We start from the raw sequence: 110,090 nt of genomic DNA on the forward strand, positions 1-110,090 counted from the left end.
ATGAATTATAATATGTGACGAAGAAAGTAGAATGAATGTCTTTTTATAATCAAGAAGGAAAAAAAAACTTAAATTTGTAGGGTCTTTCATATGCATATGAATAATGAGAAGTCACTATAGATTTTAATGATCCTTTGTCCTTGGCTAAACATTACCCGTGCATTATCATCAGACAACTAGCATTAAACAATTCAGTACAAAGACTTGCATTGTTCTAAATTAAAAATTTCTTGCAATGCATAGGTTTTCAAAAAGATTTGAAAAGACCTCTACATTTCCTAAATATACCTGCTGAACTTGGGACCTCATACACTAGAAGTTGCTTCGAATGTCTACTCGGTTCATCTTTTTTAACCATCAAATCATATAGTAATAGCTCTGTGTTACTTAATACTCCTACCTAGTAATAAAATACGAGAATTAAATTTAGTATTCATGTAATATCAGAATTAATTATATATTTGCTATTCTATTACAGGATCCCTTCTCATCATATACATAAATTAGGGTATATTCTGATTTACTGAGCTAAGCTGATTTGAACTGAACTGAACTGAATTGTTTATGAATGAAGAAAATTGAAAGCTGAACTGAACAAAAATTACGCTAAAGAGAATATACTATTGGGCCTGTTCTCTTTAGATTATATTTAGTTCAGTTCAGTTCTAATAAATTCAGTTCAGTTCAGCCCAGTTCAGTCAATCAGAATAGACCCTTAATGTGTCAATTTTAATCTATCAACATATAAAAGGTCATTTGCGACAAACCTACTGAGATGTAATCGTAATACATAGGGATTAATGTGTTCTATGTGGCATCAAGCCGTTGTATATAATTGAATTAGTCGGCGCTAGAATTATGATTCACGCATATGAGGTAACTCAAATACGTGAGTAACCACACACAATTAAGTTGATGACGTCTAACATAAAATGATCTAGAATAAGTAAAAACAAAATAAAATTGGGATGCATTGTGTTTGGTGAATGCCAAAATGAAATAAAATTGGTAAAAATAGTAAAAATATTCATGCATGTAGTCAAGGTATGATAGTCATGTCAAGAAATGTGACCCAAAACATTCCATTTGATGGATATAGTATAGTTAGAAAACAAAAAAGAGAGATCGAGAATCGTGGGGGAATTGAAATAATATCCAACAAATAATTATGGTGTAATAATTACCCAATTTTGAGGCAGTGCAAAAAAAGTAGTCCTACAAAAAAATGCTTTTACATTGTTCACGATATGACCATTCATGTCTTCTTCCCCTCTCACAGAAATTTCAGATACATTATATAACAATGTCAGTTACTTTATTTGTCATACAATACAAGACACACAAATCCTCTTGAATTAATTAATTTTCTCAAACTTTTTTTTATTTATTTTTCCCTGTCTTTTTCTTTCACATAAAATGAACCACAATTACATAAATTAGTATTTCCTCGCCCCAAAACCATTTACTCCGTATTTTTTTTTTAATTAAATTTTGGTTAGTTGTAATTGACGAGAGATCAGAAAAAATTGGCGAGGTCTTAAATAATTTGTACAAGAGTGAAGTAATGGTATCAAGCAATCGTTCAAGTCCCTTTAGTTTTTTTTTTATTTTTTTTTATTTTTTTTATTTATTTATTTAAAAAAAAAATATAAAAAACGAATAAAAAATGGGTTTCTATTTTTACTCTTTAGGTAATTAAGATAGAAAGTTGTTTAATAACATTGGTATTACTTTGTATTATATAATGTTACTATTATTGGAATATAATAAAAGCGAGAAGATAAAAAAAATCTATATCAAACGGATACTGAGAAGGAAAACAAGAGTGAAGGGAGTACATACAAAGGAAAATAAGGCAAAATGTAAGAGACAAAGATAAAATAAGTGGTAAGTTTTTGGAAATGAATACAAATTAGGGTTTGTATCAATAAAGGTTATGAAAATATATGTCCTAATTAAATGTGAAACTAAACCATTATTCAAGCAAACTTTAGGGCTTGTTCTGATATACTAAACTAAACTGAACAGAACTGAATAGAGCTGAAATGAATATTTTATGAGAAAAGAGAATTGAACTGAACTGATTGGAGCTAAAATAAACTGAAATTAAGCTAAAGAGAACAAACCCTAATTATGATTCAAGCAAAGGTCTCTAATGCAATGACTTAGGGCCTGTTCTTATTGACTGAACTCAGCTGAACTGAACTGAACTGAATTGAACTGAACTGAAATGAACTGAATTGAACTGAATTGAAATGAACTGAACTGAACTGAACTGAACTGAGCTGAATTGAACTGAACTGAATTTCAACGTAAGAAAACATACCCTTATATAAAAAGAATGCATAAAAATCATTTAATTATCTTGAATTCCATAAATTCCATGCTCTACTAAAAAAGCACGAAGCTCCTCTATTCCTCTCTGAAAAAGATGTTGGCCTTTTCAGGCATTTAGTAGACTTCGTTTATTTTTACAACTATCACCATCCCTACCATTTATTCTTTATTTATTTATTTGATATAAATATAAAAACAAAACAAAATAAAATAAAAAAATTTGGGAAAAGCTGAAGATCCTTTGGATTTGGAAAATTACCCTTAAAGGTAAATTGTTCCAATACACAGTTGGTAATGTGAGTTTTTATCCTCTTATGTGGTCCTTGTACTTTAGGTATTACTGTTCCATAACCTCTTTTTTCTATTTTTTACTGCTCTACATTTTATGGTGTCAGCTTTGATTCATTCTTCATTATTCTCCCAAATTAGTATAAGTATTTTTGGTACTCCACAATAATTATGTTATGATGACTAGATTTATATTACTATGATATTAAGGGATCCAAAAATAATTTGAGTTTTCCTTTCTATATTCATATGGTCCTAAGCATTATATAGTTTTTATAAATATTGTTAGGATAATAGTTGTACTTCCTCCATTTCAAATTATCGGCTTTATGTATATATGTTGAAATGTCAATTTTTTTATCCAAAAATAAAATTAAGAGACATTCGAGAGTAAAAAAAAACTCATAATCGTACCATTTAACATTTAGAAAATGACGTATCAAAAACATATTGACTCGATCAACATATATGAGCCTAAGAAGACATAGATCGATTTTATGATTGGTGATAGGACACATATAAAAACCTACATTTTGTACTTCGTATTTAAACTTCAATTAATAATCGTACTAGCTAGGATAAATGCCTAAATCATGTAAGTTTCAAAGAGTTCACAACCCTGATAATACAAATTTAATTTGACTATAAATAATATATAGTTCATTAAGTTATGACAATATGTAAGCAATATAACTTAACTGTCATTTGTTGGTCGGCTTTGAACAGTTACCGTATACTTCGTAATAATTATCAATTTCTTATTATGAGTATGTATTGATCTAAAACAACACATATACGAAAAAGAACAGAGTGAGCACACCATATATTAAAGCTAAAGATGGTCAAATTTGTGCATTTTTATGTGTAACACCTTCTACAAGTATAGATTTTTAATTCATTTATGTATATCTGAGCTACTACAGTACTACACTAGCAATATAGTTGTAAGAATTAGATAATAATAGGCAGATAAAATTACGAAAATACCCCTGATTTCTTTTTTAGTGATCATCCCCATGCATGCTCTTTAACAAGCACCGTAGCTACTCAGTTAACTCTGCAACAATGCATGCTAAAATTAAACAGGAATTTATGCCTTTGTTTGTTTATCTGCAAAAGCAAGCAGTAGTGTAACAGCAAAAATTAATAATTTTTCCAGTACATACATAATAATTTAAGACACAAATTATAATAAAGTAAGATTAATAATTAATGTGAACAGAATTGCATATTAAATTTACATATTGACTAAATAATGTCAACAGTTTCTTTTTTCTCCTGTGGTGCAGCATCATTGAGACCATGATTGGCTTATATGATGTAAGTTAGCCAACATCAAATTAAACCCTCTTCTGTTTCAGAATCCTTCTTCTATATTTCCTGATCTTTATTCAGTCAATTTGAAAATTTTCATTTTTTGGATCTTATTGTAACATTTTGCTTCTATACTGTTCCCTCGTTTTTTTTGTTTTATTTAATTGTTTTATATTGACTTTTACATTGTGTACCACATCTGTCTTATTTTGACTACATACGTACACTTGTTTTTACTAATTCAAATAAATAAATGTTAATATTTACTGTAAATTATTATTAAATTTGTCTCAATATATATTTTCAAAATTTATAGGAAGATTTCAAAATCATATTTTATGTGCTTAATTAGTATTTAAACTCTTGCACCAAAAAGCTAATTTCACATTACCATGTAACAACTAATTTTGCCAAACACGCTCTATATATGATTCAGATTCTCCCTCCTCAATAATGGTTTATGACATGTTTAATTTGCTAAAAGATAAAGAAGAGATGAGGCACAATGACCCATTGTCATCTTCAATCTTTGTCACTAACATGAAAATTACCAAATTATTGTGGGGTCTAAGGTTTCATACCATCTATTAGATATGTGCTACTCTTAAACTTAACCACCTTCAATTTGCATATGGTTTGATGCTATTTTCCGAAGGTAATATTATGTGTTTTTTCTTTTTTCCTTTTTTTTGGTACTTGTGTTAAATTTTTTTGCTACATTCTTAATGTCCTAGATCTGATTTGTCACCCAAGAACTTAAAATTAACTATTTATGTTTCCACCATTATTATTTCTATCTCTTGATTTTGAACTTAGGATAAGAATTTGGATCTTTGTAGTTTCTCATAAGACAATTTGATTTTCAGACAACTTAGGGTCCCAATTTCTTCCAAGAGGATAAGTGTATGTAATACCATGATATTCAATTCATTTTTGTGGATATGATTGTTGCAAGAATTAAATCAAAACACCGGGATTTAACATTATGATAACAGTTCATTCTCACTAGCCTTAGCTTGTTTGATACCAAGCATGTAGTTCATTGTATGAATTGAACACGATTTTAATTATGATGACGGTCCAATATCATCACTAGCCTTGTTTAGTTTAGAACTAAATTTGTCTCGCAAAAAAGTTGTTACATTTCATATGAGAACACAAGTTCTTGACACATTTTAGGCATACTTCATGTCTTACGTACCTTTTAGGCATCTCTTCCTATTATTGTTGGGCATATATAATTGCATGGCTAGGCAGGCATTTAAGGGGAGTAGTGTTGATGTTTGTGATGGAATGTCACTTACACTTGTGGAGTCCAGGCATAATCTCGCAATGCATTGCAACATCTGATTGTGCTACACTGATTGCTAGTTAATTTGACACTACTTACACAGTGTTACACGGATCATATGCACACCATCGACGTGTGAATTGCACGCGCTTACATATCTATCATAAATAAGCCATCGTTAGGGATGCATCAATTCGATCGATACTACCCGTTGCTCTCGGATAACAAGTATTGTAATTTTCGGGGTTCCCTACCCACTTGTCAACGATGATGCATTTCATTATAAGAGTTCATAACTTCCATAAAATATTTGATATCTAAATGTATGGTAACAAACCAATATATAGTCACCCTATCTCGTCTGACCATGACTAGTTTTTTTCCAAATTAAAACATCGGCCACCTGATTTTTGTCCTTTATATCCCACTAATATTAGTTACAAAATGAACTAATCATTAAATATATGCTTTATACATTAGTCATATCAGATGTTAACATTCCTAGATTATTATTCGTGTTAAAGCTATATTGAAAGAGATTGTTCCCAAATTCAGACCACTTGCACCAGTATGATCAATCTTTGTTGATTAATAAAAATACCAAAATAACATAAATGTTTTAAAAGAACCAACCAAAAACAACTAATTAACTTTCTCAAAAAAACAAAAATAACTAATTGAGAAATGGGGTAATGCTGATAAATGTGATGGATAATTTTATTTTTGTGGTAGTAATGAGCTGTTGGAACCATCAATTTCATTATGATGGGCATGTTTAGAATGCTGTAGATATTCGGTTAGTCCGCACGACAAACAAATTGTAATTTAATTGTGTTGATGTATGGTGTACCGTATTCTATATACATCCGGGTGTACCTTTATCTTAAGGTCCAGGTGCATGGCAGCATGGTAGCATGCTGGAGTATTAGCAGATTGGAGAGATCATGCCAATCGGATCAAGGACGTACTGACCGAAATTCTCTGTGAACGTGTTTCCGGTGAACCCCCAAAATATAAGACAATTAGGGGAAAACAATAGGGAGAAAGCAAGGGAAAATCCTCTTCTTGATCTCTTAGATATTTCAACTGTAAGAGTTCATTTGACCTATATATTACCAGCAAGTCACAGAAGCAAAAACACAAAAAATTCTGCAGATGACAATTAACAATAACACATGTATTTTTTTCCTTCCTATTTCCAGAAATGTTTACTGTCATTTTGAGAGCCAATAGATAATAAGGAACAAAGTACAAGCGGCAATGACTGCAGAGAGAATGAGTGTATCTCTGGAGCGCTTCCTTCTGATTGAGCCTGCACAGTCATATCAAAGATTAACCCTGTTTTTAGATATATTTGAAGTTAATTGAGATTTTGCTCTAAGCAAACAAGAGCAAGAAAGTAAATTGTATTTGTACCAAGTACACCACGAATGACAGGAAATTTCTCGCTTAAAACCTTCACTTTTCCTCTAACATCGCCAAACAATGCCCTCTGAGAACCTAAAACTGACCTTGTTGCCTGAGCTTGATTTATTACCTCATCTATCTACAGTGCATAAACAGACAATTGATTATTAAAAAAAAAAAAAAAAAACTTAGACTCAATAAAAAAAAAACTTAGACTCGATAATTATACAAAGACATAATCCCATTTTTTTGTGGACCATCCCTATCGCTATCAAAAGTGAAAGGAAATTATTTAGCTCCAAGTAGGCCGCTTGCTCCCTCGTTCCAAAGACTCAATTAATGAAAATTACAGAATTTGACATATTATAGAGCAATCAGAGTTTGATCAAATTGACATGATGGGGACTATGAACTTTGTCACGAGGGCAAGAAACAGCTAATGCACTTCATGGACAGATAACAGAGTACGCTTATTAATCAAATTAATAGAGCAGGGACTATAAACATTGTCATGAATTGCTGAAATGAGAACTGAAGGACCAAACTTCTAATTCAAGGCAAGAACAAAAAAGATACATAAAAGAAAATAGGACAGAACTGATAAGAACCTTTAAAGTTTACACAAAACAAAGATTAACTTTTAAAGTTAGTTTTGGCACTCCATCATTGATTATTCTGTATGACAAACAATTAAAAGTTAGATCCATATTGTGGCTAGCTGTAGCTTTGTGGATACTTTGTTCCCAATGATTAAGGTAATTTGTCCCCAAACATGTCTGATTAGTTGCTGGTCTTCGACTAGATTCTGTCACAAGGACTTTTAGCATAAAAAATTGGACACTCCACCATATATAATTACCAGAAAGGAAAGCATGATTAGGATTCGATCCCAAAAGACACTCCACCATATATAATTACCAGAGAGGAAAGCATTATTAGGATTCCCAAAACTATTAACTTCCTAATCAGTGCTAAATTCATCATCATACACCTTCAACCCCTATGTCTTTAATATCGCACACTCCCAATAGTCTCACCCAATATCAGTAACTTGGCTTTCATCATGGCAAGTAATAGAGCTAAATCTAAAGCAGAAATTCTTATCACAATATGATCCAAGGTTTACAGTCAGTCCATGAACAAGTTAGCAAATCTGAAAGTTCCTTGGACACTGAACTAGATGTAGGTTCAAAAACTCAAATTGAATGATATATAATGTATGTCCCCACTAATCATTATCCAAAAGGTTTTAAAAAAGACATTCCTTGAAATCTGTAAGATAACAGTACCCTCCAGCCTCTTCTACTAGCCAGGGCCCCAATTATCTTGCCTCACAGGGGCACATCTAGCAAATGCCTTTAATCCAACAAGTTGAGGGATGGCAGTTTGCAGTTCCTAACAGACAGCAATGACTACATAAGTTCATTCCCTCCATATTTACACCTCACAACTTCACTGTTTACCTGATCCAAAATGCCAATCCTCTCCAAATCGTAGCAATAATTTTGCAAGTTGCAACCTCAATATATTATACAATGAACACAAATGATATGGAGTTTCCAATGTGCCCACGAAATTTTAGGCATGACTCCAAGTTACAAAAATACTCTGGTCAAAATCAACAATGACCAATTTTGATTACTAAACAGCTCACCAAGGAAGTAGACAGATCTTGCATTTAACATGCCATCTTTCATCATTAACATCCTTGTGCAGAGCCAGTATTTTTGTAATTAAAGTGCGGAAAATTCCAGGTTTAATTTCTCTAAGATTTGTAAATCAATGACCTTCCAACCTCTTTTCCATCTGCCTCCCAGTTGCTTAACGTTCTTTGGGTCATAGTTTACCAACTTCTTAACCTTCTTTTGCTCAACAATCAATATTTTGTAAAATTGATTAGAATACTAATTGAGATGAATCAAACAAGACCCCATATGAATGTTTTTTCTTATATATTGGTAATAAAATTTGAAGATTCCCTCAAATTATGATTAGCTGCAAAATTTTGATATGAAACATCACAAAGAAACAGAGGGAGTATTTGGGAAGAGACTTTGAAATTTTGAAGAGACTACAAGAAATCATAAATGCAAAAGGCTTTTAGAGCTTACAATGAGCCTTTAAAAGTAATTAACAAATAAAAATATTAAGTTCAGACTCCCTGTGTTATAGACTTATAGGAATATTCTTGGTCAAGTTGATCATTTCCAAATAATATCATACAAAGTAAATTACAAATTAATAAGACAGGTAAACAGTATCAGTAAGATATAAGCAGGAGAAAAAAAACCAGACTTTATTTATTAAAAAAAAACACTTGTTCAAACTGCTAAGAATTTCAAAGATAAACAGGGTCATAGTACGACTAGTGGCTACTGGCTAGTCTGCCACATACTTTCCACAGTAACTGTTTTATAAAGATTAAAAACAAATGACATTATCCTCAAAATTGAGAGGCTTACATGAGATATACTTCCATGAATTGCACCTCTTTCTCGCAGCAACTGCGCATTAGGAGCCATAGTCCCTGATGCCTGCATGAGGTAAACATGAGTAACACAATCAATAATGCAAAACTAAGTCATGAACTACGCAATTATCAAGATTGCCCACCTTGTACTCACTAATATCATCTCTCACTGAACTAAGAAGCTCTGCATGTTCCTTCATTGAACTTATATTTCCTTTGATACGCTTGAACTCCTATAAACATGAAAAAAAAATCATTGAATGAAGCCTATGATAGCTCATAGAACAAGGGACCATAGTACAAGCCTCACCACATAATTTTTTTTGAATAAAATAATAAATAAGATACTGGTGTTGTTTGCATATATTAAACGAGCCACTACATGAAGCAGAAATGCAGAATTAACAAATAAGATTTCAGAATAAAAGATAAATGATCGTTGTTGCCCCATGGCAGACTAGTGATCACATTCGTAGAAAATAATAATACTGCACAATGCAAGCAAAGGTGAAGGTACAAGGAAAATGAATAATCAATCTGCATCCCCTTCCTGTCTCTTCAAATCATCTTATTACACACAATGCTACCGCTACAGGTGTACTATGTAATTACAAATCAGGTGGAAGCCAACTCTAAGGAACAACTATTTCAGTTTGTTTCCTTCAATGCAAAGATGGATACTTTATAAGCCATGCCCTGTGTGGATCCACGTGAAACTAAACAACTTTACCAGTTCAATGTTCACAAAAGCATTCCATGTCAATAACCGATTTTGCCTTCATATTAGACAACCAGCCAAATAATAATTCACTTGTAACAGAAAATAATGAATACCTGGGTAAACTCATGAAGTATGTCTCGGTGTCTTGCCAGTTTTTGAGTTACCGATGTCGTGGGAGCAGCTGATGCAGCACATCTGCCCATTGAATCATTTATGTCAACTAGCTTTTCAAGTAAAGACTGGATTTCCATTTCCATAGACTTCCATGACCTGCTGGAGCTCACTGTTGGTGATCCAGTATCCGCATAACCTAATTCCATGACACTATGCTCAGAAAACAGAGGGAACCACCATGAATTCTACATTAGAGTTGAATTTAGAACATGAACAAACAGCATACATCTGTGTACACTCAATCCTGAGTCCTAACATAGTAGAATCACGTTGTTATAAATAGAAAATTTTGATCCCTTCCCTTCTCCCACCCCCCTCCCCCCATAAATAAGACATAAGTCCTCTTATAGCAGGGTGAATCTTTCACATATAGCCTTTCTAAATTCTGACTTTCAGGGGTGAGATCTTCAACAGGATTGATACAGAATTGTTGTTTCTTATGAAACCCTCATGAATATGTCCCTCTTTCCCCTGCTCCAATAATCTCTCCACGGTAATGTAAGGCTGTAAGCCCTTCATCAAGTTTGTCAATTTATACTGAATCAGTACATCTGAACATGCTACTGTAGCACCATATACAACAAAGAGATTGCTGTACGCACATAGAGAGAGGGGGGGGGGGGGGGGGGAACGCCAAAACTTTGCATCTCTAATAAAATCTAACAATTTCCTTGATTTCAAAATCCAAGATCATTTATGGCAAAGGAACTTACAGATATTGTCATGGTGCAAAAACTGATTTTTCCTCTTTTGGGCCAAGAAAAAAAACATAGTGAGCAAAAAATGGGGGCTATGGGAACTTGGGAAGTGATTAAGCAAAAGCCAAAAAAGAGGGTATAAAAATCAAATTTGAGACCCCTTTATAAAAGGGAGCTAGAGAGGAGGAGGGGGGGGGGGAGACAAAAAATCATGCAAGTAAAACCACAAAAAAGTTTAACCTTAACAAAGGAAATAATAGAATTTGCAAAACACAAATAATTTAGGAACCCAAAATAAAACAAAATAGTATTTATATTTAAAGTCGTGACATGTCCTCCACCCCTCCGCTCAGATTTCTTCCCTCCACTCCACCCTATCCAACGCCATAAATTCCTCAATCCCAAAAGACTCACATCACTCTCAATCACCTTCCCTGTTTTCTTAGGTCTTTCCCTACCCCTCACAATCCCTTCACTACGGAAAGGTTTGTAGGTTAGGCCCAGTAGAGAATTCCAATGAGTATCTTGAGTAAAAACATGCCTCCTGGAACTGAAAGGAACCAAATCCGCTAGCGTAAATAATCCATCATGCAAGTTTTGCAATAATTGTTTTTTTTTTTTGGGGTGGAGGAAGGGGGTGGAGGGGAGGGCGGCAGCACAAGATTAGTCATGCTGTATAAGGGAGGAAAGCTACACAAAAGATTCAAATTAATTCTAAATGAAGAAGACTATATGGGAATACATGTAAGAGTGGATCTTGGTTAGTAATTAAACAATTTCTATGCACTTTTTAGCACTTAAATTTGAGAAATATTTTAATTGGTGTCATCATTCCACCAAATCAAATACCCCATGTCATGCAATTAAAGTCTAGTTTTGGCTCTGTGAACAGAAATAAATCTTCACTCCAACCATAAAAGTCACATCCAATCCTTCAGTACCTTCCTCACATTGAAATTTCCAACACTTCCAGTTCCAGTATTGTAAGAGTAGTTCAATAATCAATACTTTACTTGCATACATGATACATCCTAGTCCACACTCCAAACAACACTATATATCTTTGGTAGAATGGTAGTAATACTTCTAAGCTCCTTCCTACTTATATTAAATCAGTCATTCAACAGCAAGATCGCCTTACCCACAACCTTCAAACCTTATTCTTATCCCAATGCCATTATAACCTTCAACCCGATACTGGTGGGTTAATGACTTAATGTAGCATTCTCCTTCAACCGCCCTGTACGGCGCCAAAATGAAGACTCAAACCACAGGTTCCAATAGTTCACACCGTACTAAAACCAACTAAACACCCATACCAACACACCCACAAATTCTTACCCCAATGCAGAGTGATCCAATCACTAGAAAACTTCCCATTCACCTCAAATCACCATCTAATATAACACAGTCAGAGTTCTTTTCTGCTGATCAAAATTCACTGCCCACAAAACTAATTAACCAAATTGGTAACTAAACGATCTCTATCTACACCCAATTGCCCTAATTATAAACAAACAGCACCAATTTATACAAAAACAAACTAACTACTCAAAAAAAACATGAGCATAAACTAATGCAATCATCAAAATCTGAAATCAAATTTAGGATACATAAATTCAACACAATGTAGACCCATTAAAACCCAATTCAAAATTAATCAAATCAAAATGTAAGAAGAACAAATACCCAGAAAAATTAGAATAAAAAAATGAGGTTACCTTGGGTAAAACGAGCACCAAGCTTAGCATAAGAAGAAAGCTTAACATCAAGATCACCTTCAATCTTCCGGGCTTCTTTTCGGAGCTCTTCCCACCCAGATTCCTGCAACTCCATACTCAGATCCGACATCCTACCCACCTGACCCGATTACCACAACCCGCCCGACTAAATTTGAGAATTTTGCAACTTTTTTGGGGATGATTTTGATTGTAGTGACACAGTTAGTTAGTTGATTTTGTTGGGTATTTCTTAATTGATGTTAATGGAGGTTTTTCAGTGGGTTTTTTATTTTATTTTTTTTAAAAAATGAAATTGATTTTTCCAATTTAAGAATGTGATCTACTGATCTATGATCAACCTGGGAAAAAATGGAGGAGAGAGAAAAACAGGATCTGAATTCTGAAGTTTACAGGTTCAGTCTTGAGTGTTGTTTGAAATTGGGCTGTTAGCCTGTTAGGCCTTTGGGCCTCATGTTTTTCTTTGGTAAGAGAGAAGTTATTTGTGTAGAATACAAGTATAAAGCAAAGGCATTTACTTCATTTACTCCATTATATTTTATTAATGAAATCTCTTTTCTTGTAAAAAAAATGTTTTATTATTTCTTGATCAATATCTATGTTTATGAAAGGGCAACTAGAGAGTGTGTTGATTTGGTGTATACGTGTAAGAAAAAGGCACATTGTGATGAATACGTGAAAAAGAATGTGTGAATGAAGTAATAACAGATTAAGAGTGCATAGATGGACTAAAAGAGGTTCATGAAAAATGCAATAGAGTGAAAGTCATAATATTGTAACTTTTTGAAATATACAAAAATGGAAAGTGTTGAGATCTTATAGATACGAAATGATGTATATTTATTTATGAAGTAACTATGATATTCATCAGTATCAACAACGGTAATAATAAATGCATTATTAGCTGTAAAAAGGGGTTTATCGTGAAAGTAAAAAATGTTGAGAATTGCAAAAGCGTCAACATGTAAGATTTGGGGAAAAATAAACCATGAACTGTCACTAATCAACTAAGGGCTTGTTCTCATACGTTGAAATTCAATTCAATTCAGTTCAGTTCAGCTCCTAATTTCCTTCTCTTATAAAATATTCAGTTCAGCTCAGCTGAGTTCAGTCAATAAGAACAGGCCCTAAGTATTAACAACCCTCACAACATCCCTTGAAATACAACTCTAACAAAAGAAAGCAAAGGGTTGTTATATACTTATATTAGCCAGTTAAGCTAATATATTGACTTAACTTGCTTATGAAATCTAAGACAATAAAGAGCAATGACTTTTATAATTTATAATTTTCTTAGCCCCAATGTCAAATTTATTGATTTTTGTGTTTCTATTATACCGAATCCTCTAATTCAAGTAAGGTGGATCAATGTACAATTCTAATTTGATATGACTGCTTTTCTTAATAAATAAATTTATTATGTACTCTGCCCACTATTAGTTGTTACGTTATGTTTAGAATACGGAGTAACATTTAGTCACCTTTAATTTTATAGTCTTATCATTACAATATTTATTATTTGTAATTAGTTTTATCAATACTTTGCTTATTCAATTTTTTTTTTTTTTTTTTTTTTGGTGGGTGGGAACGACAATTGATGCAATTAATTTAAAGTTTACTTAATATTTTGTCATACTACATAAGTTTCTTTCAAATAATTATAGAAAAGTATATATGTCATATTTTTCTTTAATAAAAATACAAGCATGTCATACTCTATATCCTCTGACTATGAATTTCCGAGGGATTATGTCGGTACGAATTCGGAGAATATTAAACATACATAATTTTTTTAGAAGGGCTTAAGAATATGCTATAAGTACAATTAAGCAAGTACGGCACGTACATGTGTGACAACATCAATTCACAAGTGGATAAAACAAAAATATATTAATCCATGTGGTTTTTTTTTTTTTTTTTTTTTTTTGAGAGACGTTTAGTATCAATTTTATTAATCAATGGACAATTTGTCCATTAGAACATACGGAGCGATTACATGTGGGTAAAAATTCTCCCAAACTTGTTCTACCTCAAAAGGTACTAAACTAGCAAGGTGGTGGGCATTCCCCTCCCTTCTAACATGTGACCATGAAATATAATCAAAACAAGAGCAAAGAGCAAAAATATCATCAAGCACTGAGTCGAGGTCCGTGAAGAAAGTAGCAGCCTTTGATAGACGATTCACCACAAGTTGGCAATCGGACTCCATAATCACATTCTTATACCCATAGCGTTGCGCCAACTTGACACCAAAATGCAGAGCTTTGCATTCAGCCACCTCAGGGGGCCAATAGCCACGAACGCGGCGAACCCTAGCAAACAAGATTTCCCCTGATTCATCCCCTGATTAATCCATGTGGTTTGACAAAGTAAGAAATTCGTAATTAAATTAATTATACTCCAAATTTCTTCCTTTTTTTAAAAAAAAAAAATAAATAAAATAAAACACTGGTGTAATTGATAAACCTTTGATTCAAGTTTAGAAAAGTTTACCGTAATTTTATTATGCTTCATATTTACAAATTTTGTTTGATTACCTTACATTCTTTATTATCCCACACTTTTATACCTTTATTACACCCATTCTTTCACTTTACTCACTTTTTTTTCCTACCTTTTAACTTTTAAGTCTTAACTCATTTTTCTTACTTAAACTAAATTTCACTAGCAAACCCACTAAGTTTTCACAACCATTTCTAGAAACATATATAAAGTATTTAATAAGTAGGTTAATTGAATACTTGAGGAGGGAGTGCCTTTGTAGTGTGTGTATATATAATTATGTAAAAAAATCATCATATTTAGAAAATAAACTTTGAAACAAAATTAATAAAAAGCAAATCTAACAAATGCTTTGTAGTATTCGTACTAAGTAATAATTCGTTTATGCTTAAACTTTTGTAAACTTTAATCACATAAATAAATATGTATTACAAGAAAAATTAGACACAAACTCGTTGTACAACAATTGCAAGTTGGTTCAAAAGAGCTTTCGATATGCTATATTGGCATATTATGTTTGGAAGTTAGTTTGTGCAACTACAAGATAATATATGATCACTTTTATAAAACTATATATTCAGTATTATTCAAGCAAATGGACTATCTTTAATAAGCATTACGGATAAGAGCATCAAATTGGAGATGATAAACAAAGTGTAATGATCTTAACTTGATAAGCATTAAAGCTTATAAAACCATTATCTAATGATAATTGCTAGCTACTTTACGAATAATTTTTTGATAAACCAAATCTCCTTAATTAAAAAATTTGGTATGCCACTTGCATTCTAATTTTCAATTGTGTACCTAGCTTTGTCCTTAATTGATGAGCAGGTGAACCTTGAAATGTTTAATTAGTTAATTAGCGTAATTGACGTTGGAATTATTAGCATCCAGCAAATGCTTTGTCATGTAATATACATCTAGAGGATTAGTGGTAGGTTATATTAGTAACTCAAAACCAATAAATTAAACATACTAATGAGATTATGGCCTATTGACAAAGATTGAGGTCATCGCATACTCAAAGTTCTTGCACTGTTTCTTTTTTTTCTTTTTTCTTTTTTCTTTTTTTTTTTTTAGTTTTTTGTCTTATACTTCCTCCGTTTTCTTTTACTTGCAACACACCTTTTAAGCACGCAGTTTTAGGAGATGATTAGTGAGGGTAAACGAGCGATTTTATCAATATAATTTTTACACGAAAATTAGAATAGGGTTAAGTATCATTTGTAAAAATTATAATGAAAAATTTGTCCGTTTACATTACGTAAACCCAACCTCAAAACACGTGCCACAAGGCTGTGTTGCAAGTAAAAGAAAACGGAGGAAGTATAGTTTAGTGAGATCCCAAAAAAATACTTAAATTTGCGGCTTTTCTCCCAAAAAAAAAAAAAAAAAAAAAAAAAAAACCTTAAATAAAGAGTAGCAAGTTTTTACCATCTGACATGTGACATCAAAGATGCTATTATTTGATATTTCATATTTAAAAAAAATTGTTACTATCTTGATATTGTCTCATTACATCAAGATTTTAATGTATAGAAATCAATTTATGAGAATTACCAACTACGTACTTGTGTTAATTGTGAAATTGATTTAGACACATTATGCACATAACTAATAACACATTTAAATGAAGCAATGTTGCACGTATTTATTGCAGCTTGTATTGTTAGATGTTAAAAGTAGAGCTGTCAATTCAGGTAAATGGGTCGGGTAAGAGTGGGTCGGGTCAATTCGGGTCGGGTCAATTCGGATTAATTCCATAACCTATGCGGGTTGGGTTTGGGTTGGGTCATGCTTGAGTCGGGTCACGTCGGGTCATACTTCTTATCGGGTTTGGGTCGGGTCGGGTGAACAATAGGTCGGGTTTTCATGGGGTCATATAATGCCGTTTGGAATCATATATAATCATTATATGTTGTCATAAATGTTCGTAGTATGCTTGACTTGATGAAATCCGTGCAAGTTGTAAACCAGTAAATTGGTCGTTTAAAGGCAAATTGGATGGTTCCACCCACCCTATTGGACTCCCGGACGGTATTAGAGACCATGGTAAACATTTCGGCAATTTTTATTTCCGGGCGAAAAAAAGTAAAAAAATTCCAAAATTGAAGGCTAATACCCACGTTTTTTGAGAAATTTTGGAGGTTTCGGGGCCCGGTGTCGAAAAGCCTTTAGATTATAAGGGATACATCTTGGGGTCATACAATGCCGTTTGAAACCATATATGATCCTTATATGTTGTCATAAATGTTTGTGGTAGACTAGAGTTAATGAAATTGGCGCAAGTTGTAAACCGATAAATTGGTTGTTAAAGGCAAATTGGATGGTTCTACCCACCCAATTGGACTCCCGAAGAATATTAGAGACCATGGTAAATATTTCGGCAATGTTTATTTCCGGGCGAAAAAAGTAAAAAAAATTCATAAATTGAAGGCTATCGCTTTTTGAGAATTTTTGGAACCTTCGGGGCCAGGTGTCGAAAAGTCTTAAAATTATAGGGAATACATCTTGGGGTCATATAATGTCTTTTTGGAATCATATATGATAATTATTTGTTGTCATAAATGTTCGTGGTAGACTTGAATTAATGAAATCGGTGCAATTTGTAAACCGGGAAATTGGCTGTTTAAAGGCAAATAGGATGGTTTCACCCACCCAATTGGACTTCCGGAGGGTATTATGGGCCTTGGTAAACATTTCGGCAATTTTTATTTTCGGGCGGAAAAAAGTAAAAAAAAATCCAAAATTGAAGGCTAATATCCATGCTTTTTGAGAAATTTTAGAGGTATCGGGGCCCGGTATCGAAAAAGCGTTTAGATTATAGGGGATACATATCGGGGTCATATAATGTCGTTTGGAACCATATATGATCATTATATGTTGTCATAAATGTTTGTGGAGTTAATGAAATCGGCACAAGTTGTAAACCAGTAAATTGGCCGTTTAAAGGCAAATTGGATGGTTCCACCACTCAATTGGACTCCCGGAGGATATTAGAGACCATGGTAAACATTTCGGCCATTTTTATTTTCGGGCCAAAAAAAGTAAAAAAAAATCATAAAGTGTAGGATATATCCACGCTTTTTGAGAAATTTTGGTGATTTGGGGTCGGGTGTCGAAAAGTCTTGAAATTCTTGGGAATACATCTCGGGGTCATATAATGTCGTTTGGAACCATATATGATCATCATTTGTTGTAATAAATGTTCGTGGTAGGCTTGAAATAATGAAATCGATGCAAAGTGTAAACCTGTAAATTGGTCGTTAAAGGCAAATTGGATGGTTCCACCCACCAAATTGGACTCCCGGAGGGTATTAGGGACCATGGTAAACATTTCGACAATTTTTATATTCGGGCGAAAAAAAAGTCAAAAAATTCCAAAATTGAAGGCTAATATCCACGGTTTTTTTGAGAAATTTCGAATGTTTCGGGGCCCGGTGTCGAAAAGCATTGAGATTTTAGTGGATACATTTCGGGGTCATATAATGTCGTTGGAACCATATATTATCATTATATGTTGTCATAAATGTTCGTGGTAATCTTGAGTTAATGAAATCGGTGCGAGTTGTAAACCGGTAAATTGGTCGTTTAAAGGCAAATTGGATGGTTCCACCCAGCCAATTGGACTCCCGGAGAGTATTAGGGAACATGGTAAACATTTCGGCAATTTTTATTTTCGGGTGAAAAAAAGTCAAAAATTTCCAAAATTGAAGACTAATATCCACGCTTTTTGAGAAAATTTGAAGGTTTCGGGTAGAGCTGTCAATTCGGGTAAACGAGTCGGGTTTGGGTAGGTAAGAGTGGATCGGGTCAACTCGGGTCGGGTTAATTCGGATTAATTCCATAACTATGCGGGTCAGCTTTGGGTCGGGTCACGCTTTAGTCGGGTCACGTCAGGTCATACCTCTTATCGGGTTTGGGTCGGGTTAATAACAGATCAGGTTACATTCGAGTCGGGTGAACAATAGGTCGGGTTTAATTTGGGTTTTCACGGGTTAAAACGGGTTAGGGTAATTCTCGGGTTCGAGTCGGGTTATACTCAGGTCGGGTCATTCTCGGGTTTGAGTTGGGTTCGGTTCAAGTCAATAATTTGCGGGTTATAATCAGGTCGGGTCATTTTCAAGTCTGGTCATTCTCGGGTTCAAGTCGCGTTCGGTTCAAGTTAATAATTTGCGGGTTATAATCAGGTTGGGTCATTTCCAAGTCGGGTCATTCTCGAATTCAAGTCGGGTTATGTTCAAGTCAATAATTTGCAGGTTACAATCAGGTCGGGTCATTTCCAAGTGAGGTCATATTCGGGTTCAACTAACTATAAACAGATAATTATCATTTTTATCAAGCTAATTGTTTCCTTTGACAATAATATATATGGCAATATACTAGGGAACAATAGACCATAATTTAGGAAGATAATTATCTCTTTTGACCATACAACCAATATATACTATATTTAACTCTTAAATTTGAGAATGATGCTCCTTTCTTTTGCTGGCTTAGACCGACTTGGTCTCCCTAATCAACAATAATAAGGTGGTCTAAATTGCATTTAAGGTGATTTGAAATCGGATCAGGAACAATTTGGGTTGAATTTAGGTCAGGTCAATAACAAGTCATGTTAATTTTGAGTCGGGTTAGTAACAGATCGCGTTGAATTTTTGGGTCGGATTAGTAATAGGTTTGGTAAAATTCAGGTCGGGTCAATAACAAGTCGGGTTGAATTTGGGTCAGGTCAATAACAAGTCAGGTTTGTAACAGGTTAGAAACGAGTCGGGTTAAATTCAGGTCAGGTTAGTAACAAGCTAAGTCGTGTTAAATTCGGGTTTGACGGATTAAAACGGGTTTGGGTCAATTTCAGTTCAAGTCGGGTTCAGTTGAGGTTAATAATTTACAGGTTACATTCGGGTCGGGTCATCTCCATGTTCGGGTTCAAGTCTCACATACTCGGGTCAACTCGGGTGTAGGGTTGGTTTCAAGTCGGGTTTGGGTCACCATTTTTTCGGGTTCAGATGGGTCGGTTAATAATCGGGTTTGAGTCGGTACTTCGGATCGGATTAACTTTTAACAGCTCTAGTTAAAAGATACCCCTAAAATATTTAATAAGAAAATACATAATTGTTATATGCTAGAAATTACTAGAAAATAGTCTTATATTATTCTTTATTGTATATACCCCTATTTACATGTAAAATAAATTTCATTTATATTTGCAGGGTAAATATCAATGTCGTTAATTAAAATTGATGTCCTTAGGGATACTATTTGCACTTACTTCCTTCCGTTTTCTTTGACTCGAAAAAGTCAGTTAAATTGTTGTTTGGATTGAATCCCTAGATCATCACACGTTATCTCACTAAGACTAAAGTGTTTGTTGATTGCAAAGTACTACTTGTATATAGTTTTGAAAGATGATTATTGCTTTAATTTAGAGCTCAACATTCACACAAAAAATTGAACTAAAAGAATCATTAAGAAAATTCAACAAATTAAAAAGTCAATTTGCTAACTCCTAAGACTATTCAATCATAAAAAATAGCACGAATAGTATATTGTCAATATATTAATTATTTAAGAAATGGTCAATTTTTTAATTATATTAGACAACTACTGTGAATTTTCCCACGTACACATACATTTTTAGTTTCCTACAAAAACCCCATACTACCATTTCCTCCTTTTCGTCTAGGTCGCTCTTCATTCATCCTTCACCACCATGCTCATCATTTTCCTCCTCTTCTCATCCTTAATCAATCACGTTTAACCATCAACATGAACGTCTCGTACCTCGCCCTAAGACGACCATCACCGCCTCGACAAAGAGGCTTCAGAATCCGGCTCAAACAGCGGGCCGCACGACTATTTCATAGGGTTACGGGCCGGGTCACACGGGCTTTTGTCCGGTGCTGTTCCAAGCTGAGGAGAACATTTCTTAAATTCGGGCCGGGTTCGGGTTATGTCCGGGTCAATGAGGAAAACCGGGCTAGGAGGGCACCCAAGGGTCACTTAACGGTGTATGTAGGAGGGGCAGCCGAGGCGAAGAGGGTGGTGGTGCCAGTGATTTACATAAACCACCCGTTATTTAAAAGTTTATTGGAGGAGGCACAAGAGAAGTACGGGTTTGATCATCCGGGTGGGATCACAATACCCTGCCCTGTATCCGAGTTCGAGATGGTTAAGTCCAGGATTGCAGCGGGTCGGGCTCAGAATGGGCCTTTGCCTTGGCTTGGTAGCTCCCATTGCTAACTAGGTTTTTTTTTTTTCGCTTTTAAATTTTTGTTTTGTTGATATTATATTTTAAACGTTTAAATGTACACCATTTTATATAAAAATGCTAGGTTAGCTATAACATATGGAGATAAACTCATAAAAGTGCTACGAATAGGATAGTAATATGGAGTAATAAATTAATATTGTAATACCGTAAACACACAAGGCTTGAGGAGTTGAGGAAATAAAGTTTAGTACTCTTTTCGTCCCTTAGTTATATACCTAATTTTCTCTATTGTATGAGTAATAAATAAAAGAAATAGACATTTAATTAAGGGATGAAGAGAGTATTAGAAGACTAATACTGTACATCTTTTAACGGTTTTAACTCTTAAGCCTATATTTATTTAATTTGTTGTTGCTTGTTGGTAGCAAATGATACGAGTAACAGGCACCAGTATTGCAGATTTGTGATTTTAATCATGTTTCATAAGTTAAAAAAGTCCTCTGACATTAAACTTTGTACGGAAAATAAATTAATGTTGAGACCAATTCGGTGTATTATGCGTTTTCTCGGGTTTTGGCCGGCGAAGATACCGTATAAAACAGCTGCCTCACTAGGTATATATCCCATAATTTCATAGTTTAGAGATATGATTTTAATATTTTAACCATTATCAGTTACCACTAGACCAATAAGTAACTTGATTGATTTGTAATGTTATACTTAGATCATCTCTAATGGTAAGACTTGAGGGACTTTTTTAGGAGAGAAAAAGTATTTTTTGCAAAGGATACCAATAATTTGGTATTTAAACTTAACAACTCAAAAAAAAAAAAAGTTGCTAAGTTTAATTTTTTGAAAAACTTACAATATGGATTTGGTGGACCATAAATTAAAAGTAATATACTTTAAAGAGTCTCACAATTGGGAAATTAGACTTTACATGAGTTGTTAAATGGAGAAGTGGCTTGGGTATCACCATTAGAGGTAAAAAAACAACTTATTTTGTATTTCAAATACGTAGTATTCAATACTTAAAGTTGTGTCTTATCAATGGAGATTGTGTTATAGTGTTACTTGTTATACCCTTTGGATCTCCGGATACACTGATACACCACAATGGGTCAATGGCACGATATCATGCTCTATGACTCAGCATTGAAGAGGGCTTGATGTTTTGGGCCAACTCTGCTGACAAAAAGGGCTAGTAAAGGCCCAAATGTACAAATGTTAATTTGGATATTTGGACCTTCTCTTCAAACAACTGAAAAGTGAAAACCATTCAAATTTCATTTGGCTGACAGGGTTGCTTGGGATGAGTCATGGTCAACACAAAATTCTATGAGTACCCATCTTCTCTTTTTTCATTTTTCTTAAGCAAAATTTGTCAATTACTACCGCAAGTTAATACTATTTTGTAAATTACTATCGCAAATTAAAAAAGTTGTGAATTACTACCGCAAAAAATTTTAAGATGTTGCGATTACTACCAAACCCCCATTAAACCCAACTATGACGTCATTATATCACTTTAACCCATGGTTAAAGCCCTTAACCATGACGTTATTATATCTCTAATCCATTTTCTTTTTTTGGGGGTGCTGGTTAAAGCCCTTAAACATGGTCAAACACGGGTTAAAGGGATATAATGACGTCATATTTGGGTTTAATGGAGGTTTGGTAGTAATCGCAACATTTTAAAAAAATTTGCGGTAGTAATTCACAACTTTTTTAATTTGCGGTAGTAATTTACAAAGTGGTATTAACTTGCGGTAGTAATTGGCAAATTATCCTTTAAAGATATTGAACATTAAAATTTAAAGATATTGATTATCAAAGTTATACAAAATTTAATTTTCAAATTTTATAAATAAATCAAAAAAAATAAATTAGAGTATGCAATACTACGTATGCAAAATTGCAATATACGGTATATAAGTATGTAGTATATTAAACCAACTATAAGCCTATGACCATATATATGATCGAATAATATATATAATCAATCATGTGAATTATTGAATAAAGGATTTTTATTGAATAAATTATTGTATGACTTGATACAAGTACGTAGGCACGTAACACATTTTTTTTTCTTTTACAGGAGTATAACATCCTAAAGCATCAATGAATTTATTACAAAAAAAAAAAAAAAAAAAAAAAGAAGGAAAAAAACATTAGATCATTTTTATGAACTTCATATTGTTTGATGAATTGTAGCAAATGCTTCACGTAATCACCTTGAATTAGTTGACTATGGGCACACTGTGTAGCACAACGGTCTCAACGGTCAAGCCCGGCCCGAACCCGAACAAGACACCCCAATCCAACCCTTCTCCTGTGGTAGTCATTTCTCCATTCATTGACCTCTTCCTCATCTCATCCAAGATGAACAAAACACAAGCACTAGACATGTTTCCATACTCACTAAGTACGTGTCGAGTCGAGCTGAGTTTTTCTTCCTTGAGCCCAAGTTTGGCTTCCACTTGGTCTAGGATTGCAGGACCACCCGGGTGAGCCACCCAAAAGATGGAGTTCCAGTCATCGATCCCTAGAGGGTTGAATGCTTCAACCAAGGCCTTCTCAATGTTTTTTGAGATAAGGCCCGGAACATCCTTCAGTAAATGGAAGGCTAACCCGACTTCTCTAAGGTGCCCATCGATGGCACCCTCAGAGTCAGGGAGTATTGTCTGAGCGGCCCAGACAAGTTGAAAAATGGGCCGCTCAATGGACTCTACTGGATCGGCACCTACTATGACAGCACCAGCCCCGTCCCCAAATAGGGCTTGTCCAATCATAGAGTCCAAGTGGGTCTCAGTAGGCCCACGGAAACAGATAACAGTAATCTCAGCACACACCACCAATACACGAGCTCCTCGGTTGTTCTCAGCGATGTCCTTGGCTAGACGGAGGACAGTGCCCCCGGCGTAGCAACCTTGTTGGTAAAGCATGAATCGCTTGACCGAGGGTTTGAGGCCGAGGAGTTTGGTAAGTTGGTAATCAGCACCAGGCATGTCTACACCCGAGGTGGTGCAAAAAATGACGTGGGTGATCTTGGACCGCGGTTGTCCCCATTCTTTGATGGCCTTAACAGCCGCCTCTTTACCGAGTTTTGGCACCTCGGTTGCGAGGATGTCTTGGCGTGTGTTTAGGGATGATGCATTGTAGTCGCACATGTGAGGGTTTTCGTTTAACAACTCCTCGGATACGTGCATGTACCTTTTCTTGATCATGGATCTATCACCTGTAATTATAGTCACGTAGAATTGTTAGCATAATAATCTTTTTATCTACATTTTTGCAACCTACTAGAACAAATCAACAAATGTATTGTTATCATGGTATAGAAGACGCCAGGATGTTATATTATATGATACGATAGAATAATTTTAGTTGTATTCTATGTAGTAAATAATTGCAACCTACATACTAGAAAGATGACTCAATAATAGATCATGGAAGCTAAGATTGAGAATGATATAATGAGAGTGTGTATAAAAGGAAAATACTTACACATGCGCTTAAACTTTTGCTTGAGATCAGTCATATGCTCGCTCTTAGTAACACGGAAGTAAAAGTCAGGGTACTCAGCCTGTAACATTTCATTAGCAGGGTTAGCGGTTCCAATGGCTAGGATGGCAGCTGGACCATCAGCTCTTTGAGAGTTTCTGATTTCTTGAACAGATGGAGTAGTCGCCATTTCTTAGAAAGATTATATTATTTAGTAACAAACAAAAGATTTATACACTTATGTTTTATCTTAAGTTTGCTTGAAGATAGTGAGTGATGAAAGCTTGATGAGTAGAAAGGTTTGTAGGGTTGGGGTTTATATAGGAAGCCTATCATAGAATATCGCATTAAAATAAAGTGGCTCTAAGAAGAATAAGAATTTTTTATTTTCTTCTATTTTGGCATTATTTTCTACACTGCTTAAGCAACTGACTGTTAGAAAAGTCTTACGACATAACATGCATATATTTTCAAGCTAAGTGACTAAACATTAGTATGCCACCTACCTTTTAAATTAAATGAATGTAATGACCTTGACCAATTTTTAAAAAGCGCACAACAATATTGAATATTATTATACTGTCCAAATATTAAATATTAAATATTATAAGTTACAACAACCACTTACATTACTTGAAATAACAAACGCCCGACTCATTGAATTTTAAACTAGTTTTTTTCCAAGAAATTTGCAACCCATCATTTATATTTATATTTTAAAGTATAAATTATAAAACTAGTCAAACTTATGCTACAGCAGTCAGCAGATAGAATTAGTATTATTTTTCTATAGTGAATTGAACAATTTGTAGCATGTGAGGCAGTGCGTTAAACGTTAATGCATGCATCTTCATTGCTTAACCCAGTAGCCCACGCACCTTTGAATATACTATTTTTTTCCTATTATACTTGTTTTTTTCTCTGTACTCTGTATTTGATATATATTTTTATCACAGCGCGAATATATAAGGGTTAAGTTGTTTAATTTTAAGATAATACTCATACGAAATAGGTTCGGATAACTCATACAAAGAGAATGAGAATTTTGGTTCACAAACAAAGTTCAATTCAAGAAGATTTCGTACTAATTAAAATCATTTGGTGATAGTATGGTAGGATTAACCCTACCTTATAAAGACATACAAGTATAAATATGTAGATGTATCATAGGCCCGAACAAAAAAATTCAATTTATATATTAAGCAGTTTGATTGATTGATTTGCCAATTTGATCTTATGATAATCTTCAAAGATTGCCAACTCCACAAGATCTCGACCCTTTTGTTGATAGTAAATTTTCTTATTTTCTTTCATATATAAATTAGGACACAGTCTTGCGAAAAAAAGTTCCTAATTTCATCTATATGTATCTTATCTTAAAATAGATACTCCCTCGCTTCATGTTTAAATAAATGAAACGTTTTGACTTTTTGCACTATTCATCTAATTCACTTTTACTTATGTTGTGATATATACATAGGAATCATTGCACCAAAAAAAAATATACATACGAATAAATGTAGTCATGTGGATACTTGTTGGAATCTTCTCATCAATGAATATTTTATTAATATGAAATTGTTATAATGTTTACTTATTGATAATTAAAAATATTTTTTTTATCAAAGTTCTGCATTGACATACGTGTACAAGGAAACATTTTATTTATTTAAACACGAAAGAAGTAAATAAAATAAAAAGAATAAAAAAAAAAATTTAAGATTGGAAGGGACAATTATTATTTATTGAACTGAATTGTTTACGAGAGAAGAAAATTAGAAACTAAACTAAATTAAATTGGACTGAACTAAACTGAATTGTTTATGAGAAAAAAATAATTATTACGTAAAAAGTAAACTGAACTAAACTTAAGACGAAGAGAACATGCCATGAGTCTTACAAACTGACCTACCACCAATTGTCAAATAACACACATACAATTCAAAAATGCACTAAGATATTTCTACGGAGCAATTAATACTTGTTTATATCGGAGTACTACTCCGTACTCGGTATTATTTTGACATACGCTTTTGTGAAGAATGCACTGACTTAATTTCTCAGTTTTCAAAAGTATAAAGAATACAAAATATGCATTTATTAACTTGACAATAGGTAGCGGTCAATTAATTTTTTTCCCAATTTAATTAGGTTGAATACTTTAAGTAGAATAAGAATTTGAACTTGTAAAGTTGTATAATGATCATTAGACTAGAAAAGAAAATGAAATTTACCCAAACCTCATCAATACATTATTATTAATTGCACGGACCTATCTCATTTCTTAGTTTCTACCATGTAAAAGAATATGAAATTTGCATTGATTTGACATTGGGGTCAATTGGTCAAATAATATACACTACTTGATCATGTTAAAATAAGAGTCACAAACCCTTTTTGAAAATTGAAATTACAAACTTTATCAATCATCCATAAGATAAAACATAGCTAAATGAGAATTTTTTAGGATTTTTTTTTCTGAAAAACTACTCTGTATACATTAAATTTTGTGAAAAAATTACCTTATAAAAAATTGTTTTAAGAAACCACTACATAAAAACTAAATGTTGTTAGTTGCTACCATATGTTTAATTTAAAAATGAAAGAGAAGGGGAATTAGGGGTTATAAGGAGGATATGCAGAAATTGAGTGGAAAAGGAGAAAAAATGGCTGAAAATGGGTCATTAAACATCTCTTATTCTATGCAATAATTTGGCAAAAGGTAGTTTCTTACAACATGAAGTGTGTTATAAGATAGTTTCTAAAAATATCTATTGTTTAGGGCTTTGTTTGACATTGTTGTTTTGTTTTCAATTTAGTTTTGTAGAAAACCAAAAACAAGAAACAAGAAAAAGCAAGGTGTTTCTACTTTTCTTTTGTCAGTTTTCAAAATTATCACGAGTTTTAATAAATTTGATTAATTTTTTTATTCATTATATGACATATATCATATGATTTTGAAAAACAAAAACAGAAAACCACAACGATGCCTATCGACCTTTTAAAAGGTAGTTTTTTTTTAGAAAAAATGACTTGCATAAGGTAGTTGTTCACAAAAAGTCCAATTTTTTTTTTATTAAATTTTGATGTAAACTTTTTAAAATTGATTTATATAGAGTTTTTTTTTTTTTTTTTTTAAAAAAAACAATACTTTTTTATTGATATTATTTATGCTTAATGTTGTATCTTAAAAAAAGAAAAAGAAAAAAAAATATTGTGATTAACATATTGTTAACTAGGAAATTTGCCATGTTTACAAACTACAAAGTAATATTACAAATGTTGGACATCTTGTTAACAGCAAAATGGATACATTTTTTTTGTTTCCCTTCAAAACTTTGTATCTTATTCCGTGGGCAGATGCTTTAGAAATCTTGAGATCCTTTTCAAAAAAAAAAAAAAAAAAAAAAACGCACACACAAAAAAAAGGTTACACGTGTTCCATATGGTATAAAATATTATTTGCAAAACAAATTAATAACACAAAATCAGATTTTGATGGTCAAAAAAAGGATCTTAAGACCAGGAACAATACTGCTTATTGGCTTATTGCTAAGCACAGTATATAATACTGTAAAATAAAAAGTATGGAGTACTACATTTAATTGAGCTAGATTGTCAATGATTGTGACTTGTGAAGTTGTGGGTAAGATTATCTTCATACGGGCTGTCGTAGGCTCGTTGCTCGTATCCCCCATTTTAATTGTCGGACCGGTATTCTTTTAAGGACTTCGGTCCTTTTAGGCCCAATAATAATATCTACGTCCAATATGATGTGTCAACGGTCCACACTTTTTTTTTATTTTTTTTTTGGAAAAGATCATGCAAAGTGTGAGAAAATAAGATTATGGCAAAAATGTAAATAAATCAACAACATTTAGTCAAATATAGGACCCATAGTTGTTGATTTATTTACAGAATTGTCATGTCGATTCAATAAAATTGCTAAATTATTCATAAATTTGTCATTTGATAAACAAGTTAATGGGGCTTCCTCGCGAGCCTAAACTCCTCACGGACACCACGATCCAAATTAAGGTTGTTTGTTCAACCCTAACTAGGAGCACTTTAGGTGAGGGAACCTCTTATCCTTCCTCCCCATCCCAAGTCCTCACTTCTTAAGGTTAAAAGATACTCTATATTACCTATCTATTAAGCCAAACTTTACTTGGTTGACCATTTTAAACAATTGTTAAAAAACTTGAAATGAGTATATATATTTTTGTCAAAATTTAATTTAAAAAAGTATACCACTAATTATCATCTCAAACCCACTAAAATATAGATGAATATAAGATAACTAGCTTATAAAGATTAATACTTTGTATAAGACTTGTAATCAAATTTTATCTACATAATTTATGTTTTTCTACAACTCTTCCCATACCAAAATCTACTAGTGATTCATGAACCAAGGGTCCAAGGAAATTCATAGTCATGTATAATTTGTAACTCAACCAAAAGCTTAAACTCATGGTTAAGGCCCAAGATTATGTTTTATACAATAACCCAATTTGTGCCAATAATTAACCCAATTTGGCAATAAAAACAAATTATTAGTACTTCAAATCTTATTAAAACATTAATCTTATACATTAATTGATCCTAATTAATTAACCCAATAAACTATTACCAATTGTTTTATTTTTATCACCAAAGAATAACAAAAAGGCAACTTAAGCTATCCCACCAAAAAGCTAAGCTAAGGCATCAATTCCCTTCCCACCCTCTTTCAAAAAATGCATCAATGAATCATCACAAAACAACATTCAAAAGTATAGAATTTCAACAACAAAAAACATACAACACTAAAAAAAAAAATGTTCATCATCATCAACCAAACTAATAACCATGCTACTCTTCTTCTCTTCCTCATTTTCCTACTTTCTTACTTCTCCTATACAAATTCCTATGTCTTCATCTATGCCGGTTGTTCTCAAGAGAAGTTCCAACCCTCGTCGCCTTTCGAATCCACCATCAACTCCTTCCTAACCTCGGTTGTCACCTCCTCCTCGCAAACCGGCCTCTACAACACCTTCACCCCAGGAGACTCCTCCCCTAGCACCTCTTCCTCCGACTCCCCGATTTACGGGCTTTACCAATGTAGGGGTGACTTAAGGCCTTCAGATTGTACAAGTTGCATCCAAAGTGCAGTCACTCAAATAGGCCTAATATGCCCTTACTCATATGGTGCTACCCTACAACTTGAGGGGTGTTATGTACGATATGAGAAGTTCAATTTCCTAGGAAAACCCGACAATACGGTCATGTACAAGAGGTGTAGCCGGAGCTCAAGTGATGATGCTGAGTTCTTCCGTAGAAGAGAGGATGTTTTAGCCACCATACAAGGGGCGGTTAACGGGTTTAGGGCTTCGAGTTCGGGTTCGGTACAAGGGTTTGGGCAGTGCTTAGGAGATTTGAACTCTAATGATTGTTCAAATTGTTTGAATGAAGCTGTTAAAGAGTTGAAGACACTTTGTGGTCAAGCTGCTGCTGCTCATGTTTTCTTGGCTAAGTGTTATGCTGAGTATTGGGAAGCTGGTTACTATGACTTGTCCACTCATAGTTCAGGTAACTTTACTATCATTTTCACTACTTAGATTAATTAGATTTTTATTATTGCATAATATGTTGTTAGTTTTAAAATTTTAATAATTTAGGGTTCGTTTGGCAATACTGTGCTTTTCTGTTTTTTGGTTTTTTTTTTTTAAAAAAGTATACTCCGTATGATATATGTCCCATAATGAATCAAAAAAATTTAAACTTATTAAAATCATGATAATTTTGAAAATTATCAGCAGAAAAGTGGAAACACCTTTTTCTTGTTTTCCTATTTTTGGTTTTAAAAAAAAAAAACTGAAAATTAAAACTGATGCCAAACAAGCCCTTAGCTAGTATAAATATTTTCCTTTGATTTTGTACAAATATTTTTCTTCAGATCAAATTGAAGGGACAAAGTAGACTTTTTAGTACACTTAATTATGTGATTACTTTCACTTTTAGTTTCATTCATTTTGCTACTCATACTTGAAAATGAGTACTAAGTCAACTTTAGACCTTTAATTTTAAAACGAGAAGAGAGTAATGTACTTTTTCACTTTCATTTTAACTTGCAAATTCCTCTCTAAGTAATTATACATTCATGCATACTTTTTATTGGGAAATTACAATTGATGTGATAGTTATAAATTACATAGTAATAATTTTCTTAATTATATGTTTCTTGGCTGCTTGAATTTTAAATATAATAAGTCGTCCACAAATCAAATTTAAAGTTTAATATATTAAAAAATTAACATCTTAATATAAGACATTAATATCACCTTACAAAAAAATAAGTGCCTTTTACAATCGACAAATCTTGAAGAATCATTGTCCATCTAAGATTTCTCCATATGTATTGTACTTTTGGACATTTTGTCATCGTGGAATACAATCAATACCCTACACTAATTCATAAATTCAAACACTTAAATTCACACTACATATAATAATGGACAAATAACTGCATATATTAATTGGTAAAGGTGATTAATGTTTCATGCTAAAATTTAGTATAAAAGTTGGCATTCATCATGATTTTTAGATTATCTAGGATGGAATATTTCTAGAACCATCCTCCCACTACCTTATAAATTACATAGTGTATAGTGACTAAATCTAGTGACCAAGAACAAGCTAGAGATCGAAGATATTCATTTAGTTAAAATTTTGAAAGACCAAAAATATAAATGGTCAAAAACTATTCATAATACTTTTTCTATAAAGTAAAAGTATCAAAGCATATTTTTGATACTACTTTATTTATTTCTTTTAAATTTGGTCACCTTCACTCTCTTGCATTGATAGTGCCCTTTCCTTGGATTATAATTAATCTAATTTGTCTTATCGCCTTCAAATTTTATTCTTAATTGATTATTCCATTAGTTTTTGATCGTAATCCATGTACTTTTTGATTTGGTTATCATTACTTTAGCATGAATGTGGATGATAATAATGATCATTGTCTAGCTAGATTAATTTAAACCATTAATATGGAACCTTTCAACATTTCTAGCAATAATTGTGGCCAGTCTTTTAAATATGTATGGTGGGTTCTTAATTTGGCCACACACTCATATTACTTGCCCAAGCAAAAGAGAACAATGAACCATAGTTCTTGACTATAATAATATACTCCATCCGTTTCATAATGTTAGTCCCATATACTAATTTGGGCGTTTTAAAAAGATCTACCCATATTGAATATATTTCATTTATAACTTGATTTTTTTTTAGAATTAATTAATTTTTGATTGATGACATAACTCTAAGTAAGGAAATATTTACCTTAAATTATGCAATTATGACTTATGCTTTTCTAATAAAAAAATAAAAAAAAAATCAAATAAGGTAAACTAATCATGTATTATGGTGTACTTTAATGTTAGATTCCAAATATATTTCTTTTCTTATTTTATGTGATTGATTCTATATGGGACTAACATTATGAAATGGAGGGAGTAATATATAATAGCTAGTACAAAGCTACCAATTCAAGTCGCTTAGATATACGTACTTCAAAGAAGCTAAGGAACCATCACTATTTAAGATCGATAATATATTGGTATATTACTTCATTTGCCTCTAAATAATGAGTCGAAATCCATGTCTTCTTGATAGATTGTTTCGATATAGTAGCCTACTGTAAACATTGGCGGACCTGGCCTTTTGCATGGTGAGTCAAATGACTCACCAGGCCCAAACAAAATTTCTGAGCTTTTTTTAAAAAAAAACAAAAAAAAAATTATTTTCTTTTGTTGATTTTGTTGTTGTTTGTTTGGTAAACTTTGAACCTTTTGTTAATGTTGTTGGGATTTTGGTGAAATTTGAACCTTTTTGACCATGTGAATTGTACTCAGTGTTTATTTAGGGTGTTTATTGATGTCAATTATGTCTGTCAAATTGTCAATACACCATTGGCTTTGGTAGATTTATATGGGGTTTTGCATATGTGCTGATTTGATTGGCGATTCGGACGATTGCTTATGATATAGTCAACCCACCCTAATGATATAGTCAACTATGTCTGTCAAATTGTCAATACACCCTAATGCTTGTAAAGATTTTAATCTTGTCAATTATTAGAGAGCTAAGCTTGTCATGTTGTCAAATTTTTTTTTACATATTTGGTTATCGATTGTGACTCACCAGTCGGAAATTCCTGGGTCCGCCACTGACTGTAAACCGACTTTGGAAATTTTAAATTTTATTCTAAATTGCATCATTTTTAAAGAGTTTTAGAGGATGAAAGATTACATTATTGAATTGATATACATGGTAGACTGCACCTATCGATCGTAAATTATTTTTTGTTTGCTTTCTATAAAATTCAGTTGTGGAAAACTATTATAGGATAAAAAGAAGAGTAATTAATACTAGACATAATTGTACTTTTTTTATTTGGTTATTACTTATTAGCATCTTTGTGGATGTTAATGCATGATTTTTGACTAACCTAAATCAAACTATTTACCATTCATTTCAACATAAATTTGCATCAATAATTTTGATAATTAATTACGTAATGTATGGGAGAATATAATCTTAATTTGGTCACGCTTTTATATTACTTGTCCAAGTATAAGCGTACAGCAAACCACGATTATTAACCATACCATGAACTCAATAATTCTTATCTCAACGTACCTAAATAATAAGGTGTCACATTTATGTTAGGTTGTTCCAAAATAAATACTTCATATTCGGTTCCTTTCAAAAAATAGTAAACTATACTTATAATGCAAGCTCTTCTTTTCATGCACCAAACCACTTGTTTTAGGGGACTAATCTAAAAGGTGACTAAAGGTGTTTATCCACTTATAACATATAATTGCACCAAAGTTGCTACCATCAGACAAAAGAATATTTTTATGCCCTACATTAGAATGTATTTAGTTCTTTTTCATTTACAATTAGAATATTTTTACTTTATTTATTTATTTATTTTTATGATGATCTTATGATTAAATTACTCTACTTGATACATATGTATCATATAATTGATGACATTATCTTGTAAAAATGTAAGATATTGTATGTCGCACCTTTAGAGTTTTGTTGATATAACTTTAGAATCAGTAGTGGTCTTGAGCTAGTTTTAGCACGCTTCAACTTTTTTAGGGGCATAGAGTTCTATATTAATTACGTAAATGAGTTGGTGATCATTGGACACTCCAACTCAAACTACATTTGGCGTTTAAAATTAATTGTCACATTTTGTTTTAGTTAGTCATATAAGTTGTATGATTACTAAATCATCATGATTTATATTTGAATTTATTAAGACTAATTGTAATTTTCCGTTCCTTGTCTCCATGGATGTATAGAAGCGTCACACGATGATGAAGTTGCAAAAACAGTAGCTATTATTGTCGGAATCATCGGAGGAGTTGCAATTTTGATCGTTCTTCTATCCGTTTGTCGGAAATCAGCTCCCGGTGGCAAATAAATTTGTTTAGTTTTTTTTTATTAATTTGCATTTTGTTGAATTTTGTCTTGATGCAAATTTTCAAATTAAAAGAAGCTAATTGCTTGATCAATTCATTATTTAATTCAATTTTAATCTTTAAAGTATTTTAATTTAAAATTAATATTATGCGGAGTAGTTCTTTATTGTGTAATAAATAAATTATATGATTAACAACTAAAATTAATTTGGCAAGAAAAAAACATTATTATATTAAAAATATAAGGGATACTATATTACTATATGCTATTGACATATTTATCATACTCCACTCTTCAGCTGGTATAAAGTTAGATTATATTCCCTTATATTATCTTCTTAAAAGGGCAGCAACAGTGATTCTCTTCGATCTTTCAAGCCTTACCAATTCAAACAAGCAATTTAGTCGTCCTTTGTTTTATTTATTTATTATTATTATTATTATTTTTTTGACCCAAAATTATTATTATTATTATTATTATTATTATAATAATAATAATAATTATTATTATTATTATTATTATTGCAATATAACTATATAAGTATGCAAGGTGTACGTTGTACATATTAATGGGAATTTATGGAACTACCATGTTTTCTTATAATGCTTCATGTAGATTTTTATATATTATCGCCTGTCAAACGGGCAATTAAAATTAAGTCATTAAGGGATAAGTAATAGCCTTATTTGGCCTCAAATTAAAATTAAGGCTTTGCGTTGGACAAATGAATCTTAATTATTCATTATACACTAATATGTTGAGAGGGATGATGATGAATTAGATAAGAAATACACAAAAAATTCATGATAATATACACAATTTATTTTTTATTTTTATATTGGTAGACCAGATAAGAAGAATTGTCATATTAAATTTAAAACTTGTACAAGTCAACTTGACTTAGTACGGAATTGAATCCCTTAACTTCAAAATTGAAACTCTAGAGAGGTGCAATTTATATCATTACATCAAACTTTAACTTGGTATAATATAACGTACAATCTATAAAGTTTATAGTGAAATTTTTTATGTGATTACTTATGAGAAGAAAATCATACATGTGACATGTTTTCTAATTTATACAAATTATTTCGATGTAATCCATGTATACAAGTAATACAACTCTTTATTTGAATTTACAACTCTGCTAATGAATTATCTTGCTATATAATCTATGACTCGTTTTTGCCTAAAGGCCAGACGTAAAAGGTACACCAGTACTAGACAACCAAGAATCACCAGCAATAAAATTTTCAACAGTAAACTTCCTAGCCTCGGAAGGACTTGTTATCACATGGTAACCCGGCCAGTTAATCCGATTCGACGTTGATGACCCGGGACCCGTATTAGCATACTCCCCATAGTATAGAGTGCTAAGGGCAAAACTGCCATCCCACTCTAGCCATCCTTTTGGGTCAACTATATTGCTAAAATATGTCTTCATAAAAACAGTCCTAGAGTATTTGCGCCAAGGCCGGCCCAAATATGTCTTAGACCCTTTTTGGTCCTCGGCCGAGCTGACCCGAGAATTATGGATCGATATACCCGTATTCTCATTTGGGTCAGTCCGGCCTTGGGCCGTGATCGTGTTGGTCCCAGCGGGTGGATACCGGGTATAAATGTTACAATTTTGAATCACCACAGCCGCGTTTCCAAATATAAAGTCTACCGTACCATAAATGTTACATTCACGGTAAAATTGACGATTTGAGTGAACGTAGAGAGTGTCTTGGTATCCTTCAAAGCTACATTTGTAGAAGACCGATAGGTCCGAGTTCGACCGGAGGGCTACAGCTTGGTGGTTTGATGGACCGGCCGTGTTTTGGAAAGTAATTCCTTGTGCCATGAAACCACTACCTACTACGGCTGAAAAAATGAAGACCAAGGTAATAATAATTATTTAATGATATTTTACAAACGTAAGCATTGTAGACTTAAGAGATAAATTGTTCAAATTTCATAAGCTACCAAATACCAATAATTAGAATAATGAATAATCACATATTTTTGAAAACTTTAGGTTACATTATCGTTGTTGTATTTTATGTCGTTTTACTTTTGGTTCGCTTTAATTATTAACTTAGTAATTTAGTATTAATTAGGTAAGCTAAAGAAAAAAGTTACTATATACTTATCTCAAACCGTTAAAACTTAAGTTAGTGGTTCACATTTCTTTCGATCATAATCTTAAAGCAATTACTGATTAACCAAATATCATTCCTTTTATAGTAACATTTTGTTTTAGATATACAATTTTGTGCTACGTTACCTTAGTAAAGTATAAACATAATTAAGGATAATAAAACAAAGATGAACTTATCCGTGATCAATAAAAGGAGATGATGTTGTAAGATATTCCCTCTTTTCTTACGTTGAAAGACTTAATGTTATTGGAGTTTTGAAAACTACCAATCTAGATGATTGAATATTGTTCTGCATGCAAATTATGCTGGTTAAGAGAACTAGCTAGCTAGGTGCGACATAATATTAATAAATCAGGAATAAATTATATTATAGCAAGTCTTGTATGTGGAAAGCTAAGTCACGCCAAATTATATCTGAATAACTTTTTTATGAATTTGACTTTTAGATGATTTAGACGCATATGAAAAATTAAATTAAACTTGATTGCATACAACTATTTTATACAGTATCTTACTATCTTCTCATTGTATTGATAATGATAATAAATAATAATAATAATAATAATAATAATAATAATAATAATAATAATAATAATTGCATTAAATATTAAATATAATGTGAGGAGAAATATTGATAATTTATCTTTACTTGTTTTCCATTTTATTAACATTTATAATTTAAAATAGACATGCATTAAGCTAAAGATTGGTCTACATGTACGTATGATCTCAGTTTTATTATATGACCCCTATTTTCAAAGACATTATTAATTTAAATTAAACTTACCAACAGTAGCTGATCTATATGTAGTGAAACCACCTCCAACACTTTTGCTTCCAGTGATAATAGTCTTCCCAATTCCATCACCTAAAAACATAATATTCTTCAACTTACTACCTACTTCTATATTCTCCTTATAAGTTCCTGCTTTTATATGAATCACAAACCTCTCACTCCCTTTTCTCCTTGAGGCAGCACTTATTGCTTGCCCTATGGTCTTATAATCCCCTGACCCATCTCGGGCCACCACTAGGTTTGCCTGAGTTCTCGACGATTGCAACAACTTCCGGTCACTAGGCCTAACCCAGTCCGGGAACTCATCCTTGGGCTCATCCCAATTAGTATGCCCTCGAACCTCACTAACCGATCCATGACTATTTATAGCAAGTGCATTTCTAATCATGCATGAAACATTAGCATTGGACAACATGGGCATAATATTTTTGGTAACACCCAAGTCATTAAACCCATTTTGGCATGTTTGAAAAAGGGTTAGGGCTGAACTGAGCCATGCCTGAGTATCAACTCGGGTGCAACTAGGGGTGTTCATAGTCTGGTTTAGATGTTGAACACTCATCTCGTACAACTCCAAACAATCCTTCAACGCCGCCTTTTCTTTCTTATTCTTACAGCTATGTCCTATAGAGTTTGCATTTTGATGAGCTTTTTTAGCATTTTGCATGGCACTTTGCATCATCATATTAAGAAAATCTGATTTTCCTTTGATGGTGGAAGAATATTGGTTATGGGTAAGGTAATATTTGCATTGTTTAGGGTATGGTGTTTTGTTACACCATGATGATAAATTGGGAGGTCCATAACCTTCAACTAATAAAAAAGGAGTAAACAAAAATGTGAGAAATACAAGTATTTTTGCTAAGATAGAATAATAATAAGCCATAATTTTGTTGGGTGATAAATATATGAGAGGTTTATTTAATTTATTTGAGGTTTGTATAAGGTGGTATTTATATTGCATGCATGAGATAATGATTCATGTAAAAGTTAGATTGGATGGCGGTCATAGTCTTATAATTGGATTATTGACAAGCTAAATAAGTAGGTAATGGAAAACTTATTAACATTTCCATTTTTTGGTCTACTTTAATTACTTACGTAATACGTATAGTTCACCACCCAATTGTAGATAGATAGATGTTCTTCAATTTTTTCTTTCTTATGATCAATCGATCAAAAATTTCAATTCAACCTAGGCAATTATATATAACTTTTAGAGTATGTAGTTTGATCAATATGTTTGTCTCTCTTTCTTCCATAGAACTATACTTGGTATGATCAAATTGTTTAATGAACCCGATTTATGTGTAGGTAACCACTAACCAAGTCAGATAGATGAATAATTTTTTGGTGTACTCAATCTTAAAATCAAGTCAAGCTAATTAGAAAACTGATACCGAATTATCTATAATTATTTTTGTTGAACTTAATTAATTTACTTATTTTGCTGAAGCTTTTAACAATAAGTCGCGAGGGGATGATAAACCCTTAATCTTGATATTTACTCAAATAACCTTGTTCAACTACTAGCTTAGAATAACAATTGAAAAAATGTACCAATTTTTAATGGTTGAATTGTGATGATGAAAATTAAATTAAACAGTCTATTGAAAAAATTCATCACGTACATGGTATAATAATTAATAAGGGTGATGCATGCGATTACGTAAATGCCAAGCATAATTTGACAAATATATGAATAACAAGAAATTATATACTCAATATTTCATAAATTAAACATTTATAATATTATATGCATGTGGCACGTTTTAATAGAATTATGAACAAATACGGGTTCAATTTACATCATAATAGAAATCTTTTTGCTCCCAAAATAGGTCTACATTATAGAAAGCTATACAATCATCGTTTTCAGAAATAAATGTCGTCCATAACTTAGCTTTCTTTCACGACAATATTTTTCTAAGCACGTAGAAAACGAAAATTAATATATTTTTACTTTATAAGGAAATTCAAATTAATAGCAAAAGGTGGAGCTAATGACAATTTGATCGAGCAAGCTAAGTATAGGGCGACAGTAAATTGTAAGAATTGAAGTTGCTACATTATTATGAAAGAAACGTGAGGTATAATTGTACGAGTATATAGATGAATACGCGATGACTCTACTTTTTATTAAAGAGTCTAGCACAATGTATACACGAAATATATGTATAAATATATTAGGCACCCTAATCTGGTGATGAATGTTTTTGCATTGTTTAAGCTAGCTTAGCCCCTTGACACAATGCACAATAAACAAATGTCAAACCAAGACGTATAGGTCATGTTTAATTTAATTAAACTTAATGATGATTAATAAAGTTTGTATGAATTTTATGTTTTGGTCCATTATACAACATTATTCGGTCAGTCTCATTAAATTTAGTTGAAGTAGAAGTACCATACAATGTCAAGTTTAAAGACTAAAATCAAGCTAACTTCTAAATTAATCAAAGTAATAAAATTATTGATCTGAATTAAGGTAGAAGTGCAAATCCATTCCAATCAAATTATTAAACAGAAATCTCAAAACATCCCACCAAATTTATTTTTTTGAAACATCCCACCAAATTGTAACCAATTGAAAAGAGGGGAATTGTACGTAACCAACAAACTAATTAAAATTTTCAATGCCAAACTTGAGAATTGAGTATATTGAATGATCACATAATATAGTTCCTTGAGAGTTTAATCCATTTGAAAAATCTAATTATCCAAATTCAAAGTTTCAAACACACATACTTGTATTAGTATAGTAGTGCTTATTATTTGATCACTTGAAGTTGATGACATGAACTTGTGAACCAAGATCTAACGAACTTGATTAGAGGTGGCCGCGGAAGCTATCCTATCTCTGATAGAGATGGACAAGTTATCTTTGTCCCCATGCATGCATACATTAGTAAAAGCTTTGATTGGATATGTTATTACCATTTGAATTTTCAAGTCTAATATGATTGTTTAATTTGACTAATTAAGTTTTAACCTACTTGTATACTACTACGAAATATAAACATAACGAACATTATTAATTGAGATTTGTTAAATTTGTGTTAATTTGTACTACCTCCGTTAACTTTTATTTGCAACTTTGGAATATTTAATGTCTCACAAATAATACCCCAAAGTTGCAAATAAAAGTTAACGGAGGTAGTATATATATTTCTTTAACACTCAAACTCTTTTTCAAGTATTAAAGGAATCTTAACAGCAGAATTAACCTAATTCGGTCAAGACGTCATTGTCGTAACCCCTTCATGGAAATTACAAGGCGACGTCATATTTAACAAACTTAATCGCACGAGACTAATCTAGCCGTAATAATATTTTTTTAAAACAATGATCGAGATGAATAAAAACAAAACCTTAAATGAGAAAAACTTTAAGATGGAGTATTTGCAAAGAGGAAGTAGTAATCTGGGCTAATTCGAGAATTCAAGCCCATACATAAAAGCCCACAAAGATAATAAGTCGGTCCACGTGCCAAGTTACCAATCCAATTATGTGTTTTAGGCCCTGTTCACTTCATCTTAAAAAAATAATATTCAGTTCTGTAAAATTAATTTCAATTCAGTATAAATAAGTTCAGTTTTGTAAAAAAGATTCAGTTCAGTAAATATAGTTTCAGTTCAGTAAAAATTAGTAAATTTAAAGAAGAAATATAATAGAAAATCAGTAAAAATAATTTCAGTTTAATAAAAGTAATTTTAGTTAAGTAAAATATCAGCAATAATAATTTCAATTCAGTAAAAATATTTAAAAAAGGAAAATTTTTTGTCGATTGCAGCTATTTAAATTTTGAAATTGCAACCATTAAAAAAAAATTGCAAATTACAGCCCAAAAACTCTAAATTGCTATCCAATTTAACTTTTTCATCGGTTTGCGTGTTGAAAAATATTTGGTTAAGGTTTTAAGAGCCATTTAGTCCCTAGGAATCCGGAAAAAAAAATAAGTGTCTCGTTTTGCTTAACCAATATGTATCGATTTGGTCAACTATTTTTCACAGTAAAAACGAGACACTTACGTCAATTTTTTGACAATTCCAAACTCAAATTAGGCCCTTAAGAGCTAAAATAGCCGTTAAAACCTTAACCAATCTTTTTTCAACACGTAAACTATGAAAAAATTGAATTAGGTTGCAAATTATAACATCTTTTGGATTGCAATTTGCAATTTTTTTTTAAAAATGACTACAATTTACAAAATACTAATTTTAAATAACTGTAATTTATAAATTTTTGAAGTACTACTCCAATTCAAAGTTCAAACTTAAATAAACAAAAAATAAAAGATAAAAAAAAAAGTATTTTTACCCAAACAAAGAAAAAATTAAAAATTAATAAAGAAAAAGAAATTCGTGAAAGAAAGAAAAGCCAGAATATCGAATCGAAGTGAAGCTAAAATTAGGGTTTTTCTCACTCCACCATAGCCGTTCCTCCCTCTTTCTCTCTCCTGTTGAATTTCTGAGTGAGGAAACCTTCCAATAATGGCGACCATTGTTCCAACAACCGAGGAAGATCCAGCTCTGACCGTTGTTCGTTTTGTTTCCGAGCTTACTTGGGCTGACGCCGGTGCCGAGGTACTTTCGATTTTTTCTAGGATGTTTTTGGTTATAATTAGGGTTTTGATTCTGAGTTTTTTGTATTTTTGGCTTGATTAGATTGATAAATTTGTTTTGAATTGTTGGATTTGGGGGAAAACAATTGAAGGTTGCACAGCCTCAAGTTGCGAGATTATGCCAGGAAGCGCAGGAATGTATGGTGATGGAGAGATGGATTGATTTGGCATCGCTGATTCTTACTTCTGCTGATTTGGTTTTCTCTAAGGTTGCTGAGAAAGGTAATTCCTTGATCGGTTTCGCCTTTCGGATTATTATGGAATGCATGATATTTTGATATGTTAATGGTTTTTCTATAGGTTGTGTTTGAATTGGTTGTATATTGTGATAAAGTATTGAATTTTGAGGTGTTTGTGGGTTTTGTGAGGTAGTGGTTGAGTTTGGATTAAATTGATGATGATGCTGATGAATAACCTAGGAGGATTTGAGAACTTAGCATTGTTGTTTGCGTTGCGATCACCAATCAATGTGGTTGTGGTTGTTTTAATAATTTTACTGTAGTGAGGGTTTCAATTAGCTTTATAATTATAGTACTCAGGTTTGGGTTGGTCAAATGCTGAATTGCTATGAGCTTTACAATATTAGACTTCTTTACTCTAATAATCCTAATATCTTCCCACTCATGTACGACATGTATCTAACACCTCAAACAAGCTTTTCTGCATCCGTGTTAGATACTACCAAGATCTAACACCTCCTAGGATCAGTTTGAGCACACTTGAGTGTTTCTATCCACTACTCCACTTTATTTAACGAACAAAGCTTTTGAAGGGCAGAGAAGTAGGTATAAGATGTTTTTTTGTATAGGTATTGAGCTAGGTACTAGTTGATGTATGTGTTCGGTGCTCCAAAGAGGAAGAACCTCTCTAGTTCTAGTTTTTTTAGCTTTCTTTCTAATGAAAGTTGTTAGAGTTCAGCTGGTAATATTGACTTGGGGTGACTGGTTAGTCACTTCATGTGCATCTTTAGGACTTTAGCGTGTGTTAAAGTTGTAAGAGCTCTAAATTTGCTCTTATTATTTCTGTTATCTTCCCAAAATTGTGGCATTCGAGGGAGATTTTGCTTGGCATCAGTGCTAAATTACATGACCTGGGAGACATGATAATTTACAAACTTGTGAAAGTTGCTGATCTTTTCAACTTAGGTTGTATAAGGTAGGATTTATGTTATACGTATTACAGAGTTGTCTTATGACTGTCGAACATCTTCCTTAGACATCTCCATGATCGTGTAAGTTAGTTGCTGTTATTCTTTTAAGAGACTGCTGACTGACTTCAACAGTAGTGAGCTAGTAACCCCTCCCCATCTCAATAAACCCCCCTTCATTGATTTCGTTGAGTAGGATATGTTTTCTTGTACTGAGTCACTTATAATCTCCTTTTACCTCAGATATTGAGTGCATCTACACAGTAATTTGCAACCTTGTCACAAAGTCTGAAAACCCCGAAGAGGTTTTGGAGATCGTGAAACTTATTTCTGCTAAAATTGTTCAACAACCAAATGAGAAGCCTGCTCTGCGACTGAAGATGTACATATCTTTTTCTTTTTTTTGTCAACTCCTTTTCCCTTTAGCTTGTAAAATTGGTCAGACATTCTAATTTAGTGTGTTTATCTCCAGATTGTTCAATCTTTATAACCTTCTTGAGGACGCATACAGCCGTTTCTATGTTTACTTGAAGGCCCTCAACCTGGCTACCAGTGGTAAAGTTACTGAGCATGTTGTACCTTCCATCAAGAAAATTGACAGTTTCTTGAGTGAATGGAATCTTAGCATCCAAGACCAGAGAGAGCTTTTTCTTGCAATTTTCAACGTTTTGAAAGAGAGTAAAAGGTATTCTATCCTTCCCCCTCCCCCCTGCCATTGCCACATAAATGTCTTATTCCTTTTTAAATATTTTATTATGGTGCTTGAATTTTGTACTTTCAGCTCTGGAAAGGAATCATTCAATTTCCTTTCGAAGTATTTGGCAACTTTTTCTACTGAGGATGAAAAAGCTTTGAGTGAGACCAAAGAGGAGGCCGCCAATGCTATCATAGAATTTGTGAAAGGACCTGACATGTTTCAGGTATGTTTGTCTGCTGCTTATATGTTACTTCAGCAGAATTTAATCTGATATTATGACCAAGGTATGTCTACACCATTAGTTAATAATGGGGCTTGGCCGCTTGGGTGACTGGGTGGGTTGGCTGGAGTATGAATTAAGGCTATGAAATTATTTTCCTTACATTTGCTCTGCTTTTGAAGGCTTACTCTTCAAGTGCAGTTCACAGTTAATGAAATTATGTCACTTTAATTGCCTTGGATGATGATATACTTTTGCTAATTTTTTTTTTTTTTTTTTATTTTTTTTTTTTTGTTGTTGTTGTTGCTAAAATGTCACTTTAAGTCTTTGGTTTCTTTTGTGAGTCATGATAATTCGTACTGATATTACTATTTCGATTTCTGCCCCTTCATCTCACAAGATGGACTAAATTTTTTTTGAATGTATGTTTTATATGTCACAGTGTGATTTGCTGGACATGCCATCAGTGTTACAGCTAGAGAATGATGCTAAATACTCACTGCTTTACCAACTCTTAAAGATTTTCCTAATTCAGAGGTTGGATTCTTACATAGAATTTCAGGCAGCAAACTCTACTTTGCTGAAGAACTACGGTAAATTGCATTTCTTGTACATCAGATCTTTGTACTGTTTGAGAGCTGAACCTTTTATGAAACAGATTCTTGTTTTAAATTATATTTGGAAGAGAAAGAATGAATGGAGTATATATAAATCATCCCTCTCTTACTAAATTGACGTACAAGCAACTCTGACATGATTTAATAACCGAGTAGTCCAAAATGATTTTGTATAGTTTGATGGATAATACAAACTGACTTACATTTCTCAACAGCCTGACGAGACAAACTGTATTTGAAATCGTGACGATAATATATACGAAGTATAACAAGAAAGATTTGCTCATGTTTCTGGCTATTCAGTTTATGCCTTCACCTCTTTGCCATTCTCAGGCTTCAGACTCCTTAAACCTTAGTTCCCTGATTTCCTCGGGTGACTATTTACTTTAGTAGAAAATAGGATTTTTACTGTATGCTTTGTACTTCAAATGGAAATAATGCATGTGAAGTGTTCTGTGTGCCTATGATATGGGGATCTATGTTGCTTGAATTTAGAACCTTATTTTTGTAAGTAAGACTTTGTCACAATTTATGATTGAATTGCTATTGTGATGTATGCCAAATGCTGTGATGAAGGTCTTTGTTTTGGAATTCAAAACCTCATTGGTAACATATAATTTTCTCGCAATCGATGATTTTAAATAAAAGCTAGTTTTCTTCTCTGTTATTTAAGGAAGAGATATGACGATTGCTGAACTGCCTTCGTTTTTGTAGGTCTTGTTCATGAAGATTGTCTGGCAAAGATGAGGCTGATGTCATTAGTAGATCTTGCCTCTAGCGAGTCAGGGCAAATTCCATATGCTCTTATCAAGGACACTCTTAGTGTGAGTTGCTTCCCTACTTAATCAGGTTTTAACTAGTCTGGGGTTTACCTTTGTTAATATTATGCCTTGTGTAATTCAGGTCAATGACAATGAGGTGGAATATTGGGTTGTTAAAGCCATTACTGCCAAGTTGCTCGACTGTAAGATGGACCAGATGAATCAGGTTGTCATTGTGAGGTATGTTCATGAAACTGTTCATATTACCGTGTCATATCTTATTAACATACCATATCTTATTAGTTTTTTTAAATAAATTTTTGCTGATCCCTTTCTATGTGCAGTCGTTACACTGAGAGATTGTTTGGGCAACAACAATGGGAAAACCTTCGATCAAAGCTAGGAACATGGAAGGTAAGGCTTTTTGAAACATCCTCCATCCCAAAAGTGAAGTGATTTGTCAATAATTTTAGGCTGCAACTATCATGTAATAATTTGTGCTTGCTACTTTGTTAACTTTCTATAATAGGGAAATATTGCAAGCGTAATCAGCACAATCCAAGCAAACAAGGCAACCGAGGATGCCACACAGGCAATGCAGAGCATGACAGTTCGTTGAGATTCAGCGTCTTTTTTCCCGTCACCTACACCTACACCGTTAGAAGTCTTAATTAAGGGCACATTAGTTGTAATTACCCTTTAATGTGTGGCGGAATTGAAATCCAATCCCGCGATTTTGACCGAGGTTGCTTTGTGTTCCATAATTGTTCTTCAATATTAATTTGTACCTGTAGACAATTTCTTCTAGCGCAATTTATATATTTTTTCCCCACTTAAAAGTATGCTTTGTATGTTTTCATCCTTGAACTGAAAGCAAATTAAGGCACTGTTAAATTATCCCTTCATAAGACACCCTGTTATTGACCCGGTTGGCCTGTCCCAACTCGCTCAATAATTAATTGAAATCGTGAAGTATTTAAAGATTTAAATCCAACTTTGCAAGTTTCTTCTCATCTTTGAAGAATTCAATGGACTTTAAAGGATAAACATTTGCAAATTATTTGAATAAACAGTACACCCGGGAGCAGATAATAGGTTCTCCCAAACTAATTCTAATAACTTTAAGGGCTCAAGGCTAATAAGATTATAAACGTACTTGGTATTATTTTAGAGTATTGTTAACAAAATCCTATAAACAATTTTAAAAATCCAATATGGTTTTCAACATTAGAGTGCTAAGTAGTCAAAGGTAATAATATTGACATAGTAATAAATATATAAATGCATTATTAGAATAATGACAATTTTGTTGAGGAGCATGGAAATGATAAATGGTGATACTGATGGTTCAAGAACAATGTCGTATGTCCAGGTGCGTAAACCATAATACATGGCATTATAACAACTAACATCCAACTCTAACCGCAAACCTTTTTAGCATCAACCTTGACTTGTTATTCTGGAAAATTAAACCATGCAAAAGATGCCCCCAAATATGTGTAAATTTAACTTCTTCAACGGAAATTATGTGTCTTCATTATTCTTCTATTTCGCCAGCTGAGCTAAAATTTGTACTTTCATGCATAGCATAACAAAGTTACTTACAAGACACCCTATGTTCCACGCGTTCAAACACCTCGACTATGTGTATGTTTATCTACAGTAAGTAAGGTAGGCGATACTGAATTAGTAATAGCTTTACATAGAAGGTAAGTTGGTAAGGAACGTCCCTTCATTATAGTTAAAGATGATTCTCATGTCCGGTCCAGATGCTCATAGTCATATTTTTGAAAATGAAAACGTCATTTTGCAACCATTGACACGAATGCCATAACATAACCCAAAATTAACATAAATTAGCAACTTGAATGAAATGACGACAAATCATGCATCATATATGTTTACTATTTCGCCTAGCCAATTTACATATGACATGAATATTTATGCATGAAAAATTGGAAAATCTATGTAGCTTTTATCATTTGGACTTTGGATTCTTTCACGTCCAACATTATTTTTAGTTCATATCACAAACTCACAACCACCTGTCTTAGTATATACTAGCTTCCATGTGTAAGTTTTCTAAACTCTAATGTAATTTTTTTTTTTTTTTGTTCTACCCGGTTCATCCTTTGGCTAATCCAGATTTGGGGATTAGTTCTGGGTGGTTAGGTTCCAGTCCCCTCCCGATTGTTGTTGTGGGGGATTGATCACGAGTCCTCCCTACCAAGTGTAGTCTCAATCACCACTACACCAACAACCAATTGGTTAAACTCTAATAGTCTAATGTAATTAATTCTATGCATATATATAAACTATATATAAGTACATATCTTTAATTTACAAACTCATAATAATATTTATGACTCAACTCACTTATATATAAAGAACAAAATAACAACTTGACTCTAGCCTTACTCATCTATCTCTACCGCCAAGAAAAAATAATTATTACAAGAAATTAAGAAAAATAAAATGTCCACTCTTGTTACTACCCTTATCTTTTTGGTATATTCTTTCCTAGCGATGGCTTCATCAACCAAACAAGACCTAAAGATGGTTCAATTGGCTCAAACCATGGTTCTTCAAGCCAAGTATTGGGATCAATCATCATCATTTGATGATCCTTCTTTGTTCTTAGGCCACTATCACCAACTTGACGGCGGTCATCAAGGGGGCTTAAGCTATAACGATAGCAAGAATGAGTCGACGACTTTATCCATTGGTCGTGGTCATGGTCATGGTCATGGTCGTCATCACAAGAGTGTTCAAGGTAGCTTAAACAACAAGGACAACACCGATAACAATTATATTAATAACGTCTATTATGCCAATAATAATAAAAACTCTAAAAATAATTATAAAATTAAAATGGCTATGATCGATTGTGCTAAGCTATATGATCAAGCTGAGTCAGGGCTCGGTCGTTTAGTTGAAAGAGATGGGAAATTTAGCCATGATGACGCGTTAGCATGGCTAAGTGGTGCAATCACAAGCCATAGGACTTGTTTGGATGGACTAAAAGAGAAAGGTGTACGTGAAGAACTTCATCCTATATCGCAAAATTTGACCAAGTTATTATATGAAGCATTGGCTTTTCATGCAAAGAAACAAAGGTTTTGGAAAAGATCAAAAGGTAATCAAGCTTTTAAATTTTGATTTTTTTGCATGTACAATATTAACAACATTGATTTTACGTTTTGTTTCAAGTAGACGTAGTGTGTAATTGTATAGTTACACCTCGACTCTGGCCTTTAGTTGCATATACGAGTCATATATATAAATATACTAAGCAAGACTTGACTCACTTGGTAAGACTCTTACCTAAAGTTTAAAACATGCTAAATGTATGCTAAGATTCTTTTGATATTTTTTATTTATTTTTTAATTTTTTAATTTTTATTTTTTGTATAACTTTTATCGTTTTACTAGTAGATTGGTGAATAAATAATAGGCACGTGAATATGTGATACTACATGATAAAACTTTGGTCTAAGTTAAACAGTCTTTGAAAGAAAGAAATAAAACTTGAAATTTGAAGTTTAAACTCTGCAGTAAGGGCACAAGGGAGGCCAAAAGGAAAACCATTTGTGGGAAGATTAATGTCCTGGAAGCCGGCAACTTCGAGGGCAGATATCGTGGTGGCGAGAGACGGCTCAGGTAATCACCAAACCATCAACAAAGCAGTGGATGCAATAGACAAGATAAAAAACAGAGGAGAAAGCAGAGTAATAGTGTATGTAAAAGCAGGAGTATATGATGAGATAGTTGAAATTCCAAGGCACCTAACTAATGTCATGTTTGTTGGAGATGGCATGGGTAAAACTGTGGTCACTGGTCGTAAAAATGTCGTTGATGGCGGAACCACTGTCAATTCCGCTACATTCAGTAAGTAAAACAAATTTCTGTCCTGCAAAAATATTTGATCCTGTATTTTTAACACAAAATTCTTATCTGAAGCAAATGTTTCATGTACAATACACGATTTTTGTATGTAGATCATAAACATGTTATGTGTATGTCTAACGAAGTGTTACAATGTCCTTAGGGGTATTCGGCGATGGATTTTGGGCAAAGGACATGACATTTGAGAACACGGCAGGACCCCAAAAACATCAAGCAGTGGCATTGATGGTAGCATCAGATCACTCCCTCTTCTATCGATGCAGCTTTCTAGGATACCAAGACACACTCTATGTTCACTCTCTTAGGCAATTTCACCGCGACTGCCACATATATGGCACAATAGACTTTATATTTGGTAACGCGGCTGTTGTGTTACAAAATTGTGACATCTTTGTTAGAAAGCCTATGAAGCACCAGAATAATATGATCACAGCCCAAGGGAGGGAGGACCCGAATGAGAACACAGGGATCTCAATCCATGGGTCACGAATACAACCTGCACCAGAGTTTGTAGACCTAAAGCGATCTTTCAAGACCTTCCTAGGGAGACCTTGGAAGAAGCATTCAAGAACAATTGTTTCTACAACATACATTGATGGGTTTATTCATCCAAGAGGTTGGACTAATTGGGAAGGGAATTTCGCCCTCTCAACATTGTATTACGCCGAATACATGAACACAGGCTCCGGGGCAACAACTCTAGGCCGGGTAAAGTGGCCCGGGTTTCACGTCTTGCATCATCCTAAGGAGGTTGATCCCTTCATGGTAAGAAATTTTATCCAAGGTGAATTTTGGATTATGAAGACTGGTGTTCCCGTTTGGCTTGAAATTTGATTAAAGCAAATCCATGGTGGTTTTCCTTCATTAACGAAGAATAATGGGTTCATCCTTTTGGAAAAAAATAAATGTTTAGCTAATTACATCTATCATATAGAATTCCATAGCATAAGTTCCATGTATCTATAAGCAATATGTAAGTAACTTTTTCCATTTATCATGAAATACAAGGTTTATAGAAATTAAACATCCTACTTGTATTACAATTCTACAAATCAAAATCCACTGTCAACTTATTTTCTTACTAAAATAAACAAATTACGTAGTATAATGTTTATTGGTTGATGTACTTCGTAGATGATAACTAGCTTAGTAAGATTATAACCCGAGAGGTTATTCAAGATCAAATTTCGTCATCATTTGATTATAATATAATTCGACGACGCTAATCGCCCCATACAACCTTATAAACCACCCTAAAACCCTCAGCCTTCCACCATTTTTGCTTCAAGAAAACACAACAATGGTGAAACAACTTCGTCTTCTCCTCCTCAAACCTCCACCACTTTTCACCTCTAACCCTTCAAAACCACCCACTTCATTTTCTCTCTCCTCCCTTTCTTCACCTCCGACCGCCATTGAAACACCCACACCCACCTCACAAATCGACATGGAAAGGCAAGAATTGTTGCGCAAACTCCGAGTTCTAATCCTTGGATCCCGATTCGACTCAGTTAAAGAACTCATCAAACCTCTCGTCAATTCGAAAACTCTCTTTTCTTCTCCCTTAGAGCTTTGCGCTGTATTTTCTCTCTCCAATCCTTCTCTAAAATGCTGTTTTTACAGTTTAGTTTTGTTCGCTTGTGCTGATTCTAAGCTCCCAGATGAAGCAATGGGGTTACTTCAGATTATTAGAAAAGATAGAGATTTTCCTGCTATGAATGCTTTTAATAAGTTGATTGATTGTTTGGTTTCTACCCATCAATTTGATAAGGCGATTAAGTTGTTTGATGATGCTTTGGATTCCGGTTTTCGGGTCGAGAAATTTGCATTTGGGAAGGCGATACAGTCTGCTGTGAAGCTTGGGGAACTTGAGAGAGGTTTAGAGTTGTTAAATTTGATGAAGGAGAGAGGAATTGGTGTTAATGTGTTTATTTATAATGTTTTGATTAATGGGTTTTGTAAAGAAAAGAGAATTAAGGATGCACACCAACTGTTTGATGAAATGTTTCAGAGAAATTTGGTTCCGAGTCAGGTTACTTATAACACATTGATTGATGGGTATTGTAAGGTTGGGTGTTTGGAGGATGCTTTTAGTTTGAAGGAAAGGATGAAGGTGGATAATGTAGCTCCTAATTTGGTTACTTTCAATTCACTGCTAAATGGGTTGAGTAAGGCTCATAGAATGGAGGAAGCTGGTGGGATATTGGAGGAGATGAAATCATATGGTATCGTGCCGGACGGGTTTACTTGCACCATTTTGTTTGATGGGTATTCGAAGTGTGGTGATGCTGGTACAATGTTGGTTATATTGGACAATATGGAGTCTTTTGGTTTGAGGCCTACTTTTGTTACTTTTAATTCTCTGATCAAGAAGTTCTGTGAATCAGGAAACATGGAGGAGGCGGAGAAATGGTTGGAAAAGATGAGCGAAAAGGGAGTTGCTCCCACCATTGAGACGTATAACATTCTCATTGATGGTTATGGTAGGAATCATATGATTGAAAAGAGTTTTGAGGTGCTGATAAGTATGGAGAATCGTGGTTTAAAACCGGATGTAGTCACTTATGGTGCTCTTATAAATAGTCTTTGCAAAGAGGGTAAGCTTCTTGAAGCTAAGGTTGTTATGGAGGATATGGTGGTAAGAGGGATTTCGCCAAATGCACAGATATATAACATGATTATTGCTGGTCAGTGCAATGCAGGGAAGCTGCAGGCTGCCTTTGGGTTATTTGATGAGATGTTGCGAAAAAGTGTAGAGCCAACGTTGGTTACTTATAATTCTCTTGTTAATGGGTTATGCAAGAATGGGAAATTACAGGAAGCTGAAGATCTTTTTCCAAAGATAATTGACAGAGGCTTGACTCCTGATGTTATCACTTATAATTCTCTGATTCTCGGATATGTTGGTGCTGGAAAAATCTCGAAATCCATTGAGTTGTATGATTGTATGAAGAAAAAAAGCATCAAACCAACCTTAAGCACCTATCATTCTCTAATTAGTGCTGGCAGCAAAGTAGGCTTGTTGCTAGTAAATAAAATTTATGAAGAAATGTTGGCTTTCAACCTGAGTCCTGATAGAGTTGTATATAATGCCCTTATTTATTCCAATGTGGAGCATGGAAACTTTGAAAAGGCGCTTTCTTTGCATGATGAGATGACAAGCAAGGGAATTGAGCTTGACAAGATGACATACAATAGTTTGATTTTGGGCCACTTGAGGATGGGAGAACAGAAGAAGGTATTAGACCTAATCAATGATATGAAGGCTAAAGGAATTCTTCTAAAAGCTGATACTTACACTGTACTAGTTGACGGACACTGCAAACTGAATGATTTTGATGGGGCATATGCTTGGTACCGAGAAATGGTTGATAAGGGTTTTCTCTTGGCTGCTAGCAAATGTAATGAGCTTGTAAGTGGCCTCAAAGAACGAGGAAGGATAGAAGAGATCCAAATAATCTGCTTGGAAATGAGTGTTAAAGGGTTGGGTGATTGTAGTGTTGATGCAACTTTGTCTGCAGTTGCAAGCTGATATTTATGGCAAGCTCGCAGTGCAGTTTGAAGAGCATGTACAGAATTGTATTATGATTATGTTATCTGGAAAACCACTAACACAAGGTACTCCATTATTTGTTTACTGAAATTCGCTGTGCCTTGAATCAAGGATGGTGATTTGGAGTTCCTCATGATTTAAGAACCGCTTTTTTGGTTTGTCTGTACATTAAATATGTTGTTGATCTAGATTCTAGACTCAGCTCTCCATGCTCCTTTGATGCAAGCAAGATTGTGACCTTCACACCTGGATGATTTCGCCGATTGTGACCTTCACACGCCAATTGTGGTATTCACACCAATTTTATCTGTTTGATAAAGGACACGGACCCTGATATTTGTATCATTTCAAATAACCCTGCTGATAGCCAACAAATGCATTCAACATTAAGGATACTGCAACAGAATGAAAATGGAGTTACAGATGTATTACCAGTGTAATCCTTCATAACTGCTCATACTGGTGCTAAGAGCCTTTGGATTTTCAAGGGATTTGTACTTTGAAGCTCATGTAAAATGTAAATTGTATATAAATATACCTATGTCTATAACTCCCGTTCAAAAAAAAAAAAAAAAGGGAATGTCTATAATTTTCCCTGTCCCAACAAAGAGATCTGTAATCTTTGTGATTTTTTCCAGAGATGTTGATGTCAATTTCTCAATTTCATTCACTGTGCGGCAAAGAATTTTACGTCTATGATTCATGACCTCATGGGAGTTGTCGAATTTTATTCCTTAGCGGGATCAATTGCAAATAACTAAACTCGCCCACAAAAATAGATACTCCGTAATAGACAACTTTGAAATTTAGAGCGTTAAATTTTCAATTGCAACTTTGAATTTCAAATATGTATAAATAAATTTACAGTGTATATTTTAAATATTCTAAGATACCTAGAAATTTGAATTCATTTTTACACAAAAAAAGAAACAAGCATATAAACATCCTAGTCATCACCTAACAATCAGAAGGCATGGCAAATAATTTGCAACATGATTTTGCCCTTTCTATACATGCCTGTTAGCAACCTTTGTTTCAGCATTTCATGCTAAGCTTAGCATCTTGCAACAGTATATTACAAGCCTCGATGAAGGAAAAAAAAAGGTGCTGTATAATTGTATGTGAACCCACTATATTCTTCATAAGTAGCAATTGAGTAAATGACATACATTTCTCTTCCGAATAAAGCTTCTCTAGAACAACTCCATAAAAACCTGCAAAACAGAAAATCATCAAACCCTCAGAACACCACCTGCATCTTATCATGTTAACATAGTTATTAGAGCGCCTAGAGTGTACAATGGTACAAATATTTCACCAAAGATGCAAAGGGAAGTTTCAGTCACAATAATAGAGCCAATGGGCAACAAGGAAATATGTTACGTAGTAGATATTATAAAAACTATGAATTGACCTGTTCAGTGAATAGCTGAGAGAATCATCGTTCACAGAATCAAATTTACGATTCAATAAATTCATGGCAATCAATATTACGTTAGGTATATACTCCAATAATAAAATAATGAATTGCAACTACCATTGTGATCATGTTATGTTAGATCCTGTTATAGAGCCCTTTTTGTCTATTCCAAGCCTACTAACTTTTGCTTTGTTCTGTTCCATTAATTATCATAATTGAAGTGGGATGTCTAGAGGCCTTACCCTTTTGTGAACACCAATGTACATTCTGGCTACGTCTTAAACTGCTTCATTTCATAGTAATTCAAGTTCCTATCTTCAAAAAGAGTTGACACGTAATACCTTAATACCTGAAAATAAGGCTCAAAAGTAATTAACATGTAGGAAGTCTAGCATGGCAAATACAAGAACAAGCATTCCCAACTTATTTCATACTTGAATGAATCCAAGAAAAGACCCAATGTAAGGCCAGCTTTCCAGTAATTAAAAAGAACTATAAGGTTCCTGCTCCTGTCAAGCAAAGGTACAGAAGCTTTGTACATAAGAGCCCCAATACCCTCCACCACAGCAACAGCCACGGCAGCAGACATTATGTCCCAATCACCTGTTTGCCCAATTACTGTAGCAAAAGCAGTTGCGCAATAGAAACCCACCAAGAAAAAAAGAAACTTTTTAGGAAGATCTTTCCGGAAATCTCGAATTCTTGCATTTAATTTAATCTGAAGACTCTGAATTGTTTTAAGTAATCGAGTTCTTCCATCACCACTGCCAGTGAGAGGATCCAATCCTTTGCCATCTGCACTGCTCTTAATGGACCAGTCCATTCTCCTGCAAACAATTCCTTTAATTAGGTATAATGAAAGCAAACATAACTTTACAAAACAATGATATGATAAACTAAAACTTCAGCAGTCACTTTAGCTTAGAGCCGACTCTTTTTATCTTGTAATTGTGCATGTTCACAATCCTGGTTATGAACCTTGCACTGCACTATGATCTGCTGGACCATTATGGAAAATTCCATCACAGATATGAGTATCAATGTGTACTTGCTCCTTCCATCCAAAAGTGTTCACCACTCTCCTGATGGCATGATGTTTACCATGAAAGCATAACTTTGTAGACCCAACTGGCTACCTGACATGCAAGAGACTATAACCTTCCGATGATAGGAGGAGACATTGTTACTAATTTACTATAAGCATTAAGTAATTATTACAACTTTTACAAGCAATTATATTGCAATCACTACTTTGCTAAGGTCACTGTACTACGTAATAAAAGATTCTTGCTATACACAAAAAGGCCCAATTAATCCAATTACATTCTGCACTGCTAAACTGAAATTCCAAGTTCTTAGCTAACAAGATATGGTCTTCTGATCCCAATGTTCTACAGCCTCAAGGCCTTAGTCACAATTCTTCCTTACAAACAATAAAGCTGTGGTGGAAAACGAGTAAGAACTCAGTTCAATGGAAAAAGCAAGCAATAGTAATATCTAGATCAATTGTGCTCTTATCACTTAGTCTCTTACATATTATGATGACACAATTATATACAGAAACAAAGAACATGACTTGGTACTCTTGGTGCATGATACCAGGAATAATTCAAATACAAAGACAAACAAATATATCAAATGCCATCCAAAAAAATTTACTCGATACAAAGCGAAAGTCACAGCAAGATCAGCAATAACTTACTTGCAACCACCAATTTTACTGAGCTCCTTTACTTGTACAAAAGATAGTCCAAAATGACCCCCATTTCCATGGGATAATGCCACTTTCTGAAGTGAAGCAACAAGGATTCTGATCGAAAACCTTAAGTTTGAAATCTTTGTGGACGTCGGAATCACATTCATCGAACATTGGTGGAAGCTAGTTCCAAATGTGAGTATCATGGAGAACCCGCGCAATTCACCATCCACTCTATTAGTCAAATTTACAAACATGTCAATATTTGTAAAACAATTCTTGACAAATTATCAATCTCCCATTCAATAGTCTAGCACCAATATAGCATTTTGTCTCAACACAGCAGAAAAGGGCATTATCTACTAATAGTATACACAATATCCAAATTCTTCAAAAAAAATATACAAGTATAATATTGCAAAATAAGATGTGAACCATAAAATTAAGCAAAATTAAGTTAAACTAGTTAGCTTAATTATCAAAGATGAAAACTTGCAGAAATTTATCAAAGATGAAAACTTTATACTATGAACAAATGCTTTCTCACATTCAATTTCATATCTCTAGTAAAACCCCACAAATAAAAACTTACATAAATTGAAAATTAATCATATAAAAGACTGGAATTCAACATGCTACTTCGTATGACATTAAAGAGAAATTGATTACTTACCAATCGAAAAATCATGAAACCCAATTCGATTTAAGGCTCAGAAAAGTAGTTTTGATCATCTAATTGGCAAAACCCATATAATTTTCTTCAAGGGAAACTGAATTGAGAATGTAGCAAGATAGAGAAAAAAAAAGGGGCGGAGTTAACGACGGAGGAAACGAAATTAGCGGCGGCGATGATGGTGGAGAAGAGAGAGACTGGTAGTGAGGATTGAAGAGTGAGTAGACCAGCCACTAATGATGGGGATTGTGAGGAGAAATGTGAATTGGGAAGCTTCAGCAAAAGGCTTTGTTTGGTTCAATAAAGAGGAGGATTCAATTAATTACCCTGAAATCCATTCAATACAAGGTATTCTTTTCATCTTATTTTTACTTATTTTAAGTCTAATAAATTCGGTTTTATGAAAAATAAGTTTTTATAAGAGTTTTTTAAGTTTAAATTACAACTAAAATAAGTTTTGATAAGGTTTAAAAAGTTCAGATAAGTAAAAAACAGGTGAATTGAACACACCAAGTTTCCATGAGTTCAATAAAGTCTTATAAGTTTAATAAGGTCAGATAAATATAGGGTGTGTTCTATTCACCTGATTTTTACTTTTCTGAACTTATTACACCTTATTAACACTTATTTTCACTTATTTGACCTTATTAAAACTTATTAACACTTTATTAGACATTATTTGTCATTCTTGAAACATATTGGTAATATGAGTATATATATAACAATATATTAAAATAAAAGCAATAAAATAGGAAAATATTAGCATTTTGATAATTTCAAATATTAAAAAAAATAAACAGTGAAACAAGCAAAAGTGTATGTTGCAATAACACCAAATAAAATTTTAATCTTCTAATGCTTCATCATCATTATTCTCATCATCTCCTTCTTCTATATTATCCTCTACGACACCTCCAACCGACTTCCATATATCTTTTGTTATTTTATCCCGAATACGGTTCATAGCTTTTTTCCTTTGAATATCATACAAATTATAATCTGCTCTAGTCTCCATTTCTTCAACCTCTTGAAATATTGGCATCCCTAATTCGTATAGACGGGTAAAATTGTGAAGCGTAAATGTTGCAACAATGATAGACGGATAAATTCGTATAGACAGATAAAATTGTTGATTTGCTTAACTTTTATATAAGCAAAATTTATCTAGTCTTACCATAACTTATGAGTATAACGTTACTTTAATTTTATTTTTTATGGAAATGTTACTTTATTCTTATATAAAATCATGATAATAAAACACATAAAATTTTACAAAAAAAAAAAAAAGAAGTGAAAAGCAATCTTGATTAGTAATAACTCTATATAAATATAATAAGTGGAAATAAGGTGAGGAGAACGTTAATTTAGAACTTATTAACCCTGAACTTATCTGAACTTATTAACCCTTATCTGAACTTATTAAACCTGAAATAAGTGAAAATAAGGTAAACAAAACAGACCCTTAGTTAATTTCATATAAGTTCAGTTAAAATAATGGAGTTAGTGGATTGATTGGTTTTGGATATCATCCAAAATGACATTTCAATGAAATTACACTTTTTCTATATAATATTAAAACCCTAATTACAAATTACATGTAAACTTGATTAATAGACTATAAAAAGTAGATGATTAACCAAGTGACATACAAGTATGAGTATTGAGTTATGACAAACAAACAATTCAAGATAAAATGTACAAGTATAAATTAGAAGAGAATATTAGATGTCTCGGAAGAGACATTTTAGAAGAGAATATGATTAATAATAATTATTAAAAAAAAAAAAGATTACCAATATGTGTAAAACAATACAGAGTACTGTACAAATCAAGTGCTATTTAAGAAACTATTTATGCTGTTTAGTTATTGGAGGGCTTTGAAACTTTTAGGTTGTTTGTTTGGTGAATTAATTTAATGCAATCTCCATATTACTCGTAGTTAACATTAAATTGAACAACAAGTGTATATAATATTATAATAGCACTAGATTTAACTCCGTGTGATGTACGATTTTAAAATAAGAATTGAATTATAAACTTTTACACGTATTGAAAGAAAATAACTTCTTTATTTTTCTAACCAATCTAATATCTAATATTATATATATAAAGGGGAGTTTTTTCCCGAGTTTTTAGAGAGCCAAGTAGGATTTAATTTTTTCATCGCGCCACGTAAGATAATAAATTTTAGTGGTAGCCAATTAAATATGAGATTATTAATTTCTTTTAGAATTAAATAATTTAACTGACACGTAATCAGATAATCCAGTTTAAATTAATTAAATATAAAATATTATCTTTTAATATCAGGAATTTTATCTAAATATTTAACAATTTTTAGCACATAAATATATATGTAAAAATATTATTTTAAAAAATTTAAACAAACCGTGCATCGCACGGGGTTCATGTAGTTTATAATTAAATATGAATAAATAATTCTCGAAAGTGCATAATTTTCATATGGAGTGTTTAATTAAGAATTTCAATTAAATTTACACAAGTACACATTACACAGGTACTTACCTGATCTATTAAAAATAAAAAAAATCAACTAAATTTAAATTTTAATTTCATAGTAAAAAAAAAAAAAAAGAAGGGATTTTCTCGTAAATTACAGTTAAATCTTAGTTTTCATCTTCCTCCCCGCCAACCTTTACTTGGCTGCTTCAACCCTAATTGTCCCTTCATCCTTCTCTCTCCTCCCAATTTCCTCCCTTCCCCAATTTTCAATTTATTCTTTTTTTTAATTAATTTTTTTTCCAATTCAATTGAACATCAGGTATACCCAGAAAAAATGATTTGTGTATGATATATCTTATGATTGATTTCTTGTTAGTTTTCTGGGTACTTATTTATTTGCTCTTATTTAATCTTGACAGTCAATAAACAATGGCGAATGATGGGTCCGAAGCAAAGGATTCGGCTTTATTGTGTTCTCGATGCTCCAAACCTGCTCATCTTCAGTATGTTTTTTTTTTAAAAAAAAAATTAGTTAAAAATTTGGATTTTTCTGTTGGTTTCTTGATTAATTGAATGCGCCCCATTTTAATTTACATTGGTTTTAACATTAATTTGTAGACTTTCAATTTTGTTTTCCCCCAATTAAGGTTTGTTTGAGTTTAATTTATTGTAAAAGACAGTTTTGTGAATTGGAGAAAGGGAATCTTTCATTAACTTTTACTTGATATTACTTACTTTACAGGGCTTTTGGTACGAGTGATAGGGATAGAAGGGTGGGATGAGGATATAGAATCGACTAGGGAGGGAGGCGGGCGGGGATATATAGAGGACTAGAGGAGTAAGGGAATGAATTATGAAGTACCTATTAGTATACAACAATTTCATTAATTTAACTCATATTCTTTTGTAATACCAAGTAGCAAACTATTATTAATACAATTATTGAGGTCCAAAGATATTGTAGACAAGCCTATGATGTAATTTTTTGCAAGGAAGATGATCTTGTAATACCTATTGGGGATTTTGAATACTGAATAGGGAATACTAACATCGTATTAATGTATAATGCATGAGTCGCTGAGTGCATGACACCGAAAACATACCTTTGTAGTTTAAACGCTTGTGTTATGATCAATGAGTAACTAACATGCATCCCAGATTTGCTTGTGTCAATTTTGTGGTATACTCTAGATTTCACGAGATTGTTCAACAATTGAGTTTAAAGTATATGAGGCTATGAGCTCAATTTAACTTGTATGATTTAATTTTCGTAGGTGTCCAAAGTGTGTACAATTGAAGCTCCCAAAGGAAGGTGCTGCTTTCTGGTAATTATCTATCTTTTTTTTTTTTCCTACTATAACATAGTCAAAATTCACTTGGGGCTTTGTTTGTGATTTTGTAATTATATTCTACTTGGAAGTTTTAATAATGTCATTGCACTCTTTAGTTCTCTTAGCCTAATCTATTACAGAGTATAATTCTTCAAGACTTTGGAGAATGAGAGGGTGGTGGGGCTTGAGGGGCGGGGGTATTACTTTGAGAAGGATGTTCCTGCCATTACTGACTTTCTGGCATCCGCACTTTCAATGGTGCATAGATAAAATGGTTGATACATAATTATGTTTTTCTATTTATTTTTAGCCTTTTGATTGACAAACTTTTACCTATTGTAGTTCCCAGGAGTGTTTCAAGGAATCATGGAGCTCTCATAAATCGGTCCATACAAAGGCAAATACATCTTCTTTACAGACTGATGCTGCTGGGGACAAAGATAGTGAAGGTTGGCTTTATTGCTTACGAAAAGGACAATCTCGGACTTCAAAACTTCCGTATTTCGATTGGACAGGGTATCATGTCAACATTACTCTTTTGTGGATACATTTCTGATTACAGCCCTTCTTTTTATGTACTTATTATTTTGTATATGTTTATACTATGATTTATTGTTACTGTGGTTATGAATGAAAACATGCATCTTGGTGTTGACATCTCATATTTTTGACCTTTACTGAACTCAACCTTTTCCCGTGTAGATCATTAAGGCCTTACCCCATATCAAGTTACCGTACTGTACCAAAGCACATTGAGCTACCTGATTGGGCTATGGATGTAAGTTTTTTCTTTCTATTGTCAACAAGTGTATCTCCCCTGAAAGTTGATTTTTAGACAGTTACAGGCGATGAGACAATGATGACCCCTCGGAGATACCTGTTTTCCTTTATGCACCAATATATGATCTCTGATATTTATGAATCTGCAACTTATGAAGTCTTTATGAGATGCTTTTAAAACATATAGGGTATCCCCAAGATTGAGCCTGAGAGCAACCTGCAGCACATTGTCGAGGTATGCTTTATTACTTTACTCCTCATACTTGGGTAGACTCATAGAGATTAATTGTCCAGTGAACTTTTTTTTTTCTTCTTATTATCCTTTTCTGTTTACTTATTGACTTGTTATTTTGAAGATTAAAACTCCAGAGCTGATACAGAGAATGAGGGAGACTTGCAAGGTAAGTTCATTTTGTTAATTTAGGTTTGTATTGTAAAGTACTGAGAATTTTTTCGTTTTTTATAGAGTGCTCCTTAGTTTAAACATACCTTTTATTTGTTACTGTGAAGAAAGCAGTCTACAGGATAGACCTTTGCTTTAACATCTTGTTTCCTGAATTTTTCGCGTTTTATAGAGTGCTCCATATCTGTTTGTTTTTTGTAGTGCTTATAAACTGAAAATCCTATGAGGTTGTCTTTGTGATTATGCTAAGCATTTTGTCTCTTTTGTTTCATACGAAGTATCTTCTTAGATGGAAGATATGTCTGATACAAGTGTAATTACTATTTATAAGTGTTGGCTTATTATGTCTTATGCAAGCTATAGACTAGAGTGGATTTGGTTCTAAGATGCTGTATAATCACATATGTAGGTAACCTTACTGGAGAATGATAAGTTTACATCTAATATTGATTTTAGTGAAACTGCATAAGGTTCACTATTCTAGATCAATTGTGTCATTAGTGGTTTTGCAAGCCTATTTCATGTGACATTTGTATATATAAGCTTACCCTTGAAGAATGGTTTTCATCCTAGATGTCTTGTGTATTGTTTACTACCACCTTCCAGTTGGGGAAGGGGGGGGGGGGTTAGGGGTTTTGGATAGTTGATTATCTGTGGAATGGTGATGTTACTATCCTCTCGATTAGCTAGCATTTGTGGACTGACTGTTCACCTTTGGTAGGGAGTCTTGGCTAGGTCTTGATGTTATCTACAATCAGCTTACCGATACTCTCTTGCCCTTTTCCATTTGATTTGCTAAATTGAACTCTGACAATTTCTGTCTCCAGATTGCTAGGGAGGTTTTGGATGCGGCTGGGCGTATTATTCGACCAGGCATTACAACAGATGAGATTGATCGAGTAGTCCATGAAGCTACTGTAGCTGCAGGTTTGTGTTGATTTATGACAGGAATTAAATAAATTGTCCTTTTTACCCCCCCCCTCCCCTCTTGGCACTGGAAAGAGCAAGTTTCTTATATGTATTTTTCACCCATTCCTTTTGAAATCACATGAATTTTTTTGTTTGCTAAATTGCTGTACATCGGAAGATCCAAGGCAGAAATCAAAATTAGTTAACTGGATGATGTAAGAAAATTTGACCTCTGAGTATTTTCACACCATTGAGGAATTGGAGCTCAGTCTGTCAGTCTTTCCTGCCCAGATTAGGGGCCACCATGTATACCTGTTCCTGGCTTCAAATTTTGCGTTCAACTCTCCACCTAAATCTTCTTCTTCTTTTTTTTTTATTTTTTTATTTTTTTTTATTTTTTATTTTTTAAAAGCTTAATGAGTTTTCTCAGGAAAAAGAAGTCTAGTAATATTTCAGTTTCACTTGCTAAACATGCAATTTGGGGGGAAAATGTTTTGAGATTTCTGCTTTAAGTTTCTGGTGTCTTTGAAATCCTTTAAAATTTTTTTTTTTGAATTTTTGACGAGAAAATACTTGAAAAGTTAAGGAGATTTGCTTGATGAGATACAGACATACAGTGCTTGAAATTTGATACCATCTTTTGTGACCAACATTGTATTTTATGTCTTATGAAGCTTTGAGTGTGTATTAATGCAAGAGAATCATATATTATTCATCAATGCATCTCATATTCTCATGGTTATATAACTACCTTTCTTCCTTTTATTTTATTTATTTATTTTTTATTTTTTATGGATGCAGGAGGTTATCCTTCCCCATTAAATTATCATTTCTTTCCGAAATCCTGCTGCACGTAGGTACTTTTACATGTTAATTTTCTTAGAACTTGATTGTGTTTGTGATACCTGTAACTTATATGGAATTTGTCTGCTCTTTGTAGGTCTGTCAATGAAGTCATTTGCCATGGTATACCTGATGCCAGGTATGTCCTCAGTGTCCTAGTTTTTTCAAATTAGACTTCATTCATGACTTTATGCCTTTGTCTGGTAGCTTTTCTTTTCTTTCTTTTTTTTTTTTTTCTCTTTTTTTTTGGCTACTGGTGTAGAGTAACGTCAGGCTGGCAACTTAGTGGACTTTCTTACGCTATTAACTTCCCTCACCCCATCTCATTTCACTCTTCTCCACTCCCTCTAAAGAAAAAGATAGAAAGACGTAAAGATAAATCACTCCACGTAACTGCAATTATATAACTTATTTGAAAAGTGTTACTTGTAGTCATTGACATAAAAGCTTGAAGTTGCATATCATTCATCTTGATTTCTTGGGGGTGATTATGTTTGATAACATATTTCTGTTCATGATATTTAATAGCCACCATTTTATTTGATCCGCAAATGGTTATTATGTCAGTTATAAGTGCTTTAATAATGGCTATTGAACTCATCGTTTCAGAGTATTAGAAGATGGTGATATTGTAAACGTTGATGTCACTGTTTACTACAAAGGAGTTCATGGTAAGAATTGTGCTTCTTGTGTGCTATTTAACTTGTGATTCAACAAGTTCACTGGGGGCTGGTGTGCTGAATGCTGCCTGCTTGAATCATTTGCAGGTGATCTGAATGAGACCTATTTTGTTGGAAATGTTGATGAAGCATCACAAAAGCTGGTCCAGTGTACATATGAGTGCCTGGAGAAAGCAATCTCTATAGGTTAGTGTTGAGTACATAGAGCACATGCCTTAAAAAAAAATTGCTTAGAACTCATGCAATAACATAACAAGTTGCGCCGTTAATTTAATCTTAAAATAAAATTTTTGACCGTTAATTTCTCAGATAAAGTAACACTCTTAACGAAATTTATAAACTTTTGAAAATTGGATTTTCAACTGATATCCAGAAATTGCTTTAATAGATTGATTGACCTTATTTCTGTGTGGAACTTAGAGATTATATCCTCTTTTATCTGTTCTGGTTATTTTGAGTGGTACAAGATCTCATCCTAAGGAGAACAGATTTAAATATAGGAAGGATGTAAAGAACCGCAACTTTACCTTTTCCTCTGCCTAATAATATTATCAAGTCCCTTGAAAGCTGAAATTAAACATATCCAGCATCGAGATAGCATCTAAGCCAACAACATGACAAGAGTGCAGTAGCAACTGACTATTGTAACTGACTATCTTATTCTTTTGCACGTAAAGCCCATTCTTTCTACCATATTTTGGAAATTATGAGATGAAATTAGACTACTGTTGCCTTCTAAGTTCTCACTCTCTTTATTATTGTCCTTTTGCTGATCAGAGAGGGGAATTAGAGGCTTCATTTTTTGTTAATCTAAAATAAAGCAATCAACAAATCTTTGAACTCACATCTTGACTATTAAGGCACTCTTTGGAGTTTATGTTTACATTTCTCTGCTGTTGTTGCTTTTAGTGAAGCCTGGCATGAGATTTCGAGAAGTTGGAGAGGTCATAAATCGACATGCTTCTATGTCAGGGTTCTCTGTGGTATGTGCCCACCTAAACTAGTACGTTAAGTCTTAATTACTTGTTTAGTGATCTAATCAATAACTAAATACAGGTTAAGTCGTACTGTGGTCATGGAATTGGAGAGCTTTTCCACTGTGCTCCAAATATTCCTCATTATGCGAGTATCCTTGACTAATAACCAAGCAGTCTTGTTAATTATGTATTCCATAATTCACTATAATCTTATGCAATATTGATCTTTTGTGTCCAGCTGGGTTACTATAGAACAAACTTTATTGCAGCATTTACAATTGACTTCCTTAACAAAAGCAGGAAATAAAGCTGTTGGCGTGATGAAGGCTGGACAAACCTTCACGATAGAACCAATGATTAATGCAGGTACTCTAATGCAACCATCTGTTTATTTGCTTCTCTAATCTCTTTTAATGTCTGATTAGTGATTATGCTAGCTTTCATTGTCAAGATAACAACATTTATCCACTTTTTCTTGTAGGGGTGTGGCGTGACAGAATGTGGCCCGATGGATGGACTGCTGTTACTGCAGATGGGAAGCGCAGTGCTCAATTTGAGCATACTTTACTGGTATGTATTATGACCATGCATGGACCATGCTATATTTCTTTCATCTGTTATTCTTAAAAGTACCTTGTGAATTTTTCTCTGATTTGAGGGGTTATTTTCTCAGTCAAATCATACTGCTTTCTCTGTAATCGATTCATTGTATTTACATCATGCAGTTTTTAAGAAACTTTAAACTCTGCCTTCTCATTTTCAAAATTAGTCTTATGATTTCATTGCATTGCCCTCAACATGAATTTGTTGTAAATGTCATTATACTATATACCCCTTCAACTTTTTTACGCAAACTTGGGAAGTTGGAAGTTGTTAAAAGCTAAAAGCCTACGAAATACTTGCTGATATATTCCCTGAATTCGTTATGATGCAGGTGACGGAAACTGGAGTTGAAGTTCTGACGGGACGATTACCTACATCTCCCAATGTATTCCCTTGGCTCAAAGCTTGAAAATAATCAAGAGCATCAATGATTTTTCATGTCTTGTTTTTTTAACAGATTTCAAATAAAATTTATTCTCATTCGAATTTTTTATACATTTATTTTAAGTTATATTGGCAAGATCTCATATTTATTAGATCGTTTGATATTTATATCAATCTTTACCTATTTTATTTATGAAAATGATGAAAAAAAGGTTTGATTTATAAGAGTTTTTTTGACAAAAAACGAGTAGTATATTAAGCATTATTTGATGATCAAGGCTATAAAAACTATGAAATTAAAGGGACAGAAAAATAACAAATCACAAACCCTATTTTGAATGATTCATATATTATCACGGATTAATATTAAATTCACATGTGTAATTCTAAGAACATGTAAAATCTCAACTAAAATTATGGAAAATACATGATTAAAGAAAATTAATATTGTGTAATCGTTTCATTGACACAAGAAAACCCTTGTTGATTGACTGTATTCTATTATTGTTGCAATTCCAATTGGTTTGCCCATACCGCTAGATTATTATCTCCTTGACAATACTTAGCTAATTCCGCTTCAATATCAAAATCTGAACCTAGCAAGTCTTGCATTGATATCATGTCATCACCAGAACCTGATTCGTCGTCTACGTGACCTTGAAGCATTTGATCACCCACGCATACAACTTCATTATCATATTCTTCAGCAAACTTAGCCAACTCCGCTTCATGATCAAAATCTGAACCAACCAACTCTTGTAATTCTTGATTATTATGTCCCTCACTAGACCACTCCGGTGCAAGATCAAAGTCTGAACCACGCGAATAATCTTGTATTGATAACATGTCATCACCACAACCTAATTGCTCATGATTTTCTTGTACATGATTTTGTTGTTGATGATGTTGTCCTAACACCACATTATTATTATCAACGGGAACCCCGACTTGTTGGTTAAAGATTCCGTCATAAGAAACTCCTTGTTCTTTCATCACAGCCGGTACCAAGCTTATGTGTTGCCTTTTGTTTTCTTGAACATCTACATTATTATCATTATCATTGTTAGTAGTAGTATTAGCAACACTAACACTATGTAGTCTTTTTTGTCTAATTGTGGAGGGTTTCTTGGTGATCCTACAAAGAACAAAGTTGTTGACATTATTAATCTTCTCCTCCAACAATTTACTGGTAAACTCATGCATACTCCATTCAACTCCGTTGCTCGTCGACTCCATGAACTTCAACAGCTTTCGAAACCCAATGACTTCCTCTTGGCCAGTACTAGTATTCTTGACAACAACAGGATCACTTCTTTGGAGTTTCCAAGTACCATGTTTACCAGCTGTTCGAATTCTATTCTTGACACAACTGTAATCTTTGTCACTAGACACGTTCTTGGGAATTGTAAAGAAGTACCGAACTGTATCCTCTTCTTCACGGTCAGATTGTCCGAAAGAGTCGAAGACAGTAGACGGATGATCAGCATTTTCGCCGAAGATACTATCAACAAGAGGCATCCTCGGACAAGATGAAGAAACACCATATAATGCTCTTCTCCAAATATAATGGTTAATCAGCTCATCGTCCTTCGGGTTGAAATGATAACCGGGTGGTAGTTTAGACATGATTCACTAATCAATTTGAGAAGATGTAAAACAAACACAAACAATAGGGATTGTAATAATTGATATTATGTTTATGATGAGTTTATATAAATAGAGAGAGGAGGAGGAGGTTATCTATGTGATCACTTGATCAATACGGAGTATTTGTAAGAAAAAGGGCGGTTAAATCAAAGATAAACTTACACATTTTTAAGATAAACTTATTTTACTTTAGGAAGTTAGTTAATAGAGTATTTTGTTGCAGTGTCATTGCAACATTATCAACACACATATTTTTTCTTTTCTAACAAATAATTAAAAAATACCGAGTAACTTTTTTTTTTTTTTCCCATTGTTTGCCAAAAACGTTAGAAGTATGATATTTTAAATTTTTATACTACATTCGTTATATATTATTTATAACGATTTGACATAAACCTCCAAAATTTCTAAAAAAAGTGGATATTAGCCTTTAATTTTGGATTTTTCTGACTTTTTTCCACCCGTAAATAAAAATTGCCGAAATGTTTACCATGGTCCTTAATATCCTTCGGGAGTCCAATCGGCTGAGAGGAACCATCAAATTTGCCTTTAAATGACCAATTTACAACTTGCACCGATTTTATGAACTCAAGCCAACCACAAACATTTATGACCACATATAATGATCATATATGGTTCCAAACGGCATTATATGACCCCAAGATGCATCCCCGAAAATCTCAATCCTTTTCGACACCGTGCCCTGAAACCTCCAAAATTTCTCAAAAAGCGTGAATATAAGCCTTCAATTTTGGACTTTTTTTTTACTTTTTTTCGCCCGGAAAAAAAAATTGTCGAAATGTTTATCATGGTCCCTAATACCCTCCAGGAGTCCAATTGGGATGGTGGAACCATCCAATTTGCCTTTAAACGACCAATTTACCGATTTACAACTCTCACCGATTTTATTAACTCAAGCCTACCACGAACATTTATGACAACATATAATGGTCATATATGATTTCAAACGGCATTATATGACCCCAAGATTTATTCCCAAAAATCTGAAGCCTTTTCGACACCGCGCTCAGAAACTTCAAAAATTTCTAAAAAAGCGTCGATATAAGCCTTCAATTTTGGAATTTTTTGACTTTTTTTCGCATGAAAATAAAAATTGCCGAAATAATTACCATTGTCCCCAATACCCTCCGGGAGTCCAATTGGGTAAGTGGAAACATCCAATTTTCCTTTAAACGACTAATTTACCGATTTACAACTCTCACTGATTTCATTAACTCAAGCCTACCACAAACATTTATGACAACATATAATGATCATATATGGTTTCAAACGGCATTATAGATGTTTTCCCTAAAACCCGAAGGCTTTTTGACACCGTGCCAGGAGACCTCCAAAGTTTCTCAAAAAGCCTTCAATTTTTGGATTTTTTGACTTTTTTTCGTCCGGAAATAAAAATTGCCGAAATGATTACCATGGTCCCTAATACCCTCTTGGAGTTCAATTGGGTAGGTGGAACCATCCAATTTGCCTTTAAACGGCCAATATACCGATTTACAACTCTCACCGATTTCATTAACTAAAGCCTTTAAACGAACATTTATGACAATAGATAATGATCGTATATGGTTCCAAACGGAATTATAAGACCCCGAGATTCCCTAAAATCTCAATTATGTTTGACACCAGGCCCTGAAACCTACAAAATTTCTCAAAAAGCGTGGATATAAGCCTTCAATTTTGGCCTTTTTTTTTTACTTTTTTTTACACGGAAATAAAAATTGCAAAAATGTTTACCATGATCCCTAATACACTTTGGGAGTCCAATTGGGTAGGTGGAACCATCCAATTTGCCTTTAAACGACCAATTTACAGATTTACAGCTGTCACCGATTTCATTAACTTAAGTCTACCACGAACATTTGTGACTAAATATAATGATCATATATGTTTCAAAAGGCATTATATGACCCCGATCAGATATATTCCCTAAAATCTAAAGGTTTTTTTTACAACGTGCCCCGAAACCTCCAAATTTCTCAAAAAGCGTGGATATAAGCCTTCAAGTTTGGAAATTTTTTACTTTTTTTCGCCGAGAAATAAAAATTGTCAAAATGTTTACCATGGTCCCTAATTCCCTCCGGAAGTCCAATTGGGTAAGTGGAACCATCCAATTTGTCTTTAAACGACTAATTTACCGATTTACAACTCTCACCGATTTTATTTACTCAAGCCTACCACGAACGTTGATGACAACATATAATGATCATATATGATTTCAAACGGAATTATATGACCCCGAGATGTATTCCCTAAAATCTGAAGTCTTTTCGATATCGTGCTCCGAAACTTCGAAAATTTCTTAAAAAGCGTGGAATAAGCCTTCAATTTTGGATTTTTTTTTATTTTTTCGCCCGAAAATAAAAATTGCCGAAATGTTTACCATTTTTCCTAATACCCTCCAGGAGTCCAATTGGGTAGGTGGAACCATCCAATTTGCCTTTAAACGACTAATTTACCGATTTACAACTCTCACCTAGTTTATAACTCAAACCTACCACGAAAATTTATGACAACATATAATGATCAAATATAATTTCAAACGACATTATATGACCTCGAGATGTATTCCCTATAATCTGAAGGCTTTTCGACACCGTGCTTCGAAACGTTGAAAATTTCTCAAAAAGCGTGGATATAAGCCTTCAATTTTGGGATATTTTGACTATTTTTCGCCCGGAAAAAATAATTGCCGGTATTTTTACCGCGGTCCCTAATATCCTCCGGAATTCCAATTGGGTAGGTGGAACCATCCAATTTGCCTTTAAACGGCCAATTTACCGATTTACAACTCTCACCGATTTATTGACTCAAGCCTACCACGAACATTTATGACAACATATAATGATCAAATAAGGTTTCAAACGGCATTATAGGACCCCAAGATGTATTCCCTAAAATTTTAAGGCTTTTCGACACCGGACCCGAAACCTCCAAAATTTCTCAAAAAGCGTGGATATAAGCCATCAATTTTGGAATTTTTTGACTTTTTTCGCCCGGAAATAAAAATTTCCAAAATGTTTACCATGGTCCCTAATACCCACCAGGAGTCCAATTGGGTAGGTGGAACCATCTAATTTGCATTTAAACGGCTAATTTACCGATTTATAACTCTCACCGATTTCATTAACTCGAGCCTACCACGAATATTTATGACAACATATAATAATAACATATGGTTTCAAACGACATTATATGACCCCGAGATGTATACCCTAAAACCTGAAGGCTTTTTGACACCGTTTCCCAAGACATCCATAATTTCTCCAAAAAGCGTGGATATAAGCCTTCAATTTTGGGATTTTTTTTGCCTTTTTTTCGCCCAGAGATAAAAATTGCCGAAATATTTTCCGTGGTCCCTAATACCCTTCTGGAGTCCAAATGGTCGGTGGAACCATCCAATTTGCATTTAAACGACCAAATTAACGATTTACAACTCTCACTGATTTCATCAACTCAAGCCTACCACGAACATTTATGACTACATATAATGTTCATATATGGTTTACAACGACATTATATAACCTCGAGGATTAATCCCTAAAATATGAAGTTTTTCGACACCTTTCCCCGAAACTTCCAAAATCTCTCAAAAAGCGTGGATATAAGCTTTCAATTTTGGGATTTTTTGACTTTTTTTCGCCCGGAAATAATAATTGCCGGAATTTTTACCGTGGTAACTAATATCCTCCGAGATTCCAATTGGATAGGTGGAACCATCCAATTTGCCTTTAAACAACCAATTTACCGATTTACAACTCTCACCGATTTCATTAACTCAAGCCTACCACGAACATTTATGACAACATATAATGATCATATAAGGTTTCAAACGACATTATAGGACCCCAAGATGTATTCCCTAAAATTTAAAGGCTTTTCGACACCAGACCCGAAACCTCCAAAATTTCTCAAAAAGCGTGGATATAAGCCTTCAATTTTGGAATTTTTGGACTTTTTTCGCTAGAAAATAAAAATTGCCAAAATGTTTTCCTTGGTCCCTAATACCCACCGGGAGTCCAATTGGGTAGGTGGAACAATCTAATTTGCCTTTCAACAGCTAATTTACCGATTTATAACTCTCACCGATTTCATTAACTCGAGCCTACCACGAACATTTATGACAACATATAATGATCATATATGGTTTCAAACGGCATTATATGACCCCGAGATGTAAGCCCTAAAACCCGAAGGCTTTTCGACACCGTTTCTCGAGACATCCATAATTTCTCCAAAAAGCGTGGATATAAGCCTTCAATTTTGGGATTTTTTGCCTTTTTTCGCCAGGAGATAAAAATTTCCGAAATATTTACCGCGCTCCCTAATACCCTCTGGGAGTCCAAATGGGTCGGTGAAACCATCCAACTTGCCTTTAAACGACCAAATTAACGATTTATAACTCTCACCGATTTCATCAACTCAAGCCTACCACAAACATTTATGACTACATATAATCATCATATATGGTTTACAATGACATTATATACCTCGAGGATTAATCCCTAAAATATGAAGGTTTTTGACACCTTTCCGCGAAACTTCCAAAATCTCTCAAAAAGCCTTCAATTTTGGGATTTTTTTGACTTTTTTCGCCCGGAAATAGAAATTGCCGGAATTTTTACCGTGGTAACTAATATCCTCCGGGATTCCAATTGGATAGGTGGAACCATCCAATTTGCCTTTAAACGGCCAATTTACCGATCTAGAACTCTCACCGATTTCATTAACTCAAACCTACCACGAACATTTATGACAACATATAATGATCATATAAGGTTTCAAACGACATTGTACACCCCCGAGATGTATTCCCTAAAATTTAAAGGCTTTTCGACACCGGACACGAAACCTCCAAAAAAATTTTAAAAACCGTGGATATAAGCCTTAAACTTTTGAATTTTTTGACTTTTTTTCGCCCGAAAATAAAAATTGCTGAAACGTTTACCATGGTCCCCAATACCCTCTTGGAGTCCAATCAGGTAGGTGGAACCATCAAATTTGCTTTTAAACGGCTAATTTACCGATTTACAACTCTCACCGATTTCATTAACTCAAGCCTACCACGAACATTTATGACAATATATACTGATCATATATGGTTTTAAACGGCATTATATGACCCCGATATGTATGCCCTAAAACCTGAAGGCTTTTCGACACCGTTTCCCGAGACATCCATAATTTCACCAAAAAACGTGGATATAAAGCCTTCAATTTTGGGATTTTTTGCCTTTTTTACGATCGGAGATAAAAATTGCCGAAATATTTACCGTGGTCCCTAATACCCTCCGGGAGTCCAAATGGGTCAGTGGAACCATCCAATTTGCCTTTAAACGACCAAATTAACGATTTACAACTCTCAACGATTTCATCAACTTAAGCCTACCACGAACATTTATGACTACATATAATGATCATATATGGTTTACAATGACATTATATAACCTCGAGGATTAATCCCTAAAATATGAAGGTTTTCGACACCTTTCCCCGAAACTTCCAAAATCTCTGAAAAAGCGTGGATATAAGCCTCAATTTTGGGATTTTTTGACTTTTTTTCACCCGGAAATAAAAATTTCCGGAATTTTTACTGTGGTAACTAATATCCTCCAGGATTCCAATTGGATAGGTGGAACCATCCAATTTGCCTTTAAACGACCAATTTACCGATCTTTAACTCTCACCGATTTAATTAACTCAAGCCTACCACGAATATTTATGACAACATATAATGATCATATAAGGTTTCAAACGGCTTTATACGGCCCTGAGATGTATTCCCTAAAATTTGAAGGCTTTTCGACACCAGATGCAAAACCTCCAAAAAAATTTTTAAAAACCGTGCATATAAGCCTTCAATTTTTGAATTTTTTAACTTTTTTTCTCCCGAAAATATAAATTGCTGAAATGTTTACCATGGTCCCCAATACCCTCCTGGAGTCCAATTAGGTAGGTGGAACCATCCAATTTGCCTTTAAACGGCTAATTTACCGTGTAACACCCCCAAATCTCCCTCTACAGAAATACCAGTATAATACGTATAATTATACCGTAGAGATAGACTTGGGCTTATTACCGCCGCGTGATTACGCAAGGCTACTCAAAATACTTAACTCAATAACAAAAACTTGCAGCGGAAACTCAACTTTGTTTATTAATACTTATGAAAATAGTAACATTGTTATGAGTACTCAAAATAAAGACAAGACCAATATTCCGAAACTAGGTGAAGAAAATCCCGGGACTCCCATATGCTCATTCATGACTCCACCTGAAAATAGTCAACACTGCTTACCATTACGGTAAACAGGGCGAACCAAAACAAATAGGAAATACAAATTAGCAAAATATGCTAAGTACGATTAGTGCAAGATAATGTGAACTCAATTTATTTGCAAACATTCTTTTAAAATCGATTCCAATAAATAATCCACTAATTCCAAAACTCATGATTCAAAACCAATTCCAATGATTTAACATTCAAAATAATTGATAAACCAATTCCTTTAAAAATCCAATTCCTTTTTGAACCAATTTCTTTAAATCCAATTCCTTTTTGAACCAATTTCTTTAAATCCAATTCCTTTTTGAACCAATTTCTTTAAATCCAATTCCTCACCCAAGTGTGCACACCCCCCAAGCTAGTCTCCTTATATTACAAGACTATTCTTGAGGAAAGACCTGGTCATACAAAGTCCAAGGCCTTATCAATAAACCAAATCCGCATAGTGGGATTACCAACATGCTTATAAAGCATTAATAATAATAATAATTCAATGGTTAAATAAATCCTTTTAAGAGCCAACAAATCCAATATAATTCAAACTCCTTTTTGATAAGTCCACATACTTTCAAAATCAAACATTTTAAATAAATACTTGAGAATAAAATCTCATATTAATAGCTTTCCAAAATCAATAACTCTTCCTTGAAAAACCTTTTATTTAATTCAACAAACCTTTTAAAAATCAAATCATTTATTTAAACACGATAAGTAATTCAAACCATTTAAAACATGATTTAAAAACCAAAATACTTTTATCAATACCTCCAAACATGATTTATTTCAAAATCATAATTCAAATCAATTTAATTCAATCACCAATCAAATCATATAAAACATGTTATTCAAACCAATCAATTTCAAAGGTATCTAACCACCTAACGTACCTTGATCCTTTCTTAGCTATACACACCAAAAGAACCTCAAGAATCTTGGTCGAACACACCCTACAAATAAATATAACCTTAATTAATATAAGGTTAATAAATAATTAAAAACCCCCAACTATATGTACATGAATTTTTTAATTAATTTCTCATAAACATCATAAAAATATGATTTTATATAATTAAAACTACTCATAATAATTTTTATAAATCCCCCATAATAAAAATAATAATAATTGAATAAGAGAAGAGAAGAAGAAAAGATAAGAAACCAAGGAAAAGAGAAGAATTGGATTTGCGTAGGAAATAATAGACAGAACTTGCAGAGGCTATAACTCCTTTGATATAGCTCGGAATTAGGTGATTCTTGAGCCTAACCTCAAGGACTTTTCGAGAGGAACAACTTTTTGGGAAACGTCTATACCCCCAAAAACTGAGCAGAAGTGCCCGAAAATTGGCTTCAAAGATAAACGGGATGATTTGTGTAAAATTGAGGAGAAGAAACGAAGAGAATTGGTGTGAAGAATGTGAGAGGTATGAAGAGGTATTTATAGGCTAGGGTGTAGAAAGGATAGAGTTTAAGGTGTAATATGATTACTAGAAAATGTGATAAGTTTTTGGGTTGTTAAGGTACTTGAATCAAATTAAGTCTAGATTAATAGTTGGGTTAAAAGATAAGAAAATTTAAATGGATATACATATGGTTGGGAGAAGAAAGATAGGAACAAAATGAGATAATGAAGAAGAAAATTAGAGGATAATTTAAAATATAATAATTAACAAACTAAAGTAATAACAATCAATAATAATAAAATAATTGAATAAATAAATATTTTAGATAATATCAAAATTAGTTAAATACATAATGTATTTTAAATATTTCTCTTGAAATAGTTAGTAAAATATGGACCGACCTTAAAAAGATAATTAAACCTATATTATTAATTTAAAAATCCAAAAATAATTAATTATTCAAATGATTAAATACTTATATTTGGCGCTAAAATTCAAATATTATTTTGGCCCCAAATAATGAAATTACTAAAATACTCTTTTTATAAAATAATTCTTAATTAATTAATTATGAAATACGTATGAAAACACGGGGTATTACATACCGATTTACAACTCTCACCGATTTCATTAACACAAGCCTACCACGAACGTTTATGACAATATATAATGATCATATATGGTTTCAAACGGCATTATATGACCCCGAGATGTATTCCCTAAAATCTGAAGGCTTTTCGACACCTTTCCCCGAAACTTCCAAAATTTCTCAAAAAGCTTGGATATAAACCTTTAATTTTGGGATTTTTTGACTTTTTTCACACGGAAATAAAAATTGTTGGAATTTTTACCGTGGTCCCTAATACCACCGGGATTCCCATTAGGTAGGTGGAACCATTCAATTTTCCTTTAAACGGCCAATTTAACGATTTACAACTCTCACCGATTTCATTAACTCAAGCCTACCACGAACATTTATGGCAACATATAATGATCATATAAGGTTTCAAACGACATTATATGACCCCAAGATTTATTCTCTAAAATTTGAAGGCTTTTCGACACTGGACCTGAAACCTCCAAAATTTCTCAAAAAGCGTGGATATAAGCCTTCAATTTTGGAATTTTTTGACTTTTTTCGCCCGAAAATATAAATTGCCGAAATATTTACCATGTTCCTCAATATCCTCCGGGAGTCCAATTGGGTAGGTGGAACCATCCAATTTGCCTTTAAACGAATAATTTACCAATTTAAACCTCTCACCGATTTCATTAACTCAAGCCTACCACGAACATTTATGACAACATATAATGATCCTATATGGTTTCAAACGGCATTATATGACCCCGAGATGTATCCCCTAAAACCTGAAGGCTTTTCGACACCGTGCTTCGAAACCTCCAAAATTTCTTAAAAAGCGTGGATATAAGCTTTCAATTTTGGGATTTTTTTACTTATTGTTGCTTGAAAATAAAAAATTACCGAAATGTTTACCACAGTCCCTAATACCCTCCAGGAGTCCAGTTGGGTAGTGGAACTATCCAATTTGCCTTTAAACTTTCACCGATTTCATTAACTGAAGCCTACCACGAACATCTATGACAACATATAATGATCATATATGGTTTCAAAAGGAATTATATGAACCCCAAATTTATTCCTTAAAATCTCAATACTTTGCGACACCGGGCCTCGAAACCTCCAAAATTTCTTAAAAAGCGTGGATATTAGCTTTCAATTTTTTTAAATTTTTGACTGTTTTTTCCCCGGAATAAAAATTGTCGAAATGTTTATTATGGTCCCTAATATCCTCCGAGAGTCCAATTTGGTGGGTGGAACCATCTAATTTGCCTTTAAATGGTCAATTTACCGGTTTACAACTTGCACCGATTTACCGGTTTACAACGACCAATTTAATTAACTTGCACTGAACCTGACTTGAACCGAAATTGACACAAACCCGTTTAAACTCATCAAAACCCGAATTTAACTCAACTTGTTACTAACGTGACCTGAATTCAACCCGACCTATTCCTAACCCTACCTGTTACAAACTTGACCCGAAATCAACCCGACTTGTTCCTAACCTTACCTGTTACAAACTTGACCCGAAATCAACCCGACTTGTTATTTACCTGACCCAAATTAAACCCGACTTGTAATTGACCCGTCCCGAATTTTACCAGACCTATTACTTACCCGATCTGTTACTAAACCGACTCGAAATTAACGAGACTTGTTATTGACATGACCTAAATTTAACCCAAGTTATTCCTGACCCGATTTCAAATCACCTTTAATGCAATTTAGACCACCTAATTATTGTTGATCAAAGCATTTTGTCTAGGGAGACCAAGTCGGTCCAGGCCAGCAAAAGAAAGGAGCATCATCCTCATCCTCAAATTTTAAGAGTTAAATATAGTATATATTTGTTGTATGGTCAAAGGAGATAATTATCTTCCTAAATTATATACTATAATTCCCTAGTATATTGCCATATATGTTATAGTCAACGGAAATAATTAGCTTGATAAAAATGATAATTATCTATTTATAATTAGTTGAACCCGAATATGACCTGACTTGGAAATGACACGACCTGATTATAACCTGCAAATTATTGACTTGAACATAACCCGACTTGAATCCGAGAATTACCCGACTTGGAAATGACCCAACCTGATTATAACCCGCAAATTATTGACTTGAACCTAACCCGACTTGACCCCGAGAATGGCCCGAATTGGACCCTAGAATGACCCGACTTGAAAATGACCCGACCTGATTATAACCCACAAATTATCGACTTGAACCGAATCCGAATCAAACCCGAGAATGACCCGACCTGATACTAACCCGCAAATTATTAACTTGATTTGAACCTGACTCAAACCCGAGAATTACCCTAACCTGTTTTAACCCGTGAAAAACCAAATTAAACCCAACCTATTGTTTACCCGACCCGTATGTAACCCGACCTGTTAATAACCCGACCTAAACCCGACCAAAATCCGATAAAAAGTATGACCAGACGTGACCCGACTCAAGCATGACCCAACCCAAACCCGACCCGCATAGGTTATGGATTTAATTCGAATTGACCCGACACGAGTTAACCCGACCCACGCTTATCCTACCCAAACCCGACCCATTTACCCGAATTGATAGCTCTATTGTCAACTTAGATTGTATTACGAGGATCGAAGAACTACCACAAGCTATTTTATGCTATAGTTTTTTTTTTTGTTTTTTTTATTTAAGGAAATAACTAACCTATTTGGATAATATTTAAGATAAACTGCTATGCTCAGTTTTTTTAAATGTCAGTTAATATATTTTACCTTGTAATATATATGTGTATATATATATATAACAAAAATACGGATTATGAGTTTAATTTAATTTATTTTTTTTTAAAAAAAAAACCTTTAACAACAAAAAATCATAAAACTTATTAATATAATTGATATACGAGTTTAACTGCAATGCCTCCCTTTGTGATGATGATGGCTGGGTAGGGTGGTAGCCAGAGATTGGAAAGGGGATGTTGTTTTTGCTGCATCTAGGCGTGTAGCGTGTTCGAGCCTACTGGTACAAATAGAAATTCCAAAATTCAAACCCCGTCTAATTCCTCAAAAGCAACATGGGGTTTGTATCTCATCCTGAAGACCTGAAGAACAAATAGAGCATTACATTCTAAAAACCCGTTGATTCAACTAAAGCAGAGTACGAAGCATGTTCATCATAAATTGATTGTTTTTGCTCTACATCCCTCTTCAACACACCAGAGCTGGCTTTGAGAAGCAGCCCAGGATCCAGACCAGCTAGCTCGTATAATTGCAATCTTTGTTGCTTGGCCTCATCTAAGTCACCTTCCCAAGCGGTTTCAGAAATAAGTTCAAGAGCTTTCTCTATCTGGTTCTCAGGCAGCAAATTTCCATTTTGTAGTAGGACAAGATACACTTGTTCAGCTGAAGCCTTCCGTATCTGATACAACAGATAGCTTAGATGAATCCGTAATAAGTATTACCATTTACTCCCTTAGTCACAATATAACAGGCCACATTTCAATTTTAGCTGATCCCAAACTTACTAAATTTACAAAGCAGCCTCTTTAAGGTTAGTAATTTCCAATTTTCCACAGCATCTTTCCAAGTTTAGGGTCATTAAAATGAATGTCAAATGTGAGTAAGTAAGAAGTTGAACTTACAGGGTTACTAACCTAGTGTGAAAATTTCTCAAATCCTAAGTTACATTTTGAATTTGGCCCTATCTACCTTACTGATACCCTCACAAGATTTTTAAGGAAATATCACATTGGTTAGGTGATGTAAAGTTTAGATAGTGAAGGTCTGAAGGATAGTTAGGGCATATTAGTTAAATTTCTTTAAAAAGACCTCAAATCAAATGTGGCCTATTATAAAGGGGCACAGAGTATAATTTTTGGCTAAAAGAATAAAAATGCAGAATCCAAAAACTCGAAAAACTGGCGAACCTTTGGATATCGATGCCCGAGGAAAGAGAGTAGATGGGCAAAGGCTTGCATGTTAATAGGTTCAGAAATAGATGCAATATAACCAAGTAGGGCGATTCCTGAATACAATTTCATAAAGTCTTTGCATGCCCTCAGCTCTACTTTAATTGAATCCAACAATCCTGCACAGAAAGTTGCTGTATGGGCCTGAAACCAATGACCAAAGGCACATTAATCAGAAGCATCATCACACCAAACAAACAACTAGCAGAAACCACTCAATTAATGGACGTCAGGCTTCTTATGGCGAATATAGCAAAGACACGACTTTATCTCTTCATAAGCATGAATTTCTAAAACAGTATTGGATCCAGGAAAAGGCAAATGCAAAATACAGAGAAATTACACTTCAACAAGTATATCCATAGATGCCAAATCAAAATACACTTGATCCTTCAGGAAGTATGAGGTGTTGTAAATTCCACTTGAAATTAAAGATTTTGTCGCTTCATAACTAAGTTTCAGGTTCCTATTGTACATCTTGAGTTTATAGACAAATACAACAGTCTTCCTATGTTGTAACAAGAACATGATGAGAAGACCAGGGGAAAGTCTATCAGCAATAGATTAAACTAAAGAGATTACAGAGAAATACCTCCATGCTCAGGAAGAACTTTTTACTGAAAAGAATCTCTATAGTCTGAAACAAAAAGGCAATTATATTAGAATGAAATGACTCTATGGTTCTATGCAAAACAACTTTAGCATAACAGACCAATAAGAAATAATACAAAACTCCAAAATACTTGCAAGAGAACAAATAAAGCCACTAGAAGCCAAAGGCAATAAAACAGCTCAGTAAGTCAGTAACACATCTTCACAACAGCTTCTTCAAAGAATTATTGGATTTAATAATTTTTCTCATATAAACAAATTAATAATTATTTCACAGACATCTTTATGACCAAACTTCAAGCAGGCCAATATTTTAGATTATGCTGAGAGCAGGAGCAAATGATACAAAACCTTCAATTTTTTAAGGGTGATTCTGTAATGATCTTGCATTGATAAAAAAATATAATAAGAAATTTACTAATTTTCAACTTGCCTTAAATCAGACTGAATAGCATCAGCCAATATTCCTCAATACAAAAAACAGAAGCCTTTCAGGGGGAAAATAATATACGAGAAAAAGAAAAAAGCCTAACTAATCTGCATGCTCTTACAGGTTCATTGTATTATTAACATATGTCCTGTAACTTTAAGAAGCAGCTTGAGATCTCATTTTAATCCGCAAGCTGAATCAAATAATAATTCTGAGTTGCATACTTGTTTGTACGAAAGTTTAAAACATTTTGGTCTTAGAAAAAAAAAATACTTTAAAGAGAAGGATTGATTTTCAACAAAGTACCACATCTCTGACATAGAAGACACAATCCAAACTACAAGGACAATCAAATAACAATTTTTTTTTTTTTTGAAAAAAATTAAGAGAAATTCAATCATTTGTTATTTGCTGGAGCTTACATATCTCACACAAGGCAGCTAACTATTCCTGGACCCTGACCTAGACACAAGCCCAAAATGTATTGATATACTGAGCACACATGGATAGTACCTTTTTCTGAGCATTTTATTTACAAAATTTGGCTACAAGGCTACCAGGAATCAAGGATACAGGTGGACTTTCTATTTGGCAAATTCTGCAAGTCTTTACAGGACAGCATGCCATCAAAAAAATATCATAATTCTAATTTATATTTCAAGATCACGATGAAAAGTATATACACAAAGTCTCGCTGCCACCACAGTCAGCAAAAGGGATTGGAAGCACCAAAATCTATAATAAAACACCAAAAACTGCATCACTTTTAAACTTGAATTCTAATGCTCAGAAGATTTGCGTGATACTAAGCTATCTAAACACCTTCAGACAGGCTCAATTGGCATAAAAGTTATCTGTTGATAATAATAAAGATACCACCTCAAAAGTACTTCAGCAGCAAACTTACCTTCATAGTTGGTGTGATGACTCTATCACATCTTTTATATTCCTGCAGGACCCAAAGTATGTCTGTGGAAAGATTAAGTTCACGGGAGACTCTTTCATCAGCATTTTGAGCTTTGGTAACTAGCAGATAATCTAATAAAGCTGCAAGTGATGCTTTTCCAAGAAACTCTTGTAACCCACCAATCGCTACAACCAGTCCAGATAGTAAAAATCTACTGTAACATCTAATCTCAAGTAATTGTATAAAACGAGGATATGAGAAAGTAGCTACCTGCAAGAAAACTCTCCATCAGGAAACAATCAATCTCTCACAAGATTGATATAAAACAATGAAAACATACTTACACCCCACTTCAAATCTGCATCATTAGGTACAATTTCTTCCAACTTCTCCCTGTAAGGTATGAAGGGGATGAATATTGTTTTGTTGTAAAGAATTCTTTGAAGAACCTTGGCAGCAATTTCTCTCAACTTGTCCATTTTTTCTGCAGCTTGCTTGAGAATTCCTCCGACTAGATTGATAGCTAGTTCTTCATTGAACAATGAGTTCACCTGGTTTTTTCTGATTGCATCAAGTTCTGAGACTTGTGAAGATGCTTCTATTTCTCTTTGATCGCCTACAGCATCACTTCTACAAAGTATATACGTGCATCTCTCAAGGGCAACCATAGCAGCCTCACGAACCCAAGAACCAACATCACCTCTGTTGTCCACTGAATAATCATCAAGGGCTTTAAACAAACTCCTCATAACTTCATTCTTAATGAGAAGAGAAAGAGCCATATCATCTTCCCTAATATGCAGAGATGATGTGGCTCTTGAGTCAGCCAAACTTTCACATACAGCAGCAAGACCTTTGACAGCATTTACCCGTGCTTCAGCATCCCGATCATCAGGATTTTCCTGAAAGTCCAGTCCTTTTAGCTTCTCCAATACCTTAGAATTTTCTGAGAAAAAAGGCATAAAGAAGGTTTCATTACCTCAATTTCACACGACTTTGAGAGCTTTGTGAGTACATCCTTCCATCTTTTAGCAAGGAATTCGCAGGGTAAAATACCAAGTGCCAATGCAGCGCCTCGTCTTACCGCGACATTAGAATCACTCAGCTGCTCGATATACTTTGATGTAATATCAGAAGAGCCTTTACCATTATCCGGTTGAAGGTAAGCCGGAACAAAGTGTTTCAAGGCATCAACAGCAGCTATCTACTCAACACATTAAATAATAAAGTGAGGTTTCGGCACTAAGTTGTAATCACAAACACACATAGGTAGAAGATTGACCTGTATCTGAGAATTTGGATGCCTTAGATTCTCATTGAGTGTTTCAAGCAAACTTTGTTTTATTTTGTCTGGTAATTGTATATGGGCCAAAGAGGAGCACTCAATGAACCGAGAAACAGCTGCACGCATTATTTCTCCACCCTTTCCACGATAAAGACGTGCTTTTTCAATAGCAGGGACAAGGCCAGCAAGTTGTTTCTGCTTATCTGCAATAGCAAATACAAAAGTCTTAACTTTTAATTTTATTTAATTTATCTTTTAAATCTTTGGATACAGAAAATTTCAATAAGATCAATTACAGCAAAGAAGGGCCAGGTCCCATAATTCACAATCAGAGAATAAGATCTAAACATACTGTATATCAGATCAGAGAGAATGTTCTGGTATAAACTACAAAACCGCAAAGGACTATACAGAATCTGAAGAATTTTTTTAACAATACATTACTAACAATTCCAACTATTACAGGAAACAAGAAAAATTGATCAGATTTTCTTAGAAGGAATCTGGAATATACCTAGCCAATGAAGATGTATTAGTAAGTAGTTGCAAGACTTGCAACTCTAGAAGGAAAAACTTCAAATATTAAAATAAAACTAAAATAAAAGTCTACTCTTGCGCCTTTTATTACATTTCAGGAAGGCCAGACTAATTTTGAGCACTCTAAACAAATATATTAGAAAGATTGAAGTGGGAGAGCAAAACTTTGGAGCTCAGACAATGGTAACTAGTATGATTGCTCATTGTTTACAGCCAAAACATGAACAAACTCACTAACTCTATCAAAATGAGATCCTATAGGTAGCATACTAGCAGCCATATAGGAATTCAAGAAAGTTGGCAAAATGAAGAACAAGATTAGAACATTCCATGTTCAGATCAAAGTTTTAAAAGCTAAACAGTTCAGCATTGGCTAATTTTTGTTCAACAATATAGATTCACTTGCGTTCAGCATTTTAGACATAAAAAAATGAAAGGGAAATTTTCATTAGTGGCCATTAATTATTACTCATTCCATTTGTTAGCCATAACATTTTGAAATTTCCATGGCAGCCCTGTGTTACTAATTTTCTACAACATGACCTAAATGATAAATTTTTAGTTCATAAATCCGTTTAAATTTAACTTATGTTAACCATGATTATCCCGTACACTTCAAAAAGAAAAAAAGAAAATTCCCTCCATCTTCTGACCATCTCACCCACCAACATCATCTATCATCTCCCAGTTGCATCCGCAAACCTGTTTCCAGTCTTTTTGCTCCACTTAAATTGACAGTTGAGATTTGAAAATCCTGTCAAGTTCTTATGTTCAGTTTCTTCTTCAAGGATTTTGATTTGCCCCCAAATTTCCCTGTAGTTCTTTTTTTTTTTTCTCCTAACCCTCCCCCACCCCTTGTCCATAATTTACCCATCACGACAATATACAGTAGAGACATTTCTGCAGAAAGGGTTATCCACTTCAATGAAGGCCAAAAAAACATAAATCTGAGGTATAGCGAGGTCCATACAACAACAACATTCGAAGCCTTAATCCCAAAAATAAAGTGAGGTCCATGCATGAGTTGTTTGCAGTAATAAGCATGGCGTTTTCATTTAAAAATTTCAAAATCACAATTAAAATGTAGTAATATGCGGAAAAAACTTTCTGACAGTAAGATCAATAAAAAGTAAGCTTAAAAGGAGGATGCCAGAAGTAAACTGCAAACAGAAAATTCTGATGCTAGGAAGTAAATTAATTCAATGACAATCTATTGAATAGGAACACTGCAATCTATTTTGTACAGGAGAAAGTCTCTCCTCATAAAGATAAAGATACTATCTGAAAAAGCTTACATGAAGAAAACTAACCAGCAGAATGGGTATGATTGAGCTTATGTAGAGCCAAAACAACTTCTCCAGCTGCTAATGTTGCACCATGGCGCATGCACAAATCAGTTGATAGTGTGCTCGGTATTATTTTCCCTAGGACAGAGTTTGCAAAATGCTCTGGATCATAACTTACAAGGGCAGAAAGGGCTTTAGCAGCTAGTTCCCTTAAGCCTTTATCCTGAAAATATATACAAGAGTCAAATTATAGCAAAATTTTGCATAAAAAAATACAAAGAAAAGACCTGAGTTGGTAATGTTACACATAATGGAAATGATGTATATAATAGCATTATACCACTAGATGAAACATGCGCATATGACAATTATCAAGATTGTTTCTTCAGGCTCCAGCAAGTTTTACATATAACTGTTTAAGCTAAAAAATTACCAAATTTGATTGATGTGACTGTATGAGTCCATATGATGCAAAGTTAGGCCCAACTTGGCCCCTAAAGTGATGTGTATTGTACATTCATAGTCACTTAAGTATTTGATATATAAATAAGTTATATCACTACATTAAGGCCAGCTCTCTTCACCTGATGTTTACTGGATTCAGTTTTTTACCAAGTAAATCTTATCAAAACTGATACTATTCTTTTTACTTATTCAATTGAGTCTCTGAGCAGTTACAGATTAGTACTGAGTTATACCAATAAAAACTGATCTTCACTGATCAAAACTTACTCAGAAATTAAACTGAATTTTGCTGATTAAACAAACAACTAATGATTATAACTATTTTTCACTGGAGTAGTGGATATTATTCTTTCTTAATTAAAGAGTACTTGGCCTAAATTTCCATTTAAAATTTTCGTTCAAGATCCCCCTCCAGCAACCGAAACCCATTCTCAAGAAGCAAGCAAGAGACTCATGCCCCAACAAACTAGAATAACTGACAGCTTAAGTGCATTCAAAAGAAATAAGATCAACAGCTCCCTATAAGAGTACTGATTAATGGAGGATATGCTGTAAAATTTCACAGCACAGAGAGCGAAGGGGATAAAAAAAACGTAAGCCAGAGGGCAGTTAAGCACATTAATTATGTCATGCATAGCTGGAATATAGCAAAAGGCAAGGGAAGGAATTGCAAACGAGAGGAAACAGAGAAGATGCTTTGGGGCTACAACCTCTAGAAATTAAAAGCCAATCAGGTAATTAAATATCGACAATTCGCAAGGTTTGAAAATGAGAAAATGACATTATACTGATAGCAAGACAACATCATCATGCAATATAAAGAATGAGCAATATTACAACTTAAATGACATGAAATGTCTTTAAGCGAAACAGTACACATATATGGTAGGAGAGTCAAATTTAGGAAGTCATACCCAGTGACACGTTTTGCTATTTATCAGTTCATCCACAAAAGGGTAAAGATACCCGTCATACTTAGCAATGCCAACGGCCACATTTAGATATGAGTTTGCACGTGATGAAAGAGCAAAGTAATCAGCAGTATTCACAATGTCAATACCATGCGGGTAATTTCCTTGTCTTCCAACATTTTCCTGAAAGGCTGCTGCAGCTGCTCTTCTACAGTTCACCTGAATCACATTTTTAAAGATTCAGCTGGCAACAAGAATCAATCCAAGTATAAATACACAATAGATAAGCCACCTCACGGTCATAACAAGCAACTGTCAACAGATGAGGAGCAAGTTGTTCCAGTATGCTTCTCATGTCAGCATGGTAGTATGCACGACCAAATGCCCAACAAACATAAGCAGCAGCATCGCGAACATGAGCCCCAACACTATGTGGGCCCCTTCGAACATCATAATGCAGTGCCTGTAAAAATGAAATTAATGATTATAGTCATCTGCATAGCCCCAAAAACAAAAGCCTTTTTTCTAAAAGGATGGAGTTGGATGAGGTCCTTCACAAATAAACTCATCCAACTCTCACTTCTACGATTCTATCCAGGGCTACATGGTTAAATGGTTTGCAAAACTGCTATTTCATGGATTGTTTTTAACTGCATCCTTACAAGTCTTCTCTGACCTACCACAGCTTCTTTTAAGATCTTTTTCATCTTGACCCTCCACCTTCTTTACCAGTGCATCCTTGAGGTGGATGTTTTACAAAACCAAACCAATGTGTCAATTCTCGCCTATTCTATCCTATATTTGCAACTCTAACTTTCCACCATCTATCTACATCTCTCCCCCAATGTGTTTCCATCCATCCCAACTTACAAATCTCTTCTACACTCATCTTCTTAACATGCTCCTTAAAAAGCCCAACATCCTAACCCGTTTGATAACCATGTTCTAATTGTTTTATGGTAAAAAATTTCTTTTAGCCGTAAAGACAAGCTATGATCACAACCACACATAAACCCAGTCGCTGCTCTCCATTTGAGCCATCCAGACTTAATTCTACAAGATTTGATTAATCTGTGAATCTTTAAATATCAGAGGGGGGGGGGGATTCTAAGTAGACATATAAACATATTCTTCAAACCATGTGCTACATGTTCAACATTGTTCTTTTTTAAAAAGATTTTAAGGCTATGGAAGATACATATCCACTAGGAATAGGATGGCATAGAGAGTTTAAAAGACCATATAGAACATTAATTTTATCAAAACTGTTATTTACTTGTTTCTGCTTTAGTTGTCATTATTACTACCTATATCTTGTTTTCAATTCGTTCATTTAGGGCACCGGTTCCTTTGGAAAGGAAATAAAAAAAAAAGGGGGGTTGCCTAGGCAGGCCTATAGCTAGAAAGTGTTAGTTTTGTTTTCATGCACTGCACATGTTGACATAAAAACATATAGTCCATGTGTTGGTATTGTAATTCAGCTACATCAAGTAAGCTAAGGTATGGATGATAGTTGGTATTGTTTGAAATTTTTAAAGACACCAAAAGTCTAAGAGATGATCTTTCAATTTATTTGTCATAACATCTCTATACCAGATGATCTAACCTTAACAACAACATTGACAACTTTTGGAAGACTAATTGGCAACAGCAACCCCCGACGAGCAAGTTCAGCTAAAGCCAGGCAGCCTCCATGCCATGAACCATCTCCCTGGAAAGAATAGCCAGAAAAGCCAATTAATTTTCAGCATATTACATATACATATACAATGTAAATAATAATCTCTAACTGTTGAAGCTTCATAAGGCTCCAGAGAATTGATAGGAAGACAAAAGGTCTCCAACGGCCCCACAAAGGAAGGGCTAAAAAGGTGAAACATATCTATGTTAAATGAAACTGTATCCAAGTCTTAGAGGCCTGGCACATGTACCATACTCAGTTCATCTTCAAAATCTTATGTGAATAAGAAGTTCTGAGAGTAAAAAAAAAACTCATAAAATAGCACATAGACGGTTTTTATTTGACAAGAGATATATCAAAAACGACACCACAGATGAGTCACCCATAAACAAAGGATGAAAGGGGCACTGATAAGCAACATAATTTGCAAAGTCCACTGAAAGTAGATTTCAATTTGGAAACTCATCATGCAAAATTTATTACTAAAGCAAAGACAGCCTACCTCACGAGGTGAAAATAACTCCAGCACAGATGAAAGGACTTCATCAGAGAGGGAAAATGTGAGACGTGAGGTCACACGGCCAATACCTTTCGCTGCAGACCAACGGACAACAGTGTCCTGCAAATTTTTTATTATAATATCACTGCAAGGATGTTGAAAACCAGAAGCATGGCTAAAATTCAGGTGGATATATTAGGTGGTGCCTCAAAAATCATGGGATTAAGGCCTTGCGCCAAAAACTTATCAATTTAACTAAGAGAAACAAAGCACTAAATACATAACACAGAAGAAAAATTATTCTTCGGTAAGAGAGTACGAGGAAAAACTTGGGCCATTCATTAGCCTTATGGAAGCTGTGCTGAGCTCCTTCACGATGTAAAAAGTATTGTAATGTATTATGAAGATATACTAAGTTACTGCATCAAGATATGGCATAGTGTCACGGTCCGGGAGTTTAGACCCCGAAACGTGCGACGCGCTCTAGCCTTTTGGCGGCAAGAACGCTAGCCTTGAGCGGAAGAAGGGCTTGTGAGCACAAAGCAACACAAGCGGGCAATTAAATCAAAGGAGCACTCACGTCTATTTGGGCGACAGAGTGCGGGTGGTCAGGGCTTGTGACGGCCGATACTTCAAGGCGGGCACAAGCGGGTCCAAACCACGAGTTCTTAACGCGTCAAGTTGGTTTGGAGGGGAGCTATTATGCAAATAAGACACAATATGTCAATATCTATAAAGGTCTAACAACAAACAAGCATAAAAGCAAAGCAACACTTGTAGAAGGCTTAAGATTTCATTAATCATTCACCCCCTAAAGAGCTTTAAATTGATTACAAGGAGAATCCCTAATGAACACTGAACTGACAGTAACACAATAATGGGACCTCAAGCTAAGAAAACATAAACTAAACTCTAAGAAAGCATCTAAAGGGAATCTAATACATCAAAAGGAGTTGGATTCTAACACATAGACTAAGGCAAATGATGATGTGTATTAAGTTACCACGGCTAAATATGGGTATTGAGAACATGTCTATCTTGCCATGGATCGGCAATTATTGAACTCATTTGATCTTCAAATTCAAGATGGATCCCTTTACTATATTAATCATCAAATTTTGTGGGATTTTAATGTCTAGAGTAGTATGTCATGGATGATGAAAAGGGTGGTGTTGGCTATGGATCATTGAACCTCATCTACAAAGTTACAAGCTGGCAACCAGTAGTAATTGATGGGAAATTTTGCATTTAACATGCCAACATGAAACATAAAGTGATAGAGGGGTAAAGGTCCAATGGAAAAATCAGGTGTGTTCAAATAGGACCAGCCCAAGAGCTGTGTTTGTCCCATAAAAGAGGATATGGCCAACTCTAAATACAAAAGAGAGAATTGTAAAATTTGGAATTAATCATGATCTCTATTGTGTTTTGCATGAAAGGGCTGTGGAAAATATGGTGCACAAATCTTTGAGTGTGATTTTAGTAAGAATGTTTGGAAAGATATTCTTCAATGGCTTGGCTGCTCATCTTGAGACCTAGAGGTTGTTTGGTTGCAACAGTTTTGACAGAAAAAAGTACTTCAGATACGATCTTGACGAGTTGCTCAGCGCAATCTATGTATGCAATTGAGATGGCAAGGAAAAAGAAGCATTCAAAATGTTGATTCCTGCATAGCATGTTCTGTTTTCGAAGGGTAATTCATTTGAGTTCAGGCTAGATGACATGTCATTTAATTTGGCAGCCTAGTCTGGGATTGTAATGAAAAAATTCGGTCCTAGTGAATGAAGTTACTGCTTTAATTTTTAATAAATCTGTTTTTTTAAAACAACATTTATGTGTATAGCCTCCAAAACCAGTACCAAACACAAGACCTATTGGAGAGCTCTCTTGTTAAGACCATGCTATATTGAGGCATCATGCAATATGATTTCTGTTTCCGAGTTTAATGCACAAGAGTGCAATGGAAATTGGATAAAAGAAAAAGAATCTCACCACTTCAAACATACCGTATCTTTCAAGCCAGTCAGTAGCACTTCAATAATCTCTTCTACAAGTTCTGGAACATCCATGCCTTCATCTTCTTCACTGTTCATGCTTTGATCTATACTGGATGATTTCATATCAGCACCATCACAGCAGTGATCTGTTCCTTTCACATCATTGGTTAATAGATCCTGTCCCAGTGATGCGACTTTACCCTGCAGAGAAGCATATATATGTGAGCTTCTTGACAAAAATGAGACAAACCATAATTTGTTTTTATAATTATATATGTTTCAGAAATTAGAACATATTATCCAGTGCAAAAAAAAAATTAGTAGTGAAAGAGAAGTGTGATAAGAAAACTAAATTACAAATCATGTCAATTTCTTCAAGCCTATCTAATCAAATAATTCTTAAAGCCCCAGCCACCTTGACCCATAAAGACACTAGATTACTAAATTATGAAGGGTTCCTCATCTCATACCGTTATATGTTCATACTGTTATTTTGATGAAACACTTTCGCCCTATCTTAGGAGGTGGGGGCGATTACACTCTCTCAGCAAATATTTAAAACTAGAATATACCCGCACACGAGGTACATTAATCATATACATCGTCAGTTTTTATTATTACATTTTTTTTTTTTTGCAGATATGATAAGTGGAAGAGTGAAAGTTAATAAATGTTCGGATGAGACCGGAAGTTACTATGTAAAGTTTTCTTTTCTTTTTTTTTTTAATTAGAAATTAACTAAATTTGAGTATTATTAAAGGTTTGGAGACTTGCGGGTTAAAATTAAAAGTGAATCCTAAATTGCTATACAAAATTAGACAACTATCAAACTTGCTGAATGAGTAACTCAAAAAATAAGGGAAACACTCAATCCTCATAATCCACCTCTGACTAGAAGAGAAGAGTAAATCCTTTTCCTATACTAATTTTTCTCCATCACAAAAAGGGTCAAAAATACATAATATTTTGCAACATGGAAGAGATATTATCAAATAATGAATTATGTTCACAATCCAGGAACACACAAGCAAAGGACGTGCACAGTTACAGAATCAAAGAACTAGGAGTTTCAGCTGTCCTGACCTTATAATGCCAAGATAGAGAACGATGAGGAAGGCAAACAAGACCTATACGCTGAGTTAGCTTTACAAGATACTTGCGAAGCAAAGGGCTTCTCCCTGCCACACTGGACTTCATCAAGGCAGATACATCATTCCAGACAATGGGAACCACATCAAGTAGGACTTTTCTGCTACCAGCCTGCATCAAACATTATCTGTAAATTACTGTGTGGCAAATTCAGTTTCGAGTCCTAAAGAAAGAGGAATTAAGAATAACATGGAGTAATTCAGATCCTAACAGAGTTATTAGACACCCCAGTTAGATGTATAGCAAATATCAATTCTAAAAGTCCTTCTAGGCATGCCAATTGTTTGATCCCCTCCCCTACCCCCTCTCCCCAAACTACCAACCAACAAAAAAATAAAAACAATAGTTCAGCCAATAAAGAGAAACCAGTATAATAAGCAAGAATCAACCTTTAAAATGGCAGCCAAAGCTTCCACAGCACCAAGCAAACGGAAATGCTCCATGACATTATCAGATGACAGAGACAATACTTCATGGGTCCATTCAGTGAAGCTGAAAAACAAATCAGATTTTATAATTCCATTGAGTTGAGTGGTTAATTTTTCCTTCAAAGATCAAATCAAGAAGCAAGTCAAACATGTTCAAAAATAGATTACACCAAAGATGATTTATTGAAAAAGGGTAACAAAATAACTAAAAGTTAGTCATTATAAAACACCTAAAAGTAATCACTCTGTCAACTGATATTTCTCTTCTTTTTTTTCCTTTATTAAATGTCCCTAAATGTTTTTCAAGTTTCTAATGCTAAGAGAAAACTGTTGTAAAGCAACAAATCTAGATGTTGATTACTTATTCTTGTTAAATGCCCTAGATATGACAATTAATATTAGGTAGAAAGTGTATCTGAGAAGGTTCACATTACGCTCAAATTCCCCATTACTTTTCATTTGATGACCTAAAGCTCAGGAAATACCCCCCATAGGTGCAGAAAGAGAAGGACTACTTGTGAAATTATAATCGCAAGGCTTGCTAATCATACACAACCGGCTTGAGTTGTAGGACAGCACATGGATGGCCACATTCAGATGCAAAATAAACTATAGGGACAGGAAGCATTCCTGTTCAGTGGAATCTCCCTACTCCATGTCACTCTCAAGTTTGATGCATAAATTTGAACAGGTAGTTAGCAATTCCCATTTCTTTAACAACTTTTCTCGGGTTGACAGCTGATACAGCCTCTTATTAAGCAAACTCCTAAAAGCAAATCAACATAGTCCTTTTATAAATTTGCTCAGGTAGTAACCATTCTACGAATTGACATCTCAAGAATATTTTTTTTTATATGTGAAATTTTATGTAAGCCTATCACTAGCTTCTCTTCAAATTGCAGAATGCAGTAATTTCAACTTCCATTTTAAGAAAATTCTTTTCTGGACTCTATCCCCTAACAAGTGACTTCTTTATCTAAAATCTTTCTTCTTTTTTGTAAAATATTTTTTAATAAGGGATTCGTAATGGATGAGGCATCATTCCAAGTCGCAACTACTTAAAAATAGAGATGTGAGGAAAGGTGTTGCATTCCTTAGAATTCTCTCAAAAAATATAAAATGAGGAAGGCCTTAAAAGTAAGCAACAATGAAGAAAATTCACCTAAATTTGCATCTAGTCAAAAGTCATCTAGCGATCTAGTTATACAAACAACCCAAATTTCATTAGAAGTAATGCACTCTGCATAATCCAAGAAATCTAAGAGCAGAGCAACACCAATCACCGATTCAAACAATAAGCAACCTGACGATGATCCCTGATATCTCATATTCTGACTGCTCTATCTGCAGCCCATATGCATAAGTAAATCATCTATGGCACCTACTCAATTTTACCTGGAGCGCACGCAGTTTAGGAAGATTTTAGAGAAGTTAAAAGACAGCTTAATAAAACTAACTTTATACCTTAATATACCAACACTATCTTTTTATCAGGGTTTGATTTATTTTGATTCAATTGTACAATTACCTTCTCTAATATCTTTCTTGAACTACGTGCCAAGAGGCTAACAGAGGATGTATGATCTAAGATGATGAAAATCAGATCATCCTCAACCCCACACGCAAGCAGCATCTCCATCCTAGCATACACCTATTCTTTCTTCCACTCAAAGACTTGAAACATTAATCAATAGAAGAGTGATCTTAAGAAGAAACCTGATAAAAGCCTTCAGCATATCAGGGCGTGTCAAAAGTCTTGAGAGTAGCAAGCCAGAAATGGTACGCATGGGGCCTGCATTTGAAAGATAATCCTTGCAGAACTCCAATATCCTAAGTACCAGGGGTGATGGCTCATCTCCTTTTAAATGGCCAGTTTGTGCAATACTTGTGTCAACTGAAGATATGTCAAACGGAACCAGAACAAGAATAGATAGCCACAATAGTATAACACATTTTGCTTCCATCTCTCCAGTGCTTTCATGGCGCAGGGATGTTGTCGTATTTGAAGAGTGGCACTTCTCTAGGAGAGATACAGCAAGTTCTAAGTCAGAAACCTGATGCGGGAAAAACTTGGTAACAGCCTTGTATCCACAAACAGTAACTAATGTGTAGATTATTATGCAAACAGGCTTGACCACTTCAAGAATCTCGTCAGACTCTGTTCCTAGTTCAATTATCTTAGAACGGATGATGAACATCAAAGGAGAAACTATGCTTTCAAGGTAAGGCTCCAATAGTTGTCCTTCCTCCTGATACTTGTCCATCTACACAATACAATTAAACAATCTTCAGTACTTTGGAGAAGCAAGCAAGAAACACAGCGTCAATGACCAATAGAAATAATGGGTAGCCTCACAAATGATATTAAAACACCAACAAAAGGCCACAAAATGACCGGATTGGATAAGCCTGCAGGATAATCTATAACCAAATTAAATTTTCTGGGACTAGCATAGTCCCCATGTTGACAAGGTTTTATGAGAAATTAAAGCTTTCACATTTCTTTATCAATCCCATGGCTACAGAGTCCTGCAAACAACTCCATGCTGACACACAAGAGTATTGCACAGGAAGATATCTAAGGTGTTTTTAGCACATTAGAAGAGGTAATACGGAGAAAAACGAGTGCTAAAAGAGGCATCTTGAAATAAGGATGCTACCACAATATCAAGTAATTGCCTTTATAACAGATTGACGAGCACCCTTAAATGAAGATCGAACCATTTGTAGCCTGTGGATATTATCTTAGAAATCAGGAGAGGCCCTGTGGATAGGTATGAATTTTATTCCCACAAGTGATACATCACTTGAACTATGAGAAAAATCTCTACACTTTGACTGGGATATTCCTTGATAAAAAAAAAATTAATCATAATCCTACCATTCTTAGTAATTTATAGTCCCAAAATAAATGCCAGACCAGACAAGAAACCTTGCAACAGTATAACTGTTCAAAGACCACCCCTCCCCTTTCTTCCAACCCAACTAATCTCTACTCTTACCAACAACTCACAAATCTATATCCAAAAGATATCTCATAATTGTATAAATCTCCATAATGTCACTCAGAACCTAAATTATATCCTATTGACCCGTCCCCAACTGATTTCTTGTTTTCCTTTACATAATTCAACAAAAAAAAATGGCATTGCAACACAAGTCGAAAAATATTCCTATACATCCACGCATTGACGCTATTCCACTCTTTGAAATCATCTGACAACACGGAAGCCAAATTCAGATAACCGCAACTATAAAAAAAAATAATCAGCTCTAATGAACAACCAATACAACTATAAAGGTAGGCAACTGTAATCACTAAATTGAATTACTACGAAACTAATACGCAGATCAAATTCATCATATACAGATTAATTACTAATGAAAACACAATACATTGATTAAAAAAAACAGCTCCATTCAAATGCAACACTTACTTTAACAATCAATTTATAACAAAAAAAAACCCTAAAATCAGCTCCTATCAACAAAATTACGAATCAAAACAACAATAAATAACAATCAAATGTAGGAAAGATAATCAATGATTGAAAGAGGGAAAGAGAGACTACAATGGAGCGGATCTTGTAAGCAGAAGAAAGATCGGTGACACGACCAGCGGAAACGATGTCGTCGAGAATGGATTTGACGACATTCCATTCTTGAAGGAAGTACTTTTGCAAAACCCTTTCTTTGCAATCGTGTTCGTCATCTTCTTCAACCTTCTCATTTGCAACTTCTTCGCCATTGTTGTCAAGCTTTGCTGCTGTTGTATCTTCCATCACCACCATTTTTTCTCGTGTTTCTGTTTCCCGCCACCAGTTACACACTTGATAGTGAGTTTATAATTTTATTGGGCTTTAGTGTTCCTAATATTAGAGTGAATGATTGGGTGGTTGAAAACTTGAAATGGGTACGATTAAGGTTGATTCGGTTCAGGTCATGTCTGAGGCCGATATGTTTGAAATTTTGGGTTATGTGCTATGCAATCGGTTTGAAACTTTGGATTGAAAGACTTTGAGTTAACAATTCTCGAAATATGTCGTGGTTAGAAAGGTTTGTTTTGCTTCTGTCCGCCACGCCAATAACACCTATAGGAAAAAATTGAGCCTAGTTAACAAAAATTTTAGTGAATATAAGGGAGGTTTAAATGACATAAGATTGGACAAAAATAATGAGTCAAATTCAACAAAAAAATAAACTACAAAATATAACTCGATTTCAGTCACTTAATGTTACCTGAGCTTGCTACTAAAGATTCACTCATCAATCAAAATTTGTCCACCATGCCTCATATAATAAAGTTTAGGTCTTGATACATCTTTTTCAATGTTTGATCTCAATAAGAGACTTTTCTACTTAAGTTCTAAAAATAAATTATCATGTACATGAGAAAATTGATTAAATCTTAACTATAACCTAGTGTATTACTTGTTGATAATAGTGTAATATTCATTTAAACTTATTTGACTTAGTTTATCCCTTATGTAACAATTGAGAATTGAGATACATGTGTTAGGAAAGCTGTCACAACTTATTAATGAAAATATTTTCATAAGTTTATTAGTATATTCATCATTGAAAGGGTAATTTATTGATAATAACTTATTTCAATTTTATTTTTTTTTCGTTTTGAAGTTTCATCTATTACAAATATCAGTTTTTTTTTTTTTTTTTTTTTTTTTTTTTTTTTTTTTTTTGTGGAATTTGGTTGGCAAGTGACAAATTGGAGTTTATTGCGCATTATTGGATTTATTTAGTGATAATGTTAAGGAACTTTTTGCTCCAATCAAAACTTGTAGGTTTGATTTTCTCATAGGGTTTAAATGCGAAGTTAAAAAACACTAAAACAATCTCAAATCATTTGCTTGTTTGATTAGATATGAGAAGTATGATTACATATAGTGTATTTTCTATTGTAATTTCAACACTTAATTAGGAATTGCCGGTAGGTGTTTGGTTGAGTATAAAAAGTTTCACTTACACGGTTACATTGAAAGATCAAGGAAAATTACTTTATCCATATTTGTGGGAAATTAAACCTTATATAATTAAAGTGTAATTGTCATAATTTATCAACCAAACAATTTCACCTTTTTTTTTTCTCAAAATTCATGAAATTGGGATACTTGAAATTAAATTTAACAATACCCTTTTTCGCATTAATATAATCAACTTTTACATCCCATATAAATACAACTATACAAGTAATTATCAAGGTTTCAAATAATTAATTCCATCGAGTTGCCACATTTTAAGGTTAATTACTTAATGTTGTTGCACTTTAATACATGGGTGGAGATTAAGCTAGATAGTCAAAGACAATTGTAATTAAAATAAGCAAGAATTATACATAGTTATTTTTTCTAGTTAAGCTAGACTAATAACAAACAAAAGTGTGCAAATGAAACAAATTTAGTATCCTTCCTTAGAACAACTCTTTCACAGCTGTGATTGCTTCTTATTTCTCCACCTTCTTTTCTGGGAGGATTCTAACATCACGTGGCTGCGCATGCGCAACTTGAGTTCTACATAGGAGTAATCATCGTTGACTTTGTTCAATTTACCAACTAATTAAACTAAAATCTACTTTTAACTCAACGTTATTTATTCTGTATGTTTGTACAACTCCTTTGTCCCAAAAAAAAATAAAAAATAAAAAATAAAAAAATGTTTGCACAACTTACTGGAGTTACATGTTTAAGTTTTCATATAACAGGTCACATTTTACTAGTTTGGTCTTACACCATGACTTCGTATCATATACCAAGCTATTACTCGATCCGTATAATACAAATCACCGCCCTTTATTTACTATGTACATGTACAATTATATCACGCAATAATATGTAAATTACTTTGTACTCCGTACATCGATATGACTAATTCTTTTTTATAAGCCATATGGTATGAATAATACATTATAACTATTTTTGTAAGATAAGTTACACTTCCAAGTTCATCTAATGCAACTCAACATCACGTAATAACAAGATGATCAACATCACGTAATTCTTTGGAACTTTGTAAATAAAAAATAAAAAATAAAAAAAAAGACATGATCAAGATGCTCGAGGGATATGTTCAAGCATGAACTAACATAAACGTTTACACGATGTAGCGATTTTAGAAAATGCTTATTGTTCATAATTCATAGATACATACTTCATTCAAACTTTATATAGAGTAGAAAGTGCCACCTTTTGTTGCAATTTGCATACGATTTCATATAATATCATTATTACAAAACTTTGCTAATATTACCAATAATTACAATCTTTCCATCATTATACATCTTACTTTGTAGGTCGCGTAAACTTTGTAGTAAAGACAACAAACAAAGCATTTGTAGATCCAGAAAAAAATACAACTAAAAATCCATGAAATAATAATTACTTTAGTATATATAAGACTAATTAGTAACGAACATTTAGCCATGCAAACAAAATGATCATCACAAAAACGTCCATCTTAATTAAGGACGATGGGTGCTACGAGAAAAACGATGTCTTGTAACGTAGCGATTAACCAAAGCCAAAGCATTACTTGTGACCTTAGTAACGCCTTCAACCTTTGCCTTAACCATATTCCTTACAATCTTCCCATGAACGTTGTCTTCAAAAGTCGCGGCACAATTAATTTGATCGGTAAGGGCAGTACTAGCCCAAGTCTCGACGTTACTCATATACCACATAAAATCATCAACACCAACTTTGTTGGTACATTTTCGGAGCTCCTTTAATGATAATCTAAGTTGGGCAACACTATCATTAATTTGGTCTATGCAATCAACTATGGCTTGGGCCTCTTCCAAATGGGCTATTTCAAGCCTACTAGCCAATTTGGTCAAGTAGGATCTTGTAAATTTAGCCTCAGTTATACTAACTCTCAATGCGATCTGAGCTAGTTGCAAATGGCCAAGGTTGGTTGAGTTAACAAATTTTGCTAGGGACTCTTCACACACTTTGGGGAAGCTAGTGGCACTACATGACATGATAGTGAAGGCTCTAGCCCTAGAACACCGACGACAACTCATAACATTGCTTGCGAGGAGGAGGAGAGAAATCGATACCAACAAGAAGGGAATGGTGTATCTTGCCATTAGGTTGATATATGGTGATATTTCTTATGAAGTATTGAAGATGTTAGAATGAATGAATGATTTTGGAGGTGGTGTTTGAGAGATATTAGAAGGGTGAGAAGGTGTATATATAGAAGGAAAAAATTAGTGTCTTAATTATATGCCAGCTTTAGTTTAGGGTCAATTGTTGAAGGTAATCCCATGTGCATAATTAAGTGCAAATTGAGCTTAGCTTAAGGTCAAAGCACTATATATGATATACTTAAGAGATGGATCTTTTACTAATTATTTATATGAATCTTGTTACTAAGAAGGAGACCTAGAAAGATCTGTAATAGATCTCTCTAATTCTATATAATTTTTTATTCATTTTATATAAAATGTCAAGGTATACGCATCTATAAAAATCTGGTAAGCAAGATCCCTTGGAAAAAAATAAGTTAATAATATGGTTGGGTACATAAGAAATTGAGATGTTAAATCTAGGGTTTCTCAATAGTAACAAACAAGCTAATAATTTAATTATTGAAAGGAAAAAGATTAAAAACCAGCTCAAAGCCTCAAAGTGAGGAGAATTATTATATACAGCATATAGCAGCATAAGAGTGCAGAATTTTTATGATTTTTTTCCAGCAAGTGGTTTATAATTTACACATTTAATACAAAGTACATTATTTAGATTTTTTTTTTAATTTTTTTTTAAACTTTTAACCAGAACACACTAATAGTACAATTCTCATAATCCAACACTCGTACAAAATAAAAATAAAAAAAATCCATATATTTTATTTATCCCAAATCTTAAAAATGGGATCACAAAACAATTAATTACCCTAAAATGGGAGTACAAGAATAGTTTTTGTGTGTGTGTGTGTTTTTTTTTCAAATGAACATCTCTATAATGCATTTACAGTTTTACACTAGTATAGTATTTTTTTTAAATTAAGGTAAGAAAAAGAACATTAGGTATCCTCATAAGGGAAGTATATATTAAGCAAGTGTCCATATAAAATTATAAATTGATAGAGATGCCAAACTTTAAAAAATTATTTTTTTTTTTTTCAAAAAATTTGGGTCTTATCTAAAAGGAATTTTAATAAAATTTGGGTCTTATCTAAATAGAGAAGAAAAAACAGTCTTAATAATTCACATATATCACCTTCAAATATTTGTGGTAATCACTTCAAATACAAGCAAAGGTGCTAAGTACTTATATCCATTGTATCTCATAATACCATAATGCTAGCAAAATTAAGACCAATAGCATGAATAATTACTCCGACATTAACCGCCAAGCTTGCATCTACCTCCATCTGTCTGTCAACTACTTATTATTAAAAAAAAATATATCAAAATGAAAAATTATTAGCCAACAGAAGCAGTACTTCATGAGTTCATGCTACTATATTTAGTGTATAAGAAGTATATGTTAGTATGTTACTCGGAGTAACACACAAGCACCCTATTTCCTTTCCCCATCCATCTTTTTTTCCCGACCTCATTTTAACAAGATCGACTCGTAACCTTATTTACATGATTTTGAAGTAAACCTACGTTAAATATTATGTACAACTTTGAAATATTTTATATCTCGCAAATAATAGGGTGAACTCGTAACCTTATTAACAGGAATTTGAAGTAAAATAGTATAAATGCACAAAATCAGTCCATTTTGCGAACTAAGATAAACTCCTTTCATTCGCTAGAGCAGAGTCACAGACCTAACCTACCCGAGGATTCAAACTCAAGACATCGAGGTTGAAGCAAGGAGTTTGCACCACTAGACCATGCCAAAGCTTGGTGGCAGTAAGGCAAATAATTAATTTGAAGAAGTTTCTAGCAACTAACCAGAATACACAACCAGATACATGGAAGACAACATCAGGTGTAAGCAATGCAAGCATGTGCTTCAGCTTGCACTAGCAGATACTGGTATATGCACGTGCTACTTGGAACAAGAGAGACTAGTCAATGAGATCAATATTACTCAATGTACCCCATATTATAAGGGTCAGTGTCCCAATATTTGATACAGCCAACAATTTTTTTAAGGGTGTTTTAGGTGTCACTCGTTTAATGTTAATTCAAGTAATTCCTATCTTTTTCCCTACTCAAGGGAGTTTGATGATAACCAAAGTATAAAGAATAGAGTCTTTCGGTCATGTGCCATTAGGGTACTCCAAATGTGAGAATTACATAACAATTAACCAGTAGTAAAAAAAAATTTAGGAACAATTATTTAAGGATGAAGGGTAACTATTAACTAATAATAGTAGCTTAAATTGCTAATTACTCCGTAGAAGGCACTACGAACAGAGCAACCAGCAACTACAAGGATACACTTAAACATACAGTAAAGTAAACAACAATAAATTACATATTGAATAGCACGATGGGATTGTGATCTAACCGTCAAAGAGAATACTCACTCAGCCACTTTCATGCCTGTTAAGTAAACTTTACTTTGAATTACTATGCCACCAATCCAAAAGCCGGGCATAACCATCAACCCTGCCTTTGGTTTTTGCTCGCTTTCATCAAGTACCAGGTTTTTCACCACACTTTCCATGTAAACCTCAGAGAACTCTGTTCCCTTGTTGACTTGAAATACCTTGACACTTGGGTCAAAAGAATGTGCGAGTCTATGCAAGAGCCAAATTGATTTTGCCAGTTTTAAGAAGGCCTGGTAGAAAGGGGTGCGAGGATGTCCACCCCCCATCACATAGTTCCGCTGATCCAAATTACCAAAGAAGGAGGCCTCCATTTTGGGGTGTACCAATATTAGATACTTGCTCCTGCAGAATTTACCAAAAATGGAATCAGGATTCTGACCCAGAGCATCTAAGGGATCCATTTCTCTCAAAGCAAGGTACTGGTGAAAGAAACTCTCTCTGTTCACTGAAAGATCTTCCGGTTTCTCTGTGAAACTTTCCTGTTGAAATCCCAAAAACATTCTTTGGCATATGCATGATTCAAATGCATATTTCTTGTGAGATCTCTTTGCATAAACAACACTTGGTTCAATCGACTGAGCTGCAGCATCGAGGTCCCAACCAGCTGCCTTCATCATGTTAATCAATGGTTTTGAAAAGTCATGGATAGCTTTGTATACAGATTCTACAGTTGAAATAAACAGATCAGGAGTTAAATCCACAGGGAAAAATCCATTTTGCTCTCCAGAAGCTTCTGAATCTCTTGTTGACAAGCCCCTAAGCTTAAGATTCTTTTCGAGTTTCTCTCGCTTTTGAGTAGCCTCTTCTATCTGATGCTGCAACTGATTTATCTCGGAATCTTTGTTCTGAATTTCTGATTGGAACTTTTTCACCATGACCTCATATGTCTTCAATAAACTTTGCTGCTCTTGGATCTCTGCAGCTAACCGAGAATCTTGAGGAGACACACACATAGGTTTGGGATTGTTTTCCCGGTAAAAATGCTTAAGCTCTGATAGATTCTTCAGCTCTGCAATGACTTGTTTATCAGCAACTTGAATTTTATCAGGATCATAGGGAGTATGAGCTGATTGAAGCTGGATATAAGCTGTCTTCAAAGAGGAAATATTATTAAAAATCCTTGATATTAGAGCATCTATAGCTTCGACACTTTGATTCATGGCCTCCTCCATTGGTTGAGGGTGTACTTTCTGGCTATTGCTCTCACGGAGTTGACTTTCCTTCACTTCACTGGGTAGCATAGCTACTTCAAAAGAACAGGTGGTCAAACAAACACCGCTCTCCCCAGAGCAACAACTGCAAGAATTATTCGCACAATTCACAAAGCCATAATTATATAGAGGGACAATTTGAATCCAATAAAGTATTAAAATAAACCGACATTTCATTTCATCACTGATAATTCAGCCATTAGCATATGGAACACAACTCAAAGTCGAAACAAAACCGGCTTATAATCGATGATCAACGATATTTAACAGTGACCTAGGAATGCCTAACAATGGCAATATAACAAAACCCAATTAGCATTTACCAGACTATCATACCATTGAATGCATTAAATTCATCTAAGCCAATATAAATTGGTTTCTTTCTCCAATCCCTAATGTTAGATCCTAGGCCGCCCAGGGCATGGTCATTAAGGGTTCAATTTAGGGTTCGAAACAAGCCCAAATAGGAATAGACTCGGTTCGAGCTTGAAAGGCTATTTTCGGATCAATTAGTCTAAAAATGCAACACATTAGCAACCAAATTTGACTTAATTATCAAATTAGGGTTGAAATAAATCACATGAAATCATTTCCGCTTAAGATTATCAACGTAAATAGCAAAAAGAAAATACTAGCAACAAATTCGGGATATAATCTTTCATAAACTCAGTAATTTATAATCAATTGTTCAAAAATTCACCATAGAAGAACCCTAAATTGGACAATTAAGTTAACGATAGTGTGCAATTAAAACCCTAGATCGTGAAATTAATATTCGATGATTATAAATTTGAAAACATCTTACCTCAGAAGCAGTATTAATGGAGGAGAGAAAGCTAAGAAGCCACTTCAATGGAGAGCTCGGAAGCCACTTCAATAGAGGAGAGAGAAAGGTGCAGCGTTAGTGAAAAGCTCGAAAAAGGGAAAAAAAATTGAAAACATGAAAGATGATTAATGATGCGCATTATACCAACCGTCAGATCTAAATAATGCTCCGTATCAACAATCAGCATTCATTGGTGTTTTTATAATCCATTCTCATTATGATGTCGTTTTGTAATGGTCATAAGTCATAACACTTTTCTATTACAGGCTTGATTGGTTTGATATACTCGTAAATCGATAAAATGCATAGCCAATTGATCAGATTGGTAAATAAAAAACACCTTTAGCGACAATTTGGAAAAAATAAAATAACTTTGGCAACAATTTGGTAAAAAAAGTAAAAAATTAAGCCCTAAGCGACAATTTGGTAAAAAAATAATCTCATGCGACAATTAACCCATAAATAACAAAAAATTCCATCAACCTAGTCGCAAATGCTTATATTAGTTTATTTTTTTTGTGGTTTTCTACTTTTCTTGCAACAACCCAAAAAAAAAATCATTTGAACTTCTCAAAACTGCTAGCAGGCGTAGTAGCAAGTTAGCAACCTTTAAAGGCCAACAACTTGAAATACCATGTCTAGTATATTACTAACATATCATTTTCCCCCAACATTTGAACTTCTCAAAACTGGCAGTAGCAACCTTTACCTTAACCATTTCCCCCAAAATTTATAGGATATCATGATCATTCGTAGTCATCCTCAATCGAGGCCTTATAATTAGGCAAATTATGCGATGCTTTTGCAACGTGCCAACGTGTCATGGGTGTGTACTGCATCAAGCTAGTTACAGTTCAAATTTTGCTACTTTACCCCCTTGCTAGTACGGAGTACTAAACAAAGAGAATATCAACATATCTGTTATCCAGTCTATATATATATAGTCATATAGAAGTGGCCTAGCCACTCCAACTCAATCTTCACGACTTCATGTTGAAGAAAAGGAATAATGCAGTCAAGGTGTCTCGAATAAGATCTCCCCCTGCTGCCGGGCCTGGTGTTTAGCACAAGCCAGCTTGTTGGTGCAGCTTTTTACCCGATGAATACTTCCTGTGTTCTCAATAAAGAAGTCAGGCCATTAGCAATATCATCTCCTAATAAACTCTGCGAAGTTTGAATTACTCAAATACACATACAGCAGCACATGCCAAACTTTATTTTCGCATGGTAATCAAGTACAATTTTGCTATACAATCTACAACAGTCAAAGGAATGTATAACCATTGTTTTTCATTTACTACAATTTGATAAAGCAGCCATACAGGTATGATTCTATGCATCAATCTACGGCCTTGGATATGCAGCTTAGATCATTAATAACTTCTCAGCTGCAAGCCTGCAATAGTCTGATTACCTCTGGCCAAAGACCTCATGGCACTAGTTGACAATGGAATTCTTGGAGATATTACATATACGTCAAACTCTGTTACAGCGGGTATGTACAAAGGTCATAGGAACATACAACCTGTCAGCTTTTTTCTAGAACTAGATCAAGCAGCCAGAAAATATAGACTATGCATCAATCTCAGGCCCTGGATATGCAGGTAGGCTCATTATTCGCTTGTCAATTACTGGACCTCCAACTGTGAAGTGGTAAAGACTTTGATAATCTGATCCTTTCAGGCCAAGCACCTCATGTACTGAAACAAATTACGGGACTTATTAACTATACTTGCAAAGTTGCAATTCGAAAAGAAAAAAAAACTTCATCCTACAAATCTACAATCAAAAGGTTTTTAGTATTAGTATTTATTTATTTTTAATTAGTTTTAGCACCAACTGCCTTCATGACATTTTTTGTTTCACATTCTCCCAACCCTCTTAATATTTGCTAGCTGTTTTACAATAATTTTTACCTAAATTAAATACAATAGGAAGGTAAGTCTACTGTCTACAATATGTCACAAAAGATTGTAACTTGCTTCATAATTGTAAATACTTCAATGGTTCAACCTGAGATTTCAAGGTAAGGTATGAATTGGAGCCAAGAGCATACAATGATATAAGTCTAAGAATTCTGATAGACGAATGAATTTGTCTTACAATCCTAAACTAATAAAAAAGATCAATTTGTGAAAGATATTAAATGCTTATTTTCAGCCCCAAGGGATACGTATATCATTACCCAATTACTAAATTAGCTTCCAATAATTTTTTGTAATACAGATTCGTGTCCAATGGCAGAGACATCATATATTGACAGTTAGTAATGCAAGACATCACTAAGAAATATGATTGGGATCTTGAGATAGCACAGAAAAGAAGCAACTGTAAACCTAATTTCTGCTGAATGAAACTAAAGGTCTCCTAAGTCCTGACCTAATTTTAAAACTTTTTATTCTGATAGAGTAATGATGCAACAAAGAAGAAGAAGAAAATACACTTTTTAATCCTTTTCAACGAGCCTAAAGGGTCCAGTGACACAAAGTGGCAACGTTTAGCAATCTCTCGAACAACTCAAGCAACAGGGAAATCCAATTTCAAACAATTCTCCAAATTTCAGTCAAGCTATATTAAGTAATTAGATTTAAAGACAATTTAAGAGGACCAATACAAAGAAATAGGAGAGCATGAAGGGGAAATTTTATATCATTACCAGGGTCATCAAAAAAACAGCCAATTCCAGTGGCAGAAATACCCACTGCATGAGCCTCTAAGTAAAGCACTTGTCCTAGAACACCAGTCTCCCAGAAAAGCCGAGGATACATCCATGCACCCTTTGCCTGCAATGTAGGCTCAAAATGCGATATCATGCCAAGGCTGAAACATCCATCTCCAGCAATGTCCTGTGTTCAAATCCAGATGTAGATTCAAGAATTGAGTTCGAAAGAATTCTAAAATGCTACAATAATATAAGTCTAAGAATTCTGTAAATTGATTGTCATTTCACTTCTTTCTCTCTCCCTCTTTTTTTCCCCCTATGATTCTGCCTAAATCCTTTATAGCAGTGTTCGACTCGGCACAACAGATCCTAATCTATGAAAACGCATAACTGCAAATATTGTCAACTCATATGAGATGGTTTAAGTAGCTTCTGCTAATTTCCTTTCATTCACTCAAAGGGGTATAACCAACACAGGAGTCAATACATAACGGTGAACAGGTCAGACTACATGTTGTGACGTGTAGGGAAAAAATTAGTACTTTTTTGCGGAAATTAAAATATATGTATCCAAACAATTACTAACTAAACCAATAAGATCCTTTTACATCAATAGCAACTTCAATTCACAACATGAAAATAAGAAAAAACAAATTGCTAATTTTGCAACAGTACCTGATGGCAGGAAAGTCTTTTCGAAAGCTCCTTACAGTCACCAGGTGCAAGTTCATAAAGAGGAAGGTCGACAGGGCAACCCTCAGGTTTCCTCCAAGTAAACTCTGGCCTCATAGCATTCCTTAGATCATCTAAATGATTTTCATTTCTCACCAAGAAATACAAACCTTTAGGCAAACCTGACACCCTATGAACAAATAAAGCAGCATGTACTTCACTATCCCAAGAGAGAGCCCTAAATGGCAATGCCAACTGTTTGCCTTGCTTCTCTCCGCTCCTTGATCCGGAGGGGAGACAATGCAATAGAATTTGATAAAAAGTATCTCTATGAATAACAGTTATTCCATCCATATCGACCGCACTCCTCCTCTTCCTAACCACCTCCCTAACTGTTAATCCCTTATAAGAGCTATCACTACATACACCACTGCATTGAAAAGGATCAATAATTACACTCTCCCCTACTGATAGGGGCTTCTTTACTGCTTCCGAAGTCCTATAGATAATATCCCAAACTACATGCTCTTTACTCAGTACATTAGGCTCTCCTTTCCAATCCAACTTCGAAAATTCCGATATCCTTGAGCTCAAATCTTTGAAATTCACATCAAACCCCTCTTCTCCCCCACGGGGAAACACCGCCAATACACAATCCGGGTGCTCAAACTCAATCCCGGAGAACTTACCCTTAACGGGGCGACTAGGAATTGGCAATTTAGGGAAAGATTCAAACCCAAACAGCTTCTCTAAGTCATCAAACCCTAACCCATCAAGCAACTTAACATCCCAACCAAGCTCAGCAGCTGCAATAGCAACAGCAGCAATAGCATGCCCAACATCATGATTACAATACCTAAACGCCCTTTCTCCATACTTCCAAGCTTCCCGCCAAAAAATCGATGAAAACCCAACAAAAAAACAATCATCTGGAAAACCTCTATCAAAAAACCCAGCTGGAATTTCAGCCCTAATCTCTAATCCATGCTCTTTAGGTGCATAATGAGCCACAAACCCAGAATTCGACAAACCCCCAATTGCAGGAGCAACAATATAAGCCTCAGTAGGATGCAAATTCCCACTACTAGGGTTCACCCTAAGAGACCAAGTTGAAAACCCAGTAGTTTTCCAAGCAGATAAAGCTAAAGAATCATATAACAACTGAGAAATTGACGAAAATGAAATGGGTTTTGGAGGAGGAAGAGAGAGAAAAACAGAGGAATATAAAGGAACCCCACCTGAAAATTGTTGTTCATCTTCTTCAATTGGAAAATGTTGGAGAGAAATTAATGGAGCATCAATGTATCTTCGAAACGGATTGGGTTGATTCGCCCAATCTAAACGACCCGGCCCTTTTGCGAATTTGGTGAAATGGTGTTTGGTTTGTTGATGGTATTGTAAGGTTTGTAAATGGTGGGATTTTTGCTGTTGTTTGAGTTCTTCCTCTGAAATTGAAGAAGATGAAGAAGAGAGTGACATTTTTAGTAGAATTCTGGAATTAGGGTTTGATTTTCTGATGGAATGGAGGCTGAAGAGATGGTGGTGATGACGGTGGAGAGAGAGTGAGAATCTGGGGAAGATGTAATGGTGGCATTGCATTGCGTTGAATATGGAAAATAAAGGATTTTTTAGGAAAATAAAATATTCGTGGGAAAATTTCGTAATTTTGAGTATGTTCTAGACAATTGAAACTTAACGGTTTGTAATGACGGTTGAGTTTTGTTGTAGATTGGACTCGTTCGAGTTTTAGTTGGTTTGAGGTTTTTTTTTTTTTTTTTTATTTTATCGGAAGTCGATTATATTAATTTAAGGACCTCTAGTCTATCAAAACATAAGGGAAAAGCTCACAAGGACAATAATTTACCCATACTTATTCAAGACTAAATGGAATAAGCTTTTTAAGATGATGAGCTACAAAGTTCCCATCTGTTTTGACATGAGACCAAAATACATAGTCAAAACTACGGGAGAAAAATAGAATGTTTTCAAGGATCGAGTCGATGTCAATTAAATAGATGTCCGTCTTGGAGAGTTTTCGAAACATGGATGAATTGTCAGACTCAAATATCACATTTTTAAGTCTAAATCTGCTAGCTAACTTAACAGCTTGCACCAAAGCTTTACCTTCATCAGCAATTGGCTCCCAAAATCCACGAACCATTGTTTTGATGCCTTGTTTAGTTCACCTTATTTTTACTTATTTTAAAAAAAATAAGTTCAGATCAGACCAGAAAAATAAGTTCAGATCAAATCATTGTTTTATGTGCAATTTGTAATCGCTAAATATGTTTAGTTTCATAATTACAAAAATTACATATTCATAAAATACACATTATTACGAATCTAACAAGATCTCACTTGATATATTTTTACCTTAATTATCAACATTTAAGGTTAAAGATTGGTCAAATCAGACAATAAGATCATATCAGATCGGAACAGATTAGATCAACAAAAATCAGGTAAACTAAACAGGGTTTGAGTTACACACCTGTGAATGGATTTACAAATAATTGAAAGACAGAGTTGTCATACATCGGCCTCGTGATGTTCTGCCCTTGTTGTTATACCGGGTCTAATTTTAGCTAAATATGATTTACTTCTTTCATTCTTTATTATTCGCCTCACTTTCGATTTTAATGACAAGGGAATCAACTCAATCAAGCATACATGAAGGGAATTGTCAAACCCCATATTTATACTTCTTAACAAATATACAAATTTTTGTACCCCCTACGTTTATTTTCTTGTATTAGTGTGGGTAATATAGTACAATAAAACTACTTCCTCGTTTTTGAATACTTGCTCCACTTTTCATTTGTGGTTGGTTTTTAATACTTGTTTTATTTCCTTGTTTGAAAAGCTTTTACAATATTTAATTTATAAATTTTATTAAATTTTATGCTTATATGTAGCCTTAAGGGCCACACACACACACACACACACACATATATATAGCATTTTCCTTAATGCATTTCTCTTAATTAATGGACCCAACATAAATCATGTTTTAAATTTAAATTCTCTTTGTATTTTATTACCTCCATATTTTATTATTTTCTCCAATTTCTCGTTCTTGTAGCAGGGTGGGTAATACCGTTATAGAGTATAGTAAAACTAGTACTTCTATTGCAATACTTGTAGACTTCTAATATTGGATTTGTTGGGAACTAGACTTCCTTTTCTCATTATTAAAAAAAAATAAAAAAATAAAAAAAAAATATATCGTCCTTTTAAGAACGAGAGATTGTTATATATACCCGGGTGTACCTACACCCAACTAAGGGTCTGTTCTAATTTATTCAAATGAACTGAATTGAACTAAACT

General features: G+C 33.9%; 14 protein-coding genes across 16 annotated transcripts; 5 read left to right on the forward strand and 9 right to left on the reverse strand.

Annotated features, from left to right (window-relative positions):
• Positions 1 to 6,272: 6,272 nt before the first annotated feature.
• LOC110714265 (Golgi SNAP receptor complex member 1-2) lies at positions 6,273 to 12,916 on the reverse strand. 2 transcript variants are annotated; one of them, XM_021892763.1, is made up of 6 exons: positions 12,422 to 12,916; positions 9,942 to 10,138; positions 9,251 to 9,340; positions 9,100 to 9,171; positions 6,647 to 6,776; positions 6,273 to 6,542 (listed from the first exon to the last, which is right to left on the reverse strand). In XM_021892763.1, the coding sequence occupies exons 1-6, from the start codon at positions 12,549 to 12,551 to the stop codon at positions 6,445 to 6,447; spliced, it is 717 nt and encodes a 238-aa protein (XP_021748455.1). In that variant the 5' UTR covers positions 12,552 to 12,916; the 3' UTR covers positions 6,273 to 6,444. The 2 variants fall into 2 exon arrangements, with proteins under 2 accessions (XP_021748455.1, XP_021748456.1); XM_021892764.1 differs by having other exon boundaries at positions 9,942 to 10,152; positions 12,422 to 12,559.
• A 10,250-nt stretch (positions 12,917 to 23,166) lies between these two features.
• LOC110714094 (chalcone synthase 6-4-like) lies at positions 23,167 to 24,963 on the reverse strand. Its single transcript, XM_021892567.1, has 2 exons — positions 24,669 to 24,963; positions 23,167 to 24,399 (listed from the first exon to the last, which is right to left on the reverse strand). The coding sequence occupies exons 1-2, from the start codon at positions 24,853 to 24,855 to the stop codon at positions 23,402 to 23,404; spliced, it is 1,185 nt and encodes a 394-aa protein (XP_021748259.1). The 5' UTR covers positions 24,856 to 24,963; the 3' UTR covers positions 23,167 to 23,401.
• A 4,454-nt stretch (positions 24,964 to 29,417) lies between these two features.
• Positions 29,418 to 34,224, forward strand: LOC110714287 (cysteine-rich repeat secretory protein 15-like). The gene is made up of 2 exons (XM_021892790.1): positions 29,418 to 30,236; positions 34,034 to 34,224. Exons 1-2 carry the CDS (start codon positions 29,486 to 29,488, stop codon positions 34,153 to 34,155), a joined length of 873 nt encoding a protein of 290 aa, XP_021748482.1. The 5' UTR covers positions 29,418 to 29,485; the 3' UTR covers positions 34,156 to 34,224.
• An 897-nt stretch (positions 34,225 to 35,121) lies between these two features.
• On the reverse strand, positions 35,122 to 38,032 carry LOC110714498 (pectinesterase 2-like). Its single transcript, XM_021893028.1, has 2 exons — positions 37,086 to 38,032; positions 35,122 to 36,020 (listed from the first exon to the last, which is right to left on the reverse strand). Exons 1-2 carry the CDS (start codon positions 37,978 to 37,980, stop codon positions 35,344 to 35,346), a joined length of 1,572 nt encoding a protein of 523 aa, XP_021748720.1. The 5' UTR covers positions 37,981 to 38,032; the 3' UTR covers positions 35,122 to 35,343.
• A 3,416-nt stretch (positions 38,033 to 41,448) lies between these two features.
• LOC110714092 (eukaryotic translation initiation factor 3 subunit M-like) lies at positions 41,449 to 46,002 on the forward strand. Its single transcript, XM_021892565.1, has 10 exons — positions 41,449 to 41,680; positions 41,811 to 41,940; positions 43,109 to 43,247; positions 43,338 to 43,550; positions 43,647 to 43,785; positions 44,225 to 44,375; positions 45,114 to 45,223; positions 45,303 to 45,400; positions 45,505 to 45,574; positions 45,690 to 46,002. Exons 1-10 carry the CDS (start codon positions 41,588 to 41,590, stop codon positions 45,777 to 45,779), a joined length of 1,233 nt encoding a protein of 410 aa, XP_021748257.1. The 5' UTR covers positions 41,449 to 41,587; the 3' UTR covers positions 45,780 to 46,002.
• Positions 46,003 to 47,292: 1,290 nt separating this feature from the next.
• On the forward strand, positions 47,293 to 50,188 carry LOC110714224 (pectinesterase-like). Its single transcript, XM_021892718.1, has 3 exons — positions 47,293 to 48,296; positions 48,716 to 49,048; positions 49,209 to 50,188. Exons 1-3 carry the CDS (start codon positions 47,636 to 47,638, stop codon positions 49,898 to 49,900), a joined length of 1,686 nt encoding a protein of 561 aa, XP_021748410.1. The 5' UTR covers positions 47,293 to 47,635; the 3' UTR covers positions 49,901 to 50,188.
• LOC110714222 (pentatricopeptide repeat-containing protein At5g12100, mitochondrial-like) lies at positions 50,185 to 53,187 on the forward strand. The gene has a single exon (XM_021892715.1). It carries the CDS (start codon positions 50,367 to 50,369, stop codon positions 52,596 to 52,598), a length of 2,232 nt encoding a protein of 743 aa, XP_021748407.1. The 5' UTR covers positions 50,185 to 50,366; the 3' UTR covers positions 52,599 to 53,187.
• Positions 53,188 to 53,408: 221 nt separating this feature from the next.
• Positions 53,409 to 56,767, reverse strand: LOC110714223 (ycf20-like protein). 2 transcript variants are annotated; one of them, XM_021892717.1, is made up of 5 exons: positions 56,409 to 56,763; positions 55,742 to 55,969; positions 54,474 to 54,866; positions 54,282 to 54,388; positions 53,409 to 53,833 (listed from the first exon to the last, which is right to left on the reverse strand). In XM_021892717.1, exons 2-4 carry the CDS (start codon positions 55,939 to 55,941, stop codon positions 54,382 to 54,384), a joined length of 600 nt encoding a protein of 199 aa, XP_021748409.1. In that variant the 5' UTR covers positions 55,942 to 55,969; positions 56,409 to 56,763; the 3' UTR covers positions 53,409 to 53,833; positions 54,282 to 54,381. The 2 variants fall into 2 exon arrangements, with proteins under 2 accessions (XP_021748409.1, XP_021748408.1); XM_021892716.1 differs by having other exon boundaries at positions 54,282 to 54,866; positions 56,409 to 56,767.
• A 2,071-nt stretch (positions 56,768 to 58,838) lies between these two features.
• LOC110714186 (methionine aminopeptidase 1A-like) lies at positions 58,839 to 65,955 on the forward strand. The gene is made up of 17 exons (XM_021892666.1): positions 58,839 to 59,190; positions 59,291 to 59,374; positions 60,146 to 60,196; positions 60,545 to 60,718; positions 60,905 to 60,980; positions 61,170 to 61,217; positions 61,339 to 61,383; positions 62,213 to 62,312; positions 63,096 to 63,147; positions 63,235 to 63,276; positions 63,747 to 63,808; positions 63,905 to 64,003; positions 64,727 to 64,800; positions 64,874 to 64,943; positions 65,095 to 65,160; positions 65,276 to 65,364; positions 65,729 to 65,955. The coding sequence occupies exons 2-17, from the start codon at positions 59,301 to 59,303 to the stop codon at positions 65,804 to 65,806; spliced, it is 1,200 nt and encodes a 399-aa protein (XP_021748358.1). The 5' UTR covers positions 58,839 to 59,190; positions 59,291 to 59,300; the 3' UTR covers positions 65,807 to 65,955.
• A 327-nt stretch (positions 65,956 to 66,282) lies between these two features.
• Positions 66,283 to 67,407, reverse strand: LOC110714306 (NAC domain-containing protein 14-like). The gene has a single exon (XM_021892810.1). The coding sequence runs from the start codon at positions 67,405 to 67,407 to the stop codon at positions 66,283 to 66,285; it is 1,125 nt and encodes a 374-aa protein (XP_021748502.1).
• An 11,144-nt stretch (positions 67,408 to 78,551) lies between these two features.
• On the reverse strand, positions 78,552 to 96,088 carry LOC110714593 (tubulin-folding cofactor D-like). Its single transcript, XM_021893137.1, has 17 exons — positions 95,430 to 96,088; positions 93,574 to 94,121; positions 91,819 to 91,921; positions 91,364 to 91,540; positions 90,290 to 90,481; positions 88,287 to 88,403; positions 87,710 to 87,814; positions 86,396 to 86,566; positions 86,107 to 86,322; positions 84,752 to 84,950; positions 82,902 to 83,107; positions 82,599 to 82,823; positions 81,964 to 82,521; positions 81,620 to 81,889; positions 80,263 to 80,307; positions 79,629 to 79,814; positions 78,552 to 79,120 (listed from the first exon to the last, which is right to left on the reverse strand). The coding sequence occupies exons 1-17, from the start codon at positions 95,646 to 95,648 to the stop codon at positions 78,830 to 78,832; spliced, it is 3,828 nt and encodes a 1,275-aa protein (XP_021748829.1). The 5' UTR covers positions 95,649 to 96,088; the 3' UTR covers positions 78,552 to 78,829.
• Positions 96,089 to 97,981: 1,893 nt separating this feature from the next.
• Positions 97,982 to 99,137, reverse strand: LOC110714253 (pectinesterase inhibitor 9-like). The gene has a single exon (XM_021892750.1). It carries the CDS (start codon positions 98,957 to 98,959, stop codon positions 98,333 to 98,335), a length of 627 nt encoding a protein of 208 aa, XP_021748442.1. The 5' UTR covers positions 98,960 to 99,137; the 3' UTR covers positions 97,982 to 98,332.
• A 1,938-nt stretch (positions 99,138 to 101,075) lies between these two features.
• On the reverse strand, positions 101,076 to 103,582 carry LOC110714559 (protein GRAVITROPIC IN THE LIGHT 1-like). The gene is made up of 2 exons (XM_021893098.1): positions 103,408 to 103,582; positions 101,076 to 102,687 (listed from the first exon to the last, which is right to left on the reverse strand). Exon 2 carries the CDS (start codon positions 102,630 to 102,632, stop codon positions 101,364 to 101,366), a length of 1,269 nt encoding a protein of 422 aa, XP_021748790.1. The 5' UTR covers positions 102,633 to 102,687; positions 103,408 to 103,582; the 3' UTR covers positions 101,076 to 101,363.
• A 993-nt stretch (positions 103,583 to 104,575) lies between these two features.
• LOC110714558 lies at positions 104,576 to 108,887 on the reverse strand. The gene is made up of 3 exons (XM_021893097.1): positions 106,766 to 108,887; positions 106,085 to 106,274; positions 104,576 to 105,128 (listed from the first exon to the last, which is right to left on the reverse strand). The coding sequence occupies exons 1-3, from the start codon at positions 108,359 to 108,361 to the stop codon at positions 105,001 to 105,003; spliced, it is 1,914 nt and encodes a 637-aa protein (XP_021748789.1). The 5' UTR covers positions 108,362 to 108,887; the 3' UTR covers positions 104,576 to 105,000.
• Positions 108,888 to 110,090: the final 1,203 nt, after the last annotated feature.

Source organism: Chenopodium quinoa, unplaced genomic scaffold, assembly GCF_001683475.1.
Source record: "Chenopodium quinoa cultivar QQ74 unplaced genomic scaffold, ASM168347v1, whole genome shotgun sequence".
NCBI classification, from domain to species: domain Eukaryota; kingdom Viridiplantae; phylum Streptophyta; class Magnoliopsida; order Caryophyllales; family Amaranthaceae; genus Chenopodium; species Chenopodium quinoa.

Excerpts from the sequence above, each read along its gene's own strand:
- LOC110714265 (XM_021892763.1), bottom strand. The coding sequence starts at position 12,551 with ATGTCGGATCTGAGTATGGAGTTGCAGGAATCTGGGTGGGAAGAGCTC. Across the intron at positions 9,341-9,941 it reads TACTTCATGAGTTTACCCAG|GAGTTCAAGCGTATCAAAGG; the intron begins GTATTCATTATT and ends TCATGTTTATAG. Across the intron at positions 6,777-9,099 it reads TTCATGGAAGTATATCTCAT|ATAGATGAGGTAATAAATCA; the intron begins GTAAGCCTCTCA and ends TATGCACTGTAG.
- LOC110714094 (XM_021892567.1), bottom strand. The coding sequence starts at position 24,855 with ATGGCGACTACTCCATCTGTTCAAGAAATCAGAAACTCTCAAAGAGCT. Across the intron at positions 24,400-24,668 it reads GCAAAAGTTTAAGCGCATGT|GTGATAGATCCATGATCAAG; the intron begins GTAAGTATTTTC and ends CTATAATTACAG.
- LOC110714287 (XM_021892790.1), top strand. The coding sequence starts at position 29,486 with ATGTTCATCATCATCAACCAAACTAATAACCATGCTACTCTTCTTCTC. Across the intron at positions 30,237-34,033 it reads CTTGTCCACTCATAGTTCAG|AAGCGTCACACGATGATGAA; the intron begins GTAACTTTACTA and ends ATGGATGTATAG.
- LOC110714498 (XM_021893028.1), bottom strand. The coding sequence starts at position 37,980 with ATGGCTTATTATTATTCTATCTTAGCAAAAATACTTGTATTTCTCACA. Across the intron at positions 36,021-37,085 it reads ATATAGATCAGCTACTGTTG|CCGTAGTAGGTAGTGGTTTC; the intron begins GTAAGTTTAATT and ends TCATTTTTTCAG.
- LOC110714092 (XM_021892565.1), top strand. The coding sequence starts at position 41,588 with ATGGCGACCATTGTTCCAACAACCGAGGAAGATCCAGCTCTGACCGTT. Across the intron at positions 43,551-43,646 it reads GTTTTGAAAGAGAGTAAAAG|CTCTGGAAAGGAATCATTCA; the intron begins GTATTCTATCCT and ends TTGTACTTTCAG. Across the intron at positions 44,376-45,113 it reads TACTTTGCTGAAGAACTACG|GTCTTGTTCATGAAGATTGT; the intron begins GTAAATTGCATT and ends TCGTTTTTGTAG.
- LOC110714224 (XM_021892718.1), top strand. The coding sequence starts at position 47,636 with ATGTCCACTCTTGTTACTACCCTTATCTTTTTGGTATATTCTTTCCTA. Across the intron at positions 48,297-48,715 it reads GTTTTGGAAAAGATCAAAAG|TAAGGGCACAAGGGAGGCCA; the intron begins GTAATCAAGCTT and ends TAAACTCTGCAG. Across the intron at positions 49,049-49,208 it reads TGTCAATTCCGCTACATTCA|GGGTATTCGGCGATGGATTT; the intron begins GTAAGTAAAACA and ends CAATGTCCTTAG.
- LOC110714222 (XM_021892715.1), top strand. The coding sequence starts at position 50,367 with ATGGTGAAACAACTTCGTCTTCTCCTCCTCAAACCTCCACCACTTTTC.
- LOC110714223 (XM_021892716.1), bottom strand. The coding sequence starts at position 55,941 with ATGATACTCACATTTGGAACTAGCTTCCACCAATGTTCGATGAATGTG. Across the intron at positions 54,867-55,741 it reads AGTAAAATTGGTGGTTGCAA|GAGAATGGACTGGTCCATTA; the intron begins GTAAGTTATTGC and ends AATTGTTTGCAG.
- LOC110714186 (XM_021892666.1), top strand. The coding sequence starts at position 59,301 with ATGGCGAATGATGGGTCCGAAGCAAAGGATTCGGCTTTATTGTGTTCT. Across the intron at positions 63,148-63,234 it reads TTTCCGAAATCCTGCTGCAC|GTCTGTCAATGAAGTCATTT; the intron begins GTAGGTACTTTT and ends TGCTCTTTGTAG. Across the intron at positions 64,944-65,094 it reads AAATATTCCTCATTATGCGA|GAAATAAAGCTGTTGGCGTG; the intron begins GTATCCTTGACT and ends TAACAAAAGCAG.
- LOC110714306 (XM_021892810.1), bottom strand. The coding sequence starts at position 67,407 with ATGTCTAAACTACCACCCGGTTATCATTTCAACCCGAAGGACGATGAG.
- LOC110714593 (XM_021893137.1), bottom strand. The coding sequence starts at position 95,648 with ATGGTGGTGATGGAAGATACAACAGCAGCAAAGCTTGACAACAATGGC. Across the intron at positions 94,122-95,429 it reads CTTACAAGATCCGCTCCATT|ATGGACAAGTATCAGGAGGA; the intron begins GTAGTCTCTCTT and ends TGTATTGTGTAG. Across the intron at positions 80,308-81,619 it reads TCATCACACCAACTATGAAG|ACTATAGAGATTCTTTTCAG; the intron begins GTAAGTTTGCTG and ends TTTTTGTTTCAG.
- LOC110714253 (XM_021892750.1), bottom strand. The coding sequence starts at position 98,959 with ATGGCAAGATACACCATTCCCTTCTTGTTGGTATCGATTTCTCTCCTC.
- LOC110714559 (XM_021893098.1), bottom strand. The coding sequence starts at position 102,632 with ATGCTACCCAGTGAAGTGAAGGAAAGTCAACTCCGTGAGAGCAATAGC.
- LOC110714558 (XM_021893097.1), bottom strand. The coding sequence starts at position 108,361 with ATGCAATGCCACCATTACATCTTCCCCAGATTCTCACTCTCTCTCCAC. Across the intron at positions 106,275-106,765 it reads AAAGACTTTCCTGCCATCAG|GACATTGCTGGAGATGGATG; the intron begins GTACTGTTGCAA and ends ATTTGAACACAG. Across the intron at positions 105,129-106,084 it reads CTGTTTTTTTGATGACCCTG|TACATGAGGTGCTTGGCCTG; the intron begins GTAATGATATAA and ends AATTTGTTTCAG.